Genomic DNA, 133,463 nt, shown 5'->3' on the forward strand with positions numbered 1-133,463 from the left:
TGGTGCCTTGGCTTACGAATACCCGCGTGCTTTTCCCTCCTCTGCGCAGCGTCAAGAGGAGGGCGTCAGCAGAAGCCTCTCGCATGGCTTTTTTTTGCACGCGCCTCCTGCCGATCCATATTCCCCTGCTCATCAGATATCTGCTGTATTTTTACCTCCAAGAGCACACTCCTCTGCCTAAGCTGCCCCAGCCATCATTGCGGGGATGTTTGCTGGCACCCTTGGACGTCTGCGCCTCTTCTCACTGCTAGAGAATCGCAATGCGCGGTTTGTTGCTGGCATTTGCGGACTCTCCCTTGGAATTTGGAGTTGTTCGCAGCACGTGCCTGAAGGCCACGTGGCGCTTCTCAAGAAGCGTGGAGATGGTAATGCATGATACCGCTTTCCTACAAAGGATCCCCTTTCCTCCGCTTACCTCGGCATGTGCGTCGTGCGCACTTCCTAAGGGAGCCGGTGCACTATCACAAGCTGCATGCCAGCCTTCTCCTTGATTGCTAGAGAAGTGCCTGCTGGAGTCTTTCGAAGAGGCCTCGTGTATGTGTATGGGTGTCTGTGCATGCGTGTCTGTGAATGTCTGCACCCTTGCACGCCTCAGGATCTGTCCAGCCGTATCTCTTTGGCAGCAGAGAACTCTTCCTTTTTAATCCCGTGACAACGCAAGTCGTTCTTTTCAGAGTGCAGCCCGTGAAGAAGAAGCTCCTCTGTACCGCCACCACGAAGGACAGCCGGCAGATCGAAGCACGTAGACACGCACACAGACACACATACATCCATACATTCAGCGATATACATAGCGCTACGCGCACATCCATATATATATATACACACACTATGCTATACACATATATATATGTATATACACCCCCACACATCCAGGTCCTCCGGTCTAAATGAAAAAAGCGCTTTTTTCCTGCATGTTTACGTGTAGCCTTTTAATGGATGTCTCTCTATGAACCGCGTTGATCCTCTCTCCTTGAACACCGACAGACGCCTTCATGGCCTCTTGCCGAAAGCAACGCTCCGAAAAGAGCGTTTTATTCGGACCACTCGATGCTGTGGAAATATAAAATACTTCTAGACTGATCGATACACGTATACATGCTTTTTGTGCATAATACACGCGTGTTTGCACACGGTAGACCGCCGTCCATGTATCGCGCTTCGTTTTTGAAATGCCTTTTCTACTAAAACTCTTTCCAGGAGTCTTCGCTCGCCATCGTTTAAATCCCATTCTACACTTTGCAATCGGCTGCCAGCTGTTGTTAGAGCCTAGTTTTTTTTTCAGGCGTAAGGACACCTTTCTTCATCCATCTGGCGTCATTGTGTCGGCTCTTTCTTTGAAACTGCTTATTTGCAGGCGTTCCTTCAAGTGCGCATACAGCCAAAGTTGGCATTCGTGCCCGAGATATTTCTTCATTTTGGCAAACAATACGCAAGGGAGTAAGAAGCGTCGCCACAATCCCTCTCGCCACCCTCCACTGCATGCATCTTTTCGTCGTACAACTGCACCGCGAGGGCATTTCGTGCTATTTCTTCTTGTGTGGACTCCATGGGAAAAAACATGTTGCGGGCTTACTTTTCTCTCTAGATGCCTCTTCTCTGCATAAGATGTCTCGCGCCGGATGCGCGAAGCGGCAGCATTAGGTGACACAGCTTTTTTGTTTTGTCCTTGTCAGATTCCTTGATCACGAGGCGCGGAGCGATATCTTGGCAGTCTGCAAAGAGGCAACGTTCGACACGTTGCTTGGCGTTGGCGAGGATGCGGATGCAGCGAAAGATCAAATTCTGAATCGACTCAGAGACGCTGCAACGTTTTACAAACTCGTCATCACTGAGGCCGTGAGTTGATGCCGCTGATGGTGGCTGCATCAGGGGTGGGATGGGGGTGAGCGGTTTAAACGTGTGATCACCGTAGTTCGATAAAAAGGCCAGAGGGGAGGCTGATCTTATCCTGCGGCTGCCGAGCGTGCTTGGATCGCTGTTTTGTGTGGATGTGTTGTGTGAATATGATGTATGTATATATATCTATATGTCAATGTACTGTGTGTATGGGTATGTATATGTATGCATTCGGTGTATGTATGTATGTATTTTGTGTGTATGTGTCTGTGCCTATGTGTGTATGTGTACGTACACTGTGTGGCTCTAAACTGTGTGTTTATCATCAGAAAATCATTTTGCGAGACCCCAACGCAGAGGAGGACTAGAGACGTAACTGCGTTTCGCGGGAGGGTAGAAAGTGCAAGAGCAGCCTGCAGGATTCGGCACATACAAGGCGCGGACGTAGGAAGGTGTCAGCGTGCAGAGTTCTATCAGTGCCGTTGCGAATGGATGCTTGCGAACTTAGTTCGACGGGCACGCATGTGCACAGCGTGGATGAAGATGCTGAATGCAGGAGGTCCTCTTGGCGCTGCCCGAGCGGCAGCGTTGTACTTGCTATCGCGCTCAGTGCTCTTTCGTAGGCTGCTTATGCCGCGTGCGCCTTTGGTTTTTCTGCAGCTGGTGCTTTTATTGCAGTGCTGCGTTGCTGAGAGTTCTCTGCTCGATGTAGCAAAGTGTGGGAGCCTGTCGCTCCCTGTGCAACAAACAGTGCTAACAAGCCCCCAGGGGAGGGGGAGGTGTATTTAAGTTTGAAGAATAGTTTAAAAGGCATCCCGTGAAGGTTCTAGCAGGCGACACTACGCGGGCCTCCTGCTACTTGCTGCCGCTACAAACCTCTCTGCGTGGTGGGTGGGGTTGCTGGCTTGAGGTTTATCCGTGTGTGGGGGTGGGCTGCTATCTAGATTTTCTTGACTATTTGAAGGACGTCTTCGTCCTCCAATTCGTGCCCTACGCGCACCTCGCACGCATTCGAACGCTCGCAGCTCGGGCTGCAGCTCGGGCAGTAAAAGTATTCTTACAAGCAGCAACGCAGCTCAAGAGGCAGCCTAGACATTTAAAGAATGACACGTACCGAGTCCAACATGCTGAGGCTGGTGCTTGGCGCTGGCTCCCCACACAAATGCATACTTGAAGTCCTTCAGTAAATCCTAAAATGCAAAAGCGCAGAGCTACATTTTACGAACGTGCACCTCACTAGCAGCAGCGGAAGCAGCCCTTCCCGCAGCGCGAGCAACCGAAGTGCGCTGCAGGAGCACCCGCAAGCCTCAACAGCAATCCAGCAACAAGAGCAAAAAAACTGACTTTGTGGATCAGCGACACTGCATTGCCAACAGTGCAGGGCCCTGCATAGCCACACATCGACATATAAACAAATCTCTATACATGTGCATATATATAATTAATAGGAATACATATAATATGCATACGCATATATAATATATAGCTACACGCACATACACATACAAACACCCCAACTCGCAAGTCACATACCCAGACAGGCATGCAAAAGCATGCACATATGTATATATATATATTAGCACGCATGCGAAGCCTGCTTTAAGGAGAAGCTCTAAACAGCAATCTGCCCGTAAGGTGTACGCTCGCACGCATGCATTGACGCTTTGAGCAGCCAGCTACGCACTAAACAAGACCCAAGCAGGCAATGCAATGCGTCTCCCGTCCTTCATGAGAGTGGCCCTCCCCACTTCCCCCAATGCTGGAACACTACTCTTAAATGCGTGACTCGATGTCTCAATCAATGTCTGCTTCTCGCTAGGGAAGGAAGCACGTTCCACGTGTGTGCCCTGAAGACACTTAACGGTGCGGTGATGGGTGAGGGTGTCGCTGCCGGTTAGGGAAGTAAGTCTCCTGTTTACCACGCTGGCCTGTGAGGATTATAGGGTCGTCAAAGTCTGGTAAATGTCCTTTTTTCTTTGTGTATACTCTGCAAACCTCCAAAGAGTCGAAGACCTGCCGCTTTAGCCGTTCCAAATTCCAGCCAGCCTGGCTGCTGACAACAACGCTGTTCGGTCTGCACACACGTAGCAACACCCCCCCAAAACACAAAAAATCACACACAGACAACCTCCCATCACTCACACACAAAAATGCAACAACTCACATACATGCAGAGTGAGGGAGACAGCCAGCTATGTATATATATATATATATATATGTATATATATACGCACACATACATACATACATACACGCACACACACAAATACACTCCTGGTCCCGCAGATTTAATGGAAGGAGAAGCTCTGATGAATTATCATACCCTACTAATATATGCGCTCGCATGCATGCACTGACGCTTTGAGCAACCAGCTACGCACAAACAAGACCCAAGCCGGCAATGCCCCTGCCGTCCTTCACCAAGGCAGATTCTGCCCTTCTCCTCTTCCCCCCGTCCTGAAAAGCTGAAACGCTACTCCAAAATGTGTGATGAGATGTCTCAAGCAATCTTTAATTGCCTGTAGGGAGGGAAGCACGTTTTGTGTGTGTCCAGTGGGGTCCTCCGGTGTGAATATACAGCGTACCACACACGCATGCCCCCTATACTTCAAACATTTTCGACGCCCACATACAGCACCTTCCGCAAGCAGCACTGTTGACTGCGTATTCAGCCGTAAACAGGACACCCAGCGCCACAATGGGGAAACCTCACCGCCTGGCGATCTCATCAATTTCTTTGATCGAAAGCATGTCAACCTTATTGTAGACATAGATGCACTTGAGGAACTTCCTATTCCCCTCAATGACGTCAATGAAATCGTCGGTCTAAAGAAACGCGCGCAGCAAAGGGTTTCTTCAAGACCCTCCTTAAAAGAAGAGAAACGCAGCTTCGAATGCCGGATAGATATATATGTCTATGTGTACATAGAGTATACATAGACATATATATATAAATGCGTTTTGGGTAAGTGCTAACGCCTTGCGTTGTGGTCTTTCCTTACACTGCAGTCCTCACGCACAACGATGTCTGCATTGAATATTTTGTATTGGTGCAGAATATGCTGCACTGCCTTTTGCGTCAGCTGCATCCGGCGAGTTCATAGCACAACACAGCCTAAGCATCTCTAAACCCCAAACCATCGGCAAAAGGTCACGACAGACACCCGAAAGAAGCGGACGTCTTGAGGGCACCTAAAACGAAGCCGCTTCCACGACAGCAAGAAAACTCCCAAAGGCCTACGCTTTTGCAGCGGCATTTTTTCGAGCAGCAGCCTTTTTCGAGCAGCAACTCTGAAAGCCTCCTGACATACCTCAGATTGCGGTACAATGAAGTTGACGGTAAGGCCTCCTGCCTTCTTTGGCTTGAAGCTGACCTGCAGCCCACAACAGCACGACGCTGTATTCGCCAAGAGAAATCTCGCAAGTGCCGCTCCTGAACCACTTGGACAGCATTTACGCAAGCCTCTCAAAACCGCTACAGCGCGCAATTCTATCCTAAAAGACGCACATTCGCGGGCTTCTTGTTCAGCCGAATACCAACAGCTTCAAGTTCCCTGCAAGTCAAGGCAGCAACAGCAACAGCATCACCGCGTTCTGAAGTGCTGTCCATGTTGCCGTTCGAGCCATGGAGCTGCTCTCCTACGTGACTACGCGATGCCTGCAGCCGTAAGCAGCAGTCCTAAGCAGCAGCCCCAAGCAGCCTCCTGCAGCCATGCATGCGTGCAGTTTCAGCAGCAGAAGCTGCAGCAGCACCAACAGCAGAAGCTGCAGCAGCACCAACAGCAGAAGCTGCAGCAGCACCAACAGCAGAAGCTGCATTACTTGGTGAGGAGCCGTTGCTGAGTGTCGTCTTTCGTGCTGTCCAAAACCATCAAGACCAAATCGCAAGAGTGTGCAACGGCAATCACCTGACACCCCATAAACACAAAAACATCTCCCTAAGGGTTGCGGCTATTTTTGGAGAGCGCGTAAGACGAAATTAAAGTCCTTCAGCAGCCGCTCTGCGTCTGCCTGCCTCTGGAGAAGCTTGAAGGTTGGACAGCAGCAGCCGCTCATCGGATTACAGCTGCGGCGAGCATCGCAGCAAAAAAGACTGTCTTTTAAAGAGTCTTCCCATGACGCGTCTGTGCCCTTTCCTACCTGTCTACCTCTGCCCCTGCCCTCCGCCGCCCCTTCAATAATTCCAGGAAGGTCCAACAGCTGAATCTTTGTGTTCTCCACGAAGAAGACGGACGGCTGGCAGGTAAGCGTGGTGAACTCGTAGGCTCCTGCGTGTGCCCACATCGAGCGAGAGAGAGAGAACGAGAGGGCGAAAGAAAGAAGGGGAATACAAGTCGATTGAGCGCCGCAGTCTGAGCGCTGGAAAAGCCCACTACCTCTTTCCATCTTGCTGAAGAATTCTACGCTCTCCCCGCACAAAAGGATTTAAAGTGCTCAGCTATTTTTGCATGGTGTATGCTCCACCCCCCCAACCAAACCCCCGCAAAAGACGGACAGAGAAGGCTGCATGCAGAAAAGGCCTCTCCCCCAAGAATTTCGTGCAACGTCGCTGGCTGTCAGGGGAATTTTCAGTGGAGCTGCTGCTTCCTGTACGCCATCCCTTACCTACGGCACTCCGTTCTTTTGCAAGGCCTTCTTCTGCGGCTTCTTCTGCCGTCAGAGAGTTCATCAAAGTGCTTTTGCCAACAGACGGAAATCCAATAAGACACACGCGTGCATCACCCTGCCGTGCAACATCAAAACCTTCTCCCTTGGCGCCTCCCGTGCTTTTTGATCCCTCTATCAACTCGGACCTGAGAATACGAACGACATACCGCCAGACGCCCCCATATGTTTCCGCGCATCCCCATGTCTGCATCTATACGCCTCCCTTTCGCGTGTAGATCTCGTCAAATTAGCGCGTCTTCAAGCGGCGAGGTCAAAGCCGCAGCAGCTCGCAAAGGCTCGCATCTATCGAACCATAAGTGTGTGTATGTGTATGGATGTACTTAAGTGCGTACGCATATACGCATAGGTATATGTATGTATATGGGTATATATGTTTATGGGTATGTATGTGTATGGGTGTGTATGCTCACCGAAGCCTAGCGAGTTTGGCCTTCAGGCCGCCTAGGTGGTGCTGCACATGAAATATGCCACCATATATGTATATATAAATATATATATATGCATATATATATATATAGACATATGTACGTATATATGTATACACATGTATACATACATATATAGATACATACAGATGCATGCATACATCTATTTTTGTACATATAGGCGTACAGACCCTTGGACCTCGTAATCCCTACACAAAAAACGACTCTTTTTTCTTCCCCGAACGTGACGTGCTGCAACGCAGGAGCTGCGCTACACTGTTGTTTATCTCTTTCCTTTCCCTTCTCCCCCCACGTCACGTACTTCCGTTGCTTTATTTTTCTGTGTTCGTGAAATCTCGAACTCAATCTCTTTGATGCGCTGAGCACACAAAAGACAGCATCAACCCGCATGAGGAGAAGACGCTGGCCCCATCGATTGCTGACGCTACATACGCATGCCATGAAACCGCTAGAAAGACTGCAGAAAGCTACAGACATACACACGCACATGCGCACAAATCCTACGAACGCCTGTTCCGTTGACAGAGCCGCAGCCGTATATACACAAGGCAACCTGTGGCGACGCGTCGAGGCAACGGAGAAATCCGAAACGGCAAAGTATGCAGAGCGACATATGCAGCAGAGAGAACCACAGATGCAGAGAGAAGAGAGATCAAAAGGAGAAAAAGAGAGAGAGAGACAAGACAGCAAGAGACACCAAGCAACAACAGCGTGTATGCACGTTTGCTGAAGGCTTTGAAAGCGACAAATGAAGAAGCAGAGAGAAAGAGGGCAAGAGAAACAGAGAGAGAATAGGGCAAGAGACAACAAACAACAACAAAAACGTGTATGCTGCGTGTGTGTCGAAGCCATTTTCTTCGGAAAGCCTTTCCAGGGTACATGCGCCACACGGCATCCTCTGCAAAGCGTGTGTATACAAAGCAGGAAGAGGAAGGCAGCCGCATGGGCAGGGAGATGGGTGACAGAATGCATCAGCCTGGGCTTGCGGACCTCCAAGATCCCCATCTTCGGATGCTTCTGGTGTATCAGGAGAACAGCCGACGCATGCGAAAGCCTTAAGAATCCCTACTGGAGGCAGCGAGAGACGGAGACAAAGAGCGCGAGGGAGAAAAGGTCGCTCCGAAGAGAGAGGAAGCCTGATGGATCCTTAGGAGAGACAGACTGGGAAAGCGAAGGAGCAGCGCAAACGTCGAGGGTCCACCTGCCGCTGCAGGTGAGGTTGCTACCAAGCAGTGTAGGTTTCCTTGTGGTGTTTCCACTACGTTCGAGAGTGCACTGCGTGAGCCCTCATACGGCCAGCCTGGTCTTCATTTCGTTGATGGCACTGCTACAGACCTCCCTCGCTCTGCGAGATGCTCAAAAAACGGGGTAAAAGGAAAGGCAAGAAATACGCTGCCTGGCAACGCAACAACAGCAGGAGCAGCGATCGCCTTGCGTGGCTTCCACTGGTTGCACCACCCTTTACCCACCGCCTTTTCCCGAAATGACTGCTTTTTTGCGAAAAAACGCCTTCCCAATGCATCCGCGAAACGCTCCGCCGGCTGGAAAGGCAAGGCAAGGGCCCCCCCCTTGCAGCGGGGGGCCCCCCTCCCTGAAGGCTCGCCCCTCCCCGCCATCGACCCCTGTTGACAACAGCGAGGAGAGACGACACCTTCCTCCTAAACTGCAGCTTAGCGGTCTGGAGTGACGCTGCATGAAACGTTTTGAGCTGCGTAGGAACATTTTGAGCTCCCAGTGTGCGAGAATTGTCTAACCCAACGCCACCTCGCAGCTCTGTGTTGCAGCCTGCCGACTGACTCGACAGTTGCTGCTGCGTTTCATTGCATTCCCCCTGCCCCTCCTCCTCCTGCTCCTTCTTCTTCTATTGATACTTTCGATGAAACGCTGAAGCTCGTCACTTCTGCGAGGCAGACTCGAGGCGGGATACTGGCATCCGCAGTGCCGAGCGCCCTCTCGACGTCTATGTCCTCGACTTCTCCACTAGCGTCCACTGCAGTTGCTGCTGCATCTGCTGCTGCTGTTGCTGCAGCTGCAAGGCATTCCCTTTGGCTTGCATCCAAAGCAGCAGCGCCAGCAGCAGGCTTACCCCCAAGGCTGCGAATCGATCGCCGCTTCCTGGGGTGTACTGCAGCAACACGGCACCACGTCTCAACAACAGCAGCAACAAGAGCAACAAGACCAACAGCAGCAACGAAAACAGCAACAACAGCAGCAGCAGCAGCCCAGGCCGCTTCTTCTTCTTCCTTCCCAGCAACTGCAAAGACAGCGGATGCAATTGATGGTTCTGAAGCTCCCCCCAGTGCCTATGGCCGTCCTTCTCTTGCAGTTGCGTTGGCAGCGCTTGCACGTGCCTGTCAACGGCAGAAGCAGCAACAGCTGCAGCAACAGCAGCAGCAACAGCTGCAGCAACAGCAGCTGCTCCTGCTGCAGCAAGGGCACCAGCTTTTTGCTGCCGCAGCATCAAAAGCAGCTCTCGCAGAATGGAATCTGCAGCAGCAGCAGCAGCTGCAACAGCCGCAGCAGCAGCAGCACCGGGCGTCTGTGCCGGGGCCCCTTTTCTGCTGCTTAGCGCTGCATGCATGCGCAGCATTCTTCGCGTTGCCTCAGATGCAACAGCTTCGAGCATGCTCACGCAGCGCCGACCTTGCAGCTATTGCCCACTCTATTCATGCCATCTTAGGAGGGAACCCACTCAGCAGCAACAATACACGCAGCAGCAACAATTCACTCAGCAGCAACAGTACACTCAGCAGCAACAATACACGCAGCAGCAACAATTCACTCAGCAGCAACAATTCACTCAGCAGCAACAATTCACTCAGCAGCAACACTGCATCAAGCAGCAACACTATATTATCAAGCAGCAACAACTTACGCAGAGACAACAGCAGCCAAAACATTGCACGGGAAACACCTCCAGTAGCACTCCAGGAGGCTTCTCTCTATGCTGTTTATCAACAAGCCCCAGTACATCTGCTTTGTGCGCATCTCACAGGGCAGTGCATGCGGTTGTTGCTGCCTCAGCTCGGCTGTTGCAGCAGCAAGCACGCAGCAACAGCCTTGACGGCGCTCTTGCGCTTGCTGCCGCATCTTCCTGAAACAGCGGAAGCACAAGCGGAGCGTGAGCAACAGCAGCAGCCACAACAACAACAACAGGGTAGGCAGAAGCTGCAGGAGCAAAGCCTGCAGCAGCAGCAGCATGAACTGCCTCCAGAGCGGCCGTCATTTGATGCCCCTCCCTTTCGACGCTCCTCCGTTGCTGCTGAGGTAGCGCATGCAGCCTTCTCAGAGCATGCGATTGCCTCAAGGGAAGCAGGTTTGCCGAGAGCAACAGGTGAAGCAACGTGTGTGACAGCTGCCTCGCACAGGTTCCGCAGCATGCCGTCTGTGTGGAGCAGCAGTCGGGCAGAACCCTCTGCGGCTTTTGTCTTCTGGCTTATTGCAGCTGCTCTAGAGCGTGCCTTGCTGCTGCTGAGGCGCACGCGGAAAAGTATGAGCAGCAGCGGCAGAATCAGCAGCAGCAGCGGCAGCCGACGAACGCTTACTTCAGTGGTGGGAGCTGCTGCAAGAACCGCCTCGGCAGCTGCTCTCGCCACTTCTGCAGGCAGCACTGCAGCAGAAGCAGCTGAGGCAGCACTTGCGGCTGCAATAGAGCTGCTACGTGCCCCTGATCTGAAGGCGCTGCTGCTGCTGCAGCGAGATGAACTCAAAGCACCCGACTTGATGGTGCTGCTGCATGCTGCAGCACAGGGACGTCTGCAGCATCCGGAGGTAATATAACCGCCTTCCTGTTGGGCTGCTACCGCTGCTGCCTTCTCACTTTGTTTGCGATTCGCTACAGCGGCGAAATATACTCTTGTTGCATGCGTGTGTGTGTTATACTCTCTGCACGTCCATGCCCGCCCGTACCTGGCGCAGCTTCTGCTTCTGCCGCTCCTAATTTGCGCTTTTGCTCCCTCCCTGCTCCCCTACGTCTGCACTCAGCTGATGCGTCTTCTTCCCGAACTGCTGCTTCAACACCTCGAATTCGTAAGGCCAGCGCAGCTGCTGCTTCTTCTCCACTCCTTAAGCAGGCTCCGCGTCTCTGGTGCGGCGTTCTCGGGAGAAGCAGCATTTACAGAATCAGCTCGAGTAGAAGCAAGAAAAGCAGCTGGGTTAGAAACGAGCGAAACAGCAACAGGAGAAGCAAGAGAAACAGCATCAGGGGAAGCAAGAGAAACAGCATCAGGGGAAGCAAGAGAAACAGCAACAGGAGAAGCAAGAGAAACAGCAACAGGAGAAGCACTCCGAGAGGTTCACTTTTCAGACGTTGCCGTGCAGGCCGCTCCCAAAGTCTTGCGCTTCTTGCAGAGTGACCAGTGTAGCCTTCGAGACGCAGCAGTTGCTTCGACTGTTTATTCTTCGTGCGTTTCAGGAGTTAGCTTGTAATGCCACAGCAGCTTGCAGCCGTATGGCTGCTACTCGCGCTTTTGTAGCTCCTGCTGCTGCGGCGTCTGGTTTGTTCTGCGGTTGCTGAAGATGTAGTCTCTGCTGCTGCTGCCTGTTGCTGCTGCTTCTGTTGTTCGTACAGCGTGTCGGTTCGGGGGGCGCCTGGCGCGCCATATGCCGCGGCGATTATTGCAGCCGCTGCTGCACGCCTTCCCGAGCAGCTGCAGCAGCAGCACGCGATGCAGACGCATAGCAGCCTTTTGAGCCGGAGCTGCGCGCGAAGGCGACTTTTCGACTTGCTCACGCTGCTTCGCGTGCTGGTGGAATGGAGAGTCTCAACCCCTGGCCTCTGGGCGCCTCCTCTTTTGAGAAACTTTGCAGCAGCTCTGGCAGCTCCCGCAGCAGCGGGGGAGCGCCCCCCCGCTGCTGCGCTGTCTTTGCAGCACCTGGTGACTGCAGCAGCGGCTCTCGTGCAGCTGCAGCTGCTGCAGGCGTCTTTTTGCTGCTGTGCGCTGCCAGCAGAGACAGCCTGCGTAGAGTTGGACTCCCGTGTAGCTTCGCGTGCGCCTACCTTGCGCATCCTTCCATCCCTCGGTGTTTTCGCAGCTTCCCTGGCAGCTGAGCTGCAGCAGCAGGGCCTAGCACACCCCTCAGGCAGCTGGGCATTGTTGCAGCAACAACAGCAGCAGCAGCAGCAAACGACCGTCACCAGCAGCGGCAGCGGAGGCACACGCAGCGCGAAGGCCGAATTGACACACGCTATTGCCTTCTGCTGGCAGCACTTAGCCTCTGTCGCCACTGCAAATGCAAAGGCAGAAAATGCAGCAACAACAGCGGCGGCAGAAACAGCGGCTGCTAAAACTGCACCAACAGCTACAGCAAATACAGCAGCAGCAGACGCAGCAACAACAGCGTACACTTCTCCAGAAATGCAACAAAACCAACAGCTATGGGCCGTCCTAATGCTCTGTCTTGCTGCCGGTGGCGTTTCCATGCCGTCTGCAACAGTTGCCTGCATCGTGAGCTCTCGGCTCTATCGGCAGCAGCAGCTTCTGCTGCTGCCTTCAGGGGTTCTTCTTGTAGAGGCTCTGTCAGACAGTCGCTCATGTTTGAGTGTTAGGTGCTTCCACTGTTTTTCGCAGTAACCGCTTAAAAGTGAGAAGTTGGGCGTTTCTTGTGCTTGTTGCCGCAGCGACAAGCGGCGTGGAGGGACATGTCTGCCATGTCTACAACGCTGCTAATTCAGCATCTGAGGGCTGTAGCGCTGGAAACGGAGTATTCCCTTCTGGATTTCTCGGAGGAGCAGCATCAAGAGCAGCAGCACGGGCAGGAGCACGAGCAGCAGTACGAGCAGCCGCACCAGTGGAGCAGCAAGAGCAACAGCAAGAGGAGCGACCGGAGCAACAGCTTCCAATGTAGCAGCAGCGGTAAAGTTGCAGCTGCTATATTGGAAGCGGAGTTCCAGAAGAGGTGTTTAAAGCTTCAGCAGAAGGCGGAAGTTGCTGCATTACTATGGCGTATTTCGAACACTGACGGCGCCATGCGGTGAGTCGCAGCGGCCGTCCCTCCTGCCGGCAGCTTCCTCTGTTTCGTGTGGTGTATATATATATATATGTGTGTAGTTGCAGCTGCGTTTCTGTTTGTGCTGCCCCTGCAGCGGCGCTGTGATTTTAAAGTGCTCTAGCTGCCGGTCGGCGTGCGTTGCAGCAGTACCTTGCATGGTGTCGATTTATGCGTCTATGCAAGATGTCGCTGGCAGCTACTGCTGCCACACATTCCCGCTCCCTGCTGCTCCTGATAATGGCCTAGTCTACTCCTTCTTGTATTTGTGCAGAAGCTCTGTTTTTTGAGGCTTGCTTCAGGGTTTTTCGCGGTGCCTCTGTATCCCCCACACCGCGGAAGCGTTCCACTGCAGCGCCTCCTCGCGCAAGGGCTGACGTTTTCACGCCAGCGCCCCCTTGTTCTGCCGCTGCTGTTCGCCATGCAGTGTGGGAACTGCCTTCCCCTACAGGCAAAGCGGGAGCGGCTTTGAAAGGCAAACAGGCCGCACCCAAACTCCTGGTGTTGCCGTCTGCTTCCTCTTCGCGCATTGGCGAAGAAGCAGAGGTAAGCCGAGCAGACACGGCGAGGGTTCTCCTGCGTGCCTCATTTGCCTGCTGTCTGCAGTATCACGAGCTGCCTGCTCTTTGCGTGCCGCGAAAGCCTTGCTTTTTCACGCAGGCGCTGCACTTTGCGCGCTGCCTGAACAATCCTTGCTGCCTCAGGACGCGTTGGAAGAATTGCTGCCGTGCGGCAGCAGCGTGCAAAGTGCGAGCAGCAGGCAGCAGCAGCTGCTGCTGCAGCGGCATCCGCAGCAGCCACAGCAGCCGCGCCGGCAGAAGACGCCGACGGGAACATTCGCAGCAGGAGCTGCTGCTGCAGCGGCATGCATTTCACAGGAACCCTCGTGCAGCATCCCTCCCCAGCCGAAGCTTCTGCGGCAGGAAACGCTGGCTGCGTCTGCCGTTACAGCAGCCGCAGACCGGGTTGCACGGAGAGTTGTTGTTCCCGAAGCGCTGTTGCTGCTGCTGCTACCTCCCTCCGCAGCAGCAGCAGCAGCAGAGGCTCCTACAGCACAGGACGCTCTGGAGAAGCGGGTGGCTGCTGCTACTCCGGCAGCAAGCGCAAGCATCACGGACGGCCCTCTTAATCGAAACAGCAGCGCTTGCCACAATCTTGACGGTGGGAAGAGCATCTACGAATTTAGCGGCGCCTCCAGCAACAGCTGCAGCAGCAAGGTTCTTTGTGTGCGTTCCCTGCGCTGGTGCGGCAGCCGCTGGTGGGAAGTGCAGAGGCGCTTCGAACTTCGGCGCTGGATTGCTGCTCTCAGGTGCGTTTCCTTCTTGCATGGGAGGCCTGGTGTTTTCGGTGTGTGTTTCCCTTTTCATGCTGCTGCTGCTTTATCTGGGTTGACGCGCGCTGTTGCAGTGGGGTAGCATTCGGCGGGTTATGGCTGTCTGTTCACAGGGATCGGAAAGATCTGATTGAGCAGCTCTTCGTGATGATTCAGCAGCAGCAGCCGCGGCAGCGGCTGCCAATAGGTGCTGCAGGGGAAACACACTGTAGGTAGTGGGAAGGGCGGGGTGAGAAAGCGCGAAAGGGGAAAGAAGAGGCGAAGTTGGCAGAGCAGCATCTGCTGCTATCTCTGTCCACTGGCGTCTTGAGCATGCAGAGGTCGCCCTTATTGTCGGATCCCTGCAGGCTTGCGCGTTTTCTGTGCTGTTTCCTTCATTTCCTGCGACCCTCTGGCCCATGCGCATGGGTTGCTCTCTTTTGCCGTGTGCTAATGTGCCTCAGCTGCTCGCATGCTCGCTCTCTGTGGAGCGCTTGTGAGCGCCCTGCACGATGCAGGTGCGGCTGATGCCTCTTCGCTCCAGTGCAGCAGCAAATGCGGCGCGGGAGTGCCACCTGCCCCTGGCAGCAGCAGCAGTTGCTGCTGCTGCTGTTGCTGCAGAAAGCGTTGCAGCACGAGCAGCCGTGTCTGTTTTCTGTGGGTGCTGCGCTGCAGGAAGCTCCTTGGGTATGCCTCTGGCCCTCTCCCTTGAGAGCAGTCCTAGGGAGGCCTGGTATCAGCAAGGGCAGCAGCAGCAGCAAGAGCAGCTGCTGCTACAGCGCTTGCTGCTGCGCTGCAGTCCATGGCAAGCGGCACCAGGCGACGCTCCGGCAGCAAACTCTCTCGTCTTGCGGCGGACGGTTGTTGCTGCTGACGCCAATTATGTGCTAGACTGTATGAAAATTGATGTCGCTCTCCAGCTGTTGCGGCCTACGTCCTCTGGAAGTAAGAGCAGCAGCAGTAGCAATGACAGCAGCAATAGCAGTGGCAGCAGCAGTAGCAGCAAAACGGCGTGTTGTGGAGACGGCTCCCGACCATTTCGTCGCATCGCCCTTCTCCTGCGAGATGCCAGCAGTAACTGCAACGGCAGGGTTGCTGCAGCTGTGTCAGAATTAGAGTCTTTGCTTGCCGCACTCCGTGGCTGGGAGGTATGCGAGCTATTGCTGCCTCTCGAGACTGGCCCTCTGGCCAGGGGGCTGTCTACCGAGGCGGGTACTGCCCTGCTAGCTTTTCTGCAGGGGGAGGCTGCCGGCTACACGCAACGCGATGCGCAGCCTTAAACCACAACTAATGAGGTCCCCCTATTTTCCGAAGCACTGGAGAGTGCGCCTTTTCATTTGCCATGCCTCTGCCTCTAAGGGGGCACAAACCCTGTCTAAAGGGGTTGTTCGTGGGGTTGTAGTGGACGGCCCTTAAAACGCAGGTGTCTCCTCCGAGATGCATTCACCTCTAAGAGACCCCTTGACGGCGTTTCGTGCCAGGGGCGAAGCAGCAATCTCTGGAGGCCTGAAAAGGGGGGCATGGGGGGCGCTATGGCGAAGAGTCTGAAAACTGTCTGCCGTCGATACAGCTGGCTGCTTGGCGTCTGCTGAGCGCGCCAGGCCTAAGAGACCGCCCCCGGTATATTGCGGCTTGTGGCAGCAGATAGAGCGACACAGAGAGGCAGATAGAGAGAGAGGCACAGAGAGAGGGAGCGGCTATTGGCGACTTGCTTGTAATCAGCGCATTCTCAATGTCCATTGGACTCCAGAAAGGGAGTGACGCTGACATTCTCTGTCTGCCAGGAAAGGAGGACCTGCTGGCTCTTTACCAGTGGCGCCCCTAGAGGTTCGTCCTCTCCCTTCGCTGCTCCTGCTGCTCGGGTGTCAGTAGGTATCACGCGCTGGCTGTACACCCCAGCAACTTCAGTTCCCGTGGGGAAGCGCCAGAGACCCTCGCCCTGCGGCTTGCTGTCGCAGAAGGTTCCCGAGTAGCTTGTCTTGTCTCTCCAGATCCAGTCACCCCGTACGAGCTGTCCAGCCACCCATTCGCCCTTCAGCTGCAGCACCACCACCAATACCACCAACACCACCGTTAGCAGCAGCAGCAGCGGATACAGATTCCACAGCATCTTTTTGCACCCTAGGCACCCAGGAACTGCCTCAAACGGGGAAGAGAGAAAAAATACGAGCGCCAATACCGAGATCCCTACAAAGTGCCAAATCAGGAACATCTAAAAAGGTGTTTTTTTGCACTGAAACACATGAGCGTAACGCTGGCTCTCTACCCAAACTAGCGACAAAAAGTAGAATTCAGGTGCTGAAAGCCACAAACAACGTCAGCGTGTGCTGCTCCACTGTATTTATATCTGTTTGCGCGCCTTTTGTTTGTTCTGGCCAAACGTGTACGTTCCCTGGCCGTTGTAGAGCCCCTTCTTCCATTCCCCAAAGTAAAAGTCGCCGTTCGCAAAGCGGCGGACGCCCATGCCCTCCCGCTGTCCGCAAAGAAACTCTCCTGGGATGGAAGCAACGGCAGAATACGCAGCTGTATCCGCATTACCAATGTAACAACAACAGTTAAAACAACAGCAAAAACAGCGACAGGAGCAACAGCAGCACCAGGTGCAGCAGCAACCACAACAGCAACAGGAGCTGCTGCTGCAGCAACAACAAAATATACAGACGACATTGGATGGTTCATTCTGGCTTGCCCCCATGCAGTCAGGTTTGCTTGTGTGTGGCAGCAGCTGCAACAGAACCCTCCTTCCCCCGCCTTAAGGCTGCTTCGCGGAACGGGAGCAGGCAGCTCGGCTCTCCCTGAATGGAGGCGGCACCTCGCGCTGTATCAGCAGGGGCAGCTGCCGCCGCCACTCCACGGAAGCAACTCTTAGCCTACGTCCCATTGAGATTAGCCTCGGCGCGGCTCTGTATGAGCTGTGGCCGCATGGCTCTGGCCCCCTGCATAGCGAGCTTAGCAGTATGCACCGCACCATGGAAGAAGCCTCCGTCGGAAAACGTGAGTCTGCCCTTCCCGTGCCGCTTCCCATTCTTGTAGAGGCCTTCGTATTTATCACCATTTGGAAACGCGTAGGTGCCATAGCCCTCGCGGCGGCCTTCTACGAGCTCTCCTTCAAAAGTGGAGCCGTCCGCATACACCGCGCGCCCCCTACCACTAAACTTCCGAGGGCTTTCTACAGGTGACCCCGAGTCGGTAGTGAAAGACACATAGATAGCAGACTTGTCAAGGGCCTCGTTCGCCATCGTGGCTGCCCCTTTTTTCGGCGCGTGGCGCAGAGCTGGGGTTACAGCTACCGCCCTCTTTGCCTAAGAAGATGGTGCGGCTGTTGCGGTGTCAGTACGCACTTTTTATCAAGAGGCTTCTGTGGTTTCCTAGGACTTGGAGCATTCCAGAACATCAGTTTCTTTGCCACACTTGCCTGCCTGTCTGCCTACCTACAAATGGATACAGGGGACGGACATACCGGCTGCTCTCGCCACAATGCGGAGGTCGTCACCTGCCCCCAGGTGTGCGCACACTACGGACTGCGTTTTCTCTCGCTGGCGGGAAGCGGGAGCCGTTCTTATGAAGGCCCCTTTCCGCGAATCTGTGCACTCCAGAGAGTTCTCTGGCGGTCTGCTTCAGGCCGCCGCTACGCGCTTAGATACACAGCTCCTGCAAGTGGAGGGCATGCACGAAAATCGGCATGACCGCTTTCCCCCCAATCCTTCCGTAAGTATGTACTTTTGGGTGCAGCTCTACTTTTTGGGAGGCAGTTTTCGACGGGGTGTAAAGGAATATGATGCGCTTTGGGAACTCCTAAGGAGGACTCTGGGAGCGCTACAGCCGCAGCCGACGGCTTGGAGCGGCGGAGCGGGCTGATGTCTGATGAGATTCTTGCGTTTCCTGCGTTTTCTACTGAGCGGACTCTTGCAGAAATTTCAACATTGACTTACCTGAGTACTTGATTCTAGCAGGCAAGGCAAAATAAAGCCGCTGGTTCTGCAGCAGAGCAGTACGCGCGGCAGCAGCAGCAGCAGCAGCAGCAGCCGCAGCGACGGGCGTAGCTGCTACGCATGCGCCTCGCTTACGTCCGAGTTCCCAATTTAGCGCCAGCCAGCAGCTGCGTGAAGGGGCTTCTTTAGGCATTCAGCAGACAGCAAAAATATATGCTCTGCAAGCTTGAGGCTGACGGACGCGCGCACTCCGTGTAGCTGCTCATGCGACTTTTCGCAAGGTCCTTGGTGGGAGCTTCTTGCAAGCATGTCGGAAAGCGCTGAACGCGTCTACAGCAACAGCAGCAACAGCAGCAGCGTTTTGCATGCGTTATATACACCCTTGCGAGGACACATTGAGACCAGGAGCGGCAACAGCTGCAACCGCAGCAAGAGCAACCACAACAACGGTGACACCCTCATCACACATCAGAAACGGCAGAGTCGTCTTCTTCTGCAGCAGCAGCTGCCGCTGCTGACGCTGCTGCTGCTGCTGTCCGCCCTTGCCGGCAGCTGCAGCTAAGACTAAGGCTGTCTCTCTAATGAACGCGTCCGGTGCAAGCAGTCACAGCCTTGACGAGAATAGCGTGCTCAGCAACACAAGCAGACAGAGTAAGCACACATCGCAAAGGAGCAGGAGCTGCTGCAGCGAAAATAGCATTCCCAGCCCCCTCAACTGCAAGCTACGCTGCAGCAATGAACATGCTGGTGTCAAAAATAAAGAGGGCAGCCTGCAACCCTCTGCTCAGTCCTTTGCATGCTCGCGTGTATCTGAGAAGGATGTAGGTGCAGCTTCAGCAACGACATCCTCTGCACCCGCAGCAGAAGGCTGTGCTGCGCAGACAGCACTAGAAAACACGGCAGCAGCACAAGAGACTGCTACAGCAGCAGAAGCAATTGTTGCAGCAGCTGAAGCGAATGTTGCATCAGCTGAAGCGAATGTTGCATCAGCAGAAGCTTCTTCAGTGGAAATTTCAGCAGAAGTGAATGCTGCAGCAGCAGAAGCTTCGTCAGTGGATAAATTAGCAGAAGAGACTGTTGCAGCAGCACAAGAAACTGCTGCAGCAGCACAAGAGACTGTTGCAGCAGCAGAAGCTTCTTTAGTGGAAATTCTAGCAGAGGCGAATGTTGCATCAGCAGAAGCTTCTTCAGTGGATAAATTAGCAGAAGAGACAGCTGCAGCAGCACAAGAGACTGTTGCAGCAGCAGAAGCGAATGTTGCAACAGCAGAAGCTTCTTCAGTGGATAAATTAGCAGAAGAGACAGCAACAGCAGCACAAGAGACTGTTGCAGCAGCAGAAACGAAGGCTACAGCCCCAGAAGCTTCTTCAGTGGATAAATTAGCAGAAGAAACAGCAACAGCAGCACCAGAGACTGTTGATGCAGCAACAACGTTAGCACAAGAGACTGTTGATGCAGCAACAGAAGCTCCTCCAGTGGACAGATTTGCACGAGAGAGTGTCACTATTTTCGAAACCCCTAGGGCATCAACGTCTGCGGTAGATGAGGATGATGTCGCAGACGAGACGGAGTTTTCAAGGGCAGGAGCGGCAGCCAAACCTCTTGCTGCTGCTGCTGCAGCTGTAGCTGCAGCTGCTGCTGCTGCTTCCTCGTTTAACAGCTCCGCTAGTAGCACTTCGGAGCTTTTAGCAGCTGCGCAAGGTGCAGCCGATGCAGAAATAGGTGTTCTATCGCGCACAAGCGCTGCATGTGCTACTGCAGAGCCTGAGTCAAAAGGGGGGAATGTGGGAGACACAGTCCTTTCATTCTTGATGCGGCAAAACGGCAGCCGCCACATGCACCAGCAACAACAACAGCAGCAGCAACAACAACACCAGCAGCAGCAACAGCGACAACAGCAACAACAACAGCAACAACAACAGCAACAGCAGCAGCAACAGCAACAACAGCCTCTCTTGTCGTCGGCAAGCCGCATGCTGCTCAGTGTAGGTAGGCGCATCGGCAGTGGGAGTATTGCAGCGGCGGAAAGTGCAGCAGCAGCAGCTGCCGCTGCTGCTGCAGCTGCCCTAGTTGGCGATACAGCTGGCTGTGCTCCAACTGCAGCAGCAGCAGCAGGTGGCTATGTTATACAGCTAGAACACGAACTGGCTGCCCTCAAGTATGTCTAATTCAAGACATGGGTTTTAGCCTAGCCATGCGTCTGCTGTTTCGTTGCTGTTGTTGTAGCATCGGTTACTATTTGGTTGCTGCATCTGTTGCTATGTGGTTGCTGCATCTGTTGCTATTTGTTTGTTGTATCTGTTGCTATGTGGTTGCTGCGTCTGTTCCTATTTGGTTGCTGCGTCTGTTCCTATTTGGTTGCTGCATCTTTTGCTATTTCGTTGTTGCATCTGTTGCTATTTGGTTGCTGCGTCTGTTGCTATTTGGTTGCTGCATCTGTTGCTATTTGGTTGTTGCATCTGTTGCTGTTTCGTTGTCGTATCTGTTGCTATTTGGTTGCTGCGTCTGTTGCTATTTGGTTGCTGCGTCTGTTCCTATTTGGTTGCTGCATCTGTTGCTGATGTTGCCTTTGGAGCGACTCCTGGTAATTATTCCATCGAGTTGCTCTATCTGCTTCTGCTGCTGTTGCTGCACGTTGTTTCTGCTTGAGTGCTGCTATGTTTCTGTTCGACAGGGAGCAGGTGAGCGTCTACAGGGAAGCTTTGCGGCATATGCCAAATGCAAAGAGGCCTAGGGAACCTGCCGCCTTCAACCTGGAGGATGCAGCAAAATGCTTTGTTGCAGCATTGCTCGCTAAAGGCATCATTCTTGGGGATGCAGCAGCTGCCACAGTCGGTACACCCCGTCCGCATGCATCGAGCGCCTGTGCTGCAACAGAGGGTGTAAGTCATGCGGCGGGGGGCAATTCGTCTTCCCAAGACAATGCAGCAGAAGACACAATGGCAGTGTCGCAGCAGCAAGAACCGGAAGGTAGGCTGCTAGCCGCCGTGGTGGAGGCGCTGGCTGAGTCTCTATCTACGCCCGTCGTTCCGCAGCAACAGCAATTGGAGCAACAGCAATTGCAGCAGCAAATGGAGGCAGCTAGGCAGCAGCACGAGACTGAACGTGTTTTGTTCCTTCAAAAGCTGCAGCAACAACAGCTGGAGGCGGAAAAGCAGCGCGATATAAACGAGCGACAGGCGAAGCAGATTGTACAGTGCGTATATTTTGTGCGTGGGGTTTGGTGCTTCCCTTGGCAGTTGTTCTTGCAGTGACACTTTTTAATTTCCGCTTCGTTCTATCGCAGCTTCTGGAGTAGTTGCTGCTTATGATTTGTGGATGCTGCTGCTGTTGCGACGCTGCCCAGGCTGACGGTAATGCTGACACAGATGAAGACAGAAGCAGATGAGCACAAGCAGCAGCAGCAGCAGCAGCAGCAGCGATTCCAGTCCGTTGAGCAGCAGCAAGAGGGGATGGCGAAGGAGTCTGAAGCAGCAGCAGCAGCAGCAGCAGCAGCAGCCAGGGCCCCAATGGCGGCAGCCGCAGGTTCGCCTGAGGATGAAGCAGCAGAAGCAGCAGCAGCAGCAGCAGCAGCAACAGCTCCCCTGCCATCTCGGCAGCAGTTCGAAGAGCTCTGCGATGCAGCAGCCGAGGCGTTTCGTCTTAAGTGTTCTCTCAGCGAGGTTGAGTCTCAGTTGCGTGAAATGCAGCTGCAGCACGCGGTAGGCTGGCTGGCACGCGGGTGCACTTTGCTGTTGCTGCTCCTGCTGCTGTCAGTATGTCAGTATATTGGGGAAGGCGCTTCCAGCCGCTTGTGCAGGACTGCTCCTCTTCGTGTTGGCTGTAATTCGTGCAGAGCCTTGCTGCAGAGCGAGATACGGCACGGGAGTCGCTACAGCAGGAGCAGGAGAGGCGTAGGGAGGAAGCACAAATGCAGCATCGATTGCAGCAGGAGCAGCAGCAAGAAGCGGAGACTCTGCGGCAGCAGTTGAAGGAGGTGCAGCAAGAAGCGGCTAGGGAACGGGAGGCGTTGCAAGAGCAGCTGCACAGACAGCAGGAAGAAGCCGAACGGCTGTTGCAGCTGAAGGAAGAAGCAGAAGCGCAGCTGCAGCGACAGCGAGAAGCCTCAGTTGCCCCCAGCACATCCAGCAAGCAGCGAGGTGTCTCTGCAGCATCTGAGGCGAAAGAACCTGCTGGATTTGCGGAGGGAGCTCTGACTCCCTCCTGCTGCAGCAGTACGCCACCCCTCTCGATACAAAGCGGCCTGGAGGTGTCTGGACACCCGGCGCACGAGCAGCTGCAGCAGCAACTGCAGCAGCAGCACCTTGCTGCTCTCCAGTTTGTCGTGTCATCGCAACAGGCTCTGCTGCAGCAGCAGCTGCACAGGCAGCAACAGAAACTCCGTGATCTTCGGGAGCTGTGTGCCAAAGAAAAGAAGCACCGCGAAGAGGTGCGACGCAGCCTGCTGTTTGTTGCCCCTGCTGTGGCTGCATGTAGAGAAGACATTCTTTAGAGCTGTTTCTGGCGGTTCATTTCGACTGTTGCAGGCTGAGGAACAAAGTCGCAGGCTGCTTGCTGCTGCCCTCGATCAGCAAGTGTTGCGTCTGCACGAGGATGGCTGCCTACACTCGGCGCCTTCGCCTCACTCGCCTTCCACCGGCAGCGGATATGCAGCATCCTTCCACAGACAGAATTCCAACGGCTCTCCAGCAGTTTCGAGCGGCGCTGCCCGCTGCTGCTCCCCTGAGTGTGAAGATATTGGGGGCTTTCAGCTGCAGATCCGTGGAAGACAGTGCGAGGAGCTGTCGCTAGTAGAGCAAGGGGTAGAGCTAGAGCAAGAGCTAGAGCAGGTTGATTCCGAGGAAGAGAAGCCTCAGTTGCTAGAGCGGCTGCGGCGGTTGCAGCACACCAACAGAAGTCTCTCTGCCGCACTTCGCGAATCGGTTGCTACAGAAGCCTCCCTCAGGGTTCGCATAATTATTGTCTGTTGCTGGAGGTGTACAGATGGAAGGAAGGGTGGAAGAACAGACGTCTTCCAACTGCCCGATGCTGCAGCGTTGAAGAGCGGCGTGTGATGCCGAGGGTGATGGGGAGTGCTGTTGCTGCTGCGGCAGGTTTGCGCATGCAGCCCGTCCTTACTGCCTGCGGAACCAAAAGGCAGTCGCTTTTGTGTGTGGCGCTGCGCTGCGCTGCTGTGGCTTCAGAGAGAATTGCAGCAAAAAACTCGAGCTCTCAGTGCCTTGTTGGATAGGCCACCGCATCACGCCAAGTATGAGAGGCGGGAAGTGCAGACATAAAGACGCCACGCTGACTTTATTGCGGATCAGGGGGAGGGGAGGAAGAAAGGGGTAGGAGGTGTGGGCTTTGCTCGCAGTTTAAGGATTGCAACACTGTTTGCAAGACTGTGCCTCTCTGCCTCTGCGTCTTAGGTTTTCGTGGTCGCTCGGCGGTGCAGACGTTGCGCAGCTTCGGCGGCTGCAAAACTTGCTGGAAGAAACACTCAGAGAGAACATTCGACTGCAGCAGCAGCAACAACATCAACAGCACCAGCACCAGCAGCAGTAAGGGCGGGGTTCGCCCTCCCCTAGGGTATTGCCATTGCCGCACTCTCTTTTTCTGTTCCTTTCCTTTGTTTATAGCCTTTCCTTTGCTTATAGCAGCAACACATGGCAGTGCACTCCCTCTTCTTCCCTTCCCTCTAGGCCCCATAGTTCAGGCCCGCTAGTGGGGCAGCGTTTGTAGGACCAACTACCCCGTGAGCACGCGTAGCTGCCTTCGGCTGTAGCCCACGACATGCTTTAGTTAAGGTATTTCTTAGAGGTGCAGCGGCTTAACAAAAGAGGAATTCACTTTTCCCGCAGGCAGGGAGGCCCTAGGCGCCTGGGTGGCGGTGCTAGCTGCCGGCCTAGTTCTTGCTCTCGAGTTGAGCGCCTTGGAAGAAGCGCACATTCCCCAGTGTCGAGAGGGGTGGAGGGCGAAGAAGAAATTAGGGGCGTAGCGTACAGTCTGGTGCGCGCAGGCTGTTAGGTCATTAGGTACTTGAAAGGGAAGTGAGGCGGCCCCGCCAGTCTTAAGAGTCTCATGCCGCGTATGGGCTAGAAGCGCTTTAGCCAGTCGATATATACATATATATTGGCGTAGAAGCTTTTTGGCAAGCAAGAATACACTGGAGAGCACAGAGACTTGTTGCCTTGAGCCTGCGGAAGATTCGCCTTTTCTCGCAATCTATTTAGCGAAGGCCTTCCCTAGAGGGCATTCGGGGGTTCCCTGGAGGGGAACGTGGATTAGACTCATTTTCCGCTGCTTTTCGCGTGTATGGTTCCTTTGAGAGCGTACACATTTCAGCATTTCTGGATCTGCGGAGGTCTGGTTCGTTGTTTGTACGGGGAAAAAGCGCCAAGTGCCTGGGGTGGTGATGAGAAACGCTTCTGTGGGGGTCGAGGGGGCCCGGCGTGACTTCGCGGCTGGCCTTGTCTGTGCACGCTCGCGGAGGTTGACTTGAGGGAGTCTTCTGTGCAGTTCGATTTTACATTTTGTGCAGAAAACGGCGTGGAGATTCCCAAAATGGCGGTTTCAGACGCTGCAGCCGTTGCCGCCTTCCCACCCAAGGTGCGTTAGCCAACATCGGAGGTAGAAGGGCTCCAGCCGAGAGCCCTTTACGCCCCCTCCTGTGCCTCCTCCTTTTTCTTTTTCCCTTTAATTGTGGAGCACAATGCCAATTGCCGGCGATTCGATATACCAAAATGAGGTTTGCGCCGCGCGCTGTGCGATTCACACGGCGTCCGAGCGGCAATCGCAGAGCGAAATGGAAGGCGGGATACGCATGTGCTTCTGTGTGTGTGTGTGTATGTCTGTCTGTGTGTGTGTGTCTGTCTGTCTGTCTGTGCGCGTGCAGCAGCAGCAACAGCAACAGGAGCAGCAGCAGTCGTTGTTCACCTTTGGCGCGGATCTCGCTCCGTTGTTGCAGGAGGCTGCAGAAGCCCTTCGTGGGCGCTCGGTGGTGTCTGTAAGCCTCATCAGCACTGCGGAAATCGCCGCTATTCTCCTGGCTGCTCAGAAGCTGAAGCGCCGGTTCGAGCGGGGAGACACCACCCTTCACCATGTGCTGCAGGTGAGCCAAGGCTTTCCTTTGCGCCTTTCACGGCTGCAGCGAGAAACGCAGGAAAATGCGAAAAAAGCGAAAGAACGATACTGCGGCCTGCCTAGCGCAGATCGGGAGCAGTAGGAGGGCGGTGTCAGCTATCTCAAAGCCTCAGACGCCTCATTACAATTTGTGGCGTTAGGGAAAAGTTGTTGCAACGGCCTTCTTCGAACCGAGCACCCGCACGCGCTGCTCGTTTGAGGCTGCAGCTCTCAGGCTTGGCGCTGGCGTGATCAGCAATGCCGATTTGAAGGTGAGCAACTATGTTCCCGAGTTTCTCCTCGGACTTGAAGGCCGTAAGGACGGTGAGGATGCATCGGCGTTTGCGGGAAATTCTTCATGCTACAGGCTTTTGTAGGGCTGAGGGCGGTTTGAATGAGGCTTTAATGGCTTCAAGACGCGAGTGTGTGGAGGGTGGGTGGTGTGCAGGCGGCGAGCTCCGTGAAGAAGGGGGAGTCTCTGAGCGACACACTGCGCATGTTTGCATCTTATTCAGACGCAGTAATCATGCGGCATCCGGATAAGGTCAGCAGCTGCCGTCGCAACACTGCTGTACGAACAGCAGGAGGGCTGACATCCTGCTGTTGCTAGGTCGGCCTTGTTCGAGCCGCATGCGTGGGAAAGCGCCGTGGGCTAATGCTCTGTGTATGATGTGTACTATGTATGTCCGTATATATATATATTTATTTATTTATTGGTTTATTTATATGTGTGCATACATACATGTATATATGTGTGTATGTGTACTGCTTATGTGTGTATGTGTACTGCTTATGTGTGTATGTGTACTATATATGTGTGCATACATATATAGATATGTAAATATATATATATATATATATATATATGTATACACGTAATTGTGTATGTATATATATGTGTATGTACATATTTATGTGTGTCTCTTAGGGTGAGTGTTTTTGCTCAGGGCAGCTGCGCTTCTATTTCCTCCCCCGAATTTGGATTTTGTTCTCCTGTTGGGGGCTGCAACGGAGGCGGCGCAAGCGGCAGCGAGAGGAAGTGCGTTTTGCTCTCCGGTGGAGATGGCTGTGGAGAGCATCCAACCCAGGCCTTGCTGGATTTGTTTACTGTTGCAGAGCAGCAGAGTCAATGGTTTAGCGCTGCAGTCACTGCCGTCCTCACAGGCTGCCAGGAGCACGCGTCGGTGAAAAAACCGCCTCAGCTGTCGCTTGTCTTCTGGGGAGATCTGAAATACGGCAGGTAGAACGGCACGCTCCGGATAAGAAGATCGACTACGCGTGTCTCGCAGCCCCTCTTCCTCCCCCGTAAAGTCTCCCCGAATCGCAGCGGCTGGCGCTTCTACATAGACGCCACGAAAGTGTCATGACGACTAATGCGTCGTTCTCGGCGGGAAGGCGGTGTGTATGGGGCGTGGTGCTCAGGACTGTACACTCCTTGGCTTTGCTGCTGGCGCGTCTCTCTGTGCGCCTCTTTTTTGTTCCTGCGCATGGCCTTCACCCCGACGAGGCCTTCCTGCTGGAAGTCAAGCATATTTTCAAGCAGCAGGTTCGTCCTCGAGGTTTGAAGTCACACGTTCAGAGGTTCTGGCGCGGCGTTTGCTGCACACGGAAGGCGGGAAGAGGAGGCTTAGATACGAAAGCTCCTCCATCTCTGGAAACTCTGAGGTGCTGTTTCTCAGGGTCTTGATCCAAATGCGTACTGCTGCCTTTCGGATTCTCTGTCTTCCGCTTTGCCGCTTTGCGACTTCCTGTACGTTACCCGCGTACAGCTGGAGAGGATGCCAACTCCCGAGGCACCCCCCTTGGCGGCTCAAGGGGGCACGGAACGCAGCGGAAATGCAGAACTCACCATCACAAAGGCGTTTCTAGAGACCTATGGGAAGCCGGATCTCAAGGTGCGCAACAATTCCACTTCAGCCTCGGGCGAGGGAGGCATCTGCTTTCAGTTGTTTGCGAAGCTTTTTTTTGTACTTTCGTACGGCGTGTTGTTGCTGCGTTCGCTCTGTCTGTCTGCGTCCTCCAGGTGCTGCATCCGCTGCCGCGTGTGTCTGAGCTCTCTGTGTGCGTGGATGCCTCACCGTTCTGCTGCTACTTTCAACAGGCAGCCAACGGTCTTTTTGTGCGGATGGCGCTGCTGACGCTTTGCCTCTTGGGAGGCGTCAGAGAGGGGAGGGAGGGAGGAGCTTAAAAAGCAGGAACCGAAGGAGGATCCTGTGGCGTTGTGTGCTTTTTTGGCGAACGCTGACATAGAGCAGCGATACGTTGAGGGTGCTCGGGGATAGAATAAAGACAGCGTCGAGAGTCTTTTAGTGACTGCTGCTATGGTGCCGTCTGCGGAAACGCAGCGACAGACGCCGCTCCAGGCCTTTGCATCAGGCGGGGCGGGCGGTCTGTGCCGAACACAGTCTGGGCATAAGAGGGCATGGTGAAAGCATTCGGAGTAGCGTTTAGGACTAATAGGCTTTGGAGCATGCCAGAAAAACAGGCAGGCGCTGAAACTGAACAGCGTTGGGCAAGCGGCACAAGCGTTGTCTTTTGACTTCAGCGACCTGTCAAGCAAACGGGATCGTTGCAAGCTTCCCGGCGCGCGTAAAGTAGAGAAAGAAGTGTACCTGCATGGCACGCACTCGCTGCAAAAAGGGGGAACCCCTGCGTTTCTGCTCAGGCGCACAGCCTCTGGCTTTAGGCTGCACGCGCCAGCACAGCGAACGCGCACTGGGGATTTCTAATGAATAAAAATGCAGAAGGGTGTCCCCTCTGCTCATTTGTTGATGCCTCTTTGCGCTGCTGGCATTTGCTTCGCGGGGTGCTCTTGACGGCCTTCACCTCACTATTGCTTCTGCCATCTTGCGCCGGCAGTGAATTGAACTTCTCGGCTGCAGAGCCCCTCCTCCGATTCCAGAATTCCCAGCAGTCCGGCAGCTTCCACAGAGTGTAGAGGCAGCTCAGCGAACAGGAGTCCGTGACACTGGAAGGGATGTCTCAGCTGAGGTCGGTGACGGGGAAAATAAAGGGGGTCCGCTCCACTGAAGCAGTGGTGTCTGCACTCCAGCATCATAAAGCGTAATCATCTTCCTTTTTACGAGTGCACTCGCATATGGCGCGCTGCACAAAGGGACAATTCTAGGCGCTGTGCAGTTTTGACTGCCGCGAGGTACTTTTATTTTCCCTGGACCGCTGGAAGCTCACCAAATCTACAGGCGGAATAGGCGCTTGGTGAAGGGAAGCCCGTGAGAACCCTCCGCTAGGGGTGCGAGACACAGAGCCTCTGGAGCGCCTTGCCGTTTGTTTCCCTTGAGGGACCTTCTACACTTTGTAACGCTTTGGCTGTACATCCGGAACTCCCTACTATCTCTGCAAAGGATCTGTTGTTCATCTTTTACTCAAGTTCGCCGCTTTGTGCTGTCTAAACACAACACTTTAGCACCTTCTGCCGCCCTTATATTGTTTTACGAAGCCCTCGGGGACTAAAGCTGTGCTGTATGGCAGTGCTTGTAGGTTAATGGATGCAGGGTTGCGTGAGCTATCCTCATGCCGCAAACGCGAAGGCTGTGCCTACGCTATGCTCGGGGTGGGGTCTTACGCACATCAAAGGGATCCTAGCTGTGGCATCATACGGCGAGACCCCATGGAATTTGGGGGCAAGAGGCGTGTGGCGGGTTGAGATACACTTCGAAGCATTCTACTACACGTACTATACTACCTGACTAAGAATTAGTAGACAATTGTACACTTGATTGGGCTAGGGCGTACACGTTCTTGATTACAATGTAGCATTCGATCAAAACAACGAGATGCAAAGTTGTATGCGTATGCAATTCGTGCTGTATGTAGCTAGCTGTGATTCCTCGGAGAGTCCAGCTACACGCAGCATCGCTATCCCTCCTGATTTCTGAGGGATGCCTGAAGGGCGCTGGCAAACGAAAAAGGGGAGGAAAACTCTCTTTGAAATAAATGCTTAACAACTTTCTCGAAAGCTTGTACCGTGTCTGAAGTGAGGCCTCTCCCTGCGGCTAACCGATGAATGGAGGTCTACAGGAAGCGTTTTCCAGGCACATCCAACACCGTTTGTGTGAGTAATGTTAGGTTTTATTCCAAAGGTCCCGTAAGGGAGTTCGTTGAAAGAGTGTGCGCAAACTTCAACGCTTGCAATGTGAGTGCCCGGAGGGATGCAGTGTTAGCGAGTACCCTCTGCAACGGGGAAACCAAGATACAACTTAGAAGGCAGGATGCAAAAGGTGGAGGGACGACCCCACAGTCAGCCCTTAGAAGCCTTTGTTTGTGTGTGTGTGCGTGTGTGTGTGTTTGTTTGTTTGCGTGTTCTGTAGGCAAGAAACTTTTACAAAGACTTGGTGGTGGTAGGTATTTGTGCTGTGGTTCCGCATTGCACCTGTATGACGTTCCTGCCTTTCTCTTCTCTAAGCGTCTATTTGTTCGCCAGCCTCTTTTCTTTTGGCATTTTCCTACGGTCTCTACTCGAGTATTTGCTGCGTCGCTTCTTGTTCCATTTCCCAGAAGAAAGGCTGCCCGGTAATGGATATGTGAGGGTAGTTTCACTTCTTCGTGCATGCAGTGCATCACAAGCTGCCAATGCAATGGATCTTTTCAGGTGCGTGTGCAACTTGCGTCTCCCTCCCCCGCCGTTTCTCCCCACTACTCCCCCCCTACTTCAACCCGTTCCAGCTGGAACCAACCCATGGACAGCGAGCGGCATATCCGTCTTCCTCTCTGTGGCCTTCTTGCCGTCTCCTGATCGCCTCCCTTCCTGGATGTACGCATGCATGTATGCATACAAACATGCACTTAGACATGCATGTCTGTCAGCTGTCTGTGGGCTGGCTGGATGGTTAAGAAGGCGAGCGTTTGGCCGTCAATGCTCACCTCTCGTGTGCGGATGCTGCCCAACTGTTTACCTCCTGCGTGTCTGTGCAGGCTGGTAACGCCTCCAATCCTGTTGCTGACTCTCTCTCTGACCCGAACTATTTATTCTTTTCCGTGATCTTGCCGCAACGGTTTGTTTGGAAGGCCTAGCCGGGCGGCCTCCGGCTATTTACTCTACGATCTGGTGCACAATCCAACACCCCACTGCTCAGCGGCGGAATATCTCCCTTACCTCAGAAACCTGCGAGGCGAGTTTATCACGTAAACATCACCTCAGATGGCCGTCTCGGGGGCTGGCGTCTCTCCCAAGTTCTAGAATGTTGTCTTCGGCACGGAGCTTCCGCAGGGTGACAAACAAAAGTAGTGGCAAGCCAGTTGCGATCGCAGCGGCAAGATATTGCAGCAGCGGCGAACAAAGAGGAGGACAGCACGCGGCGGGAGGTGTTCTGTCAGGAGGAGGAAGGGAATCCCGAAGGGAGAGAAGCGGGAGCTTTTGGGGGGGTGTGTATTAGGTGACAGACGTCATCATGACGGACGCCCTCGGCGGCATTTGAGCGATTTCTATGGGAGTAAATGCACAAGGAGGAAGCCATGGGGTGACGCGTGCCTCTGGAGGATGTCTACAGCAGCTTTCGTAATGGAAGGGCGGTGCAGCATGCACGTTGGAAATTCGAGTGGCCCCCTGGAATGTGCGAAAAGAATTGGAAGGGCGCGGCCTGTTGCAATTGGGGAAGAGGGGCAGCAGCACAGCGGCCAATAAAGAAGGGCTGCCGAAACGCAGGCGTGCAGGACGGAGGAAGGGGAGAAGGCGGGTGCTGAGACTTTGTATCCGCGTCTCTGTACCTTCGTCCTCCTCCTCCTGTCATAAACGGAGTGCAATGACTTGAAAAGCTCTCTACAGCCTTGCGTCGCGCGCTCCTTCTCCCCCGTCCGACGCCTTGCTTGCCCTCTCTGCTTCAGGTGATCTCAGGCAATCCGACATTTTAGAGCCGGATTGGCGTGCGCAGAGAGTTTGCAACAGAGGCTCAAGCTGGATGTGCGTGTGCGCATCTCGCCTTTTATTGCTTGCATCCACAGCTGCATGTATATGGGATTTGTGCAGGAGCGGGCGAAGTAAGTTTTCAGGGCCATGGAGGAAATAGCGCGCCTCCCGTCAGATGAGGTCTTTCCAAGAGGTACAGCGAGCGATACCCCCAGAGACGCGAGGAGGGGCAACGCCGTTGGCATCTCCGCCGGAACAAGGCACACACATTCGTCTTGCGAGCCTTGTGAAGAAGGACCCCCAAAGGCTTTGCCTCGCAGTCGAACCTCCTGCAGTCGGGAGTGCGTCCTTGTCGTCTTCTTTCTTCCGAGGGCTAGAGTGTCTGCGCTCCGCCTCTCCGTGTTTCCCCGCAGTGGCCTTGCGGCTGCCCGCACAGGGGACTTTTTTCGGCCTAGAAGTTGGGTAGTGAGCGCACCGGGGCGATGCTAAGAAGAAGAAACAGTCTGCCTCAGAAAGCGCGCTGCACGACGCGCACACACATGGGCGTAGGGTAGCTTGGCGTGCACCAGGCACGCAGCCTTGAGTCGAGTAGGATGTTGGAAGCTGCGTCTCACTGAGTGGGGTGTTGAGAGCTGAGTCTCAAGCTCCCCGCTTTGTACCAAGGAATTCACCAGTGTACAAACGCACAACCCCCATGACCCCGAACGGAAGCTTGAAAACGTCTGCAAAGCGAGCCGCTTGACTCCCCTAACAGGCTACGCTCCAGGGGGGCCTACGCTGCAACAAACAGCTGCGTTGGACTATGAGGCTATCTGCCAGCCTCCTGCGTGTGAAAAGATGAGTTGGCTTTGGGGGCTATGAGGCGAGGCCTGTCTGGCATGGTGGGCGCTGTGCCCTCCAGTGCGGCGCGGCGCTCGCTCACTCGCTCGCTCGCGCGTAGAACAAGACAAGGGTGGTATTCATCGGCCTCCATGGAGAGTCTGTTCCTCTCTGCACTCCTTAATCAGCGCCTTGCCCCTTCCGCGTGAATACAGCCAGCTGACTGTCCAGCGGCAGCGTGCCGAAAGGAAGGCCTCGTTTCGTGTAGCGCGTTCGCCAATCGCTTGCCCCCCCCGGATGCGCCTGCCCGCCGCTAAGGCGGCTATTTTACGTCAATAGGTGGCGCGTCTCTCGCATGCCCTTTGCCGCCCCTCGCAGCCAACTATCTATCCAGCTGCCTTCCCAGCTGCGCCGTTTCCCGCATCTCAGGCGGCCTGTAGATACACTTAAGGAACAGGCCTTGCTCCCCTAGTGAACCGTGTTTGCTGGGGCGCTGCGAGGGCAACTTTCCTGTGCGTGCTCCTGCCCGTTGAGCAGTTGTTTCTCTTGCCCACCACTTTAAAAACTAGGAGTGCTGTGAAGTGAGTGTAGGCAACGGGAGCATCGTCATCTACAGCCCTACTGCCGCATCGTAGAGGCCATCGCTAGCTAGCTAGAGGGCCTCCTTCGAGTAGCTGTTCATACAGAATGTTTCTTTCCCTGAGGACGCCGCCGCGCGCCTTACAATAAGCTCCTGCGCCTCGCAGCTTCTTGCAGCTGGCAGCGCGTCCCCTATCGCATGCATCCATACCTGCCCCTCCCTTCCTTCCCCCCCTTCCTGCCTCGTCTTTCCACCTTCCCGGAGGCTTTGTGTACTACTAATTCTCAACGCGTATACTACACTGCCGCAGGCATACGCCCATGAGGTGAAGGGATGTAGCATCATGGTGTCCACGCGCCAAGAAAGCCGCGAGGCAACAGAGGCGAACAAACAACAACAAAAACAGACTAACTAGCTGACGGACAGACAGGAGGCACGCCGCCACAAGCAACACAAGAAGCGCGACAGCCAGTCCTGGCAGGAAATTGTGATACACGAGACAGCCGCAAAACACTACATCTATATATAGGCAAACAGCAGCCCCGTGTTTACAAAAAAACTGTCCGAGTCTTCTGGACATAGTTACTGAGGATGCTGTCGCTGGTGCTGGTGTGTTGTCGTCGCTACAGTGCCAACATCCGCTACAGCAGCCCGTCGTGGCACACAAAGAGAACGTCCGTGCAAGAGGCCGCGTAGAAACCGCCCTCTTTGCACGTCTTCTTCGCTGCTAACCCTAGAACTAATTGATGCTCACAAGATACTGTTGCTGCCGCTCTCACCGTTGCTGCCACGCCTGCCTCGACAGGTCCACCACAGCCGTGGCGCTGAATAGCCCCCTAAAGTGCTGAAACCGCTATGCTGTATACTGTAAAGGCTCGCCCTTTCTAGTAGCGAAGTCTTCTGGTCGAGGAAGAAGCGCTGCTAGGATCGCCTTGGTAAGTTCTCACGTTGCCCCTTCCATCATCTTCCGTGTGCGTGACGGAGCGATGGGTGACTCCTGAAAAAAGAAGAGGACGCAGCAAACACCAACAGGACCCCCTATATTAGTTTTTCCGAAAAATTCCCTCCAGCCAGCGGGACCCATGAAGAAAACTCCCTGTTGATGCAGCAGCTGCTACACGAGACGGGGCACTAATTGAGAGCGGCAGCCACCATGCCGCACATACGAGACAAGACAGACACAGAGGGACAGCACGAGACACACATATATGTAGATGGAGAATTAATATTGAGAGATATAGATTGAGCACAGCGTGCAGAAAGGGGCTGCCATCACCACATGTGTGCATGTCTGTGTGTGTATGTCTGTGTGTGTATGTCTGTGTTTACGCTACCGCACCGTCAGGAGTCGTGTAGACTTCTTCTGTCACCGTAACTGTCCGTCCATTGACGACCTTTGTATGGGAAGACACAGAACGGGAAAAGCCGCCCCCCCCGCCGAAAGAAGAAGACGAGGACGACATCATCACTTGGCGGCTGCCTCTGCCACCCATGGACTGAGACTGATGCTGCATGATACTCGCTGTACACACGCACATACGTACACACACATAGATGCATACATACAATTACATACATACAATTACATACATACAATTACATACATAAACATATACACATATACATATATATACATATCTATACACAGAGAAAGAGAGCAACAACAGCCTAACGGGGATCCAGGGAGGCGCAGCACCCGCATCCGCAACAGCCTTTTGCACGGCTGCGCCCCTTGCCAATAAATTGAGACATGACACATCGCACATGAAAAAGCGTGGCAGGTCCGACCCTCACAGCGTGCTGCCTTCCGACTTAAGGAGGGCTTAGAGGATTGAAGGGTTTCACGCGAGGCGTGACAGCGTACTCCCCATGCCGCCGAAAGAACTGTCGAAGAAATCGCCGAACAGATCGCCGTGAAGACTGCCGAAAGGACTAGGGAAGCCGCTGGCTGCTGCAACGCACACTCCCCAGACTCTCAGCTGGCCGTTTTTCGCTTTTTAAACGCAGAAACGCCGAAAAAAACGGCTTGCCAGCTGCTGCCAAGGCTCCACAGCCACTCCTCCACATCAAGGCGACCCCTCCCTGGCCTGAAGCATTGGCGCTCGAAGAGAAAGCTCGTTGCAGTAGTCGGCTACTACCACCGCTCACCATGCGCATTCGTGAAGGTCCTGGATCTATGGTAAGAGCTGGCAGGTGCCCCCATGGCTTGGCGCTGACTCATTCCTACTCCTCCAAAAAAGCTATCCGCTTCCTCGAAGAGGCCTCTGAAACCACCCCCGCGCACCCAAGAACGCAAGACAATTTTACAACCCAATAGGCGCATGCATGCGCTCGCTGAAAAGGGCTGCCACAAGGCCAGGATGCCCCCGAACGCACACGTCTGCATGCCCTCTCACCGTCCAAAAGGCGAGCCGCCGAACGCCATCTCGAAAATGCGCTGAGCATCGCTGAATTGGAAGGCTTCATGGAAACGGGCGAACTCCGCAGCCGCTGCCGCCGCTGCTGCTGCTGCTGCTGCACCTGACTGAGTGCGTCGCATTCCAGGGGCACTGCTAGGAGCCGAAGAACTAACTGCGCGACACGGCAGCGACCAGCAAGTACACACACATTCACACCGCAGCTGCAGTGAAGTATGCGGAGCAGGGAAAAGGGGAACAGGAGGGAGGCGGGGGATGGAGGTATTTCTAGCCCAAAGCCACGACGTGTCGTGCCAAGAAACACCTACGCCACCGAGGGTCAGTGCTGCGAGCCGTACTGTCGTAGAGCCTGCGCTTCTCCTCGTTCGAGAGAACTTCATAGGCCTCGGAAATAGCCTTGAAGCGCTCGGTCGCCTGCTCCTGACGCTCTTTGTTCTTGTCTGCACACGATATACAAAAAAGCCCTTCGGCGGATGCTCTTGTTGACCTAGGGTGTCTCAACGCTGTTGCTGTTACCGTTGTGCTGACGGCAGCGCCTTCTCTCCATCCAGCTGCACGCGATCGCAGGCTCCTCGCCAGCCCCCTTTCGACGCCTGCCTCTGTGTAGTGTCTCGGGCCGCAAGAAACTCTCCCTGCAGTTCCTGCCCACGTGTAAACATACCTGGGTGCCATCGAATGGCAAGCTTTCTATAAGCCTTCTTAATCTCCTCGTTCGAAGCGTTGCGCGAAACGCCTAGCACTGCGTAATAATCCGCGGCTTCACCCTCCATGGCGCAAGGCGTTGCAGTCTATGGAAAACGCAGAGTTCAGGTTCAGAAAGAGATGCTCGCATGCACGGACGCGCAGCTCACTGTGGAGGTCTCACGACGGCCGAAGCTCTAATCTGCGGCCGAAAGATGTGGATAAAAGTGCGGATGTAGTTAATTCTCCTTTTGCTGCTGCTGCCGCGTTTGCTGCTGCCGTCGCTCCAGCGCGGGGGCATGTAAGAAGGATTAAACAACAGCGCAAACTGGCCAAGAAATCCGGAGCAAACTTGAAAGTTTCAAGCGAAGAATAAAGCATGAAACCGGAAAGACGGATGCTGGAGAGGGCCGAGTTTACGAGGAAGCCTTGGGTGTACAACGAATACCCTCTGGCATTAGTTGCCGCTACAACAGCCCCATTGGCACTGTGGCGGAATGCAGCCGCCCGGCATGTAACCGCCGAACATTTTCATGCAGCATTCCACGTTTCCGTTATTTTTCGTCTTTTATTGCGAATAACTGTGTCTTTAGCGGAAGACGCACGCGGTACAGCAGGCAGCTGCCGTGGGACGGTCAGCCGCCAGCACCAGGCGAATTCAGGCATCGCACGCCGAGAGCCATAAGAGGCCCCCGGCCGTCGTTAATGCAGTTTAGGGGCGCCATAAAAACCACTGCCGCAGTATGAATAGGTCCTAATCTTTCGTATGGCTTATTGCTTCAAATGCGAGTTCTGGCAAAACGCAGCAAGCGCCTATTGCAAGAGCCGCCATGCACATTTGTACACCTGGCTGCTTAATCTACAGAGAAGAATGACCCTTGGCAACCCTTAGGCAGGCGCTCTAAGTAATCGGGGATCGTTCCGTGGCTCCTCGTAGGCCAAAGAGGCCGCACAAATGCACTGGTCACGGTGAAAGCACTCCGATCAGACATTCTACAATTCTTGGTGTAACACCTTACCCAGGGTCTTTTTAGAGGTTTCATTGTTTCCTTGAACCAATGCAAAAAGGGACAAAGAGCTCTTACGTGTGCCAATCTCAGAGAAGTTTTCTCCTAGGTGTCTCCCTCCGGTCTTCTCCCTTTCAGGGTGTCAGCATGATAGGAAAGAGGGACAGCTTAGGTGAATGGGCGCTTCTGTAGCCTTTAACAACTCCGAGTTTTCATTTGCACCCAGGTACACAACAATCTAATATTCATCGACAAACGGCTTCGACGTATACATGTAGTATGTGGAGCATAGGCTACATAGTGAATTTCTGCAGCACTTGGTATTTCTATTAATGTGTAAAGACTTGAGTAACTGCTTTATCTGAAGGAACATCTGATTTCCTGCAGAGTAGACTTGGCTTGATGCAGTAGGGCGCAGAGTGTGCGTATGCATTAGACACAGTGCGCCGCCTGCTGTGACTGCTCGGAGTGTTTAGAGGGTGCAGCAACGCTGATCTCAGCTATGGCTCTCCCCTCACGTGGATCGCATGACGGCATGAGGGTTTAACGGAAAAAATTTCCCTTGGTTTATCGATCAATAACTTTATTGTGCGCTTGCATTGAGTCCACATACAGGCTTCTTTGTTCGCAGACCTTAGATGGAATGCTGCAGGTTGTAGTACCCCATGTTTTAAAACAGTTGTTTTTCGATCATTTAATGGCTTTAAATGCAGTGGTATGGCGGCTTTCCCTAAAACATTTTTTCTTTTCGACTGATTCAGTCGGTAATTCAATAACTTGTTTCTCGTTGGCAGTGGGCTTGAAAAAGGTTATCCTGGCACTGGACGCTGACTATTTCTCTCTACCCTTTGTTTTAACTCCACCTAAGCCTGTATGCTTTTGCCAAGTGACCCAGCCTCGACATCTACAAGTGTGTTCTAAAGCTCGGCTTGGCACTTCCTTTTCAGCCAAGGATGCTAAAGGTGCGCCCATTTTTCCCTTAACTTTCACGTAGCCCATGACTTTAGGACTCCCAATGGGCGGAATTTCGTTCGCTGGGTTTCTGCCCTTCCTGTTTTCACCTAACGGGAGACTTCTTGTGAACTTCATATTAACCACTATCAGAGCAGATATTTGTTCACGCTGTGGCTTTTGGGAGCCAAAGATATATATTCCTTCACATGACAAGCTATTCATTGAGCTCCTTTCATAAGTTTTTTAGTTCCCTCAGTGATTGCTGTCGGGCTGATCTCAGCATACACCCAAAAGAAAAGGCTTGTATGAAGGCTTGAACTGTAGTGATTTCCGCAAGCAGATGACCTCCTCTGTATACATTAGGCGACAATTCTTGTGGCACTCCTTCTTTTAGTAGACAGCTCGCACGGAGCACTCGCATGTCTTTGCTTCAGGGACACAAGGCGAGGTCCATCTCCAGCCGGGTAGCAAAATATTTCGTAGTCATCCATGGAAACGTAGAATCCTGGTTCGCATGGCAACATCATTCACATACCCATAAACATTTTCTCGACTAAAATTGTGATGTTTTGGTACCAATCAGAGAGCTCGTGCGTTTACATCCTCAGGCGATTCAGCCTCTGTAGCCCGGAAAGGTGCCCTGCCTCCGTCATCATCCATCGCCACAGGGATTTTTCTCTCAAAATGTTTCGAGAGAAAATAAGATTATTGGCATTCAAATAATGTTATTGAATCCAGACAACTAAATTTGTGTGGTAAACCTGACACTGGTAAGGCTCCACCTAGGGTGTCGGTAGGCAGACACATCTCTCCACATTTAAACTTCTTTGAATAGACCCCGGTTATTCTTCGCTCTGCGGTCTCCCTTAGACTTCCCCATACACTGGCCAAGGTCCAACAACGGTGAGTGTAGCTGGATCCTGTAAGCACTCCGAGCTTTCACAGCTCGTTGCCCCTTGTTCAACTAGCTACACATGCACGCATCGCTGCGGTTTATTGTATCCAGCGAATGCCACCCTGCACAGGCTGAGGGCTAAGAGCAGACAAATCAACTAGGTGATTCTTTATGAATTCATGGGAAATTCCGCCAGCTTAGTAAAAGGCGTTCGTAGGTGCCGCTTAGCCCCCAGAGGTTACCTCCCAGCGGGGAGCTTGTCCAGTTACCCGTACGCTCCTGAACTCAGTGAGTTGGAAAGTTCTTTGGTTTGTCCCAAGATGCTACAGAGGCTTTTTGAATCAGCCACAAACATCGTGGTGTGTAGCAAGGCTCGAGCTCTCTCCTCTAGGTAAGCGGAGGGTGAAGTGTATCGAACTTTCGGTTTTTTCCAATCCTGACAGCACAGAGCAGTAGTGCTGCAGCCTAGTGGTGTGGCGATAATGAATGCGCACTAAACAAGGAAAACCGGCACTGCATAAGGGAGACTCGCCGTTCAGTTTCCCGACTGGAAGAAGTGTGGCTGGGCCCCTTTTCCGCCGCCACGCCGCGGGGGCCCCCACGGGGCCCCCGCCACTGGGGCCCCCTACGGGAAGGAGCTTTGTGGCACTCCTGCTGCCCCGAAAGCGGGGAAAAAAGGAAAGGCGAATGAGGAATGTGTTTTTAGAAATATCCTGAGGTGTGTGTGGCTAGAATTTCATTCACGGGGTGTAGGTACCCCGGCGACCCCGAAGAAGATGCGGCCTTCGGGAATTGTCGGTGCCCCTTATTCGTCTCTCCTGTTGCTCTGGCAAGCCTTTAAACGTCGAAGCGCTCGATGCTGGAAGGGCGGTTGCTCTCTGCGCGCAGGGGCTTTCCCCTTTGGGGAGGCGGCTCTTTCTGGCTGACGCTGTTGGGGGAGTCGGGCATGGCTCGTGTCATCAGTGAGCCTTGCAAGAAGGCGATCCGCAGTGCCTGCGGCAGCGACGGCAGTGGTGGCCAGGGGAAGCTGCAATTCCTTGCGCCGGGAACCTCTTCAGTCGAACTGCCGAGTTGTCTGTCATGCTCCCTGCCATGTTGCTTGCCGTGTCATCAAGGCGCTGCTAAATACCGCGGTTCTGCGCCTTTCGCGTTTGGTTTCACCGTGAGGGGCAGTTTTCTCGAATCGCGTCGCCAGTTTGGCAGCAGCACTGCTGCTGAGGGCCTTCTTTCTGCGTCTGCTACGCCGTGCTCGGGGGGGCCCCCTGGGAAGCGCAACGCCCTCGTGCTGCATGCGATTCCTCCGCCTTCTCGCCGACAAGCTGGCAGTGGTGGCGCTAAGACGCGGGAGGTAGCTCTTAGACCTTGACCTTAAGCGGAGCATGACTTCTGGCGCAGCCGTTGAGAACGTGGCGTCACTATCCCCCTCTTCCAAAGGAAGGCTTGCCTCCGGTGTGTATTCGCCATGCGTGTCTGCAGGAGTACATTAGGGAGGCGGAGGAAACATGCAGTCTGGCAAGGGCTGCAGAGTTTCGGCTTCTGCATTATCACCGCCTCGGTAAGGCAGAAGACGGAAGACGGTAGGATGGAAGGATAGAAATACATGCATGAGGCCATCAGAGAAGAAGTTACGTCACTGTGCTCTCTGGCGAGTTTGGAGTCTTCTGCAGTGAGGGATGTGGGTGTTTTCGCGTGCTTGTGCAGGGCAGAAAGGTCCTATTCGCGAAATTTGTGGCGAGGCTTCTGACGCGCTGACAGACAGTTTGCTGCAACACCCTCAGCCCTCAGATTCCACGCCTTTGTCAGACCGAGGAATTGCCGAGGCGGCTCTTCTTCGTCTAAGGCGCATTGATCGGCATTTCTTCTTTACCAAGGGTCAAGTCCGCCATCTCAGACTCGAAGAGCTCGCTTGCCAAAGGGGCGGCGAACAGCGCTGCAGACTGACTCACTTGACTGACTGACTGACTCAGTTGACTGACTGACTCACTTGACAGACTGACTGACTCACTTGACAGACTGACTGACTCACTTGACTGACTGACTGACTCACTTGACTGACTGACTCACTTGACAGACTGACTGACTCACTTGACTGACTGACTCACTTGACTGACTGACTCACTTGACTGACTGACTCACTTGACTGACTGACTCACTCACTTGACTGACTGACTCACTTGACTGACTGACTCACTTGACGCCACACGAAGCGGATGCCAGGCTGCTGTGGCAATAGCGGTGCTTCTTGTGGGGTGTCTGTTCTTGATGCTGCTTTGTAGCGGGAGGAACTCTGCAGTTTTCTGCAGGCGCATCCCTGCAGCTGCGTTATCATCAGCAGCAGCAGCAGCGGAGGGGGGGTTAGCGGCAGCGGCCCCACACAACAGCAGCAGCAGCGTCTGGAGCGGCTGTTTTCCTCAGTTTTTGCTTCAGCTGCAGCAGGGGACATGCGTAACGGGGGCCCCTCTGTTGGGAGCCCCTCTGTTGGGGGCCCCATGCGTCCGCCTGAGGGGCCCCCAAGGCTGGAGGTGCTTGACAAGACGCAGCTCGTGCTCCAAATCTTCGCAAGCAGAGTCAATAACCAACTTGCAGGCTTCCAAGTCAGCTCCTTCGGCAGTAGGAGGCCTCCTCGGGAGGCAGTGTCTTAGTCCTCGCCTGGGAAAGCGCTTAAATGCGGTCCTTTATAGGCCTCGAGGGCGTAGGTGACATACGTACATACATAGAGATACATACAGAGATACATGCATACACAGATACATGCATGCACAGATACATGCATGCACTTACATACAGGGACATGCATACACATACGTAAATACATACACAGATACATGCACGCACAGATACATGCATACACTTACATACAGGTGCATGCATACACATACGTAAATACATACACAGATACATGCACGCACAGGTACATGCATACACTTACATACAGGTGCATGCATACACATACGTAAATACATACGGATACATACACTTACACGCATGCAGATACATACAGACACTTACACACAGGTACATGCATACACATACGTAGATACATACAGATACATACATAGACACATGCGTACACAGATACATGCATGCACAGATACATGCATACACTTCCACACAGACACTTACACACAGGTACATGCATACACATACAGACACATACACTTACATACATACAGATACACACATATACAGATACACACAGATACATACACTTACACACACAGATACATACAAAATACAGGTATATCCAGATACAGAAAAACAGAGCGACAAAAACAGACACAGAAAAGCGTCTTTTCCTATTGATCCTGCTGTCTATGCGTCTTTGGTATGCTCTGCAGCTGGCGGCTGCCTCGTTGGATCGTCTGTCTGCAGTCCTTTTGTCTCCTGGGACGCCCCTGTGCCTTCTTGCGCGCGCCTTGCGTTTTCTCCCCGCGGTCCGTCCATCAAACCGTAAAAGCTGTGCACACCCTTCAACTTCATTGCACTGCATCTTGAAGCAGAGCTAGACTGGTGCATGTCGGTGTTTGCACCGTCTGCTTGCGGATGGCGCTATGGTCGAGGCTGTAGAGCAGCGTAGCGCTTTAAAATCACAGTCAAAAGCTTTTCTTTGACTTGCACTGGCGTTTCGGCTGAGTTTTTGCGTGTGCGTCAGACCCCTTGGGCGGCGCACCTGGAAGCTTCCCTTAAGGGGCCCCTTGACAAAAAGGGGGCCCTCAGGGAAATACTGCGTCTCAAACGCACCTTCAAGGAAAAAATAAAAAAGGTAAGGTCTCTGTCTCTGTGTGCATGTGTGTATATGTATATGTGTGCATGTATGAATGCATATGTGTGGGATTAACGGTTTTTGTAAAAGCTGTCGAGCTCTGCGCATGAAGACAAGTCTCTTCTTAAAGAGGTCGTCTCTTTGCTTTCCTTGGCTTCTTGGAGTAGCACGAGACAGAGCATGAGAAAGAGAATGACAGCGTGTCTGTGTATCCTTGTGTGTGTGTGCGTGTCAGTGTATCCTTGTCTCTGTGTGTCTCTCTCTCTCTATGCGTGTATAGCTTTGTCTGTGTGTGTATAGCTTTGTCTGTGTGTGTATCTTTGTGAGTGTGGGTGTGTGTATCAGTATCTGTGTCTGTATCTTTGTGTGTGTATCCTTGTCTGTGAGTGTCTGTGTATGCATACTTGTATGTTTGTCCGTGTCTGGCTGTGCAACCTAGTGTGTGTATCCTTGTCTCTCTCCCTCTCTCTCTCTGTGTCTTTGTGTGTGTGTGTTTATGTGTTGTAACAGGAGGAGCAGCAGCTCGCTGCCTCGCTTCCGAACCGCAAGGGTCTTCCCGTAGTTGGTTTGGTGGGGTATAGCAGCAGCGGCAAGACGGCTCTTTTGAACCGCCTGTGTGGGACGATGGAAGCGTCAGACGAAGCGCTCTGTGTGACTTTAGGAGTAATACAAAGGCGCTGTACCTTGCGCGGCTTGGCAGTCCCCCTGGATGTCTATTCCACGTCTGCAGACGAGAGGGGTGGATTTTCTTCCTGCGAGCAGGCAGAGAGGACGCCTGCGTCCTCTGCAACACCGCAAGCGGGCGAGTTGCCTCCTCAGCAGTACGGGGGGGGGAACTCCCCCCTTCCCCCCTCGAAGGAACGAGGCGGTTCGCGAGGGCAGAAGAGGGGCCCCCAAGAGGCTGCTGCGTGTACTGCGGTGCCTCGCTGTGAGTTTTTCGTGCTGGATTCTGTCGGATTTGTGGATGGAATCGCCCCCATGGCAAGCGACATCATTCATCAAGGTCTTCAAGTGGTTGCCGCCAAAAGCACCTTGTTGCTGCTAGTGGTGGACCCCTTGCACCCGCGCTGGCGGGAGAGGAGAGACTATGCGCTGCAGTCTCTGCTGCGGCAGCCTCTCCGCCTGAAGAGGGCTTGTGACAGCGCGTGTGAAAGCGAGTCAGCAACCCCTTGCAGCAGCTCTACCCCCGCCAACACCGAGGACAAAGGCAACACCCCCTCCTCTCTGTGGGAGGCCGTGCAAAAACGATTCAAAGGTCGCTTGCTCGAAGTCTGGACGAAAGCAGACAAAATCGAGACGCAAGAGGCGCTGGAAGCCATCCAACATCAACTCCCGCCAAACGCCGTATTGGTGTCTTCCGTTGACGGCACTGGAATCTACGAGCTCGCCCACGTAAACCCCAAGGCCTGAGTTCTAAGCCCTTAAGCCCACAGGCATTGCTTGTCGCAGGCTAAACATTCCCACCTTCATAGGAGGTCTAGCACCCCCCTCGCCGTCTGGCCCTTCAAGGCGCTGTGCAGCGGCGAGTGCTGCTGCTCAGCGCCTTCGAAATCTTCTACCCGGTGTGCCCTTAGGGGTGTTTTAGATGGCTCTGCCCCCTCTTTCCCCCCGCCAGGCAGGCGGGCAAGCAGGCATCAGCGGCCATGCGTGCGCTCTGGTATCCTATCCTTACGCAGCTCCTCCGGAAAGCCTTCGAGCATCTGGAAGGGCAGGAGGAGGCGCTTGTTCTTTTCGACGCCGAAGCAGCTCCTCAGGCTCTTCAGTACCTCCATAGACATACCACGGTGAGCGCCTCCGAGAGGCATGCCACATGCAGCGGCATCATATTACATCGCCAGAATCGCTCCAAGGCAAGCAGTGTCGCTAATAATGACTGATTGAGCGTCCGTCCTTTACTGGAGTAGTGTGGCTTTGTGCTATAGGTGTACACGCAATCTCTGTGCGCTACTCCAGATGGGCGTGTCTCTCTGCGGGTGACTGCGTCTCGAGACACCCTCCTGAAGGCGGCAGCGGCTCTCTCGTCTGTGAGCATGAAGTTTTTAAGGCAAGATCAAGAACACCAACGCCTAAGAGAGGCGCGAGGCACACAGGCTGACGAGTTGCCAAAGGCCTAGTTCTTCAAGCGCGGGCTAGATGGGGGGGTTGGGTTGGAGGCGGGGTGAGGTGTTTTTTAACTGCGGATGCACATTATTTACGGGGAACCTGACAACTCCTGCATTTAGCCGGCTCAGAAAGCACGTGCCTTCTCCTTAAGAAGGATGCCTTGGCTTTCGCTTAGTCTGAAACCTTAGAGGACGCAGTAAGACCAGTAAGGGAGAGACAGCGAGCTAGAGTCCACGGAAACCAAGCCTCAGCAGGGCAGCCAGTTTCTCAACTGAGAACCTTGCAGGCCTTCCATCTACTGAATAGGAGAAGCCCTAGAGCGGCAAACTTGGTGCGCACTGGCCTCCCTGGTAGGTACACGTTTGACCCCTTACGGTGCAGCGTCTTCAGTAAGGGCCTTCACAAGAGAGAACGCCCCCTTTAGCTCTCGATGAGCGCGCAGGCTTCACAAAACGTGCGGCACATCGCTTCACAAGGTCCTTCCTTCTCTTCTGGCCTTCACAACGCCACAAAGGATTGCCGGAAAGTGATGCAGGAAGCGTAAGATGCGCGTTGTTGCACCCTCTAATCCTCTGGAATACTACTTCTTCCCACCGAGGGGCGCACAGCAACTTAAGAAACAGGCACAAGGATAACTCACACGCCGGTGGTAGAAAGCTAACTGACCCCGTACTCTGCAGCAACTAGCATATAGATATATACATGTGTATGTACAAACAGGCAAGCTACCGCTACAGAGTCACTACTGGGCTCTGCTACATACAAGCCTGGTGTATGACGGGGGCTGAGCGTGTACCGTGCCCTCCATAGATACATCTACGCCTGGGCCGCAAAGCTACAAAGCGTCACCGCGCAAGCATCCTCGCGCAGCGTGTTCCCTGCGAGCTCATACGCAGAAATTGCATCTGCTCAAGAGCTGCACAGAGCCAACAGGATGTCCAATCCCTAAGCACCTTATTTGGTGATGTAGCACTTTTTATAGGAATCCCACCCCCGGCTTCCCCTAGGAAGGAGACACCTGCCTGTAGCCTCAGACCAAATATAGGCAACTTAGTCTAAAACCATGAAGCATTCCTTGTCAAAGGGATTGTAACGGGCTAAGCCACATGTAAAACGCGCCGATACTCATGTCAGATCTAGTTAGGACAGTGAGAGATTTAGTTTTCATTGTTTTTGCGGGTTTCTAATTTATCGCGAAGCAGCGTGAGCTCGATGCAAGAAAACGAAATGCTATGTGCGGCCTTTGGAGATGGTGCTGGATGCGGCAAGCTGTGACTGCTCAAACGCCGTGCATAGAGGATGCAGCAGCTATAGTCGGGCGGCTGTCCCTCTCTCGGTTACAAGGAATTCTGCGAGCCGCAGGTAGCAGGCTAAGATGGGGGGCTGTTCTGAAATGCGTCCAACAGCCTTCTATTAAGCACAGGTTGCACCTGCGGTTGTGTCGAGCCAACAATACGCTGCAGTAACCTAGATGAACGTACGGGCAAACCAGGTAGGTGATTCTCTAATTCATAGCTAGATACACCCGGGGTACTAGACAGTAGTGTATGCGCTTTGCTTAGCCCAGTACTTTGTTTGATTTGAGTCTTACAATGTCTGAGTCCTTAGCTTACTCTGGCCCCCATAGCAGACCAACAGGGAAACAGGCCAGCCAAGCATTCAGTTCTTCTATATGCGAGCTCGCATTCAAGTACACCCAGTGTTACGCAAAGTGCCTCTAGTTTCGCTTGGGCGCGCACGCTCCCTCGGTCCAAAAAAAATCCAAAAAAAACGCAAGAGTTAGTCGAAGCCCCAGGAGGCGGTGACTGCACGGCTTTTGAAGAGGTGATGTGCAGACAGCTATTTGTGTATTTACCGCTATCTTCTAGCTCCCCCTGCTGCTGCAAGGAGGAAAATCGGCTGTCCATGCTAAGGAGAGACGAGCAACATTCGCAATTCATCTATTTTTGTAGGACGCTGCAAACCGTTCCGATGCTGGCATTCGCACACACACGCTTGAATGACAGGTAATCCTACTCCAACATGCTGGTTATACCGAGAAAGCGAGCTGTCATTTTCCTCGAGCACGTGTTTCAGGGGTCCTTTTGCACTGCTTCCCATGCCATCCAGACTCGCAGCCCCGTCAGCATCGGTGAAGCCGCAGGTGTTGCTCGAGCAACCCCTCCAATAAACACCTGTTCGCTCCGGCCTCCGGACTTGAAAGCCACTGAGGAAAATGCTTTATGCGTTTTCTTGCTGCAAATTCACGTGTTCCTGCAGCAGGAACCGCGAAAAGGAGCAGGGGCATCACCAACCCCCCTTCTACCCAACGGCAACCCCGCCACACACGTCGAAAGAGTCTCTCGTATTCACTCAGAGGCCCTCTACAGAAAGGCATGCACGCCTTTCTGCAGCTGCTGCATACCATCCCATTTCTCCAAAGCCTCCATTTTGATCCTTCGAGACATCGATCGCGAATCAGCAAACACAGCTCCCTCATATGAACCCCTCTGAGGAGGGGCCCCCAGACCACCCTTGTCGGGGCACTTTCCAGTGTATGGCGACTCCTTCGCCTCTTTCCCTCTCTGCCCTCATTGCAGGTGCTCGAGATCTGAATCTTTTGAGGGCCCCCGCGCCTCGCTGGGTGTGCGTGCCCTTCTCGAGGGGGCCCCCCAAGGGCGCAGCATGCCCTGCTGCTGCCTGCTATGAGTAACAGGGGCCCCCAGGAACTCCGGCAGCAGCAGCACCACCACCATCACCACCAACCCCACCCTCAAGATGGTGTTGGTAACCCCCGAATCGTTCACCAGGGAGGCGTACGGCCCCGCCACTCGCAGCAGCCAGAAAGAGCATCTGCCCGTGTTGCTGATCAGCGCCTGCACTGTAGATGCTCTGTGCTGCAGTCATATGCTGCAAGTGCACTTCTGGTCCCGTAGCTACTTCACCGACAAACAAAATGCAAGAGGCGTTGCCGTTGATCTCCTCTTCGTTCGCAGTAAGGCCTGCGCTGCCGCCAAACTGAAACTCTTCCTCCCTCTGCTGCAACTAACGGCGTCTTTTGTGTGTTCCCACTTTAGCACCTCTAACAGATCAAGCGCCTCTTCTCTCGTCACCCTTCTTGCCGCGTTTCATCAGGCCACATTTGCAAGGGCTGCCCCTGCAGCAGCTCTCAAAGAATGGCGCTGTTTGCAAGCAATAGCGGCTTCACCCTGGCTGCTCCTCTTTTATTTGGCTGAAGCTCCTCTAGCTGCCATGCATATCCCAACAACTGGCAAAACCCAGCTCCTCTCTCTATCTGTTCATCTGTCTATTTTCATCTCTTTGTTTGTCTTTCTCTTTGTTTATCTTTCTGTCACCCTGGCGGCTGCTCTTTTATTTGGCTAAAAGCTCCTCTAGCCACCAGGCATATCCCCAAAACGGGCAAAATCCAGCTCCTCTCTCTATCTGTTCATCTGCCTATATTCATCGCGCTGTTTTCTTTCTCTTTGTTTATCTTTCTCTTTGTTTATCTTTCTCTTTGTTTATCTTTCTCTTTGTCTATCTTTCTCTTTGTCTATCTTTCTCTTTGTTTATCTTTCTGTCTGTTTAGGTATCTATCTATCTCTCTCTATCCGTCTCTCTATTTATTTTTCTGTCTCTGTACTTATCTGTATTTATCTGTGTGTGCGCCTTATGCCGGTCTTCGCGTATCGCCTGCAGGCGCTGCGGATGTCTTGTCGTGGCTCGATAGGCAGGTGGAAGTCTCGGAAGGGGCAAGCGCCCCTCTAACACCTGTTTTTCTCGCACACGACAGTGCCAGAGGAAGTCTTGCTCGTAGCCGCCTACCGTATTACGAGCGAATATTCCTCCTTGGACTGGGAGCTTTCCCCGATGAAGCAGCCCCTCCTGGTTCTGCTGGCGGCATGTGCTCGCGACTGTATGCAGCTTTGACGGATGTTCTCTTGATGAGGTCACCTCAGGCGCGCGCTGTTGCGGAAGTTTTGGAAAGCCACGGCTTTGCCTTTCCCAGAGTCACTCCCGAGGAGGCTTTGAAGCTCATTCCTTCGGATGTGAAAGGAAAAGTCGAAGTCGAAATCGCAGACAGAGTGAAAAGCCTCCGGCGGAACATAAGGATTGTGGTGCTGGATGCGATGAGGCCGGTGCATCCCGCGCTTCTACGAGTATGCTGATGCTGTTTTTGCTGAGCCTTCCGCTGATGATGCTCTTGTTCTTGCTGATGATGCTCTTGTTCTTGCTAAGGATGATCTTCTTGCTCTTCCTGATGATGCTGTTCTTCCTCCTGTTCTTGCTGATGATGATGCTCTTGCTCCTAGTCATGCTACAAATGCTGTTCTTGCTGTTGGTCTTGCTCATGATGATGTTATTGCTCCTGTTCTTGCTAAAAATGCTGTTCTTGCTCTTGTTCCTGTTCTTGTTCTTGCTGATGATGCTGTTCTTGCTGATGCTCATGGTGTTGTTGTTACTGTTTTTTTGCTGATGCTCTTGCTTTTCTTGTTGATTGCTGATGTTGCTGCTGATGTCCTCGTTGATGCTGCTCTTATTGCTGTCGTTGCTGTTGTTCTTGTTGATGGATGCTGTTATCATGGCTGATGCTGATGCTCTTGTTGATGCTGCTCTTGCTGTTTTCGCTGATGCCGTTGTTCTTGCTGATGCTATTCCTGTTGACGCTTATGCTGGTTTTGCTGTTTTTGCTGGTGCTGCTCTTGACCCTTCATCTCCTGCTGCTGTCGCTGATGCTGTTCTTGTGCCACTATCCCTCCTGCTGCTGCAACGGTGTCTGAAAACGGTTCTGAGGACTGTCTGTGCAATTCTTTTTCGCTCTCCCTCTACCCTTTCCTGCTGGCTACAGAAAAAGAACTTTCTTCATAATGCGTGACGCGCACAGATCCCCTTAGCTCTCCAGGGAGCCGGCGGTTCGTCTTCTGCAATTCGCTAGCTGGCTAGCTGGCTAGCTCGTCGACGGGTTGGCTTTCCATTTTCCTCCCTGCGCGTATCTGCTCCTCATGTATGTATGTGCCCTCTAGGAGGAATGGTGGCTACTTTTGGTGGAAGACAATGAGATCGAGGCACTGGAAGCTGCAGTTTCTCAAATAGAAGCTGGAGCTCCTAGCAGAGGCCTCTACCTTGCGAAACCTTCCGCGCTGCTTCTTGCTGCGGTATGCGAAAGTGCATGCCTGGTTTCAACGTATCTCCTTGGAAGAATCTTCTTTCTTCTTGCTCTCTTCCTCCTTTCTCTATCCTCGCTTTCTCTGTTGAGGCCAGAGTAATACTGGTGGTAGTGTGATGTGAGCGCCGCGTAGCACTGCAGGCGCTGCTTCGTGCGTAGGCTACTGTCTTTACGTGAAATGAAACGTGTACGTGTGTGTGGTGCATATACAGTGGCTGTTGTGTATGCGTGTATGTGTATATGCGGAAATGTGTTGTGTATGTGTATATGTGTATGTGTGTTATGTAAGTGTGTATGTGTTTTATGTATGTATGTGTATGTGTTACGTATGTGTGTATGTGTTATGTATGTGTTATGAATGTGTTATGTATGTGTGTATATTTGTAGGCCTTGAATCCGTTGTATCCAATTGAAGGCAGTATCTACGCCTTTATGGGGGCAATCTCCTCTGCAGCATTCCTGCAGTTGGGGTTTACCACCAGCGACGAATATAACGACTGGATTCTCGCAGTTCGCTCTGTGGATGCCTCTTCATTGTCAGTGCGATGGCCGTGACAGCGTGCGAGTTGCGAATTCGGGGAATCTCCTCCTGTGTTGAGTTTGCGTCTGCGTTTGAAGCAGCGCTTTTCCGAGTCGTGGTTTTATGGGATCTTCTTCTCCTCCTTTCTGCCTCGTGCATTGGCGTTCGTGTGTGCATGCAGCCCCTTTATTGAAGACGATGCCAACGCCGGTCTGCTGCCTCTCCTGAGAAACGGGTAGGATAGAGGGACAGCAGGGAGGCAGGATGTGGGGGGAGGGAGGCTGCGAAAAGACGAGACAAGACGTTTTCCGTTTCTCTCTCCCCTTCTCAGAGGTTGTTGCCAGTGCATGGGGTGTTGTTTCTGCCGCGATAGTGTGCAGCGGAGGCTGCGCATGCCGGCAGAGAGGGTGTTGTTTGGCTCTTCTATTTGTGGGGTACACATGCGGCTTGCCTGTTCACCCGTAAAAACAGCAGCAGGGACGTATTTCTGCGCCTCTTTACGATTGCCGCACCCCTACGCTCGCTGCCCCCTCCCCTGTGTCTCGCTCGATGAGGATCTCATCTGTCACACACGCCTCTGCTGGCGTGCCTGAAAACTGCTGCAGCTGCTGCGCATCCATGCCTGCCTGCCTGCCTGCTGCTTGCAGCTGTCTTGAAGAATCGCTGCGTCTCTCGCCTGACGTGCTTGTCAAATCGGCAGTTCAAGAAGGCTCAGTTGGAGCTCCCTGGCGCCAGCGGCTGCAGCAGCTCACCAACAAGCTCCGCGTGAGCTGTGGTATCGAGTGTACTGGAATGCAGCACTTCTTCAGTGGACTGTCCGCTGTAAGCAGCGCTTGTCTGCTGCTGCTGTTGTGCGCTTGCATGTCTCGAAGAGCTCGTCTCTTCTTGCCTCCTGCTGCTGCAACGGCAGTAAAAAGCCTGCTGCTGCTCCTCCTCCTCCGAGTGCTCGGCTTGCGCGCACAAGTTCTATCGAAGCCTTTTTTCTGCCTTGTCTCCCCAGAAGCAGCAGCAAACAGTCTTCGGATACCTGCGGCAGCACTTGTCTCTTCCAGATCGCCTCTGCATCAACTGGATTCGCCATACGGACGACGTAAGACTCGTCGGACCCTTTAGAGCGACAACAGCAGCAGCCAGGCTAGTGAGAAGGGCAACCCCCTTTTCCTGGGAAGAGAAAATGAATCTCTCATTTTGCCTTCTTCTTTTCTAAAGGCCGTATCCGCGTGTCTTCGTACGAAGAGGCAGCGCCCGCTCAATGCGCTAAAGAGGCTTCGAAGGGGGGTCCTTGGTGCCTTCTAGATCGAGGCATGCGTCTCCTTTCCGTTCAGTGCTGTTGCTGCTGCGCCTTCTGCTGCAGACCAAGCACCGCGGAAGCTTTTCCTCCGTACCCAACACAGATGCTGCATGGCTGCTCGCTGCCCTTCTTGTAAAGGCTTGCGCTGGTCAGAATACACGCGCAACAGCAACAGCACCAGCTGGTGCTGTTGTTGTTGTTGCAGAAGGAGGCACACCCCCCAACCCCCAAGCCCTTCCATCCCCCGCCCTCTCAACACACGCAATATAGGAACAGTTTGAGTTCCTAAGAAGAAGTGCTACCACTATCCGGCTCGGTTTTGCAAGTCGTCTTCAGCATCTACGTGTGCTTTATGACAGTGCATCCTCACAAGGAGACACTCTATGACACGCCCCAGAAGCAAGGCTTCACGTCACCTGCGGTGATCAGCATCTCTCTCTATGTGCGTGCTTTCCGAAACTGCACTCAGGAGAAACGCCTCTCCTCGCTGCCAGGAAAAATGCAATTGACGCACTCCAGCTCCTCAAGAGGTACCGCATTTTGGAGCGGCAGCAGCAGCAGCGGAAGTAAGTATTGGGACGCTCGTTGCATCGGGGAAGCGCATGCACGGATGCTGTGATGCGCGTGCAGGCTGACGACAAGTTCTTTAACAGAGAAAGCGGCGGCATTACAGAGTCTTCAGGAGGCGCAGGAAGCCCTTAAGGGACAGTTATCTCGGCTCTTTCTTCAGGTAATAACGCGCTGGTCTTGAAGTCCAGAGTTGAGCTTGTTCAGGAATTTCTCTTGAAAATGTGCTTTTTGAGCGGCCTGTCAGGCAGCGCTGGTACATATATCTGTCTACATTTTATTTCTAATGGTATAGTCTTTATCGTAATCTATCTTCTGAGTACAATTAGTTTATTTAGCGAATAATTAGTTTTTATGAATAATTTCAGCATAATATGCATGTATATGCGTGTGGGTGTGTATATGTATACATACATATGTATATATGTGTATGTGACTGTGTGTGTGTGTGTGATTATTTGCTGTCCGAAGGCTGATTTGATGCGATCGAGTGTCTCCCAGGGGTTGTTGTTTTTATCCCTGAAGCAGCCGCCGGCCTTTGTGTGGTCTTCGCACTACTTGCGTCTTCTGTGTCTTCTGGGGTCGATGCGGCAGAGAGGAAGTTACGCTTCTCGCTGTCTTCCCTGTCTGTTGCTTGTGACTGAAGAAGCGACGTCAAGGGAGGCGGCCTCTCGGGTGCCTGAGGGGTCAAACGAGAGTGGTGCGAAGTGCGTTTTGTATTGCGTGACACCTGGAGCAGACAAGCACTCTCCGGATTTGTTTCCAGGCGTGCTTCAGGCCGTGGAGAGGCTCAGCAGCAGCAGAGGCCCCCCCATGGTTTTTAGAGACTTTCTCGATCCGCATTTGCTGCATATAACTGCTCCCCGCTTAGGGCTGGACGTACAGAAGCAGGCGGGCGTTCTTTATAAGGAGGCTTTGCGGCGGAGAGAGGAGATGGACAATGATGAAGAAGTTTTCGACGGGCTGCCGCAGACTGGAGCGACAGCACAAGGTGAAGCGACTGGGGCCCCTTCGGAGGAATCGCAGGGAAGTTCGACGGAAGAAGAAGACGAGGCAGGAGGCAGTGGAGAAGAAGATGCTGAAGAAGAGGAAGAGGCACCAGAACAGCTGCCGACAGACGAAGAATCCTTCAGCTCAGAAGCTGAAGAAGAGGAAATTTCAGAGGCAAGTGACGACGCTGACAGCTCGAATGGAGAGGTTCACCCTTCGCCCGAGGCACTTCGAAAGAATGGCACACCCGGAGGCCTAAGAAGGCCTAAAGGGAAACGGCCTCGTCGGGCAGCAGGAACAGATAATGAAAATGAAGAGGTGCGTCTTTGTGTTGAGCCGAAGCAAAAGCTTGGGCTTGTTTTTGCCCGTACAGCATGCAGGTGTGCATATATGTTTGTGGCTATGTGAATACGCATGCCTATCAGCGTTTCTCGGCTCGTTTTACCGCTTCCCTGTGCAGGGAATGTGCGTCCAGCACAGCTCCGCATGCAATTACCGTCGTAGAGAAACGCGTGCACTTGTGTTTGCATCCCCTCTGGGGGGTTGCTTGGAGGTTCTGGCTCCCTTTCCGCTGCCGCCGTGCGGCACGGAATCTAAGGGTTCGCCATTTGTTGGTATCATATTCTTCGTTTGCGCAGGCGAACTGCAGCGGCGGAAGCTCTCCCTCCAGTTCATAGCCAGGCAGCATCCCCATCAAGCGTGGGCTATCCCACACTTTCCCCCCAGCGCCACTCATCCCCTCTTGTCGCTTGCCTATGTAGTCATTGACGAGCCTTTGTTGTACAGCTCGTTTGTGAGCTGTATTAGAGGCCAGGCCCCCCTAAACCGTTGGCCGTCTGCTTCATCGTTTGCGCTGGTGGCCTTCAGCGATTGTGCCTTCATCGCACTGTTCCAACTCCTAACTTGTTTTCCCGAAGCGATTACTTACAAGGGTGGACACACCCGCAGGGTGAACCCTGCTTGCCTCTGTGCCGTAGCTCTTCGCAGACGTTTGCTACGCTAGAGCCGATGAAACGCTTTTGCACTAGTCGCTTTTCATGCTCTCTACTCCGCACTTCTAGAAGCTGCACATCCGAGAAGAAATCTCATCCTGTAGTGAAACTTCCAGCTACTGAAGTCTAGCTACACAGCAGTGTTGCACACCGTTTTCGAGCGGCCGAGATCCACGGGGATCACAATGATGACTGCTCACCGCGAAATATACCTTTGAGAGAGAACGCAGTCTGACAACAGGTACATTAAATGCACCAAAAGGACGGAAGTAAGCGAAGGAGCAGAGAGCGCAGCTGTTTTTTATAAACTTGGAGGTGCCGGCGAACCCTCCCTGAAGTAGACTGATAGGAGCGATGTGTCATGAGTACTTCTTAAAAAGCTATTCGTTGGGGCTGGAGATACGAAACGGCTGTAGATCCCTGTCTTCAGTCTTTTGCGCACCAAACTGCATCCAGTAAATTTTCACGATGGACACAAACGTTTGTCTTACACTAGAGTGCCCGGAGGTTATTGAACCTACTTTCTGGGTCGCATTCGTCCATGGCAATAACTCTAAGCGCCACGATCACTGCCTTGCAGGCGGAACACTCCCTTTCCTGTGGTCACCTCAGAAGAATCGGCGGAAAATAGATGAACTTCTGCAATTGCTAGAGATATTTAGCCCTCATTCAGAACTTTATGTCTGCTTCTAAGCCATATCGAAGCCCAATTCTCCCTTGATCTCATGACTGAGAGCTTGAAATACTCTGCTACAAGGTCACCACACCAACGGACTGTTGCGGCCGGATCAATCGAACATGCTGCATTATTTGCACGAAAAGCTGCCTTACTGCTCTACAATGTCAAAGGGATTGTTTTTACATTCGTTTATGCCGTAAACAGGAGGTTCAGATAGACGCCATACATCCGACCGACTTTGAGCCAAGGCGAAGGAACGTTCCCAGAGGCGCCGCCCGAAAGAGGAGCTAATCGGGTAAGCTAGCTGTTGGACAAGAAAAAACGAGCAGGGAACACATCTATCCAGCAGAATTTATCAGCGAATAGGATTTCATGTTGCTTGGGTTGAATTCTCCAGCCCGCCGATCCAACAGCGTGGTGCGGAGGGATGCGGACGTGCTCTCCCTGAAGACCAGTCGTCTCTTCTCCACGATCACCAAGTTCACCTCACAGCAGAGACTTTTAAAAAGTATTTTTAATTTAAGAGGGGTTTTTTCAGGTCAGCAATGTCATTCCGAGTTTGCAGTATGCTTATAGTGCACAGGACGCTCTTTGGTAAAGTCTTGCGTACGCCCTGAGAGCTTGGCTTTTTTCAGCCTCGTTTGCCGACGATTTCACTGCCTTTAAGGAAGTGTTAGCAGAACATTTGAGTGCTTACTTCGTTTTAATTTATTTCAACAGCAGTTTTACTTGGGTTGCCCCCTGGTATCCCGCATTTGTGCTCGGCCCAATCAAGGCCCCCCTAGTTGCGTTCCTTGTCGCCTTATGTCCGCGACTCTTATCATTTTCCACCCGCACAGCAGCTCCGAGAACGCTACGTTTGAACGCGGTTTGATCAAGCAGTGCGTGGTCTCTGCGTGAACGCACCCGTGAGACCTACCAGCACGTCTGCATACATTGAAAGAGCCAGCGCACCAGTCTGCGTAATCCTATTCAATCCTGCATTTTCCGCCCGCAAAAAGGCCGATTCCTGTTAAAGGACACTTCTCCCCTCGCAGGCTTGTCAATTCCGCAGTCGTGGGTTGCTGTACTCGCCAAGTACGGTTGCGTTTGTTCTGGTGTGGCTGGGACACGGAAAGCTTAACGATGGACCCCCAACGCGTCACCAGGTCCAAAAAGCACCCAATAGGGGTGCAGATATTTTACTGAAAAGGGATGTCCCTGCTTATTCTGGCCCTTACGGTCAAGAAGTGCGACCTGGTCGTGGCACCTATGATCCCATACTGGGGAGCTTGCTGTAGAGGTGAGGCTAGACAGGGTGGAAAAGCCATGAGAGCGAGGGAGGGGAGGGGATACGGTACGAGAAAAACAGAAAAATGAAGGGCGAAGGCTGAAGGAGAGTGAGGAAGATCTGGCGGGCTCGTTTTTTGGATGAGACTAAGTGCACGGGAGGGGCGGTGGTGGTGAGGGACACGAGGGGATCGCGAGTAGCCAGACCAAGGCGACAGAGGGAGAGGGGAAGACGGAGTGGGTGAAAACGCAACTAATTGATGGATTCAGGCACTGGCAAGGACACATTGATGGGCATTCCATAGACAGTGACGGTTGAGCCACCATAGAGCCTACAAGCAAAAAATCGGACCTGTACGATTGTTTGGTGCAGCTGGTCGCTGTGAGCGTTACCAGCTTGTGCATAGTATTTCCCATTTACGCCACACAAAAGGCCATGTACGTAGTTGGCCCCAGGACGCTTTAGCTTGAGCGCTTAAACTTGGGGGAGTCCTGCCCGACTTGTCCTATCGATTAAGCCTTCAAGACTTTGTAGAGCCGGGCGTTTCGCACACGACAAACACGAGCAGCACATCGTGATCGGGGACAAGTCTTGCAGTTGCTTATCTGTAAACGAATAAGTGTTGGTATTGATCAGGAACCACGCGAGTTTGATTGGCTTTTCTCGCGGTTTACGGGGAGGCCATGGAAATGGAGTTCCTGGAGCGAACTCCCTTCTTCTTGTCTCGCCTGTTTGCATTTGCGCACAGATGTGTAGTGGATGTGGTGATTGGAGTCTTCGTCTTGCTCGCCAGTGCCACCTGCCAGTGCCTTCAGGCTACTAAGAATTTTTATGGGCAGAAGCTCTGTTTTCTCGGCGGTAGCTCACACGCTGTACAGACTCACGTTGGCTCTTCATCAGCATCCATGTAACTGGGCCCCCTTTATTTTTTGTCCCGCATCCGGTTACTCTATTTCAATCGATAGCTTCCTCTCAAGCTATCTATTCCGTTGGATATATTCTCTCCGCCCTCTGTGCTTCCAGGAGAATGTTGTGAATTTTTCCGATTTAGCTGGTGGCAAGGGGAATTGCACTATTGTGCATGCTGCCCAAAGGCTGAATCTTGACTGGTCATTGTGCGTTCAGTGGCATCGAGGGGACAATCTCTTCTCTGTAGCATGCATGTCAGCCTTGATTCTCCATCCCCTAGAAGTAAGCCGTCACAACAGGATCGTTACCTTCGCTATTTGTCTGGTAGGAACAAAGCAGGAGAATTTGCCAGGCAGGAAGGTGCAAGGGAGGAAAGCAGGGTGCCGGGAGCAGAGGGCGATGGAGTCAGCCAGCAAGTAGTGTGCCAGGCCACGAGTCAGACCAAAAGTCCTACAGCACCAGAGAGGCGGGGGGAGAGGAACGTAGAGTTACGGAAACAAACTCCTCTCTCATAAGGGTTTCAGTTAGCCTGTGCTCGCCCATTATGAAGCATCGTTTTTCGTGCATTCGATTGGACACATATGCATGTCTGTACGCAAACCGGAACACTACTTCGACAATTAAAAAGTTAACTGTGTGCTTCCTTCGGTATCTGGCAAGGCTCCTTCTGATCGCGGCTATTCGCGGCTTATGTGTGTTCTTCTCTTCTAATTCAAAATTTTGCTGGAATGTTGTTAAGTGCTCTTTATTCAGTTGTTTCTTGAGTGTTGGTATATCATGGCGGGTGTTTATTGATGCAGTTAACGACTCCGGCGTCGCTGGTTGGACTTCAAATAACCTCCGCCAGCCTCGCGGCTGCAGCGCAGTGCGTAAACCCCTGGAGACTCTGATGCGTGCAGGGCCATAATGGGCATATAAGATGTCAAAAGAGCACGAGAGATGGCAGATCGAGAGGGGAGGAAGGATGGGCGAAACAGGCAGAGATGGAAAACCAAAGGGGCCTACGCAAGGTTCCGGGGTGAAGGTTAACGCAAAGCGTAAGGGGGACAGAAGAGCATAGGTACAGGATGCGGCACAGGGGTGAGGTGTTGGATATGTATAAATATGTATATGCCACAGGTTGGGTTCGGGTTACATGGAAGCCATAAGAAACAGTCAAGAGCGAAGGCAGCAGTGCTCGAGAGGGAATAAAGAGCAAAGAGGCAGGAACAGGGTTCAGCGAGGGTAGCGACAGCTTGCTCGACAGGTTTTTTATGAAATATTGTCTGGGAGTGCTGGCGAACAAACTATGGATATAGATGCATTACCACCCTGCTGCCCCTACGTCTTCCTTTGGTGGAACATCCTGGATTGTGTGTGTGCTCTTGCGTGCTTGCTTGCTTTGCCTGAGTCAGGGGGCTATCGGTCTCTGCTCTGTTTCTGAGCGGAACTTTAGTGATTGCTGGCCTTCCACTTCGCCTATGGCTTTAGCGTTGGCACGTGCTCCGTAGCAAGTGTTACATTGTAGGGCTGCTCGTCAGCACACCCCTGGCATTTGTATTCTTCGCCCTCGGGCTGGATGATAGCAAGGATTACCTGCGGCTTAAACACAGGAGAGGAAAGAAAGAATCCCTAGAGAATTTACCAAAGCGTTGAGGAGTACTTGTGGGCAGGCCGTTAGCTAAATAAGTTTTAGTGCAAGCTAGTAGTGAGGCGTCCGTCAGGTGACTGTGTGGAGAACGCTCGAGACGAAAGAAACACGGGGAGCAGCGTGGCGCGAGCATCGAGCCTCCTGCACGAGAATGTAGCCGAGTAGAACCCTGCAACGAGCACTAGTGAGATAACTGCCCCCATGCACTCAGATTGCGTCCTTCTAATTACAGAAGTGCCTTCATTGCAGCACGCCTGAGAAACCGACATGTGCATTTAGCGGATATGGGAATGCGGATTTCCCTAGGCGCAGCCGCTAACCCCGTAGCTGGCTCGTGAAGGCATCATGGCTCCGCGATCGACTTTAGCGTGTGCTGCTGCTCCTCAGGCCAGTGAAGTGTACTGAGCATTGTCTGGCACTTATTTCCTGCAGGGGAGGCTTTCCTTGGGGCCCCTCCTCACTGCATGAGCAGACACCTCTTTCTGCCTAAACATGCAGGAAGAAAGAGAAGAGAGAGAGACTAAGGGCGAGCTTTGGTGTTGGGAATGGAGGGTGCAGCACCCTCCCCAGAGTGCTCAAGTAATAGACGTGGCATCTGTAGAGAAGGATTACTCGCTCTTATCAAATGCAAGGGCAGAAGCGGGGGTGCAATGTGGTTGCCTGTTCGGGGTGCCATGGGTGCTGAGGTGATTTGGTGTTCTGCAGGATGTGGCATATGATTTTGTTGAGTGGCTGTTGTGTGACGCGCGCCTTCAACCCCGCTTTCGTCGTGTCTCGGCGCCGAGCCTTGATGTTGGAATCCTCACAAAACGCCTTTGCGTGTGAGAGCCTCTCGGCAAGCAAAAAGCCGACACCTCTCCCCTTGGAGGAACAGGGGGCGCCTTCTCTGCGCGAGGCCCCCATTTGTGCCGTTATCGAGACTATCTCCAAGCCTGGCAACTAGTGTGTACTATTTTTACGCCGTGTCTTGCGCCGCACCCAGCCACGCCTTGAGCTGGCCATGGGCAGCGAGCACGAACACGCATGCAAACGGTGAGGAAGGAAGGTCTGGAGCCAACGCAGTGAAGGTACCCATCCCTCCCCCCCTTTCTCCCCGGCCCCCGCGTATAAGGCGCGCGGAGAGCAGCAGCGCAGGTGGGTGCATGTATGTCTGCCCGTTTGCCTCTCGCTTTCTCTCCATCGATGGTTGCAGCCCCCCGCATGCCGAGAAAGAAACAGCACGTGCCAAACGGCCCCCATGCGGTGCTGACAGTCAGTCAATCGCAACCCCGCAGGCGAGCAGCAGCAGCAGCAGCAGCAGCAGCATTCGACGCCAAGCGCGGCGCTGAGCTCCTAGACTACACGCACCAAACCATCACTGCCAGTTTGCAGTGACACAAGAAAACGGAGAGCATCCAAACTCTACGCGTACACTGCAGCTGGGGTGAGCCGCAGCAGGTGCGCTGCTGCGGAGAATGCAACAGAGGGCATGCTGCTGAGGCCGCTGCAGCAACCACAGGAACAAATAGAGAGACTGCTCCCAGCCAATCGTACAACGCCAAAATAGAGAGCAGGCGGGAAGCTAAGGCAACTACTCCCTGGGGGTTTCGGCCCAAGGCAGCACAGGTTGCAACGGCTGCAGTACCTGCTGCTGCTGCTGCTGCTGCTAAGAGCCGCTCTCACTGTCACACCTGCTTGAACAAATGGACAAACTCCAAACAGCAAGCAACCGCCACTTTCCTAAGCGGCCTCCTCTGCTCTCGGCGTCACACATGGACCGTCTGAGCCTCTTGCTCTCCCACTAGCTGCTGCAGTTGCGGCTCCTGAGGCTTCCTGGCGTCTCTCGCCGGGGTGCTGGAGATAGGGGTCTAAACACATAGGTACAGTGCATTATACATGCATACACATATACATACACTCACACACCAACAGACAGACACATTCATACATACATCCACACATGCCTACATACACCCGTATATCGATACATGCACTCGTGCATCCATCCATCCAGACTATCAGCCACACATGAACCCATGGATACATGCGTACCAGCATGCAGCCACGCATACATCCCAAAGCAAGGGAGTACAAACCAAGGTAGAGCGTAAATAGACCGGAGAAGCGCAATCTGTGGCCGCCAACCGCCCCCACCCTGGCACCTCTTAAAGCCGCCTTTTCCCGTTCGCTCACCTCCTTTCCGAGCGAAGCACATGCATCTAAAGCTCCAGACTGCAGGCAAGTACGCAGAAAGAGTGGCAGCACACATCCAGAGCAGCGTCGCGCACAGGAAGGATACCACCACGCACTATCCGGCTACAATCAGGAAGGGCATTGGACGAGCACCGGGCTGCCGTGGCTAGCCGGTATGCTCAGGTGCGAAGTGAGGGCTAGGAGCGCTCAAAAAAACTCAAAATGCAAAAAAAACTGACAGTGCTAGACGTACCGGAATCGGGTCGACCACGGGCGCGCAATTACTGACATCGCGCAAGTCTTCAGCGGCTGCTGCTGAAGCCTTTCGCCGCGCTCGGCGCAGACGCCTGCAGCACCCAAGAAAAAATAGTTTTGATTGGGAAGATCCATTGTGAAAGGCGCTGGTGGACATAGTTGGTGTGTGTGTGTGTGTGTGTGTGTGTGTGTGTGTGTGTGTGTGTGCGTGTGTGTGTGTGTGTTTGTTTGCTTGTTTGTTTGTTTTGTTTCCAGGCGTAAGAGTCTACGGCATGAAACTCTGAAATGCCACACGCGAACATCGGCAGAGAGCGAAAGGCATAGGAAGGCACTGGGAGAGGATGCCAGAGTTGGTACTCAAGGCAGGCAACGAAGCCGCATGAAGTGAACTGCAAAGCAGAGATGGAGGAGGCGAGAAAGTGCGAAAAAGCTTCGGACAGAGGCAGGGCTGCTGGCAAGCAAGGCGAGACGAGAGGCCCCAAGGAAAAGACATCTATTCGTATCGTGTCAAGTGTACAGAGAGACGCAGGTGTGAAGGCAATCCGAGAAGTTGCAAGCGTGCATGCGTACTTCTTGTCTATGACGATCCACTCTGTGCAGGCTCGATAGCGGAAACGGGGGCTTTTCTCTTCGACCTGAACACGCATTAGGAGGCCACCTCTGGAGTGTATGGACAGTAAGGATCGGGACGACCCTGCCGCTGTGACAGGAGGCGGCACGCACGGGGGCGCTTCTGGGGGCGTCTGTGGCTGGCGCTTGCGAGAAGCAGCAGCAAGCCGCGTTTTAGCCAGCATGGGGAGGCTAAAGTGTTGTGAAGAGGCGCGATCCTGTGTTTGCTGACCTCTTCCTCCACGCGCATCGTGATGTAATCGAAGGTTGTCATGTTGTGATAGAGGAGGTACAAGTGCAACAGCAGGAGCTGCAGCACCAATCCCAGGATCGGAAAATTTAGGGCGATTGGAATCGCTGAAAGCACGTAGAAAAGAATGGCGTTATAACCGCCGTACGCCTGAGAAGCAAAAACGTAACACTGACAGAAGCGAAAACGAGGATGTGCCGAAGGACAGTCGAAGGTACTGTGCAGAGCGAAAACTGTGTGCAAGACGCGGCAGGTGACATGCCAAGCAAGAAACAACCCCAGGGAGGGTAGGAGCATGCGGCTTGAAGCTCGAGGCAGACTTACATCTGTCCAGTGAGGCGCGCTGCTGCCTGAAACTGCCTGACAGATAATTTGATAGAGGCAAAGCGCCATTAACAGCGTGACCATAACCGCCGCAGCAACCAGCATGGCAACAAAGGCCCTGAAACCACACCACAAGCAGTGCATGCACATGGCGCTGCAGAGACAGCGCATGCCGAGGACGGACGGCGGTATAGATCCATCGAAGACAACGAAATCGGCATGAAGAAAAGCATCCCTGGCTGTCACGCCACGACCCCTGGCAGCTCCCGTACCGCTGGCATACCCGCATCATCCCGAGTATTGTGCATGCAGCAACAGGGACTGCAGGGAGCACCAGCGACCCCATATCCAACAGGCAGGTACATGCACACACCGCTTCGCGTCATGAGCAGCACAGCAACATAAACTCCGCTAAGACTGCTGCGAGCGTCGGCATCAGCGGAAGCTGCCGGCTCAATTCAAGAGCAGCATCACCGACACCCCCAGCAGGAGCAAACGGAGCACCAGAAGCTGCATGAGTTAAGCGCGTCATCTTCGTGAGCACGCAATACACAGTAATACCCTACTGAAGAAGCAGGAAAGCAGCAGCTTCAAGATTGGTTTGCCTCATCATCAATTAGCAGTGTCACGAGCATCGCGATCTTCATCAGCATGCAAGAAAGTCGAACCTGTAGTTAGCTTTTCCAACGCAGTTGTTGATCCAGATACAATGATGATCAAAGACATCGATGCATTTGTTGCACGACCTGCAATGTTTGCTCCGTTCTTGAACGCCCCCGCAAATGTTGCACGTTCTTGTCGCTGCTGCTGGCTCCGTTTCTACTCGTATTTGCCTCTCTTCCGGCGTCTCCCCTTCAACGTGAGGCACCCACGGCCCCGACATGAAGGCGAGCGGATCGATAGGATCTGCTCTAGTGCAGAAGTAAGCGAGGCAGAAGAGCGCGAGCGCAGAGACACCAAAGAGGACGCCGAAGACGGCCTTCAGCGCGACGGATACCGCGGGAACCACCACCAGATAGAAGGCCAAAATATCAAGGCCAAAGACAGCCCACGATGCAACTTGGTAAGCCTGCAAGGGGCGGCTGAAACCATGCCGTCGAATAAACTCCCCCGGAGGACGCGAATCCGTTCTATCGAGGGCAGTGCAACTCCGGTGCGGCTGACGCTCGACCTGGAGGTAGACAGCCTCTGCCTTGCCACGCACGAAAGGAACGGCGTCTTCAGGGAACACCTGAGGACGCCTCTGACTGGCAGCGGAAGACGCCAAAACTCCCGCCTGTCCGTCAGGAGGAGGCACTGGGGCCTCTGCAGGGGGCGCAGCGGCCGATCCCACAAGCGGCGGCTGTGCGCTTCCAGAGACGGCACCGGAGGATACTGCGGGGGGGCTTGCACGGGGAGCTCCTCCCTGGGGGTAACGACTCTGCAAGTGCACAGCCATCTGGGGCATTAGGGGGCCCCCATGATCCCTTAGGGGCGTGGAGGAGGGCGCCTGGGGGGCTGCCGGCTCTGAAGTGGGTGCGGATGCCATATGGGGGGCCTTCCACGGTGGTCAGCCTGGTGCGGTCGGGCGGTGGCCCCTTAACTGCTCATGTGGTGCTCGGTTCAAGACTGTTAGGGGCCTCCCCATGAGGCGTGCGCGCGTCTGCGACTCGGGAGGCTCGACGCAGCAGCCCCAAAGCGGCGCCGACAAATGTGCACACGGGGAAGGGCGGTGGAGGGAGGACGGCGTTCCCGCACGGCGTGTGTCTGTACAGCAGGAGGGGCGCGCGCTGCTTGAGCAACGACGCCAGGGTGTCCGGAGCCTGAATTGGCACGGGAGGTGCTTCGAGGCCCCGCGAGAAGCCTCTCCCACCTTTAAGGCTCAAAGTTTCATAGGCAGACACGGGGGCTGTCGTCCTGTGTGCCGCAGACCGCGCGCGTTCCGGTCGGAGCACTGGCAGCAGCAGCGGCAGCAGACGGCACCCCTTCGTATTGAGCGACAGGAAGCCCTAACGAAGTGCAAAAACACGCTGTTCGAGAAAAATGAGCACCAGGTAGGCACAAAAGAAGCTAGCAGCAGCAAATATGCCGCAGGGCGACACAAATGGATGGTCAAACGAGACTTGCGCCACAGGTCCTCAGATCGCTACCAACGGGTTCCTACCAACGAAGAGAGGGCCCCCTTTGCCCACTGGTGCATTCTCGTTGGTTCGATACCACGAATTTCAATGGTTCGAAGTCTCTCACACTGATTCCCTTCATTAGTGACTGGCTTTCGGCTCTCCCCAGGGGTTCTCGCTCTGGGTGGCACCCCTGCGCGTCTGATAACCTCTAGGGCACCCCCTTTGTTTCCGGTGGACGTTTCTGTTTCGCCCTCTCTCTGGCTAGCAGGTTACCCCAACTTTTCCTCTAAACAACACGACATTATCTCTGCTCTACGCGCCAACGGACGCCTTGCCATCCTTCTCCCCCTCGTGCGCCGCGGCACCATTACCCCTTCCCCTCACTGCCCCCATGGAGTGTGTGTTTGGCCAGTAGTGGGCTGCAGTGCACATATGGGGAAGGGGGAAGAAATAACGCCATGTGGAACGCCTACAACAGAGCGCTCTTCGGCTTAGTGTAGATACGGGCACCTAAAACCATCCACCCTGCTCCCTCCAAAAGTCTTTCCTAAATCCCGAGGCCCCTCACTAACTGCCAGAGCACACAACCCTAAAACTAAGCACGTGGCTGTTCTTACCCTAGAGGCGGAGCGCTAAAGTTAGTGGGCGCTGGGTGGCCTCTGCAGGCGGGCTCGCAGGGCGTGCTCACCTTTGGCCACTTCACACAGAAACTGCTCGTTAGAACTTCTTCTGCTAGAGAGCGTGTATAGAGCCCAGAGCTCAAGATTTAAAAGGCTGTGAAACTTAGCGTTTCGGCTTTCGGTAAAAAAAAGTCTCAAACAGAGCCGCATCGTGCGAAAACCCGTCCGTCACCTCGATCGAAGTGGCACCCCGCTGTGACCCCTTGAGCTATTTGCCCGGCACCGAAACTGATTAGGGGGCCCTTGACAGCGCGTTTGTGCTCCGCCTCCGCCCTCCATCATCTCTCACCTCTATGCCAAAAACGACACCAACATGTACACCTACGCCACCGAATAAACAGGCTTATCAAGCACGAAAGCAGGCCCGTGAGGTCGTCAGCTACCTCAAAGCGGCGTGGCAGTGTGTGCAAGCCAAGGTCCCTCATAGATAGCAACTGCCCCAAGGGTTTTGTCTGGGCTTACTGCGGTTCGTTGCGGACCTACCTAACACACCCTTTAGAAATATTAGCAATTGCGAGACAGGAGGTGGAGGCTAGAACGTGTAGCATGCGTTCAGTTGCTTGGATCAATCACGAGGTTATAGTCTCTCGCATACGCGGACAGAGCTCTGTCTAGTCTCAGAGTGGTGGCCCTCTGCAACATATGCAACCCAAACAAATGCCTTTCGCCCGACTGTGTTCTGCTACTCCCCGCTCCCCAAATGCCCTCTCCTTTAAGCAACCCCACTGCGCCACCACCACACCCACCGTCACACCCTGGAAGGCTTCGCATCTCCTTTCCAAATCCGGACCCCGCCGACAAGATCTCCTCTCCGGCCACAGATCTGCTTCGCCCTTGTACATGCGGCAAAGGACTCCTCCTCGAAATACACGCCGGAGGAGAAGCCTCAAGAGACTGCTCCGAACGGCTGTAACACTGCCCACGTCTCGACCGTGCCGTACGCGACCTTGACAGCCTTGCGCGAGCCCTCTTGGCTCTTGCCCTGCGCGACCTTAGCCGCTTGAGGTTCATGCCAGCGGTGGGTGTTGGAAACCAAGAGAGGACGGAGGCACAGGTGCCTAATGTACCCAGTCTTGCTGTTGACGCCCTCTTTTTCATACCGCGGTCTATCGTGCCCACACGTCTCTCCCCCCCGTTAATTGGGGTGGCGGACGACGCGCAAGAGTTCCCCCACATAGTTTCCGCAGACGAGGGCATACGGCCAGACTCCACACCTTCTGCCTTCCCGGGATCTCCACGCGCATTCCCTCGGGATGAGCCCCGTTCCCTCGTGCACCACCACAGACCCGCGTACAGTGCAACAATACCGAGGACACTTAAAGCTACTGCGACCAAGAGCGCCTTTACGTCGAGTGTCGCAGGATAGAGCGGTGGTTCCATCGAAATGTCGTTCTCAATAGCAGGAAAAGGGTTTCCTGGGGGCAGAGAGCGCCGCAAACGCGCCTGCTCGTTCACGTGCTGGCGCACATGGCGATCCAAGCACGTGCGCCTGCCGGGGGGAAGCGGGGCGGTTGGCGGCAAAATCTTGAAGAAAAAAGTTAGGCGACAGTGTCCAGCAGACAATAAAAGGGAAAGAATGCCCTAAAGCAACTACAAGTGAAGTCAGACGGTCGACAGGATGCACAGAAGCATGGGTTGCAGGTCATAGAAAAGGGGGCAACGGAAGAAACCTCCTGGATACGCTTCAGCATTGCCAATAGGAAAGGATGAAAATAGGAATTCAAAACAGAATCCGTATTAAAGACGCAAATTAATAGCCCCAAGCATGGGAATTCAAAGAGAAAAACACGTGCAGGGCACTGCTCTGGTCCATTTGAACAGGGGGAAGCAGCTCCTCCCCGAGACAGTATTCTGCTCTGAAGAGAGCGATATCCCTAGGAGAATAGAAGCAAGGGGCATAAAAAACCAAAAGTGCTTATGAGTAAGCCCCATCCGCCCTGTGCCGTAGCTGCGCTTCCTGTTTAGCTGATTCTTCAAATGCTAGAGCGGTCGCAGTGTCACCTGCGTTGCTACAGTGATTGAATTTGGAGCGCGGAGTCAAAATAAAGTTGAAATGCGCAGTAAAGAGCGTTCCTGCTCATGGGCGGGAGCTAAAATACCGCACGGCACTGCCGCTTACAGCAAGCACGATGCAAATGCGAACCCAGACATCAGAAGCAGCGGGTGCTCAGCAATGTGGGGAGAGCAATTATGGAAAGGAAGAAAAGGCACTGTTTACAAATAAGCTTGTTTGGCTGGGAAGGCAAAGAACGGCGGGTGAACAAGGCACAGGCAGGCACCTAGGTAGTGGTGCTGTTGCTCGGGCCGCAGCGGACGCAGAGTGGATGAGGAAAAGGGAAAAAGCAGACAAGGGGAGACAAATCTCAGTAGCCGAGTGCAAAAGAATAAGTTTTGCTGCAGGCAATAAAAGGTCTTTGTTCGGTAGAGCTGTCCTTTTTGCTCAGAAGACAAAAGAAACTGATCCCTGGGAAAATCGACGCATGGAGGTTCTGTTCCTGGTCGCTCAATGCATCATCGATTGACTATTCTGATGAATAAATGAGCAACCAACGAAACCTGTTCTGTTACTTCTTTGAGTTTAATCAAATTATGCTTCCATTAAACCCGTAATTGATCCTTTTGTCGTGAGACATATAAGCAGGCTTTGTTTTGCAGTGCGTGCCTTTCGTTGATGTGCCCCAGGGCGGGGAAACTATGAAAAAATTAAATGCAGCACTGCACGTGCTTCTTTAGCCTGTGGTGTTTGTAATTTTTTGAGGTGACCGTTCTTGGTGCTGCGTTGATGAGTGCTTGCACTTTCCTCTGCTCGGCCCTAACCCAGAAGGATCCTCTTTGGCGCTGCCTCCAAAAGTGGCCGAGATCCTCAAAACTTCGGGAAGCATCAATTAATACATCGCTTCATAACATTTTCCTGTCATTTTTCTATCGACTTCTGCGTTATTTTCTACCTTGCCTCCTCTATTGTCACTAACTACCAGCCTCACATTCGCAAATGGCCAGGAAATCAGGGTAACTAGCCTACCTTTTAAGACGTACAGCGTAGAAGATAGAATCAATTGCACAACAACAGAATAATTAGACTGAGCAGCAGGCAGATACCTTACCAGGTATTCATGTCAAAATATGCACTAGAATAACCTCATCACTGCGCCCTCATTACGCAGCTTCTTTTACCTGCATGCCTGCTGGACCACATACGTAGTTCCCTAGCGGCAAAAGGGATGCAAACAAACAAGACAAGTCTGTCTTTGTTGCCTTTCACCCTTTTGTGTATTTACCCCTGTTACCGGCTGTTCGCAATACACACAGTCACCGGGAAAGGGAGGACCGGTGATCTGATGGCAGCAGACGTGAAGAGTCCGTAGCCGTTTGCCGCCAAAGCTGCGATGTAAGCCTAAGACCAAATTGATAGTTCCAGTTACTTGGTTCAAAACTTTGAAGCATAGAGTCAAACTCCACAGTGTACCAAATGCTACTGCTCTGAACGCTGTGGAGCCCTAGAAGCAGCCGCCTTGCTGTGAAATTCAAGTCCGGGATCCTTAAGAAGGTCTCGTCAAGTAAAACTTAGCAAGTAGCATGAAACAGGTAAATGAGCGTCAAGTTAGTCTCATGGAAAAATTTCGCCAGAGGTTCAGTATCGAGGGGCTTTTGCTCGCTGTGTGGCTGCGTGGAAACGCAGTACAGTAGCACAGAAACAGAAGCAGCGCGCAGCGCAAAAAGCGAGACAGATTTAGAGAGATCCCTAAAGGAAACGGATTCAAAGGGAGGGTCGGGAATGGAAGGCAATTAGAACCTGGGGCCGAAAGCAAAAAGTCGTTCACGACACATCGACACCATGCACTAAAGCCCCGAACGTGAATACACGCACACGGCTCCGCAGTAAACCCCCCTTTTCCGGAGCCACAAAAGGACGGAGAAGGCTCTGCGACCGCCTTTGCTGTCTGTTTCAAGTGTGGTATTTGAGAAGCACAGGGAAGAAGGAATGGAAAACCTCTTGAATCTCCGCAGCCGTCTTGCAGCCGGTGATCACAACTTTGCCGCTGACGAAGATAAGCAGGACAGCCTTGAGAGATGGAGTCGGGTTGTAGCGGTAGACAAGGCCTGCGGACGACACGGCAGCAGCCCTCAAGTGTAGAGACACCTACGCACCCCAGCTTGCTGCCTGGGTCTGGAATTACATGCAAGAAGGGCAGAAATGGAGTGAAGTTTGGGTACACAGACAAAATGACGGGGCAGCACCTAAAATCAGCTATGGCAGCAGCCCAGCAATTCGCGGAAAGGGAATTCCTTCTTGCGGCGGGATTTCGCTGGAAGAAGCCAACCAAGAGAATAAAAGACCACGGAGACAGAGCGTTACCGCGAAGCAAAGCGCGAGTAGCAGGGAAAGATGCACCAAGGTAAGAGTTGCGCATGAGCGCCCAGGCAAAAACTTCAGTTGACGGCGAGCGAAGGGGAGAAGCGCCCTAAAGCGACACAAAAGGGGGGCGTGGAGGCCATCGAATCGAGCAACAACGCACGAATCCCAGCAGCCACCTACCAGCAAACAGTTCAGGTTCGTAGCTGCAGAATTCCTTGTGATCAAAAGCCAAGCCTTCTAGCCGCACCGGCAAGCCACAATCCGCCGTCGCCACGATATTTTCAATGGCGAATTCGGTAAGCTGAATTTTGGAGGCAGTGCGACCGGTACGGCCGTTGGCTTGAAGGCCTCCGGCTCCGTCACTGCTCTCAGGGAGGCACTGGGAGTCTGTTTCTTGTTTTCGTGCAGCAATCGCGGAGTTTGTGAGACTGCATGTTTCCGACTGCTCAGCACCCACAGCACTCCAAGTGCTTCCTCCTCCCCCCGCAGCCACTGCTGCTTTCACAGAGGCCGTCTCTCCCGCGCCCTCCCCATCCGGAGAAGAGCTGCCGGTGTCTACTGAGAGTGCGCGCAGCCCGCTGTCTGCTGCTGCATCTCCCAGCGCTGTTTCTCTCCGCCTCTCCGCCTCTCCGCCTCTCCCCTCCTCTCTTGCTGCCAGTGCTGAGGACCGCGTGGGAGCGCCTAAAACGGCTTGCAGCATTTTCACGAGGAGTCGTGCAGCTCGGAGAGCAGCGTCTTCGCTCTGTGCACCCGTCACCATTACCCGCCCTGCAGGCCATACATATATGCAAATATACATATATACATACACATACACATAGACACACATATACACACATACACACACATACACATATACACACATACACACACATACACATGCACACATATACACACATATACACACATACACATGCACACATATACACACATACACATGCATACACATGCACACACATACACACATACACATGCATACACATGCCCACATATACACACACATACACATACATACACACAAATACACACACATACACATACGTACACATGCATACACACACATATACACACATATACACATGCATACACACACACATACACATGCACCCATGTACACACACGTGGCATACACAGCTGTTCCTGAAGATCGCGCCTGGCGCGCCAGCAGCGCTCCGGCTTACGCGGTGCGCCTTCAGCCTTTCAGTACTTACCCGACCTGAAGATGAGACCGGTGCACTTTGGCTTCCTGAGTCGAATGATGCAGGCATTGACTTTACGGGGGTTGTATTCTGCAAGGCGGCAGCTGACGGCAATGCGTCTCAAGTCCAGACAGGCGCTCCTCCGCCCCTCAACAGACACTCGGCCGCTTGCGATCACATTCTGCACCCTGACAGGGGGTGCCTCTGCGGCGACGGCTGCAGCACTGTTCTCTGCCGAAGCTGCTGCTGCCAAAACATCGGCTGCTCCCAGCGGCAACAGCTTTCCCGCGGCAGGCAGAGGGGGCGAGGAGGCGCGAGACGCAGAAGTGCCTTCGCCTTCGCAGGCAGGCGCCTCTGTGTGCCCTTTGGACCCCGAAAGTCGCTGATCAGAGACTTCCTCAGCTCCGGAGGGGGGTGCAACACTGCATGCATTGGGCAGCAGCAAGGCCATGAGGCTGTCTTCGAGAGCATCGATCTCGCCTCCAGCGTGGCGGCGTTCCTGCACGACAGCCTTAAGGCCAAGCGGTTCTTGCTCAAGAGCCATTCTTGTCGAGAAAGAGGCCCCTAAGGACTGCTGCCGCGCGCCGTTCGAGAAGGCGTCTTCCCCTTCGGAGGCATCTGTGCGCGCAGACTCCCTCCTTCTTCTCCCAGCAAGGGGCTGCTGATCGTCGGGGTACGCGCGTGGCCTCTTCGCTGTTTCAGGCGCTGGCAGGGACGAAGAATCCACCAGCTCCGCCATCGTCAGCAGCGCCAACAGCAGTGGCAAGCAGCGGGAAAGGGGGAGTTAAAATCGAGATCTACGAGCACCGCGCAACAGCGTTGCAAGGAAGCGACGCCGGCATTCTTCCACGCTCTAGAACGATCCGGCGATGCAGCGTGCAGGAGAGCCAGGGAAGGGAGTTGGCTTCTTTTCAGCGAAGCGCAGGCCGTGAGTGCAACCCAGCGGATTTTGTGGAGCTCCCGCGACAAACTGGAGCATCAACATCCCTGGACGTGAAGCAAGGAGTCGTCCGCCGCTATAAGCCTTCTTCTCAATGCCTTCAAACCCCCAGAGAAGAAAAAGTTGATCCAGCGTGCGAAAGGCTTTCCCAGAAAATCGATGCCCAACACTGCCTAATCCCTACGGTATGCCCACTAAGAACACAAAAGACGAGGAGAAAACACCACCCGATGGTTTCAAATCCTCAGGGGCGCCGTTCATTCGTTTCGGTGCCTCTAACTTATCAGGCTCGATTTCCAGGTTCTCCCGCGCATGCGCATGCAGCCAACGCACAAGGCAGTTGGGACATGCACAGAGGACTTGGCAGACAATGATTCTTTACGTCAATACATCATTACATAAAAGGCATCTCTTGGACTGGGCTGAGTCGCAGCCAAAGCGAGGAGTGCAGACACTGCAGGACGTACAACACAGCCCCATCGTCGAAATTTCTTGAATATCTTTGGCTTACGTGGACGTCTCATGTATCTCTTTTCCTTCTGACGCCTTCACTTCCCAAAGGACTGGCAGGCAGAAACCAGCTGAGGTGTATATTCTCCATTGTTTTGGTCAACCTAAAGTGCAATCGCAGGCGTCAGTTTCTTGAGCTCCAGCCTGTTTCCAGCGCTCGAGAGTATCCCAAAATCGTTCGATTTGCATCTCTTTTGGCCCTAGCTAACGAATCGCAACTGCTTGGAGAACTGCCGGGCGCCAGCTCTCCATCTGGAGATGGAACGCGGCAAGTGATGCAGTTTGGCGTGGCAAACTCAGCAACCCTGACAACTGCAGCGACTGAGAACGGATCCGGCGCAACAGAAACAGCAGCCTCAGCGCCTGTGGCCGTGTAGAGTGCAGCACTCGCCATCTCCCCATAGTTGCCAGCATTAACAACGTGGATCAGATGCTCTCTGTGGCGCACTGGCGGCTGCTGCCGCGAGCAGTCCTGCGCATGCACGGTCGCTCCGCAGTCTCACTGAACGCTCGCGTGCCTCGCAGATGGATTCTCTCGTGTGTTAACGGAGGAGGAACAGCAGCAGCACGACCTTGGCAGCCTTTTCCAGCCTCGGGAGCTTGTCTCTCACTCAACTGGGCAGCCTCAGCACCACCACGCGCACATCCAGCCGCGGCTGGAGCCGCAGGAGGTATGATCCGCCGTTTCGGATCTTTGAATCCTTATGCCAAGGGCAAAACGGGAACGGATATGTATGTACACCCCGCAGACGAAGTTGAGGCTCAAAGACCTCTGGCGCCAGATCCTTATGACGGGACTTATCAAAGACCACAGGGCGCTCCCGACCCTCGCAGCATCAGCAGAGAGCAGTTTCATCAGTTTATGTACGGAAAGCCACAAAGATTCTCAAAGGAACTCAAGGTACGAACAGCGACACAGATGCGTGAAGCCGCACTTGCAGGGAGGCGGAAACATGTACATATGTATATGTAAATCTAGGTCTAGAGTCATGTTCGTCTGTGCCGACCTTGCAAACCTTTTCGATCTGACTCTAGGAGCAGCCAGCATGAGCCTATGCGTAGCATGTGTATAGGTTTGTGCCTCTCGTCGCACACACGTCGACTTATTTGTACTCTAGGTACAGCCAACTCTGCTTGTCTGTGCTGAACTGTTGAGAAAAATGCATAGGGGAGCTTGCAGATCCATGTCGCCGTTGTTGCAGGTTGCGGTTATGGGTTGTACGCTTGCTGGCTTTGGCATTGGGATTACGTGGCTTACTGTCTACATCATGCGACCGGATGACTTTGAGTGGGTAGAGGAGGAAAGAAAAAGAATACAAGAAGCAAAGCAACGGATCCAAGCGAGAATAGATAAAGCAGACTCTGTAGGAACAAGCGCAGCATAACATGAGCTGCTAGAGGCAGCACGGGGGAGGGGGAGGCAGAATCGAAGGGGTCCAATCAGTCGTTCGAAGGTCAAGCAGCAAACTTCAGCAGAGCAAAAGGGGAGTGAGCAGAAAGGGGGCGTAGAGGGAAGGAGGAATTTCAGGATGGCGAAGAATGAGAACAAGGACTCACCGCAAGCTGACAAAACGTCTTGAAAATAAGGACTTTGATCAGGCAGAGCAAATAATATAAGTTTAGAAGAGGGCGTACAAAGTACACTGGCCGAAGCAATTCGGGCAGTGCCTGAGGATTGCACCGCACCGAAAAAATGAAGCAGCGAGAGAAAGATTTACACTACTCAAAGAAAGAGTGTGCATTCTTTCGTGCTGGCACCCTTTGATCATGTCATTCAACGCTAAAAGGAACCTGCTTCGGTGTTTCTGTGAATGCTGAAGCTCCCTGCACAAATAGGCCGCCTACTAAATGGCCGCGAGCACCTTAACTCACGTAGTTAGCTTCCACATCAGCAAACACAGGGAGATCTCTACATTCCAGTTGAACTATCAACTACAAGTTTCAAACGAAAACTCGCTATTCAGTGTTTTCTAGTCACAGACGGCATCCCTGTATGCTGTGCAGCTATGATTTTATTTCACTGCTTTATAAGCCAAAGAAAGAGCAGATAGCTATAATGTTTAATGATTCCCCTCCTTTTCGGATCAAACTGCAAGGCGGACGTATTCCTAGACGCGTGCCGAGACAATGTACAGTAAGACACATAGGCGTAGGCTAGTAGATCTGCAAACCTGCTGGCTATCGCCGATTTAACAACACATTCTGCGCTTTGCGATTTACTGCTTTCCACTTCCATTGTACCTCACCCCTTCGGGAGAGTCGGATGGCGTTATCCTCATGAATGCTTGCACTTTCCGAAACTTTGAATTCCTTGCAGTTTGCCTTCGCGTTTCCGGTGAAAGCGAATCGATGGCTTCACCTACCCCTTGTGCAGGTGATTTGAACCAAATGGTTTCATAGGAGTGAGAAGCTCCAGGAGCTTGTTCCTCGAATCTCATTTGTAAGTGGCCTTCACCGCGTCTGGAATACGGGCATGTCCATTATGCTGTCCACTTTCGTCCCGTGTTTAGCCCAATGTGTTTTGTCTTCTATTTTAAATTAATGCACGCTGAAATATTAGGTTGGCGCTTCTACATTCTAGATTTCTTGACTGCACTGCTGGGGCCATTGCCGCTCGTGAATTCAGCCTGCAATTCTGCTTCTTATATACTTCCGATCTTGTTCAACCATCTTGCTCTCATGTGTGGACCGAATCATTATGTGCTTTCTAGCTGCTTTTTTCCAATTCGTATACCCTTAGTAAATCACCTTCCTATTTTGTCGTCTATGCATGCATCCTCAACATTTTTTTGCTTTTCCAGTTTATTTTTTGTTCAATGCGCCTTCCATGGCTTTTGCAGTAAAAGATGCCATCCCTGTATTACATAGCTGTGGTGCGAAATGACGCCCTTCAAGTGAACATCTAAAAATCCTCGAATGTACGCAGCGAGACATGAACCAAACTGTGCTGCATATCGTTTCACTCCTGCTTAGATGTCTTAAATTACCGCAACAATATTCCCCCTCTTCAGTTTTGGTTTCATCTGAGGAGAAGAGGCGTGTTCTATTGAAAGAGCACCTTTCAAACTTTGTGTATGCAGCAATGGTTTCCGGCCTGTGGAAAATCAGCATCATACACTTTTCAAAACGGTGGATGTGGGTTTTCCCTGTGTCGTAAAGTACTCAACGGTAAGGATATAATGGCATCCTAGTCCGGGTGCCCGAATGTGTAAACTAGAAATTGCTCGTGGTGTGTGTACATCTGAAAGGGCATTCGTAATGCACTCCATGAATTTCTGAACGTTCAACAGCCACCACAGCTACCGAACTACACTTTGCGAGTTTTGTAATTGGACGGCCCTTTTGTGCTTTCTAATTGAATATCCGAATGAGCTCATCTACCACGCCAGGCTTAACGCAGCCACCGACAGCCGAGCTGCCTCCTGTAAGCGGAGGAAGCAAGAGAACCATGACACAGAAGCAACCACGGAAGAAAAAGACAAAAGTAGACAGCGCGAATGCCTGCACAAAAGAAGATGCGCCTTCCCCCAGCCATCTTCTTCTTTCTTACATGCGGCAGCAGAACAGGCCTTACAACGTGCAACTCGTACGCCGCCCGCTATAAGAGAACACGTTAGATGAGCATTCCACTGCAATGAAATTCTCTCAGATATTTGACAATCTGAAACGTGCTATTAAAAAACCCGAGTTAGAGCGGTTACTGGACAAGCTAGTAGCCGAAGATTATCTGATCTCCAAGGATCTTGGAAAGACAAGAGTAAGCTCCAAGGATTGCATACCTACAATGCTTGTTCATTTACGTGGTTGAGTCAAATATATGTGATATGGGATTGTTAAGGTGAAGTCCTACTTATGTTATTCTCTGAACGTAATCATGGTGGCAACAAAAAGTGCAGGTCTTTATGTATTCTCAAAGACAATTCGTGTTGTCGGAAGCGAATCGGGAGGCTATAAGCACTGGGATTCAAGGTACTCGGCTCACACCGCCTAAAACTATGTGGCACTGCTGCATTATATTGCCCCCGCTATGCATATTCGGTTCGGTTTCTAGAGACACGCGAGAAAGTAAAGGAACTGGAGCGTAAATACACCGCTGTTTCTAATTTCATCAGATGGTACTGCACCGCACATTGCCCTGTACAGAGTTCATAAAACAAAAGACAGCAGAGCGACAGCGCCGAGAAGAAGCGCGTGTTCGTAGCGGCATGTTAGAGGGCCTCCAAGCCAAAGTCGTCTCAGGTGTGTCGATCTGCACCTGCAGTCTGCGAACACCCTGCCTCGTAGCACACTACTGACACGTTGTTATGTCTCTTTCTGGCTGTTCTAATTCTTTGATTCGTGTGTCAGCGGAGATGCAGCGCAAGGTGCGGCTGCAGCAGCAGCGCAGCGGCGAGCCGGTGAGCGCAGCTGCAGCGGCGGCAGCGGAAACTCTCCATGCGAAGCTCCACGCCGCCTGGGCCCTGCAGAAGCGCCGGTGTCTGCAGCTGATTCAGCTTCTGGCTGAACGAACGCAGACAGACGAGAAGCAGCTGCAAAGCGAACTCGGTTTGGAAAGAGATGAAGACTACATCCCTGCGGACGCGTATAAGTACTACAAGTAGAGAACGAGGAAATCAGGGGAGAATATCCTTGAAGCAGAGCAGCTCAGAGCAGGCTCTTGCATGGCGGCAGGGGGTTGGGTGGGGTGAAGGGGGGGCGAAGGCTTTGCCCTGTCCAAGGCACCGCGTGGGGTAGCCGCAGCACGCTACGCAACAAATGCAATCTCGCAGCCGCTGCTAGCCAGCAAGAGAAGACATGATGAACAGGATTTATTGCGCAGATGAGCCCCTCCCTCCCCTCCCCTCCGCCTGCGAACCTGTCGCTGTTGCTTCTGCAACAGAAAAAGCTAGTGTATACATAGCTCTGACGCGAAAGCTGCCTCTATGTGCTTGTTGTGCACTCTCTCTAGCTCCTTTAAAATGATCCCTTTTTGCCCACGTGAGGGCACCAGCGTAGCAAGCCTGACGGTGCCCCCCCGTACGGCGCTGGCGCTCGCAGGGGCTGGCCAGGCCTTAGAGCCTGTAGTGTCCTTATTAGCGCGAGCCGTTGTTTCCTGCTGGCTGTCTGAAGCTTTACTCGGTAGCAGCGAGGCTCGCGCAAGAAGCGTAGTCGCTTTCGTGGAGCCCCTTCTTATGAGATGGTTTCATAGCCACTGAGTGCGGGTGTCTGTCCAGTAGCTTGCGTTGCCTCTGCGGCGTCGTGCACGCCTGGGCTAAGGTCTTGGCAGTCGATCGAATCGGTCCAGTCCCACTGGACGCCGTCGTGGGTGAAGTGGCTGCTTGAGAACTCCCCCGCTGCCCCTCTCCGTCCAGAGTATCCGTGAAACACACTTCTGCAGAAGTTCTGAACACCCATAGAAATAGCATGCGCGCGGCACGCCGCCGCGTCTAGTGTGTGCGGCAGCCAAACGCTGACGAACCGCCTCCCCGGGGAGGAGTAGAGGCCCCTAAGGACTTTTCTTGGGGGCCCTGAGGCCACAGCTCCCCCTGATACATCTCCGGAGAAAGGCGCTGGCAGACCTGTGTATTTAGTGGCGAGTTCCAAGGCCCTGCCGCTGCCTTCCGCCGCGTCCCCCCCCACGCGGGTGACCTCGGCTAAGGCTTTAACGCAGCTGTCATAGGAGTTTAGCGTGCCAGAAGCGCCGGCCATGTCCGATTGCCCTTCTTCTGGGAGGCAGGAATACTCCATTTTTGTCTGCGTCCAGTCCCTTATCGCGTAGATGATCCATGCGAAGATCAACGCACACAGCGCTATGCGAATGCACAGCACCAAGACGAACGACAGGGAGAGTGGCCACCGGGCCTCTTGGCCCTTAGCGGAGTCCCCGTTGCTGTTGTGCGTCTGCTGGTACAATGCGGGGGAAGTTCCGCCACCAGAAGACGACGAAAACGCCCCAGCTCCTGCTGCTGCTCCCACATGTGGGTTTTCCTTGCTGGAAGAAGCTGAGCTCGAATGCTCGCTGGTGCTCTGTGTCTGAGGCTCCGAAGGCGGCCTGTTCTGCTTCTCGCTGCTGGCGTTGGTTTGCTTGTCTTTTGATTCGGAGTGCTTTGGGGCCGTCGCTGCCGCCACAGCTGGCGCTGCTGCTTGGGCAGCAGGGGGCGGTGCAGCAGCGCTGTGTACTAAGAGTTTTCCCGTGTAATCTACGACGGCAGGGCAGGCTGCTTCTGTTGTGAGCTCCATTTTGAAGTGGCAGGGGTCTACGTGCTCGCAGTTCGTGAACTTGGTGCTGTCCAACGCTGGAGGGCGGGGGCACTTGAGCACAACGTGCGTGTGCAAGAAAGAATCGGGGCAGAAGATGTGAATATGGCGGAAGTTTGCTTGAAGCCCCTGGTAAGGATCTTCGGGATCTAGGGGTTCCCAGGGTGTCGGATCATCCGAAATATCGGGATCTGACCACAGGCCCCCCAGGCTATTGCTGTTGGGGTGCTGCTGCAGCGATGCCCCGTGGTGGGCGTACAGCAGCGTGGTGTTGGTGGGTAACACATTCTGTAAACACTCCGTTGAATCGAGCACCTCTTTCGCAGGTGGCCCTTCTGGGGTTCCACCGGGAGCCTCCGAGGGCTTATCGGGGAGCTTAAGAAAGAGGGAGAGCAAGTGATTGATCTCCTCTTCAGGGTCGTAGGGCTTTTCCAGTTTTGCTGCGAACTTGAACAGCCGCCCACGAGACCCTAAGCACGTGTGAGGCAGCAGTCTGCAGGGGTTGAAGGCAAAGAAGACATGCTTTTCCTTGTGCTTGTGCAGTGGACGGGGCGTCTTTTGTTCCTCCGGCGTGCTGTCGTCATCGCCAAGAAGGATCGAAAAAAGGTTCTTAAATAACGGAGGATACTCGTCTATGCCGAAAAGGGGTTCGGAGGCCTTGCAAACCCAGCCGTTAAAGGGCGCGTCGTCCACGGGAAGCATGAGGTCATAAGTCGCACGGGCCTTAAGCTGAGGATATTGCAAAGTAATGGACTTGTAGGATCCACAGGTAGCTTCCCAAGGGTGTGCAGGGTGGTTGCCAGCTTCCGTTGGCGCCTCAGAAGAAGCTGCCTTCTCATCGTTCGTTGGGACGCTCTTCGAGACGGGCTCGTGGAGCACTTGCAGCGCATGCGTGGAGGCCTCCGACTCCTTCACCTCGCACAGAACTAAAGCGGTCTGTAAAACGAAGAGCAGCAGGGCAGGGAAGCTAATTCCTGCCAGCGCTACTAGGCAGAAGCGCCGGCAGCCTCTTGGGGTCATCCTGAGCGGCCTAGCTAGTTCGCTGTTGTGCCTTTGCCTGCAGTGTGGGTGTCAACTAGGATGACGCTGCCTTGGCACACACTAGTCTGGCATGAGAAGGCCGAAGCTGAGGCAGCCACCAAAGCGAGCAAATCCTCAGAGCGCCCGTGTTAAGTTCAGTCCGAGGTTCTTTCCCTTGCTCGGGGCATGCAAATCATTTTCCCCAGAAAACCCACGCAGAAGAAACAATACCCCTAAGCTTGAAGGAGCTATGAAAGCTTCCTTGAAAAAGTGTGGCGCCCGTTCTTGTGTGCAGTTACACGAAAGCCGAGCAAGACCACCAGCACCAATGGACGGCGGCGGGAGACAGAGGTTCGATTTCTGCTACTTATGCTTTTGCTTGCAAACGCATATGCTTTCAAGAAAATTGAGTAGAATAAATCACCAGTTATGCCCATTTAAGAAGTCGCAGAGGGAAGCAGACAGCGAGAGAAGAATGCGAGGAGGCTCTAGCGGATCCGTGGCGGGCCTTCCTCCCACTCGCATAAAACTATGCAGTGCCTCGTGATCTGTTTTCCTAGTTTTATATGCTGACAGACGGCTCCACAGCGTATTTATTAGCACTTGTTCAGGACACTTGAGAGGCACTAAGGGCCCTATAGCATACGATGGCAACAGGCTCTACATGCAGTTGTGTGTCACCCTGCACTGGTGCCCACTCCTGCAGCAGGCAACAATGGGAAAAGGCAAAAAGACAGCGAACAGCACACAGCACAGTCTTACGAGTAGGAAGAACGAATAATCAAACGACTGCGATTCGTGCATTATGCTTGCACAGCCTTGTTGCGCACAGCATTCTTGGTACCACTCAAGAAGTACAGCAAAAACTGTTTTCTGATTTGAAATTCGAATCTAGTGTGTGCACACATAGAACATATAGCCTGCCTTGCAAAAAATTATTGTTCACACTAGCTCGTTCTCCTCTCAATCTCTATACCTTTGCCCAATTTTTTTGTTTCCCACATACCGGTGCTACCTAAGCTTGGCTAACTCAAAAAGGGAACGCTTCCCTCTATGGCCTCAGTAAGAAAAGCTTTTCGCTAGCTCCATAGGAAGGTTTAAGGGGGAAAGCATAATGATCCCAGTCCGGAAAGGTAACCCCCGCACCCCGCTATCCTTGCGCCCAGTGTACAGGGTGCCGCCATAGGAGCCGAGAGGAAGGCAAGAATGTACACTGCCGCACCATTTGAGCACTTTGAGCACTCAAAGCCATGTTCAGTTGGGTACTGGCTCTTAGGCGCACAGTTTTCAGTCTACCTCCTTGAAGGAAATCCTGCTGTGCAACAAAGAGAACATACACCCCTGCAAAACAAAGAGTCAATACTGATGCAATCCTTTGTAAAACTCAACTGGTGAAGCGACAAAAGTCAAATTGGATCTGTTGGCCAGCCACACAAAGGCTGGTATGTGAATCAATTAAAAGTCACTTGAATGCTTCGATCCCCCTTTATGAAACAATGTCTGTACCCAGGTCCCCTACACTTGAACTGAACACTTTCTACTACACTTGTGTTATTCAGCTTAGTATCAGTGAAGAATTGACCAGCTGGCTTCTCTGTTCATTTATTTACTTTTCTTGTCGAGTATAGCGTGAGCTCTTTTAAGGAAACGCAATGCGTTGTGTCCATAGGCGCTAGATGCAATGTGCAGCTAGCTGTAAATGCTCCAAAGGCTTACAGGATGCAGCTTACCTCACCCTAGCGGCCTCGTTCCCCTTATTAGGAATATTTAAGGGTCGCGGCGAGGGAACGCAAAAGTCATTTGAAGGAAAACTCCATCAACTCCAGACTCAGAACGAACTTCAAACGAAGTTGTTGCTTTCCTGAATAGACTTACAGAGCGCGCTACAGTTGGTATCACCTCATGATTCCGTGCAGCTATTTCTGCCCATCGACTGGCTATGCATACAGTGGAATGTCAGCTTTCCTTACAACATTCTTCTGAATCTAGTCAAACCAAATAGTCGTTCAGTAAGGTGACGTTCATTGTGGGGAAAAAACCTCTGGCGACGGAAGTTCACATTGCCAGAGGTTGGGGGCCAAAGGCCGGTTTGCAAGCTGGTGTGATTGCGATAGCTTCATACCTGGTAGAAAGCCTTGACCTCTCAGCCAACAAAATGAAATTGGCTTCGTCAAGGAGGTGATGCCGTTTGGAAAAGTAGACGAAGTTTTCGAAGATTTCCTCAGCCGGTTGGTGATGTACCAAGGTGTTTTACCCTGCGTTGAGGAGAAGCGAATGGCATGCACGGCATGGTTAGTGTAGGGAAAAGCGTGTAAAGGACAGTTTCATGTATGTAGAATGAGTCGTATTCCTGCAGATACCATTGCAGTTCAGTCCTCCATACAGGCCCTGACCCATCAGTTCATGCGAGATCTGCTCAACAGCAAGCTTTGGGAGAATTGAGAACGCTAAAGGACAAAAATTCACCAGTAGATATACAGAGTTCAAAGCGTAGACAAACGACTTCATCGTTAGTGACGTGTCAGTTCTTGACGAAGTGTTACATCAGGGAATCGCAGCGACTCAGCGATCAAACAGCCAACCTTTGCAGCTTCTGCAAATGATATATAGCTAAAGTTTTAGGCACACACCACCTCAGCTCCTGGGCCTTTGGCTAGCAAGGTGCTTTAACGCTCAGATGGAGCTGAAAAGAAAGTCGGAGGAAACTGGTGTTCTTCAGCAGCCCCCGATAGCCCCCCACCAACCGACCTGTGTCTGTTGTAAGATATTGGGTTGTAAATTCCGGAGGTTCAAGCGCAGGGAAAAAGCCACAAACTCCTGAACAACGGTACTGGGCCTTGCGGAAGCAGGCTGGCTGGCCAGCAAAGGAGCCAAACCAAGGAAACGACAAACCCCTCGACACATCTTGCGCGCCAGTGAAAGGACCACAGCGCATCGAGCTGCAGTTGGAGACGCACCACGGGCCGATACTGCGCAGATGCAAACTAGCTTTAATGGTCAATAATCTCTAGAGTTACTTGACACTCCTATTGGGTGGATCTGTTATGCGAGGAGACTGCGCAGAAGCGCTATCTGGTTTTCCCTCTTAGGTACAGTCCGTAATTCCCACGTTTGCTGATGGGCAACAGAACGCAGGGATTAGCAAGGCTACGGATGTTAAATGCTACCTTCAATCAAAAGTTGGATCTATCAACACGTTTCGTGACTTCTCTATAGGATTCCTGCCCCATGACGTAATCATTCAAGGGTTTTGTCATAAAAGGTGTAAGGGTCTTGCCATAAAAGGTGCGCACGGGCCACAGCTGCGCGCTGGAAAAGTTAGTGTGTTGGGAAGCGCTAGAGAGAAGCAAGTCCTGATTTTCTAAAAACACAGTTATATATCTATGGTGAGCAGGTAGATTCGGTACCTCAACAACGCAATGCAGGGTCCTCGTGAGGGCTGCTGTACAGCGCAGTACGAGAAGACGGTTCTGAGCACGCATCCCGTGTTATCGGCTATGCAGCTGGCCTTTGTTGGGATGTTGACTCAACACATATCCAAAAAACAGCAAGAATACACAAAATTTATGAAAGAGTTTGCAATTATGATAAAAAGCGACGAGCTGCCAGCAGGCAGGCTATCTGCTGGTTATCAACCACATCGTATTGAGCTAATCCCCGGGTGAACCTCAAGCAATGTGTGGCGGTATCGGGACCCCACAGCATAAAGTAAAGATTATGCAACAGACACAACATTTTTTGAAAGGAGATAAAGCGAAAAAAATAATCGGCACCTTTAAGAATACTGCGGTGTTTGTGGCAACAAAGGACGTCAGATTTTAGAGAGTGTCAAGGAGCAGTGCATGGCTGTCTATATAAGTAACGCCTTATCCTACTGCCTAAAACTTGAAGAGTACCTATAGCACCTGCGACACGGCTCTTAGCTGTTGTCAGGAAAGCGGTGGTGTCTGAAGGCACGCAAGTGTTGAGTTTCTATGAAGATTGTAGCATGTTGGGATTCCGGTTTTTGGCAACAAGAATTGGGCCAGAACCGCCAGCTTGGGCTCTGCCATTGTGCACTTCCAAGGAGATAAGGAAGTTGTCTAAGCTTGCATGATGCCACTGAGATTTTGCTCTTGAGTTTGATCGGATGGCTTGGCTGCTTTAGTTGTCTCCTTCAGAAAGCGCCGTCTTTGAAGTGGACAGCGGATTTTGTTATCGTGGTAAAGATGCTCATAGGCAACCTTCAAACTCCTCCAATACTCCCACTGGTTGACTAGGAGCACCATTTTCCTCACAACCAACGCTAGTGGCGTATTGATCGGTGATCTTCTCTCTCAAGAGGCTACGGGCTATTCCACGTGCCCCAAACGATGGCTTGTTATTCTCATTGCCTAATCAACACCAAGCAGCGGTATCTACTGCGGGAAAGACAATTCTTTAAGGTCTAGTGGAAAGTGCAAAAGTGCCGACACTAGTTACTGAGCTGTCATTTTACTGTCCGGACCGATCACCAGCTTTTACTGCCCCTTGCGAAGAGTTCTTAGAAGTTTAATCATACTAGAGTTGTTCGTAGGCTTTGGTGTCCCTTCCACTTGAAGTAACGTATGTACAGCGCATTACGAAGTAGTGTCCGACGTGCTCACGCAAGGTCCCGTCGCTTCACTATTGCGCAGCGCAACCGCTCTTATCTGTGATGATCCATAGTTCAAATCGAAGCTGCTTGGGCCGTTTGCTTTGACACCCATGGATTCGTCACGCTTGCCAAGGCTAAGAACTGCACAGGGGTGAAGCACTACCCGTGGCATTGCTATGGAGTGCTATTTTGCAACAAGCACCTCGTCATCCTCTATCGGGCCGTGGGTGGGTGCGATTCTCATTGTAACTGGAAGGCTTTCACAGTCACTGTATAAGGCTAGAATGCATCTTGCGGGAGAGGAATACGCAATGCCATACTCAAAGTGTAAGCGGCTGAGACCGTGAAATGTTTTGGACCTACTTGAATGTGAATTTCGTTGCTGGAGTCCTTAAGTCAAAGATTAGGATAACATATGCATCCATGTAGGGCTAGTCAGCAAATGTGTACACCTTATCCCTTGCTCAAGCATTCTCAAGGCCTAAGAAGTTGCTCAATTATTCGCCTTCGATTAAGAATAGCAATCTAAAGCTTGCTACTGCCTTCTGCTGGGCCTTCTTGATTCGCCTACTGAATGACCTTAATGTGACCACTACAAACCACCGTGGGGCAGACGGAGAGACCGAGCGCACCAACCACTTTTGTTTGCATTACTTGTCAGTGCATGTTGGCAACGATCCAATTCCCTGGTCTTGGTTTCTTCATTGAAATGAATGGGTTCATGATGGAGCACCACTTTCATCTGCCCGCTGTCCACCCACATCCCTGGTGTATACGGGGGAGCTTCCCTCCAATCAATTCCTCAAGCTGATGGTCCTGAGTCAGCGGTCACCCTTAACAGCAGGTGATTTTAGAGAACGACTAACGTATGTACGAAAATATAGGCGTAAAACTAAGTAGAAATATGCAAAAATTATGAGTGGCGGCCGCCTGTGAGTTCCGAGCGAGGAATTTTAGTATTGGTGGATCAGCAGGCTTTATGAGGTGCACTGGACGGTGCACCAGACGGTGACCACGAAAAGAAGTTTGCGGCTAGATGGCTAGGATCAAATGCTATGCTCTGACAGCTAGATGCGCTGCAGTAGTTCATCCTTGGTACCTAGTTCGCTGCTGGTTAATGCGTGTACCTTTCACCTTCTCTACTTCTCTGTATAGATGCCCACATCGCCTTTTTCAAGCGCACTGCTTTTGTTTTTCTGCTTGCTTGGGAAATGACAGTAGAGCAGGAGCTTCTCCGGTGTCCTGCATGCATTTGATGCAGACCCACAGGGATGGAACATGAGGGCGTGGTATTTCAAAAGGGGGAAGGTAAAGAGATAGCTGGGCAGGGCACTCCTCCGCATTTTTCGCTCCACATACCAAAACCCAAGAATCAGTAAAGACCAATGCATTTAGCTTGATTTTCCGCAGATCTTATTTATTGCCGAGCAGCTTCAGCTCAACAGAATAGGAAGCAATGGTATGTGCGTGAGATGCTATGTACAACTAGCTGTGTATGCTCGGACTGCACAGAGGGTGCAGTTACGCGTACCCTAGCTGTCTCTCTTTCCTGGTATCGGGAACTCTGAGGAGGGCAGGCAGAGAAGGCCATAGGTGTCTTTTTGGAAGCAATGAGTAGATCACAGTAAGTTTGTAGTAAGCCTGGAGTTGAGTGGCTTCCTACGGCGACCTTTATAAAAACGACACGTTCCCTCCCCCCTCATGTCGGGAACTGTGTGGGACGCGGGCAAGGGAAAGAAGGCATTTTTCTGAGAGCACTCAAGAGCGTTCTATGAAGTTTGTATTAAGTGCGCAGCTAAGTGTCTACCTTCTTAGACCTGATACGGGAAGTTACGGGTTCACTTGTATGGAATAACGATGAGCTCGGGCACTGATGGCACATTTCGGCCCTTTGATTTCCTACTTGTTGCATGGGATAGTTGGTTCCATACTATAGCAGCTTCTGTTGCGTGTTGCCCCTGCTGTTGATCCGACTGTGTGCGATTGCTTAGTGTGCACACAGCGTCGAGTTGCACGCACCCCCGTGTGCCTAAAGCCCTTAGGCCAGAACCCGATGGGCTCCAGGCACTGGGAAAGAAAGGAACTTTGGGAAAGCGCATAGTCATCCCGTTTAAGATCGTTTAAGGCTTGGGGTGTCAGGGCTTGCTCTCTTGGCGGCCCTTCGGGCAGATCTTCGGGGTGTGCGGTAGGGGTCCTGGAACGTGTAGACTGCATGAGGCCAATTTTTCGGCAATTTGTCGCCTGCATTTCCCCCCACAAATCCCGAGTTTAGTGCTTGTTTTCAGCCCAGAAGTAGGTGCAGAGGCCGCAAAAGGCTTCCACCCGGCGCTCCTGTGGCTTTAAGGTGGGCACCAGTGACATACGCCCCAGCACATGAGGAAGCACCAGTGACACACGACTATGTGCAATGCATAATCAAACTTGTCAAGCGCATTTTGGGAAGCGGTGGAAGCCACTGGGGTCCTGAAAACCCCGGAAGAGCATCGCATGATGTGCCGGCTTCAAAGGGCTTTAGTCTTTTTCTCGCCACCAAGCCGTGAGGGAGCAGTCATACGGCAGCCTTCCGTGTGTGTTTTAAGCCGCTATGCGAGCTTTCGCGGTCTTTGGCTTCAAGGGTGGGTCTTTGATGCGTTGGGCGATACTGGCATTTTGCAGGGGGAAGGCTTGCCTGAATTCCTCACAAGATGGTTTCGACCATGAATTTGCGTTCATATGCGCACCAAGTTACATTCGACGGAAAGTTTGTTGGTTTTTGTACACCGCAAACGGCGCAGAAGCTGAGACTCGCACGCTACATCGTAATAGGGGGCGTCGGCGGCGCCTGTGGGGAACTGCACGATTCGAATGGCCTTCATCCCCGGCCCCCCCTCCCCCCTGAACCTCCACAAAAACTGCTTCTCTCGACTCCTTCAAGAAATTCACTGCGTGCATAAGGGAGCAAGGTGCTCGTGATACAGCGGCGAGCGCTCGGGCATGCTGTGCCTCGACTGTCCACGTCCCTCCGCTCCGAGCTGGCTACGCCTGTCTCATGACTTTGCAGCGCCAACCCCGATTGCGGTCTGCCTCACTCTTCCATTCTTTGCATAACGGCCTTCTGAGGCTTGCAGTATACGTCTGGCAATGCAGAAAACGAAAAAGGCCAACAGCGCAGCTACGGGGGTGTAGGAGGGGCTGCTTCCGAGCGAACGTACAACTTGACGGAAGCTCTGCCCTGTGCTTTCCGCTGGCGCTCCTGATACAGAACACTTGCCACCACCACTGATAGCGACTAGGACTTAAGGACTCTACTAGCGGCATTTCGAAGCCGGCTAGGGAGCCCGTTCGTCCCTTTTTAGCCTGTTTGACCTCAGTGTTGACGCAGTGTAGTCGCACGTTGTTGGCGGCGTTCGTGGAAGGCCGTCCCCGAAACTATGCGGAAGGCGCGATGACTCGCGTGTGGGGAGTTCTAAGTCTCGCAAGCTGTCTGCTGGGAGCTTCTGCGTCTCGAATCCAACCAGGAGTGAGCCGGATCTGCCTCTCCAAGGCCATGTCTGTGTACAGCCTAGCTGCCCTAGGCTTTTCTCGGCAGCAGCCGGCAGAGAAGCAGTCACTCACAGACCCTGTAAACCTCAGTTTCCTGCTATTTTCCGTGCTGCATAACTATGTACTGTGTCTCTCAGGACCCCCCAGTTCCACCGCCTCTGACGCCGCTACCCCAACGTCTGGTACGTTCTCTCGTTAAAGGCCCTGCCTGCACCCAATCTTCTCCGTTCTGCGAGAGTGGGTATGTGTAAATGTGTGTAAGTGAATGTGAGTGTGTGTATGTATGTATGTGTGAATGTGTGTGTGTGAGTGTGTGTGAGTGTGATTGTGTGTGTGTGTGATTGTGTGTGTGTATGTATGTGTGAATGTGTGTGTGTGAATGTGTGTGTGTGTAAGTGAATGTGTGTGTGTGTGATTGTGTGTGTGTGTGTAAGTGAATGTGAGTGTGTGTGTATGTATGTATGTGTGTGTATGTATGTGTGTGCGTGTGTAAGTGAATGTGAGTGCGTGTGTAAGTGAATGTGTGTGTGTGAGTGTGCGCGTGTGTAAGTGAATGTGAGTGCGTGTGAGTGTAAGTGAATGTGTGTGGGTAAATGTGTGTGAGTGAATGTGTGTATGCAAGTGTATATGCACGTGTATATGTATACGTATGTGTGTATGTATGTGGAAGCACCTGCACATCTCCACATCTCGTGAGCGTGAGAACGTTTGCTGCCTCCTGCAGCCCCTGCAAAGTCTGAGCGGTCGCACACGCGCAGAAGCAGCGGGAACTGTTTCAAGACTCTTGCAGACGCCATGGAGCGTCACGGATCTTCCAAGATCACCCAAAGCGCGGGAGTCTTCTCCGCCTCTTGTGGTGGTGTTAACGAGACCTTTTGAGCGCATGACTGCGCGACGGCTTTTGAGATGTTTCTGCGAGGGGGCCTCTTCGAGTGACTCCAGGCAGGCACGGGAGCTCGACTTGGAAGAGACAGATTCAGAGTTTCTCAGCAAAAGAGGCGAGACACCGCTGGCCCTTAGCGGCTCGCAGAAAGCGTCCTCTGCCTTAGGTAGGTTCCGTTGTTAGTGGGAGTCTTGAGGTTTTTTTGGAGCAGAGGAGGGGAAAGGCGGGGGGGATTAGCGCGCGCTAATTTCCCTCTCTTCCCCTTCCTCCCCTCCCCTCTCCCTGCAAGCTGCCTGCCTCAACGGCAGAACGCCAGGGCAGGGAGTTCGTGGTTACAGCGAACCCCGCTGCACAAAGTACAGTTGCATTTCCCTCTGAAGGACGATGCTGACGTCGGCAGCCAATGTTGTTTGCGTGCCAACTGGCGGATATTTGTTAAGAAATGTGGGGTGCGTTCTTTTGACTTTAGCCGTAGGATTGGAGAGGCTTCGCTCCGGCGCCGTCCTGCTGACTCTCGAGCTGCCGAGCATTCTCGAGGGGGCTAATATGCTTCCACAGCGTCACTCGGAGGGGAGTGACGGTGCGGCAAAAGGTTCAAAAGTGCTTTTAAGGCCTTCACGAGGCTCCCTGCATCGCGCCAGGCAACCTGTGCCTTTTTTTTCTAAAAGCTCCGGTGTGCCGTCTGCCTCTGAGGGAGCACCCGATGCGCCAACGCACTCTTCAAAAGACAACGACGGTGGTGCAAGCATCTTCTCCTTAGAAGCTTCTCTGCTGCATCGCCTTGCCGCGCCGCTGGTGGAAGCAGCCGACGTTCTGGTGATGCCCCTGCTGCACCCCCGCTGCTTTGCAGCGCAGCCTAGTCAGGACGCTTGGCGGGCAGACTCGCTCGGAGAGATGCTGTGGCTTGGCGACGGCGACGGCGAAATGAATAGTGACGCATGCTCCGAACGGCGTGCCAGCAGTGGGGAGCGATCTCCAGAGGAAGCGCAAGCGGCGGCGGCAGTTTCCCCCGGACCCTCGTCCCCTGCAGCGCTGCGATTCCACCTCTCAGAAGAGGTCGCGCTGCTCTTGCGAGCGATGAAGGAAAGGCTGCAGGCACACGCAAGTGCCAGTCCGCAGGCGGGTGCCAGGCCAAAAGGAGAGCCGAAAGCGTCGCCCATCGAGAGCGCGAAGGGGGAGGGAGAGAGCGGGGGATTCTCCCAACTGCCGCGCTTGCCACGCATTGTTGTACTGCTGGGGGTGAGCGGCTTAGAGCTTTTAAGCACGCGGCCGGTAGAGGCCATAGGCTTTGTTTCTAGTTCTCTGCGGCGTTTGTGCACACACATGCCGCGCATAGAACGCTGCAACTGCCGAACACGGCTGTCGGCTCACGCTGCGGAGGCTTGAAGGGCCTCTCACGTCGGGAGCAAGGGGGGAGGAAGAGGGGGGAAGGCGGGGGGAGAGAGAGGGGCACCGAATCTGCTGACGCTCGAATTGTGGCAAGGCGAGGCTTTCGCGCTGCTGCAGGAGAAGATCTCGCCAGCACTCCAGGAAGCGGTCAGAACCGAAGTTGCTAGCGCCCTCGGCATAGATGGAGGTGCGTAGAAGCACACAAGCAGTCTTTCGTGTCTCAGCCGAATCCGGCCTTTGAAAAGGGGCTCTGCAGCGACGCGTTGAACGGCCCCGCAGAGAAGAAACCGATGATTTTCGTGACCCCTAACGAGCCATTTGACTTCTCCAGGAGCTCGCATCTGCTGTTTCACTGCAGGGGCCGTTGAAGTTATTGCGGTACGGCTGCCGGGAGAAGAAGCGGAGGCTCAGGCAGCGCTTGACCGCGTGATCCAAGCTGTTCGGCCTCGCAACCGTTCTGCCTTGCAAATCGCAGGTGGGCTACCCAAGCGGCGCTCTGAAGCGTGCTTTGAACAGGCTTTTCCCTTCTTATTTCGGATTCTTTTGTTGGCCTGTCGACGCCCGCAGTATGCTGCTTCGCTCGCTTGTTACCACTGCACAATGTGCATCCATGCTGAGGGTGCCTGATATGCCGCAAGGCGTAGATTTTTTGACATGTGGGATCGCGTTACGCGCGCAGACGCGCTGGCGGACTTTCTGATTGGAACGCCCCCTACGGGGCCTCCAAGCTCAATTGAATTCACGACGCATGCACTGGCCACTAATGCTTGCGCAGCGGCCTTCAGAAAATGCCTGATGGATGCAAAGGTCGGCATTGTTTCGCACGGCGCCAGTCACGCAGCCCCCGCCATCCGACATGGGAGCCAGAAAAAGCTCCCGCGTAGGAGACGCTTTGACAGATGCTGATTTAGCAGAGATACGAGCCTGCAGCCTTTTCCGTGTCGGTTTTCAGAAGCGGCTTTCTGGGTTTCAGGAGCTGCATGGGAAAGAGGGTGTTTCGCACTCTTTTGGCGCGATGATGCAAAAGGTCTTGGCCGAGGCGTTAGCGACCTACGACCACCAGACTCGGCCGTATCAGGTGTGGAGGGGCCTTCAGGGGCCCCTTCTTCCCCCTCCCCTTGTCCGTTGCCGCAGTGGCATAGTTGCAGCACCAGCTCTGCGCAAAGCCTGCTTAGAGGGAAAGGTGGTTCTATGCCAGGGCGCTGTGATCCGTGCAGCTCTCGTCGGAACGCAGTGTGTTGCGGGACGAGCTGCGGCGATCTGTGGAAAGGGCACTTCGCCTTGCTTATTTGAAGTAGGTGGTGCTTATGAGCAGTCCACCGGAGGCCGAGGGTCAGAAACAGCGATGATAGCGGGGAGGGAGGGAAGGGGGTGTCTTGCGGCAGTGCCGAGATTAACGGACAGTGTACGCTAGACGCTCTCCGAAGGACGTCACACGTGTGTGCTGCGCTACCTCTCTGTATGATCCAGGGAAGCCGTATCCATAGAGAACGATGCCAGATCGAGGCTTCGAGCCCAGCTGGTGGCTGCGCTGCAAAAGGATGCAGAACGCTTTGAATCCTTGGCCCCCGGCATATTGCGGAAGGTTCGTCCGTAGCAGTGCCTTTAAGGCGGGACTGAAGCTCGCAGTATTTTTTGTTGAGCTCTACGAACGGTATTCTTCAAGACGCACACAACAGCCCTGGCGCGCCATGTAGACCAGGCTATTTCCCGTGCTGCTCTCGCACATGCACGTTGTGGCGGTCTGTTTCGTGTGCAGGCCCTAGAGGCGGCCGACAAGCGCCTGATGTGCTTGCTGCCTCCCGCGGCTGTTGGCATGACGCGAATTCGCAATCAGCAGGACACTCCGAGCCAAACAATGTTTACCGACACGCTGGAGCATCATTCAGACCGGGAGAAGGCGTTACAGGCAGCCGCCTCGGCTTCCCGGGATGCTTGGCTGTGCCGCAGGTTTTGCGTCTCCCTGCTCGAAATACACTTGGTGCTTCTTCAAAAGCTAGCGAAGAACTTTTCGACCATGGCCGTGGAGATGTCGCAATCGCCGCTTGCCGCCTTGCTCAGACGACAACATGTATGTGCCGTATTGGGATACGCGACGGCTACCTGCCGCACAAGGGGTGGGGGGAGGGGGAGCCGGGAGGAAGCGAAGAAGGAGGGTCTTTCTTCCTTTGACGAATTTTCCTCCTCGCTGCGGGCAGCTGGCCGCCACACTCATTAGATAGGCCTCTCCTCGCGAATCAAAGACATGTACCTTCGAACTAGGAAGCATTTGTAAAAGTGCGCTTCTTGTCAGCTTTGTTATCTGCTACGCTCGCCCACAGAGTCGTCCGTGGTTGGGTGTTTCTCTTCGGCCGGCCCTCTCCATTGCGAGCCTCCTTCGCATGCGCGGAAAAGGCAACCTACAGGGCTATTCGCGGTACAACGCAGGTCCCGTGCAATTGCTTTTCGGGTAGGCTTGGGTTGCTGTATCAACGCTTGCGCTGTCTTTCACACTTCAGATTCTTTAGCAAAAGTGTACGCGTATACGAGCCTCTGGATCGGTCCCTAATATTCATTGTCGAGTTGCTCGTATGCGTGTGCGGGCTTCAGCTTCACAAACGATGGCGAAGGGCTGGCAAGCGGCCGCCCCTTTGCTTTCCGCCTGCAACCCAAAATTCATTTTGACGTGGAGGTAGACTGAATGAGGCCGACATATCCCGGTAGAGTGTGACTGGGGCAGCTGCGAAGAGGAGGCAATGCGTTGTGTTTGTCAGAAGATAGCACACATGCATGCAGCACAACCTACGAAATGGGGATAAACGTTTCCTCCAAAGGTATAGAGCAAACAGGGATTGGGGTGGTTATCGTGGCACTGATACACACAGTGAACTAATGAAGCCAAAGGAGCAAGCTCCTTAGCGATCCATAGTTTAGGCCTTCCGGCCAGTAGCATGCGATGGTCTCTTGTCTTTTTTGGCGGACCCAAACATGCAAACCTGCTTGTTTTCGATTGTGTACCCTGGATCTGTAATTGCCAGTAAAACCTCCTTTATATTGGGCTTCTTTCAAGCTGTATCTGGCAGCAGTTATCGTCAGATAGGCATTTCTCCCAGGAGGTAAAAGCTAAGAGAGGCCTAGCAGCAGCGCTAGACGCAGCGCTGCACCCTGCGTCTGCCATTAAATGCAGTTGGAACAGGTCACTAAAGGGCAAGTTGGTGCTCCGGTGCGAAGCGTTAAATAACAGCGAAGAAATATCTGCGCCAACTAGTTCACAGCTAAAATTGGGCGCTCTGTCGGAAAAGGCTACTCTCTTTGCATTGTTTATCAGTACAATTCACTTCATTTCGCCTCCACCCTTATAAGGCCTATGGATTGAAGGCCACCCGTCGTGGGGGTCTGAGGCTTATAGGGCTTGTAGGTGGAAAACGTTGTTTTGGGCGTATATTCGCAGGCCTCTTCTGGCAAGCCGCTTCAGCCTGGAGGCATACGTTTGTTAGCAACGCAGGAACTTGTTCCTCCAGGGGTCATGGAAGAAAAGAGAGCCTGTTATTCAAACACATTTGGTACACTCTAGTGGCGAAACACGCGAACCAATAGGCACATCACTGCCCTCCAGTAAACATCGTGTCTTGCAAAACGAAACCTTGGAGCACCGTTCGGAGAGTTAAGCTGGTACCATCTCTCCTCCACTGGGACATCTGGTCTGCCCCTCTTTCTCTGTATTCCACAACCTTTCAAAGAATCCACTTTAGGAAGACCTTGTGCAGAGGGCTGCAAATTGCACTTGAACCAACAAAACGATGAAGTGTTTTCACCTCAAGTTGTGGGGATGTGCAGTTAAGTGCGCTTGCCCTCCGCCTCCACGTTATTACTATGGGTCAAAAGTGTCACTTATAAAGTTGGCATCTAGTTTAATGTGTGCTGTTCGACTGAGTTCTACAACATCCTCTGATTTTCGCAGTATCGATGTTCCTCCTCGGAAAGTTTGGTGTGCTGCGTACCTACAGCTTAAAATAAAATAGCAAGGGTTTTCTTTTAGCTGTTTAGTCTTCGAGTAGAGAATTTTCAGTGTTGCAGAATCAATGTGGGGAAGACTACGAAGGTTGTGTCTCGATCCTGATTGCCAGTGCTGAGGTGGGTGCAAGCGAAATTCGAACGGGATAGCTGTGCGCTGAAAGGCAACACCCATGTGTAGAATTATACGTATTTCTTACTGTGCTAAAAATCAAAGTCTGTGTTGTGGCATTCAAGGCTGGGAAAAATGCCCAACGAGAGCAGCACATGACACGGTGCAATGCTGCTAGCCACGAACGCTGCCACAGCACGCGAGCCACCCTGCTGTGCTTTGCCCAGGTGTCGCTTTCTGGTGAAGCTTCCGACCATACCAACAAAACTCTAGCCAAATAAAGAGGTTGTAGCATTACATTAGAGTGTTGCTTACGTGAATAAGCTCCTTTCCCCTCTCCGACCAACCCGGTGTCCAACTGATTGCATCGTCCACTACCCTTCCACAATGGCTCGTGTCCTCTCCATTGTTGCATTGGGCCTGTTTTGCAGCCTTCCATCCACTTTGGCTGTTAGAACAAAACTTACCGGTGAGCAGAATGAAGAGGAATTTATTGCTTTCCGTTTGCTTAAGGCGAGCAATGGAGTCTCGAATTAGTTTGCAGTCGAAGGCTTGCCTATGGGATGCTGTCGGGGGAAGATATTAGGCTGCGGGGTGCACTCGTTTTCTGAATGCATCATTGGAATTTGACTTTTAATAGCCTTGGTAGGGTCATTCATGACTCTCCTGGCCAAGATTTGTTCGTGTTTCCGACTCCCCACACAACAGTGGACCACCATGGAGTTCATGAGGGCTTGGTAGCTTGTTGGCCCTCAGTGGGTCATTCTTCACGCTTTGACCATTCACATTTCAAGTGTCACTATGTCCTGCTTTTGTGCAGAGGATGACAACTCGAACTCGGAAGTGGCATTTGACGGGGACGGGTCCGTCGAAGAGAGCAGTTTGTCGAGTGAGTAGGAACTGTGGATTTCCCTCTATGGGTTGCTGCACGCAGCGCAAAGGGTAGATGCTGCTTGTGGTGTGCTTTTTAGATTTCCGCTCTAGCTATTCGAATATCAGACTTAGCCAGGAAAGTTGGAGGCTATGCCTTCAGATATGTCCTGCTACCACTGTGCTGCAGGCAAACCGGAATTTATCGAGGCCAACTGTGGAATATTGACCGTGCTTGGCGGGCTTGCGATCGATGAGTCAGTCAAGGTAACGGCCAATGGGTGGGAAAATGAGACGTTGGACTTCATTGTTTACCTCGTCAGCGATGATACTTCAAGTTCTGCCCAGTCAAGACTTGCCAAGTCCAATACTGTACAACAAGTCTCGGAGGAAAGCGAAGATGAGCATGTTGCTGAGCCTATACTCGCCGTGCGTATTCCCGGTGTCCAAGGCGATAAAGAAAAATCTAATGAGGGACCCGCTGTCTTACTATATCAGAGCGACCCCTCGAACCCTACGGAGATTCCCTTGGATACTCCAGCAGGCCCCACTACACCGTTCATGATTATACTCAAACAGTTGTCCTACACAGAAATGCAGGTTACAGTTTACACGTGGATCTCTGGGTGAGCTTTCCTCCACGCAGTCGTTAATTAGCAGTGCGGGCACTACACGCAGCCGCAATTGCGCAGCAATTATTTCACCCGTTCGAACTGACAATTAGTATTTTCCGTTGTCCGCATCAGTCGGTGTCTACCTGTGCTGTCTTCCTTCCGACTTGCCCCTGGCGGGAACCTGGAGGCTCTGGAGCGTAAGTATAGGGAATTGCAGCAGGACATGTCGCTCCGGCAGCAAGTGCAGTGCTTTTTGCGTTTGATTACTGTGCTGTGCAGGAGGGTTTCGAGGAGAAGTGCCACCGGTCGGTGGCACTCAACTGCTGTCAATGCGGGCACCGGTATGCAAGCGCGAAACTTCCGGCTTCACGTGAATAACAGCGCACCTAAGGCTCTCAGGGTTTATGGCCCCCGTTCCGGTAATTGGCTGACTGCCGAAGAGGGCACATGTGACCAAGTTGACCCTCCCTTGGTAGAAGTCGTTCCATCGACTGAAGCGGAGCCTGAAGTTGTGCTTGAAGCGGAGCCTGAAGTTGCGGCCGAGGCGGAGCTCCTGGCGAAAGCGCATGTAGCAACTTCTGCCAGCCAAGAGGAGCCATAAGCATCAATGAAGCGGACCCGTAAAAATTAAGGCTAAGGGCACTGATGAGAGTTACCGCCCTGCCCAGAAGCGAAGCCTTCGAGGGAGAGTCAGAGGCAAGCAAGAACGTCTCAGAAGGAGCAAATGAAGGGTCATTTGGTATATTCCTTGTTTGCTGACTACTAATGCCTACTGGGAGAGGCGCGGCATCTTTGGTCCATGCAACATTCCACGTGCAGCGCAGTTGTCGTGTCCATCAATCAGCCTCCGTATCTCTACTATTGGTTAAGAATAACATTGGCAATGAGTGGGACCAATATTTACACCATATGGCTACAAAGCAGCGCCGTTGGCGGGGGGCAGGCAGACTGCCTTCGTAACAATGAATGCCATATTTTTTGTAGAGTGAGAAATGGTGCATGCGGCGGTTCATTGGGCAAGCTGTTTCTTCCCATATCTTTTCTGCAGGTCTCTGTACCATACGAAGGAAGGCATTCTATAAAACAACCGAGTGGTAGTAGACACGTAGTGAAGAGCATGCTAGCACAAAGTTTGGTGCGTACTGTTGAGATTGTTGGTTGGGCGCGTACTCTGCGTACCGGGGTATAGAGATAGCGAGCAGCGGGAATTCATCGTGGCGTGCAAAAACTGGAATTGCGGTGCAGCATCGTGAAAAGAGTTCTAACGAGGCTTCCGTTCCAGAGGAAGCCGAACATTGCACATCGTGGCACATACATCCTTAAGTTTTTGCTTATGTGCTCTGGCTGTGCTGGGGGCTAGTGAGTGCAGTGCTGGAAGGTCGTCCCCACAGCATGCTGCGTGCGTAACTGGAAACTAAGCTTTTGGATGCCTTTACGCACTCTAGGCTGCAAGCTAGAATTAGACCAGGGGACTTTCGTTAGAAGACTTACGAATGCGAATCTGGGCACCTTCGGTGTTGTATCAGCTTGTTTGCAGTTTAAGGCAGTAGCGCTGCTGATCCACGGAGTAAAGCAGGTGGTATTAGATTCTGGAGGGGTGGGCTTGGCGTTTAGGGTATTTGCGAACATGTTCAGTGTTTTCAGGCTGGCGTTGTGCCTCTTTTGCAGTGGTGATGCCGAGGGGAAAGACTCATAGGGTGCCGTCATTCAGTATGGGGTGTTGCTTCCTGAAACGCAAACTGCCTCCAGGAGGCCGGTTCGCGAAATACGAAATCGCCAGTGAATGCGCAATATAACGTTCAATGAGGCACTGTTAGTGGCGGAAGGCATGATAGTGTGTGCAAACTCGCTGAAGACCAGCGCCCAGCATCCCGTGTTACCTTACTTTAATCCCACACATCGAAAGAAACAGCCCTTTCGGAGGCTTTCTCTGTGCCTAAATTGTGAGCGGCAACACGTGAGTTTGACAAAAGTGGTTTCTCGAGTGCACTGCAAGTGCCTCTTCGTGGGGAGGTGGGACACCCCTGAAACACGGGCGTTGACAATATTGACTTACTGCTTTCAAATTCCGCAAATCTTTATTCTACCATAACCTCTATGTGGTAGCATGACTATAGAGCGTCCAGCCGCCTTACGTCGTGCTCTCAGTGGAAGCCAACGCACTCCTACAGCGATGTGCAGCACAGCGGCCACTGGAGGTTCCAGGCCCGCAGGTGAGAGGAGATGCGACTGCTTTTCCAGTAGTGGATCTTCCAGTTTTTCGGCTTTGTGAACGTTATTCCTCACTAAGTGTACCTGAATCGATCCCAAGGATCTTACTGTGCCCTAGTTGGCGGTGGTTGGCTTGCGATTCGGCCAGGCCTCAAGGGGACCTTGGACCATCTGCCACCTTCACTTTGCAGTTTCCAGATTTGCCACACCCTCTCCGCAGGTCGTGCGCAGGTGAACTTCGTGTGAAGAGATTTTAACCTGCTGGATTCAATTTGTGTGATCCGGGCGCCTCGCGGATCCGCTGATATGTGTCGCGTAGCTTTGTCGATTGCCATAGGCTAGAAGCTGTTGGCGATATTTTCGCGGTGTAGGAACTTCTTTAGGACTTCTTCCTTCAGGGTACGTTTGAATGATTCGCTACTCCTTGTGCAAAGCGTATACACTTTTTTTCGCGTAAGACATGAACTTGTCGGTACTTTCGCAGTAGCACCCCGCTTTGAGTGCCAGAAGAACCAAGGGGCTATCTGGAGGTTTTTGCGCTCTTTTCATTGATTCTTCTTTTCCCCGTCAAAACGTGCTATCTCAAGCATTAGATTAAATTGAGTAATAGGGAGGAACAGCTTCTTGCGGCTCCCAATGCAAAGGGGGTCCCTGCGCGCCTAGCCTTATTGCTGGTTCAGGGGTGTGGAGGGGGGGGGAAGGAGGGCGTTCGGTACGTCTGTGACCAAGCCTTGCTTCCTCCTCCTGCTTCTATCCCAGTAGAGGCTCAATATGAAAGTGGCGTTTGCCGTATGTGTAGATGTTTTACACTGAAATCCGTAGAGGAAATAACAGCAACCGCAGCATTGTGTATCGACTCCGGCTGCCACGGTAATGCCCACATCCAAATCCTCCTATCATATGCTAAAGGACGGCTTCTGCATCTGCACCCAATGCCCCGTGCTGTCTCCTGGAAGAAGTAGCCGTCAGTCAACTGGCATCTTCCGCAGGGCTGCTGGGGACGCGTTCCGTCTGCGTCACCACTTTTAACGGGATCACTGCGCTACACGTCGACAAAATGTTCATGAATCACTTCCTTCTTACCTTAGCCCGGAGCTGGTTGTATCTACTTCCGAAAAAATTGGCAGTGTAAAGCAGCACGCTCCAAAAGCAGCAGCTTCTGCGTATCCCATGAACACCCTGGACGCCCCGTCTCACGCAATCACCACATCTTACAACAGCATAACGCTCTTTCTAAGGGGAAAGCGGGAACCGCACAGCAGTTACGTTTTAAAATACTCCACAAACAAGGTTTTCCCGTAGTGATTGGTACTCCTCTCACTAGCTCTTCATAAAAGTCTCAGCTGTTGATTCAAGGTTTCTTGAGCCAGCTGCAGGTGCGTAAACATCATAGCAAGATGCAGTCACTTCTGTACGAATCGGTATTGCAGGACACAACGACTTTTGGGGCAATGGGAGTTTGCTCATCAATTGGGCCTCGCGCCTCAGTTCTCGACGACGTAGGTTGGGATAGAACCTGCTTGGCACGTCAACATGAAAGACTAGAGATGCAGACGAAAAGGGTGTGCTCACGAGGCATGCCTCAGATGTGTTCGTAGCACTCAAGGAAGAACAGAAAGACAATCAAAGAATTCCAAGCTTTCGGAAGCAAGGTGGAGGGTGGTCAACCGAACTGCGTGCACGAGACCCCTTGTTCGGGTAGGTTCACTATGGAGGAAGGCCTTAAGCGTATACGCAACGTGTATTTAATGCAGTTAAAGCCTTCACCGGGCCGGTTGGCGACTGATACTGGCTTGGCGCTTGTTTCTGCATGTGCGCCAACTGACCTCATGGAAACGTATGCTGTCATGTTTTCAGGCGGTGTCTGCAAGTGGGTGGGAGTCTCCTGTAGATGCCCATGGAGGAATCTCCTTGTCGCAAGCGCATGACCATCCCCCACAGGCCACTGTACCGCAAGACGACATTGGACCCAGGCAAGTAGGGGAGCTGGAGAACGCTGTGGAAAGGGCCCTGCACAAGTCTGACTCTCTCTTTGAACAGCAGTAGATTGTATCATCCGCAGCCGCTAGGCACCAGGCCTCCCTCTAGAAGTACTTCCCAAGTGGTTCAATGAGGGATTCTATTAATGTCATCACTTCAGCTAAGAAGGACAGTTTTTGCCGACCCCCTGTCCGATAGTTAAATGCTATCTGGCTCCATGCAGCTCCGTCAGGTGCTCCCAGCGGGATGCTATACTTAACAGGCAGTTGTGTGGTGACACCTTAGCGAAGCAGTTGCTGCCTGCAGTGATGGAGGAGGGCGTGGCCTCACGGATAGAACGTTCCATCGAGCGCCTGTATGACGACTCTGTGGCCGACCTGAATTCCTCTTTTTTGAGGCACACAGTGTGCAAGGAAAGAGAGCGACTGCTTGATTGGCAACTCGGATAGCCTTCTGTGGAGGGGCGCAAGAGCAGACAGTGTAGTGTCCTTCCGCTCTTCCAGCCGTACGACCACCGCAGCGAGAAACCCGCAGGAGGAGTTACGGGTTGATGGAGAGGAGGGCGATGACGGCGGGGGAAAAAAAACGCGTAGCATCGACAAGTGTGCATGGACTGCTTTAGGCGGCTGCACAGGCTAGGGGTGCCTTGTAAGTGGCGGCAACCGAGAAGAAGATGTCTTTCGTATATCGAATTCTCTGTGCGTAAAGCGAGAAATATCCAGAGCTCTGAGCAGTGACTCTGAGGGCGCCCTTTCCATGCTTAGAGAAAACTGGGAAGCTTTCACGCCGTGCGGTCCCCCCTCCTACACGGTGTGGTCTCCGGCCTCAATCGTCTCCGGACGGTACAGCAAGCCGCAGGAATTTCGGCGAAGCTTTCAGCAAAGTCCAACGGGGGCGCAGGCTGCCAAGTATGCAGTACTCAGCTATTTGCCCCACGCAAAAGTTGGCAGAGGTCCTGATCATGTGGTTGCGTTCCACAGTCACGACAAGGGATCGAATGTCTTTGAGCTGCACTCTCCCTTTAGGCTCGCTGTGCTGCGCCTTTCCACTTGACTCTGCGGCTAATGTACGGGAAGAGCGTAACGCAGCAGACCAGCACGAGCCCGAAATTACGTGCAGGGGGCCATACAGGTGTCTGCAGCCTCTTCTTATTCTCCGTGGACCGCCCTTTGTCTTCCCAGAGCTAAAACCATCGTTTTCGAAAAAAGGTTCCACGACACCGGGTCAAAGTGATGCCCGTGGGGAAGCGCAGTTTTCCATTTCGTATGAAGAGAGCCGTGCATCAACCGTTCCTTATTCGAGTGTCTAACAGAAGACCGGAAGAGCGCGTTGGCAGAAGCGTTGCCTTGGGAGGCCCATAGCTCCTCTTGCATGTTTTGAGTTCCGCGTAAGTGGAGGATCGGCATTGCAGATCACGGGGGGCGGCTATCGCGCTGCCACAGCCCCAGCACTGCTTTCGAGCGCCAAACTTGCATTACAGCTTTTGCCTGTCTCAGCCAAGGAGTCAGCTTCGGCCTGCCTTGTGTCGACCGATGGGAGCTTTTTAGAGAGGGCCAGCTGCAAGACTTGCGAGCTAAAGCGGCATTTTGTGCATAAAGCACTCCTTATTCGGCCGAGAACTGCCCCGCTTGGTTCGATCTCGGGAAGCAGTCTGACTCAATTGATAGGAGCGAAAAATTAGACATGATCGTATCGTCACTTGAATAGGAAACGGGCGAACAGTTGCATTGTCATCAAGGTCGGGGACCGGATCTCGCTAGACTTGATGTGATGCGAAGCAGACTCTCCTCCCCCCTGGCTTATCCCTGTGACAATTTTGAGGGGTGGCGTGGGCTCATGGCCAGGCCTATTCATAAAAAAGACGTCTGGCCACCCCCTTATTCGCTGTAATTCTTCATCCTATGATTCGATGGCCTTCTGGTGTGTTGCTGCGGAAGCGTGTCCTGCGTCGAAAGGTCTTGGAGGCACCAGAGCCATCCACGATGCCTATAACCGCCAACAGCGGGCACCGCTTACAGAGCGTAAAGCGGTTGCGAAAGACAGACGCGGCAAAGAGGCTCATAAGGGTAGCCGTAAGGGAGGCCGGCGGCGGGCCGAGATGATTCTGGCCTTGTCGTATAAAGACCGCAAGGATGGGGTTCGAAGGACCTTGGGATTTTGGTACACAACGTGTGATCGGACTACAGGAAGGAGGTAGCGGCAGAGACGCAGATAACTTTTGGGGAACGTGCAGAGAGGAGCACGAAGTAGCCAAGATCATTCAGACTTTCTTGGCTCTACTGGCACCTGAGGTGATTCACACGACTTGCAGGGATTTCCCCAAATACCCCCGGCAGACGAAAGTCTTCACGCGGGATACCTCTGGAGCCACGATGTCTTCATTTTCCAACTGCTTGAGGTTCGGAGGGCACATAAGTGGGAGTTGTGCTCGACTCAACCCCTGATGTACGCTTAAACCTGTGTTTTAACCCGTGCGTCGGTCGATATGCAGTACACACCAGTTCTTGGGGGCTACAGTAATTTGTTCCTGGCGTTGTGCATGCACTTGGGTTTCCATGACCTCATCTTACAAGGGTGCATGCAAGAGCACGCTCCTTCTAATGAATGCTGTGACCAGAGAGAGGAGGGTAACTGTTACCTACAGAAGCAGCTGCTTCCCTGCACTTGTTCGTTTGTCATACAGGGATTGGCGAGCTACACCGCTCCAGTGGAGGCACTGCTGACTCCTTCAAGGGCCGTCGCAAGGACCGATGGATTCGAAGATGCAGCGTGCGCTGCGCATTTAATGCGCCAGCTATGAAACGGAGACCTTTCGGGATACGGGGTTGAGGGTGGGATGATAAGGTAGGAGGTTCTGTAGCATCGCATGCAGACGCGGCATTCAAAAGTCTCATTTGTAGGAAATGATGACTTACCAAGCTATGCTTTCCCAGTGGCGTTGTTGCTGCATCATGAGCGTTTGAAAGTGAAGGGATTGATTTCGGAGGCTTTTGGATTTATCTTGCAAAGGGGAGGTGCAAATATATTGCTTTGAAGCCTAAAAGTCGCCGGTGCCCTGTGAGGACACCGGCCGGCATGGATCTTCTGTTGCCTAACACTGGTCCGTGCTGAATTTGATGGAGACTGGGCATGCACTGTACAATGTTTGTTCTTTACAGCCAACGGCCCATGCAGCGTTCGAGAAGTACTCGCGAACTCTTTTGCTCTGTCTCGGATATAAATTTGCGGTGCGCCGCGCAGTAGTGCCCCCTTCTCCCCGTCTTGCTGTGGAGAGAAGGGATTATCAGGAGACGTTACTTTGCCATGCGGCCGCTGACATTTGTTTTGGCAACTCTCCGGGCGCGTGGTTCAGTATTGTAGTTAGCTTGGTGGGCTCCGTAGAGTGCAACTAGAGTGATCTGACGGTTGACTGCTCACCATCTGCTGTGACATTCGTGCGCCGGAGGCGTTTCCCAGCTGCATTGTCCAGCCACGCGCCTATCCCCTTTTCCCGTCAGATGCACTGCCTTTTGTTCATGTCGAACATTTCATACTGCATGGCTGTGAGTGAAGGGCACATACACATCCGCTACTCTCCGGAGCGCCCGCAGGCCCCCCTGCGACTGCCATACGTACGTAGCCTCTTCTCTGTACGGGCACGCGAATGGCAGGACATGAGTGTTTTCTTGTTGGGGAGTCTCTTGTAGGCCGAATCCTCACGGATATCTGGAGAACGTTTCTCTAGTAGCTTCCTTGGTCTTTGTTGCTGTGGAACCTTCATATCGTACTTTTCTAAACGCTGCTCCCAGAGAAGCACATGGAAGTGTTGCACTGAGAGAGGCAGCGGGTAGCATGTAAAGCGTAAGATAGGCATCTCGGAAAAGTCCATCACTTGCCTACCATAGACACCGCGGCCGAAAGCCTCAGGGAGAGTGAGCATAGCGCTAGCTGCGCCCAGCAGTAATGTCTGCCGCAATGTGCTATTGCGCATTGGCAGGGACATCCCTTCACCGCAGTCTACGGGCACCCCAGAAGGGGGCATTATTACTTATGCTAGAAGTTCCTCTTTGCCGCCTCTCTCTCTAGAGAAGCGAAAAAGTCATCTTCTGCCGACGCCTCAGATGCGTTAACTGCAGCGGCCTTGCTGCCGTTGACTCCGTTGGTAGCAAGGAGTCGCTCGGCGGCTGGGGGCCTTCCAATGCCTAACGCTAGAGTTGGCGCTGGCCCTTTCGCAGGCTTGAGGCGCATGCTAGTGTTGTTACAGTTTGAGACGCCGGATTTGGAATGGCGAGACACTGACATGTCTTTTGGACGCAATGAGGCCGCCGCATTTGCCGCATTGCCGTCCTTCGCACCAGTGCTAGGCCCACCCCACTTCCCTGTACAAGCGCCGCTACCTCTGCCAATTGCCCCTTGCGCGGCTGCCAGACTCTTACCACGGAGGACAGGGGAAAGACGCTCAAACTCTTCGGTGGCAGGCACGGGGGCCGTCTCCCAAACGTCGTCTGGGATTTCTGAATCGTCTCCTACAAAACACGCATTCACGGTACACGACTACCAGGCATGAGACCAAGACATCCACGCTTAGAGCGTCGAGAAGAAAGGCGAAAGCCCCCTTTTAGCCCGCAGAATCAGCACTCGAAATGCAGACACTCGCAACGCGCTCGCCTGGGCGCCGCCACACGGCGCACACTTTCTGCACGCAAGGTCTCAGCATGTAGGCTAGCAAGCACCAGTACTGACAAATACCTCTCTCCCTCTCCCTTCCCCCCATATGACAGTCCTGAGAATCGAAGCTCTTGCCAAGCACCAAAGCAATACGACACGCTTACAGCCGCAAGCTCCGCGTGCGTGGGTGAGGAGCAAACGGTTGCAGCAGGCAGAGGTGTGTCCGACGCGTGCAGAATTTTTCATGCACACACAGAAGGTCCACATAGGTGTGCAGACAGCAAGGAGCAACACGCGAGCACATACCCCACGAGCCAATTGGTCCCGCAGCTTCTTTAAACTCGTCTGTTGACGGGCAAACGGGAGAGAAGGAGGTGGCGGAAGCAGATGGCGGCTGTGGTGGAGCTCTTGGATGCCTTGGCGGGGAAGGAAGCCGTTTTTCTCTCGCCGATTCGTCAATGGGAGCTGCGGAACCCTTGTTCGAGTAGTAGCTGCTGCTATGGCTGCTTGTGCAATCAGAAAATCCTGCGCCTTCGGCCCCCTTCTTAGCCAACCCTATGATGTGGAAACACAAAACAAGACGCTTTAACCGACGCTAGGGGGGAGTGGTTCGCGTTCCAAGAGAAGCACTTGCACGGCCGCACAGTCTGCCCTAATCATCATGCCTTTCTAGGACGAGAGAGACAGAGAGAGCGAAAGAGAGAGAGAAGGAGAGAAAGAGAGAGAGAGAGAAAGAAAGAAAGAGAAAGGAAGAAAAGTGAGAAAGAATATCCTGTTTCAAGGCTATCTGCTCTGCCACGACTGCATGCCCCGCTAAGCCTGCATCACGGGGTGCTGTGTGGCCCTTGCAGATGCCTTTGCGCGGCATCCATCTCTACGGCAGCTACTCTTGCCTTCTTGCCGATTTTAGAACCCCTGCCTCCTAGCGAAGCGCTACTACCGGCCCCTCGTGAATCAAAGGGGTGCTGCCATCTTCTGGCTCTTGCCCGTTGCTGTATCCATCAGTCAGCATTTCTACACGAACTGAAAATGACGCCTAAAAACTGCATGCACAAAGCCCCTCCCCGCTTGCAAGTGGACATCCCCTTCAGCCTACCCAGCGCTGCCCCCAGGCTCTTGACGGTCGTCAGCCACCCCTCTGGTGGCTTGCTGCTGCTTCCGCTAAAGTTAGAGCTCTCGCCGAGATCTGCATGCAACTCCAACAGTCTACCGCAGCAAATACAGGCTTCCCAGCTTCTCCCGCTGCACGCACCAAGGCGACCACGTGCCCCTCTCTTTGGCAGTCGCAGTCCTCAAGGCAGCAGGCATCCTCAACTCTCGGTGAAATACGACCGGCGCTTTACGCTGCATGCCTTTTCCATGCTATCATCCGTATCATCCATCATAGCAATGCACTAACAGCACGGCAAGAAGGGGCAAGGGGAGGGGAAGGAGGCGGCAACACAGTCTCTCTCACACTCACGCGCATCACCGAGGTGCTGCTGTTGCTCTTGCTGCTGTTGTTGCTGCTGCTTCTCAGCTGTCTTCGCCTTCGCTGCCTCTGTCAGCGCATGCAAACAGGTTGGCGCGGCTGCAACAACTGCGGAAGATGGCGAAAGAAAACAAAATGCAGCTGCACTAAGCAGTCCTACCAAATCCGGGAGCGGCAGCAGCTCCCCACTATGGACGCTTGCCTGCACATCAACTCACGGCATCCCAACTAAAGACAACCTTTCCTTGCGGCAGAAAAACTGCCGTAGCACCGTGAGCAGTTGCAGCAACAACTACAAGGGCTACAGCACTCTCAGGCACAGAGGAACTACCATCACCACACGCGGAGGTGGAGATCACGCGTAAACAAACGACAACACACACAACAACACACAAAACTACACACAAAACCATACACACAACTACACACACAACTATACACACAAGTACACACATGACTACACACACAACTATACACACAACTACATACATGACTACACACATGACTACACACACAACTATACACATGAGAAACAGATACATACACCCAGCTGGCAAAAGAATTAACATAACCAACCGAAGGGCTACATCCGCAGTAGGACAGAGAAATTTCCAGAAAAGCGAGAACTCTCAGGGAGTTGTTGGACTAGATGTATCCCTATTGTACATCCATTCGTATACATGTATGTATGTATGTTTATGTGCTGAGGGAAAGAAGGCGAGAGGCCCACTTACCTCTAATCCTGCAAGCCTAACGGCGTCCTCCGGATCTTTCAGAGCAGCACCAAGAATCGCCACCAACTCTGGAGGGCAGTTGCATGCGCTTCTACTGCTCATGGCTCTTGCTGCCGCAGTCGCTGCTGCAGCAACAGCTTCGAGACGAACGCCCCCCGACACGTCTCGCATGCGTTGCTCCAGTATACCAAAGAGAGCAGTATTCTGCAATAACACGGAACCCACCAACCCCCTCCCTCCCTCCGGAAAAAGCGCATCAACCTCTCTTGTCGCTTTCGCTCCTTCCCCCCAAAGAGCAGACCTAATTTAAGCCCGCATGTGAGTGCTCTCGCTCGCTTCTTCTCCGCGCTGTCTCGTGAGTCTACCGCACAGTATGTGGCTGTGAACACGCCGGATCGGCTGCGATTTGTCCACTTCTAGCCGCTACCGCATGCGCAGCGCACACTATGCAGCGCTCCCACTTTAAACACCCTGCCCACCCAACTTCCGAAGCTCTCCCCTCGAGTTTCCTGCGCCAAGAGCAGCTCCCTGCAAGACTTACCGGGGGACCATCCACAGGCGTTCGAGCAGCGTAAAGCGGCAGCGCGCGAGTGGTGAGCGCCCTGATGGGGGGTGCTGAGTCTTCAACTCCCAACGTTAGTTGCGACCACGTTTGAAGGAAAAAAGAGTCGGGCAGCAAGCTTTGAACTGCCGCCAGTTGCGACAGCAACATAAAGCTAAAGGGGAACAACAGCAGCACAAGCAGCAAGAGCCGCAGACAAGTTCCATGCGATCTGTCAGGCCCCTTCTTAGGTACACCCTGTTCAGGTGTACTTACACACAAAATGGGGGCAGGGGGGAGAGAAGGGGGTGTTTGTGGAGAGCAAGACTTTATACAAGGCTTCTTAATGCGAAGATCCCGCGTACCGAATCGCTCGGTCTGAGCTGTTGAAAGCATGCGCCAACACTTCCGCAAACAGAAGGAGAGGCAATGCATTGTCTTTGTCCTTGTTGCTGCTGCTGCTGAGCGGTGCGACAATCCCGAAGACACACTTGAGAATGCTGCAGTGGTAGCTGTTGGCGCTGTTGTTCATCAGCAGCAATGCGAGCTCAGGCAGCAGCAAATGAAGAGCTAGGGCGGGAGACACCCGCTGCGGCTGCTGTTGCTGCAGCGCCGCAGGTAACTGCTGCTCGAAGAAAGACTCCTTGTCGACATGGCTCTTCATGGGGAACGAACGAATAAACAAAAGCAACTGGCAGCAAGCGTCTCCTGCCCGCAACAAGCCCAAGCAAGTCAGACGCATAACAGGAGCTTCGCGCGACGGTAATCGCCAGACAGGCAAAGACTGCCCCAACAAGAGGGTAAACAACGAAAGCTAAAGCCTAGTACACGCCATCCAGATACCACCTTCCGCCTCCCACGCGCCAGCAGGGGAGAATAACGGAGCCAAGAGACAGCACAAAGCGTGCGATCAGGCCCGCATCTCACTGCCTTGCGTACTTCAGGTATGAAACATATACATATGTACATATATGAATGCATGTGCGAATGCATGCGTATGTGAATTTATGTGCATCCGAAGTGCAGGTGCTCCGTAGTCCCCGTGTCTCTGCCTGCCCTAGAGAGCCGCACCGCACGGATGGTGGAGGCGTAGCGTTTGTATGACTCCCCTTCGCCTACCTGCAAAACATGGGTTGTTTCCCTCGGCAAGTTTGACGAGGGGGGGAGCCGCATGAGTGACGCACAGGAGCTGCTGCATTAACCGCTGCAGAGGGCCAGAAATTCTCTGCATAGCCTGCCGCAAAAAGGCCTCGTTCAAGCGAATAGACACCCCGCGAACTGCAGAAGAAGCGGCTACAGTCGAGGCGTTCCCGTGGAGATAGCGGCCGGCGCTGTACGGATCGCGTCGGCTGTCTAGCCACCATGCAAAAACCGCGCATAAACCCCATCTGCAACGACACCGCAAGCAAAAGAAATGGTCATGCAAGGAGACACATACATACAGATATACACACTGATATACAGGTATACAGGTATACACAAAGATACACAGATATACATACAGATATAGAGAGATACATGGATATATATACCTAAGTAAATACACACATCTACATATACATCTATACATATGTATACATACATTCATACATATGTATACATTCATACATACATACATATGCATACATACATTCATATGCATACATACATATGCATACATACATTCATACATACAGATATATAGAGAGAAAGGGGGGCGAGTCAGCCGCCGCGAACGCGCAGTAAGCAGTGCAGTCAGAAAGGGAGGGGCGTTGCGAGGGGGCGATTCGCGGATGGCCCCTTCCCGAAGCACCGTCGGGAGCAGCGGCATGCAAACACAGCAGCCAGATGCTCCGCGACATCCGGATAGGCCGCCGCTCCACATTAACGGGCTGGCCACGTCTCTGCAGGCAGGATGCGTCTTTTGCATGCACGAGCGCCTTGTGCGCTGACAAGACTCTGCAGCACGCCCTGTCTCACGCCGAATGGCTGAATGTCTGCCCACTGCGCTGTGTCTTTTTAGAGTTACCTGTCGACGACATCTGGCCGAGCGTCTGCATCAGGCCTCGGCGGCTCCCAGCCCTGCGCCACGCTGGCGCTGGCGAGAATTTCGGAGTAAAACAATGGCCAGTGCACTTTTTCGAAGGGACGAGACAGTCCTAGGCAGCTCAGCTTCCACTTCCCTGAATAGCGTTTGTACACAGGAGGCGTGCAGGCGGAGCGACCTCATGAGCATCCCTGTAGAAATTTGTATTGTGGGCTTCCCCGCTCACGGAGCAGCACGTGGAGTGCATACACACACGCAGATTCGCATATTTGACTGTCAAGAAGCGCTTCCCCATGCGCATGCAAGGGGCCCATGAAGGAGGGCGTGCTGCCTCTGGAACTGCATCCATGCCGTGCCGTCTCTACGACTGCAGGAGCTACCACTGGACATGCGGATTCTGCACTCTTTTAAAAAGTCGCTCACCGCTCCGCCTACCCGCGGGTTCATGAAGCAAAGCACTTTTTGAAGCAAATTCATGAATATGCATGCAGAGCTTTCTGAATCGCACTTAGGTGACAGCCCCCCTCCAGCCCTCCCTGCGCCTACGGCGTATGACCAGCGCGTTCCGAACTTTGAACGTTCACGCCCTTCGCCGGTGCGTGATTGCAAAAGAAAAGACCGCAACAGGCGCTTTCCCTACCGTGGGGTGTGACGAAGACAGAGAAGGGCGAGACCTCTCCATGCGCTAATTTGCACTGATCGTGCAAAAAGGAGAGTCCTTGCAGCAGCTCAAGGAGGTTCCAGCAGGAAGCGCTCGCTGCAGCCGCAGCTGCAGCCGCGGAAGTGCGCAGACTTTCCACCGCTTCGGCAGCCGTTGCTGATGAAGAAGATGCTGGAGGAGGATCAGCGGAGCACTGCTGCTGAGGCAGTGAAGCCGGTCGCTTCGCCTCCAGCTCCTGCTCCTTCTGCCGCTGCTGGCTGAGGTACAGGACGTAGGGAAGGGCGAAACAGCACTCAGTCACAACGTACAGTGCGTTCTTTGTTTCGTAAGTCCCAAGAACCTTGAGCAGGTTGGGATGCAGAAGCGTCTTGCACTTGGCGAGGTGATTCCTCGCCTGGTCGAAAGAGGCCTGCGACACTGTGCCACGGGAGGGAGAGAGGGCAGTCTGCTGCTGCTGCTGCTTGTCTCTCTTGAGCGCGAAGACGGAGACTTGTTGGGCATTGCTAGGGTTCAACAAGGCCGCTAGAGTTGGAGAGTGGCGCGCTTGGCCATCTGCTGACGATGAGGGAACGGCGGCGGAAGCTTTGGCAGTGGTGTTGGTGGCGTTGAACTGCACGAACCCGCCGGGGAGCTCAAAGCTGTATGGCACTGGGGAACCCAATGTGTAGGGGAAGCTGGCAGGAAGGTCTCCCCAGGAGGAGAGGCTTTTCCACAGAGACTGCAGCATGGCGGCGCGTCATGAGCAGCATTACGTAAAGGAAGGCGCGGCGGAGGAAGGGCCCCCTGGTGAGAAGGCGAATCAGCGGCGGCAGAGGCGGTCCGGGGATATGCGAAGGAAGTTGCAAAAAAAGGGCGAGGGGAGCGACTGTGGCAGAAAGCTGCCGAGAAAACAGAAGGACAGGAAAAAAACGGTATAGGAAAAACAAGAAAAGTTTAGAACGACGGAGCTATGGGAGAACGATGGCGATATATGGGAGGAAGCTCGTGGAGGGCATCAGAACAAGTGAAGGCCCATGTCGCAGGAATGCACAACAACACAGCGTTTCTACACATGTCCGTCTTGATATTACAAAGACACCGGGAAAGAAACCGGCAATTGCCGTTTCCACAAATTCCCTGGCTCACCATGAGAAAGGGGGGCCCGGGGCCCCCTGTGCAGATCGGAGCTTCAGACACACCCAACTCCACTATAGACTCTTTTGAACGCCGCACTTATTATTTTCATAGCGTTTGAGGAACTAGCTGGTACCGCTTGTTCTGCTGGGCACGTGTCCGCTGGCTGCGTTCAGCTGTCGTTTCCTTATTGGTCTGGCGGTCTACCGCTATCACTGTCTCGTCCTGTGCTTTTCACTTTTCCCTCCCTTCTTCTCGAGTAAGGCAGGCATCAAGAACATGTATATTTGCCTAAGCTATTGAGGTGGGAGCGTTGGGGAGCCCGCGAACCCGGTATTTCCATTTTTCGCGGTTCTTGTGAATTTGTCAAGACAGCTAGTGCGTGCGCCTCTGGTATTCGCTGAATCTCTCATGCAAATTAGTGGCATAGAAACTTCTTGATTTTGGTGCCGGCCCCTGTGGAATATAAGGGTTTCTTCTAAACAGCTTTTCGTGCTCTGCCTCCCCTTCAAAGCGCTATTCCAGTAGGCCAAGCTACGCTTCGCCTTTTTCTCTGTCAAGGGTTCCCCTTAAACAAGAGCGCTCACAGTATTGACTACTTCTTTTGAACGGTTGCATATGGGATATTTACAGAGGACAGTTGTGTACATGCGACAAGATTGAAGTCCGTGTGCCTGTGCACTATGCTACGATAAGTTCAGCGGGCCAGCTACACGCACGCAGTTTCCAGTGCACTAGCTTTATTTGATGAGCATTGGTAAAGTATTGAATAGTTGGCTTCTCTGTCCGTATATCCTGTTTCGTGTACAGTAAGGTTAGCTCGATATATGCAGACGCAATGTTGCGTGCATGTACGCCAGACGCTTCGTGTGACTAGCTCTGACTGGTAAGAGTGCTTTGAGGGTGTAACTACGCTCCCCTTATGTTTTTCTCTCCCTCATATCAGCAACTCTGAGGATGCAGACCAAGGGGACCTAAAAATAACAAGGGAGGTCTTAGAATGCAGCGTCAAACTGCAGCTGAGTGGGAAATTCCGGAATGCCCGTAGGGTGCGGCCATGCGAGCCCCGGCTGTCCTCTGCCGTCGTGTGCGACTATTCCAGATTAAAGAAAATAGGGAGCGCGAGAATTTTTTGGAACGTGCGCAAAGCTACCTCTTAACGTGAATTTAAGTGTGAGACTGTCAGTGCGGCGACCATAGTAGAAGCGCTTCACCAGCTACCAATAGTGTTTCATGTCTTCGCGGCACTAGCTTCAAAACATATATGCAAAGCATTCTGTGCAAAAGGAAGCAAAACGATTATCATGTCCACGACGTGTAGCTGCACTGAGTAGTAAGACTGTTCTGCAAGGCGTATGTTATACACCACTTTGCCTGCCTCCCCGAAACGCATACTGTACAGCCATTATCTTATCGCCAAACTACTCTAGCCATATCATGGGACCCCAAAAACGCAAGAAGAATGAGCAGGAGTCCATAGTTAAAGTACAGAATGTATATTACACGGAGGAGCTGCTATTTACAAGGTATACCAGAACTTCCTCTGAAAGAGGAACTTGACGGGGCGTTCACTCCATCCTTCCATTTCATTCACGCTTCTGCCAAACGCTATAAACACTAAATGGGTGAACATCTCAACCTAAAACTTGAAGGTGGATTTTTTTTTGTAGACCGTAATTTTCTGGATTTCAATTTTCCAAAAAAGAAACTAACTCCCGTAAATAGACTCTACAGTCTTAGCACCAGATTCCATATGCTAAACTCTAATTTCCATGGTCTGATGAAAAATAATTTCGGTTTTACACTGTAGACTCGCACTGAAGGGAGAGTCGTGAGTGATGCATTGTTGAAAGGAATTGAATTCCTAGAAAGCCACATAACTCTACTATAAATAATTATTCTAAAGATATTACTTCAGTTTAGTAAACCTATGAGAAAATTGTCGTACGGTAAACCCTATCATCGAATCCCTAAACAGGAAGCACTAAAGGAAATAGCACTTACTAACACATGTTACAAACTGCATCCAAGTTGTTGCCCTGTTAAATTATTGAGACGCCTGCCTATCGCTCGCACTAACAGCTCTTCAAGAACGCAAAGACGCTTCCTTTTTTGAATTTTGTGTATAATGTCATGCCCATAGGAATCACATCCTCTCATTCATTTTGTTGGTGAACCGTCATACCCTGGAGCTACTGTCATTTACCTTGTGCCTGAAAAGCTCAGACTCACCCGTTTGCTAAAAATGGTTTCTCCAAATTTTTGTTTCTTCCACGCATAGTTACCACAATGTGTTGTTTCGGACTCACTGAGATTTTTGTAACACGCGGTAAACTGTTCTGTTCTATGGCTTGTCAAAAAGCATCAACACGTTTATTCGGGCATACGCTCTTCAATAGATCCATTTAGCAGTATTCCATCTGTTTCTATTGCCCGTAGAATTGTTACCTGTCCATGCTTACGAGCACGTTCAGGGGTAAGAGCAAAATAAAGTCGCTTTCAGAGTACATTGATGCACTGTTCAGCAATACTAATCAAAGGCCTTTCCTGTTATTGTCAATTAAAGAGATTGCAGAGCTAACTACAGTGTCCACTACTTTATGACTGGCTCGCCTGTGGTGGGCGTAGTCTGCAAGAGTAGATCTGCCAGTTAAGCCCCTCTCCGTGTTTTCCTGTGCGTGGAAATTTCTTTTCTGTTCGCAATGTGCGTTTGTTCGAATGCCCTTTGCATATTTCTTGATTGTAGTAGCGACAAAAAAAAACGGTGACAAGACATGCTGCAACTGCCCAATGCAGCGCCTCACGAGGATCTTCATTTTAAACACAAAGCACATATGTGTGTGGTTCAGGAGCTCCAGTCTATTTTTAGAGTCCTTTTTTCAGCAATCTGGCTACAGATACTTAGGAGCCCGTGTTTCGCCGCCATGACTAATTGTGAGGTGCCTCTAAGGCTGCATTGGGCCTGCTTAGACACACCAGAAAATTTACTTGCCAAAACGGCGTAGAATTTAAAGACGAGAAAACGACACGCACAAAGGCTTTAATGCCATACCAAATATTCCGAGTGGTTAGACAAACGATCTTGCAAGCTCATTCTTGCACACGAATGGGACGCCGGTCATTTCGTATGCTCGGGTTTCTTGTGGTGCGGTGCCAGCTTCTGTGCCCTTGCAGTCTACGCAGTTTTTCCATTCGTGCTCCCTGTTTCTTCATTTGTAACCCGTTTTCCGTGTGTTTTCCTCTAAAAGGAGCTTACTGGGAGGGGGATTCTCAACCCCGGCACGCGGATGTAGGGGCCCCCGGCAGGGGCCCCCTCGGTATGTGCACATTCTGGGAGTGCGTTTTCCTACACACTGGCAGCCTAGCAAATGCGTGCTAGAGAAAGCAGCCCTCTCAGCTTGAACAGGGACCTAGCGGGGACTTTGTGAGGAATGTCGAGTCTCTACAGGGGCCCTGCTTCTCAGGGGTTCCTCTTGCGTGAGCATCACCAGTCGTGGCGACTGCTTTTCCTGCTCTTCGTCTTGAGTCTTCCTGTTTCGTCCTCTTCGATCCCTGTATTAGGGCGGCCTTCTTCCCTCCCGGAGCCTCTAGGCACTCTCTCTGGAGCAGCCACACGCTCAGCGATAAGGCCCTCCTCCCTCTCACTTCGAAAGCCGACACCAGCCTTCCTAGCTGCTGCCGTCAACTCAAAGCGCAGCAGTGGCGGCTCAGCCTTGAACCGGGTACTGCACTGCGGACTCCCGAGCGCCAGGAAGCGTCTCCTGCACGGCAGTTCAGTGCCTCATTTTGAATTTTTCCAGGGAGGCGTGACGCCCCTGCGGGCCGTTCTGGAATGCCAGCACCCCTTGGAATTCCCCTATAGCAGACGCGCACATGTTAACTCGGGGACCTCGAGCGTCTCTTCTAGAATCCACCCTACACTCCATTTTTTAGAGGGGGCCTTCCTTGAACGACAGGGGGTTCTCATTGGTACAAGAGACTCGTGTGTCGCGGGAGGGCTCCCACAAGGATGTGGAAATACACCCAATGGCTCCCTGCATCTGAGGATGAGGGCACACGTGCATCGGGAGAGCAGGCTGGGGAGACCCCAATCACACAGGAAGGCCCTCCTAAGGAATCTTGCTACTCAGGCAAGTTTTGTAGAATCACATTCTTCGCCGATAATCATGGCCTCCTTAAAAATGTAGTGTATGCACACCCTTTTTGTGGGCTGCTCTTGTTCCTGGAAGCCATTCGTTTGTTGTGCTTGCGAGGCTGTAAGTCTTTGAGATTGTTGGTTTTAAAACATGAAACTAAGGGTTTAAAAATGCTTCTCCGTGGATCCTCTTGGCTGTGCGTTTATTGCGCTCGTCTTATTTCGCTTGTGCATGAAAGTCAAAGCTTCCCATGAACATGGGGATCATCAAAAGACACAACTGACCGGTTCCACCCTGCGCAACATGCTGTGACCCTGCAGCCTTTCCTGTGCTCAACAGTGAAACGGGCATATCTATCTCACACTATGTACTGGGGCAAAAGAACGTATAGAAACAACACGAAACGCATTGAAAAAAGGTCAATAGGCCTACTAGATGGCTCCCTATCACCGCTATGAACAACTTTTCGGGGACAGGGGACGCATTGCCTTTTTGTAGCCGTCACGCTCTAACGCATATAAAGACTCCACCGCTTACGTGCATCTGAGAAGGGAAATACAGTCAAGAGCCATAAGGATTGATATCTGTCGATCTACGCTTGGCCTGAGTGCCACGTATGTGGCTTTTTTATTCTGTGTGAATGCAGCTCATAAGACACGGCAGCATCGTAACAACGGCCGCTCGAGGAAAGGCGCTGTGCAGCTTAATGGACTCCAAGCTTCTCTTGGCAAAAAGAGGGGGTCTCCATAACTACAGGAGGGCCCTGGGATTCTTCTATGATAAAAAGCTTACTAGGGAGCTGTTTAAACAGGTGAAACATCACCACAAACGCAGCAATGGGCAGATTAATTCATGGCCTTCAAGTTAAGGGGGTTGGAAACGACGTCCTGCAGTATTTGTGGACATCAGAAAGTTATGAATACTGAATGCAAAGTCTATGGGTGTGGAACACAGCAAGCGTCCCTTGTGACCGCCACACTAGACTCTAAAAGCGCTTTATTCCCACCTAAATGGTCATTAGGTAAGCCGGAAACAACCTATTGCTACAGGTGCCCCACTTGGACTTCACAATGCTGCCTCTGTCCTTCTTGCACAGGCCCCCCATCGGTTCGCGCGGAGGGAAAACGGCTTCTGTAGGAGGAGGCGTCTGCCCTTTCCCCGTCTGGGAGATGCTGCGAAAATATGCAAAGTAGAACTAATCGATTGAAACCCTAAGCCAATTATTTTCTGCTTTTTGTGTGCGGCGTTCAAAGTTGTTTGGCTTGAGGTATCGTAGCGCTTTTATGTGTGGTTTTCAAAGGGAGACAATGAGCCTCAAGTGTAGGTTAGAAGTCTGGTAGATGACCATCAATTGATTGTTCTGAAAAGCCCTCTCTCGGCTGCCGGTGCCTTTACGCGCCTCACAACGTATAGACATGAGGGGAAAGAGGGGAGCTGCGGTGCATGTTGCAGCATGCTTTGAGCACCCTACGGCCATTCAGTGTACCCAGTTCCGCAAAGCATGCTGTAGCACGCAGACAGTTAGCGTTCTAGCCTACAGCACCAAACTAATCACCTCTGATCTTTGATATTGGCCTTTCCGGAGGGCCATACCAACCAGTTGACTCATGACTATTTGATAGAGTATACGGGTGCAATAAGATCTGAAGTGTACCCGTTGGCCCGCTGTAGGCACGGGGTCTCATGAATCCGTTGGGGCTCTAATGAGTAGAAGGAAAGCTGAAATTTTGGAATGTTGGGGCATCGTGGAATACCACATCTGATAAAGAGGGGGCCCCCCCACCACAGAGATGGAAAGCAAAAGCTCATATGCGGCATCCAGGTTTTGCGCGTAGCTCCCTTAAAAGGCTGGAGCGACGAACTCGTACTTCGTAAAGGGCTCCACCTTGGGGACTAGCTGCAGCCGTCCAAGGCACGCGTAAACTCGTACAACTACAGTCGCTATGCTAAACTGTGGACTAGTAAATATGGACTGGACAGCGTGTCCGTTGAAAGATCTTATTCTGTTGTGTGAGGTTTATTTTGATAAAATAAGACTCAGTGCTGTGTGTGTCTGTACCCTAGAAGCTGTGTAAAACTAGCTGTGAATGGCCGGAGTGATTTATGTGCTGCCACACGTCCCCTCAAAGCTGCACGCCACCCCGACCCTGAGGAGCGCGGAACAAGGGGAAGGCGGGAGTTCTATTGAAACTTCCAATAAATTTGTAAGAAGTCTGCATCGAGTCTGGGGGTGAGTGGCTCCTGAACGTAGGCTTGGATGGAATGTTACACCTACAGAGTGCTGGAATACCCATGCGTTGAAACTGGCGTCGTATTCTCATGTAAAGTCCTCGCGGCAGAGGGCTCGACAGGCTCAGGGATGAAAGTGAAGGAAAGCGAATGCCCGAAATAGGAAGCCTTCGCAATTCTGGCCCAGGTTTTGCCTCTTGTATGTGGCTTAAAGTGTCTCCCTACACAGACAGTTTCGCGTTACGCAAACAAGAAAGAAGCTACATTAGACTAGCACCAGGGGCGGCATTTAAAGTGTGGGTGTAGAAGGTCCCTATGTGCAACAGACTGATATAGTTTCATCATTTCTCTTAGTTTAGTAGCTGCTGGAGACGGAAGACAACATTTCTGTAGAGTCCTGTGATGGTTGCTCCAGTACTTGCGAGACAGCGAACCGCGCGTTGTATTGCTCATCGGCATTCTGAAGAAGGCATAAGTTGAAGAGCAGTGAGTTAGACACAAACAGCAAAAGTGGGGAAAGGCTGAATGAGGGACTGGCTGGTCTCTGTTGGGGCTGCCTGAGGGCGGCCCGCGGTCGTTTCAATGTCTCGCCACACTACAGAGCCTTCAATTGTTTTAATCAAACTTCTTGGTTTTCTTTGTTTTTTGATGATGCTGTTTCATCCACAAAATTTTGCTTCGTGTACATTTCTCTATTGTTGAGCTGCCGCACCGTCACAAAGCACGGCAGTAATGTTACACAATAGCAAAACTGCCAGCTCTTGATGTTTCCGGTGCGATGTCCTAATTCATTTCCAAGTAGCAGCAAATTTCAATGAACCCTTGTACGTAAGAGCATTTCAAAGGGGATAATCGCATAGATCGGATTCCTTTGACTGCAACTACGCAGCACAGCCGACTGGTTCTCCCTGGCGATCTTCTGCCACCAGTGCTGAGAGATGTAATAAGCTCCACGTCTTGCATGTTTCAGGTCATATCGCATTCCCTTGAGTGTATTGTAGCGGCTCCACGACTCTGTATGCTCCGATTACCGCACCCTAGTGAACGCACTGTCTGACAAACCGCTATCCTTTTTCGTCGTAGCCTCGACGTCGAACTGCCACCAGCGTAAGGCGTCAGGATTTGTCCAAGTGTGGATGGGATCCAGCTCAGCCAACCGTAGTATGAGACGGCCTAAAGGCGCCCACGAAAATCAGCTGCGAAGGGATTACAAGGTTTAGACATACAGGAAAAGGGTTAAATGCAACAAAGTAAAGCTACGCGAGAAATAAGACCCTGCACTACGCTTATAAGACACAGTCGGAATCGTGGGGAGAAATCAGGACTGGAGAGGCGCGATAACGTTTATGGGGAATGTCTTCTGTTCCTGAACTCAAGTCAGATCGGCTGCGCATGCAGCTGAGTACAGTTGGAGAGAGATTTGCGGGCTTCAAATCAAGTATTGCTGATGACTCGCGGAAAAGGAGACAAGTGGATGAGCAGCGATACCAGGCAGGCGCTTTACTGTTTATGCCTTACCGCAGCGATCTAGTTGCCCATCTCCTGCCAGTGTTTCCTTTTTCACTGTCCATCATTCGCTTTTCCATATCCTAGCCCTGCATCTATCACATTCCTGTATAGCCTGGGCATATGCAGTGCCATTTAAATGGCTATATCTATATATATGTATACTTATCTTACAACGCTCACAGGCACAAATACGATGAGGCAACTGTCGTGTTTTCTCTTCCCCCATCTGCACAGGAGATAAGGGACTCGATCGTTGCTGTAGAAAAGACCTTAAACCAAGAGATAAAGCGGCGGGTTGATGCCAACAAGGCTCTTCAGCAGATTTCTGAGCAAACGGCGAACGAAATGCTGGAGAGGCTCCAACTGAGAATCGTCAAGTACATCGAAAGCCTTACGGTACATCCCGTATAGACCTCGCATGAACCATGAACTTTTGTTCGCTCTTTTTGTCACTTGAGCGGCTCTTAAGGTAGTCTTTTTGTGCTCGTTTATATGACTTCTTCTATAGCCGCCCGTTGGGGGCGCAGAATGTGCCATTGGGCTGTGCTGCATGGACGCAGCATTGCATCATTCCGGGTGTCTGTGCATGAGCCTCCATGTGGGCACACTAATTAATACAAACCATGCTGATGTGGCCGCTGTGGTGCACCCCAAAAGAACTCCAGCATGCTATGTACCGCGTGGCATGGGGCGTTGGATGCATGTGCATACACTGCAGTTGTCGTTGAGCGCTCGAACTGATGGCAAATGCACAGCCATCGACATCTGCGTGCTCTTAGGCATCTATGGACATGCTGATAACGCGATGCGAAAGCTTGGAACAGGGCCTAGCGCAAATGAAGGGAGAGATTCCCAGTAAACTGGCGGTAAGCTGAGGGAGGGTGGCATCCGTTCGGCTTGGTCCCTCCCTTTATGGTGGCGCGGACCTTGCTTTTGCCGTGCATGGAAAGAAATAAGATATACGTTAGAAACAAGTCATTAAGGGGCATGTGTAAGCGGTAGAAGCGGTTCGCAGCTGATACAAAAAACAAAAGCTACTTTACTTGGCAGTGCAATTAGCTGCGCCTCCTTGTTATGGGGTGCTGGCCATATGTGCCCGGTCTTAAGGTCTCGCTCGCTATTGGCTTGTGGCATTTTGCTTCCTTTTTAGCACGACTTCGCCACGCTGCAGAAAGACGCCGTGGCTCTTCGCCAGACATTTAAGACCGAACTCAAAAGCAGGAACGACAGGGACACCCTTGCATGCAAAAAGTTGGGCGAGCTTCAGCTTCTTATTGACTCCAAGTTTGAGGCTGAAATTGCAGTGCGGCAGGAACAACTGAACCTCATCAAGAGGGAAGTCGAGAGGCTTGTCAAGTAAGCTAGCACTTGTCCTTACGCGCCGCCACATCCACTGTGTCACTGACTTCAAGGCGCCAGTCTACGTTCAACCGCTTTTCTCTGGACTTTGAATTTTCAGTTTCGTCTGATGTAGGGATGCTTTCTTTACCCTGAAATGCTGGGCTTCCCTGAGGGCTGCCGCTAGGGCTGTTGGTGCCATCCCCATTAAGATACATTTAGATGGCTCCTGTTTGCCCTTTCCGCTCTTCCATTTTGCCCAGGGGCGACGAAACTCAAGAGCAGTTTCACGCCTTCATCATGGAAGAGTTAATGTCCCTAAAGAATGGCCTTGCACTCGCAACGCAGGCAAGGGAGCAATCAGACGACGAAATCATACAGGTACATATAAATCTATCCACCCAGCGATCCTTTAATCAACATCGAAAAGTTGACTTTGCGAATAAGCGCATAGCCAGCTACGCAGACGGATGGGTCGTTTGGTTACTGCCTGAGTCCCCCGTATGTATATTGCACTCTGCTGGTTTTTACGGGCACACGTGGGTAGCATCCTGGTTTTCGGTGAAGATGTATGTGCTCCTTTTATCATGGAGACCATGTTAAAATACGCTTTTGCGGATGAGTATACTTTAGTTTCTCTGTGTGAGTCGCTCATGAGTGGCCCCTATAAGCACAACAGCAAACAGTGTGCATCTGCTACTAAGGAACTATGCTTTTGATTCTTTAGAAAGGTACGAAAAGCGTGCTATCGATTTGTGATTCAGGCAATTAATCAATACACCACAGCTCTTCAGAAAGGTCTACGAACGATAAATGCGCTATAAGCCTCTTCTCGAGGTCTCGGTCTCCCTTCCCGATTTACAGTGCAAATGTGTGCATGTATCTTGTTCTAGCATAGCACTTTGTTTACTTGGTGCGGTAAGAAATGCCCTTTAGCAATTTTTTGTCCTTTACCGGCAAGAACTCTAATCGCCATAGCACTCTTGATGAGGGCAGGACACAATGCTTTTTTTCGATGGAATGGTCTACTGAGCCAGCGCTGCACTCTTTTACCTCTGGATAAAGGCGAATTAAGTATAATACACATAAAAGCTTCATCTACAAAGAAGCACAGTAAACGCAGCTGCGTGGAAACACTGGATGCAGCAAGCAACATGACAAAATAGCAACACGACTAACCTACACTCCATTTAGAGAAAATGAACTGTACTCCACACAGGCAAATTGAATAACTCCTCTTTTATAATATAGTACAGATTATCAGATGCAAGGCCTTGCTGCTTTTGGCGTAACAGTTCCTAGGTTCTCCAAAAGGCCACCCTCGGCAAAAAGTTTGTTCAAAGCATGACCTCATTGCTTGTGAGACGTGCGCTTTGAAGAGTTTCGTCCTGTGTGTATCTTCACCCCGCATTCTTAAAACATGAAGAAAGCATCTTATACAGCTCATACCTAACAGGATCTTAACTATATACCTTTTGTAATTGCAACTACCTGTGCATATCTAGGGCTGACACAATAGGGTGTGCCGAAGGATGTTAGAGGAAAAACGCAGCGCAGTCTGCAATACACATGGAAAGTTTCTTGTTGACATGCTCGAGTTCCCCTCACACGAGGCTCCGAATAATACATATCTGTTAATTTCTTTCCGTCGTCCCTACCCTTAAAGGTATTGATATATATACATATATGCTGCCCACACAGTAGAGTCGATGTGTTAAATCTTGCGCGTACTATGCCGTGCTGCACTGAATTAGAGCAGAAGCCCTGTAGGATCTAGGATAGGCTCACTATCGTCTTAGCCCTGCCGCTGAAAGAACAGGAGAATTGATCGAAACGGAAACATAAGGCGAAACTAGGGCACATCCATCTGCAGAAATAACTGTATTCTTTGTCCCATTCCGGTAGCAAAACTATACACAACGCTTTGTTTCTGTTCTCCAAAGAGAACAATTTACTTTGAATATCTATTAACCTCTGAGCCTAACCTCCTTTTTTTGCCGTTTTAAATGCATGGACTGCTGCACGTCGGCAGCACCTTGACAAAACACGTTTGAGGAACGAAAAAAGAGTGATACTTTCTACATTTTGGCTTATTTTGTTTTAAAAATCATAAAGCCTGTGCTAATCTGCTTTAATAGGTGTACTTCAAGAAATTTCTCTCACTGAGAGGGCTTCCCTAACGGCCAACAAGCCATGGCCGACAGGACAAATCGAGTGACTGTAGACGTACTTCGTGAACGCGCTCCAAACAAAGGCTCCAGAACAACCAAACTGCCCCCTTTTGTTCCTTAGATGATAATTCATTCTTTAATCTGGATACTCTGAGCACGGCGCATGCGCATTAGTAGGTTTGCTTGCCCACGCCCCATTTTGGCTGTGCGACTCACTGGCGCCGCTTGGTGGCGGATGTCCTTCTGCTGCCTCTCACCTTTTGTATTTGTGGCTTTGGAGAAGGTTTTGTTGAAAAGAAAGTGTACAAGTGTAATACAGTTAACCTTTCGCTCTGAACTTCTTCCTCCCCTAGTTCTACTTTATTAAGGAACCTCAAGGACGCAAGAGCGATACTCGACAAGGAACAGGCAGCCATGGAGCAGTCTGCTTATCCATCGCCTTACCCGGCTTACACGGAGACTTACCTCACTCCTGACGGGTATAATCATGGTAAATGATACAAAAAACACGCAAAACAGTTCATCGCAGCACCAAGAGCCGCAATATCCGCGACAACCTCTGTCGCAACAGCCTAACCTGTCCGTTCCCTCTTTCCTTCCTTCATTGCGGTCCATGCCATCGTCCATTTCAGTTTCATGCAAGTACATCCAAAATGATGAAGGGCGGAAGAGAATTCCTTGCCCATGCCGCATTCATCTAGGTGCCTTACTGGCCGAACCCGGAGTCTCCTCGACCAATGTTGTGCTCTTCAGTGATCGAGGCACTGAACCCCGCGCTCTTTGACCAAGCTGTGTTCTGCATATCTAATAAAGTTTCCTCTGTAGACGTCAAAATGTGAACAGCCTATTTCCTTCATGGTTTCCTTCCTCTCTTCGTTCGAAGCGGCTGCACTTTCCCCCGTTTTCTATTCCAAGTTCACCGTTTCTGTGTGTATTTCTCTCTGTCTTTCTGTCTGTCTGTCTATCACCTCTACCGCTTATTGTGCGCTGCCTTCTGCATTTCCTGTCTGAGCTTTTACTGTGGACAGCGGACTTTCTGTCGTCGCCGCTTTGCACACCTCCCCCCCATGGCTCGCATGTTATAACTACATGCTTTGCACGATTCCTTCCTGAACCATCCATCCAGCCTTTCCCCATTTTCCGGGTGTCCAAACAAGACACGATTGGCCTAAATATGACTCTGGTTGCCTTTTGTGCCCTTGTGTTTGCAGGCGGCAACATGAACAACGGTCTGCAAATGAACGCCATGGCGTATTACGCCGGGGGCCCAGACCCCTCGCTATCTTGTGCTCCCTCCGTGGGCTCCATGATCAGACAAGGCAATGAAGTAGAAGTCCACAGATTCGATCCCACGCCTGTATACAATTATCAGCCGTCCTGCGCTCCCCCGCTCTACCAACCGGCCCCAGCGACCTACGGTTCCATGTACACGGACCCCAGCATGCAGACTTTCTCGCAGGCTTTCGAAGGAAACTTTCCTTTCTATGATACTCTCGCAAACAGCGGGATGCCTCAGGGCTATCATATAGCGATGCAGGGCTTTCCCGAGGCCGTAGAGGCGAGAAAGGCCATCAAGAAGCAAATTTCGACGCCCGCTGAAATGATCCAGAAAGCTGAACAGAAGAAACCACAGCAGAGAAGAAGACCAATTGCCTGCTGTTAGTTGCTCAGCAAACTGAGCAGCGACAGCCACACAGAGCTACAAACAAATTCATATATGTGTAAATATGTGAAATTGTGTCTAATCTATGCATTTCTGCACGCTCTGCGCCTGAGACCACTCCTTTCAGGCCGCGCGAGAGGAGCGATTCCTCAGAGGCACATGCATACAGCCAACTGATTTGCCTCTCATAGGTGAGGTCTCTCAGGACACCCTCCTACTCGATTCGACGCAGCAGAGGCCTCACCCCTTACAGGCCTCCAGAGGGCTCCTATACAGACGCGTCTACTTTGCACAGAATATCATGCTTTTTCCACGCTGTATGCGCAAATTGCTAGCAGCTTGAGCCCGATGCACTTCATCCACGGCGTAGCCGTCAGTGCGCTAGGAAACACTACAGCTCAGAAGGGGCTGCAGCCCTTAAAGATATCTCTTGCTGCCTCACTGGACCCCCTCAGCAGGCAGCAACAGACCATCAAGGCCTTGCAGCAGCTGCTTTGTTGGCGTTCCGGCTCCCGTTCACGCACCAGAAGAATCGTTTCTAGTATAAAGAAGCAACTTGCACATCCGAAATAGTGTATGATGGCGTACTTGCCTCCGCTCAGGTGTAAGATTGGTCTTCAGTGCTCTACCAAGCCTAATTCCGAATCCTTGTGGATAACTCTGCCATCTAAAGCTCCGCGCTTCCATTTGCCAAACTATGCAAAGGGAGTCCTGAGGGGAACTGTGATGAATACAACACGGGCTGAAATATAGCCGACGCAACGCCCCTCTCATGGTCTTTACACGCAGAGCATTCGCCCCGCCCCCACACAAAAGTAACAATACGCTCAAGGAATTTCATAGGCGCGTTGCGAAAATGACTTCCCGCCCTCCGTGCTTGGCCCGATAGCCTTAGCATAGGGCCCTCTTGCTAAAGAAGAGGAACATGGCGGCCGGGGCACGAGCAGCTGCAGCTTCTGAACACTCCGGGGATGCACTTGCACAAAACAGGTGCACACTAGACCACCTCCACCACACATTATTAGGTGCAGAGTGGTCACATATCTAGGGCATGCAGCTGGACCCGCCATGAGATGCGTTGCGCGTACGAAATTTCATTTGGATAGCCGGTCAAAGTTGAATGCAACATCGAATAAATATAATCCCTCACATACATATTGCCCCTCTACAGTGTATCCCTGGCCTCCACTATTCGGGCGCTTCGGGTGTCTTCTCGGGAGAGGCATCCATCAGGGCATGCATGGGCCGCCCCGACAGAGACAGGGAACACATTCCTAACAAGAGGAAAAGTGATCGATTTTAAGGCTCGGAGGCACCGAATTCGCATGCGCTGTGCTCCCAAGAAGCCGTGCACATAGCAGCCTCTGGGGGCCACGTGCAAATCTTCGGTTCAAATGAAGAGTCCAAAAAAGGCTCACTACATGCACGCGCGTTACTGTGCGCCTTTAGCAGCGTTAGGGGAGCTCTAGAAACTCTCAAACTTTTTAACTTCCTCCTCGGTTCCGCAACAGAAGGGCGTGCGATGATCCATTGCTTGCAGGGGCTGCGCACCAAACCACACACTTTGATCGCCCCGAGTACCACCCACCCCGAACACTCATGCACGTTGTAACGACTGAAGGATGCCTACGGAATGATTTTACCCATGATGAAACACACGAGAATCCTGATCGTGCGCTTCCGAAAACGCTAAAGAGGCGGCACACTGGAGGCGTCCAGTTCAGATTGCAACGCAGTGCCCCTGGAAATGCGATTTTTCGACCCTTCACCCAAATGCATGAAATTCTCTCCACGCGAGCGACCCCCTCAGCGTCAAACCATGAGACGTCTCGCACACGCTACTGCAACCTTCCACCGCTCCCACCAGGCCCCAAAGGCCGCCTTCAGACGGCGTGAACTCCCCCACTTCCCCCTTTCCCCCCCCAAAACGTGCTCCATTCGCTACCCCGCCTCTGATGCGCTTGCAGTTACGTACAACGTCAAGAGCCGATCCACTGCCAGTGCTCGTAGCGCCTCCAGCCGCTTCGACAAGGAAGGCGATGGGAGCAACCTCATAAGCCAATCGCAGCTTCGCGGGAGCCGCAGGACTCGCAGGATTGCAAAAGACGCCTTGGCTCTTAATGAACAGCTGATACACATCCGGCCCAATGCCTCCTGCGGACAGGTGAAGGTACACACGCGCGGAGTGGCGAGACAGACAGAGAAGGAGAGACAAATGAACGGCGTGGCAGAGAGAGAGAGAGACAAATGAACGGCGTGGCAGAGAGAGAGAGAGACAAATGAACGGCGTGGCAGAGAGAGAGAGAGAGATGGGCAGCACACGCTACTCTTTCCCCCATAACGAAAAAAAGCACACGATAAGATCGAGGCCTTTTCCACGCAGCGGAACTGGCCAGACAGAAAAGAAACTGCGCCGCTTTGCGGATTCTTTGAATTGTGCATTGAGAAGGTCACCGTCTCACCCGTGTAGCGAAGTGTGAGACGGTCCTTCATCCACTGCTGCAGCAAGGCGTTGTAAGCGGGCAGATCCTGCGCTGCTCTGAGATTGGCGGGCGAGAATATCTTTGCACCCGTCTTCGAAATCGTGCAGGGGCTCTTAACGACCACGGGAGACTCCCCGCTGCTGTCAGCCAACTGCAAGTCAAATGTATGGCCGCAAACAGAAAGCAGCGCTGTTGTACGCGGTCCGTAAATAACCAACAGGGAACAAACCTGCTGTCTGCCTGAGAAGATCAGCCGTCACACGGTCTACTTTGCACACATGTGAACATACATATATACACATGTCAATATATGTATATACATACATATATACACGGGTCAGTATATAATATGTACATGGACATGTATACATCTATAGAAACATGTGAATATAAATGAGATACACATGCGAATACATTTAATACATACATGTCCATATATATATATATATTGTATATATACATGCATGCACATTAGGAGACAGATCGACAGGCAAAGGGTCGAACGCAGCTGGTGTTTTTGTATAGGCCGTAGGGGGTGTTTTTGCACGACCTGTTGCGCCGATGAGGGTGTTTTCGCCGTTCCAATTTAAACCCTTTTGTCCAACTTGCCAGATGCCGAAGATGGAGGCGACTGCCCAGTTGCAATCAACAATGCTGCTTCCATCCAAAGGATCCCAGCACACCACTAAGGAACCTTCTGCGTTCATCTCCTGAGAGAGCAAGCCGCCCGCATCCCCAAGGAGCACACACGCACGCGCATATGTGCTCATTCGCATGCACGCAGGCTGCATCTCCAGAGGGCAAGCACTGAAACTTGTGTGTGTGTGTGTGTGTGTGTGTGTGTGTGTGTGTGTGTGTGTGTGTGTGTGTGTGTGTGTATGCGCACAGCGGTTAGGGGAGGGGGGAGGAAACGAGCGTGAGAAAGGCATATTTTTATATGCGAGAAAAAGCTTGCGCGGGTAGAAACGCGAAAGTGGTTTTTTCAAGGCCAAAGAGGGCTATGGAGGGACACATTTTTCTTTCGAGAGATATTAGTCGAGGAGACACTGGAGATAGCCAGGGAGAAAGCGGTCAGGATGAATAGAAACCTTCTAAGCAGCAGCAACAGCAACAAGCGCGAGGGCACCCCCGATGCAAGACACCGCACGCAGACAGAAGGAGAAAGGCAAGCAGAAGAGGATGATGTGGATTTGCATCGTCCTCGGGCACCTTTTCTGCACACAAGCGCTGGAAGTGGGCAGCCTGCCTCACCTTCAGTTGGGTTGCTTCTTCGCTGCTGACGGCTCTTACAACAGGGCACCCTTTTGCCCACTGCATCAAGAGTTCCTGTGCCTCCAAGTCGACAGACAGCTGCTGCTCTCCAAAGGTGTTGGTGGAGTTGGCAGCTGTCACGCGTGTGCTTCGAAGGGCACGCGAAATGTCTCCTGAACGGCAGCAGAAATACAACAGATGCCACTGAAGAGAAGCCTTCGCTATATGCACGGTGTGCTGAGCCACCATAAGGGCATGTCGTGCTGGTGGTGCAGTTATTATCGGATCCGACAACAGCAACAACCCTTCGATGATGCGCAGAGCAGCAGCACTTAAGGCCACCGCGCGATGCGCCTCTTCCACCAGGCAACACGCGAACGGAGGGGGGGAAAAGGGGAAAAACAGCCTTAAGAGGGGCTTCTTGAAGAACATGGAATGCAACGCTCAAGAGTGCCTCCCCATCTGACGGCAGCGGCGCCTTCCCATTGCAGTATGGAGGCTACGGCTCTCTACGCAGCTAAGCAGGGAAGATCTTGGCGCGGTACGTAGGACGCCTCCAAGTCTAGTCTAGGAGGGCAGACTTGTGTGGCAGACGTGGTGGTTAGAAAGGGGTAGGGGGGGAGTGCACACCCAGAAACTGCTGCACTATGCCCACCGCATTGCTCGAGAAGCGTAGGGATTGCGGTTTGAACATCCGGGTGTGCCGAGAGTTCGCACAGCAGTTCGGGGACACTGAGTCCAACATACGAGGCCAGTTTCGACATTTTGGACGTTGCAGAGCTGCGGAGAAACGCGAAAAAAACAGATGCACTCGCGAAATCCAGCGAGTTGCATGCACGCTCCCCTGTAGCGCGCAAGCTTTCAGCACGGCCAGCTGAAAGCACGGGGACGCAAGGGGCACACGGGCATTTCTTCTGTCTGGAGGCAGTAAGAAACACTAAAGCCCCTTTACAACCGCGAAATTTCAAGCTTCTATGCGCAGATTTGGGCTCACAGGCGGCTCAGGTGGAAAACCTGTGGGGGGGGTGGCTGTACACCGCACGACGTTCGAACTGATTTTCGTTGAAAGTTCTAGGAATTAGATGACTTCGCACAAGGTCGAAATTCGGGAAAAGAAGAGCGTTTGGCAACACAGGAGTAGGGGTGCACACCGGCCACGTGCGTCCCCGGGGTGACTGGGGGATGCTTGATCGCCCGAACACACTGCACACGGGAGGGTCGGGGCTGTTTCGTGGTCTCAATAAGGCGCCAAACGGCCTCGGCAGATCCTTTTTCCTCGAGTATTTTTGTCTTGTTAGAGGGTTTCCTTTTGCCGGCGTCGGCGATTTGATGGCATGGAAAACGCAGTGCGGGGTCCCCCTGAAGAAGGGGCAAGTCGGCTCGCCGTGAGCTGCCTAAGGGAAGAGATGCGCAGCGTGCTGCGTGATAATCAGCCAGAGCACAAGCCGTGGTTGCGCTGGCCGGGTACCTTCGAAGCGATTCTCGACAGTGATATGCAGAAGACGCTACGGGAATTTTTGACTAGCCCTTTGATCCACAGGGAAAGAATCAGGGAGGTAGGCAGGCTGCAGGAGGCTTCCTGAACAGGATACGATGCGCCAGACTGGCAGGGCGTTTTGGGAGAAGGCTGTGTCTAGGGAGGTGGCTGCTGCCCCTCCTGAGCTCCGATCATGGTTCTTCGTCTTATATCGAGAAACACCGAAGGATTCATGAGAATATACGTCATAGATGTACGAATTTACGTCTGTGTGCACGAACGTGTATCTGCTCAATGTGCTCTTGAATGTCTGTTGTGTGGGTGACTGGCTGGGGGTGTCGCTTCGGCGAGTGACCCCGATGAGGAGGGCCATGACATGGCCTGGAGTTTGGTTTCATTGGACTATGTACATGGTTTTAGAGCCGCTGCGCCTTTTCAGATACCTTTTTTTCCTTTTATCTTGCCAGCTGCCTCGCCTTCCTCTGAATTATCCTTGCTTGAGCCTTCCTCGCTCGAACGCGGTGACAACGACCGCAGATCTTCTCGCACCCCTGTCTCGATGCTGCGCGACGGCTCCTCCTTTTCAGGTTCAAACTAAATTTGCAAGCATCGCGGAGGCATCCGGAGTGGCATCAGAAGGGCACGCAGTTTTCCTACAAGGAGGAACTTCGGATGAATGGAGCCTCTATTCGTGTACGCCTCTTCTCGTTTCAGAGCGCGCGTTTCACAGCGTATCGTCGAGATGCATCTCATCATCTCATGAATGGTCTCCTGAATTTCCAATAGGGGATTTCCCTGTACCCACATATGTCTCGATATATAACATATCTATGATACAATAAATACTATGCATCCACATATTCATATTTTTATTCATCTGTTTACGCGAAAGGCGTGTTGGGAACGTGTTTTCGATGAGCCTTTACGCAGTGTTTCGAGGTGTACGTGTGAGATGCAATAGCACGTCTAGCAGCGTGTGCTCTGCCTCCTGCGATCTGCTGTCCCCCTCCTCCGCTATTTTCGCTTGTTTCGCTGTCGTGACTCTCCTGCGCGCGTTCTCCTTAGCCGACTGCACCAAGTGCCCCTTCCGCCAAGAGGCCTTCTTCCAGTACCTGTTGGGAGTCAATGAGCCGGATCTGTTGGGGGTTTTGATTCTGTCTCGCAAAGAAGTTCTTCTTTTCGTTCCTCGGATTTCCAAGGACTCCCTGAGGTACAAAGTTTGCGGACTGTCTTCCCTGCCTGCCGGTGTACACGCAGCTAGCACCTTCGCACATGTTTGTGCAACGCCTCTGTTTCTGGCAGGCTTCTTCCGTTTTGCGTGGCTACATAGCCAGGCGAGGATTGCATGCAAAGGAAGCTGCGATCCTCCCCTAGGAACGCGAAAAGCCCCCCAAAACGCATGCACTTGTTCTTTTCTGCGCTTCAGGTTCGTAGGCCCCCCCAAGAGCGTCGCCTTCTACCAGGAGCGCTATGGAGTTTCTGACGTCATTCCGTATGAGCGTCTCGACGAGGTCGAAGTGGAACTAAAGGTATGTGTGTATGTATAGCCCCTCCCCCCTCCCCCCCCAAACATATTACTACGAAAAGCACACAGATAAAGCCGTTTTCTGTAGACCCTCAACTCCCCTTTTAGGATACCAGTCTCGAGCGAGCGTTTCGTCTCCTCTAATGCTTTTCTTCGCGTCTAGTCCCCTCGTATCAAACCTCTCGTATTCTTTTTCTTCTCCTCCTCCTGATACTCCCCCTCCTACACCCTCCTACCCCTCTACCCTAAACCTTGCCCGTCCCTTTCCTTCCCTCCTTCCCTCTTTCCCTCCCCCCTTCTGCCGTACTCGAGCCACCCCTAACCTCCTCCCTGCTTCTCATATTTCCCCGTCTCTCTGTCTGTCTTTGCAGAGCCGTGGCGTCCACACTCTGCATGTTCTCCACGGCATCAACTCGGATAGCGGTTCTCCTGCGGGACCCCCCAACGCCCTCAAGAACTTCTCTGCCTTTCGCATTGACACCGCGAAGCTGCACGGCATCCTTGTCGAAAGCCGACTCTACAAGGTGTGTTAGGCAGGGCGCTTTGGGAAACTTTCTCTCGGCCTCCAAGCGGCGTACGACTTCCCTCAAAACTCCCAGCCAGTCGTGGCAGGTGCAGCCCCTTCGAAACTGCGCATGCGGAACTACTCCTGTCTGGCAGACACCCCTGGAAGCTGAGTTCTTGACCGCGGCTGCCTTATGTGCCTCGCAAGCCCACTGCTTTGTGGGGCGTCGCATTGCCAACTACGCGAGAGGGAGTCACCCACAACTTCCCCACAATGCCGTGCAGAGTGAAACCGAGGAAAAACGCACAAACAGCGGCTGCGAGACACGGCTAGTCGAGCTGCACGGCGAGGCCTTGTTCAAGGCTTTCGTTGGCGTTGCAGGAGGTGCCAGACACGTCGCTTACGACTGCATCTGCTGGTAAGAGCAGATGCTGCCCTTCCGCGGGTGTCTTCAAAGCCTGCTCTCTCAAACCGCCATCCAGTTAAGCCCCTACAACACACCAAAACTCTTTGCCAGCCACCCCCCAGACACACACACACACACACACACACACACACACACACACACACACACACCTACAAAGCCGGCTCTACGAAAGAGAGCACCTCGGACAAATTTCTGCACCAACATATATATGTGTATGAATACATATACATATATATTTACATATACTTTTATGTGGGTGTACGTGTATTTATGTGCATAGATGTGTGTAATGGCCTTAGTGTAAAAATCCGCGACCCCTGTCTAGACAGCTGGTTCCGTGATTTCCTATGTTCTTAGCTTCTTAATTCCACATCCTCTAAAGTGTCGGTGCAGTGCCTTCGCCATGATTGGCTGCATCGTATCGTGTCATGTCGCATCGCGTTCAAAACGTCTGCCTCCTATCAAGAACTGCTATCCTTGTCCTCTGTATTGCTTCAGTGCCGGCACACACGCATCAATTCTACACTACGGTCATGCAGGCAGGCCCAACGATGGCCTTATTAAGGACGGAGATTTGCTACTCTTCGATATGGTGCCTGTCTCGCATGCATGCCCTTCTTGCGTCCTCTTCTTCCTGCATGCATGCATCCTTGCGTGCTCACCTGTGCTTCCTCTGTGTCTCGCTTTTAGCCCTCTGCTTCGCGTTGCGCGATCTCCCTTCCGCACAAGGCTCCTCTGTCTTCAAGTGTATATCCACGTATATACTTTCGTTTCTGAATGCAAATGCGAGCCGCCGGGTGTCCTTAAGGCCACCCGTGTGTTTGAATGAAGGTGCATTGCACATGTGTATATTTATGTACATGTATGTGTTTTATGTGTGTATTTATATATATTTCACCTATATTTATTGCATATATGACTCTGCATACATGTATACATCCGTACGTATACATTCGTATCTGTGCGTGTGTGTATGTGTGTTGGCGTCTGTCATGAGGTTTTGAGTTTCCTGCTTCGTAGTTTCTGTTGTGCGCTGCTGTGTTAAAAGGGGGGCGATTTTTCTGGGTATGCCACGGACATTACTTTCACCTTCCCAGCAAATGGCGTCTTCACGGAGATGCAGAAAGCGATTTACTCAGCAGTTCTGGATGCGCAGCAAGCGGTTCTAAGGAGGATGAAGCCCGGTGAGAGATGGACAGCGCTACACCGACTAGCGGAACGCGTCATCTTGAAGCACCTCAAGGTAACAACATCGCTTCATTCCAACCTCCAGCCGCTGCTGCATCAACGCGTGAGAGACAGGAGCACGCAGCGTGACAGGCGGATGCTTGCGAGGTGGAGGATTGCACTTTTTCCGTCCACTAGGCACTGCAGACCGGCTCTCTTACGTAATAAAATGCGCATATGTGGCGTGCTGCTTCCGTTGCCACACGCACTCTCTTTTATGTTTCCCAAAGGCAGCCTGCGCGGTGATCCGGGAAGGCTTCCATGTGCTGCTTCGAAAATGGCTTGCTTCCGTATGACATACAGATTGAGTTGTTCTCCTCTGCTTACTGCCCATTTCGTGCTGCAGCCCGCACTCTTTCTCTCCTTCTCTGTTTCTGAGGCCTTCCAGCTCTGCAGTAGCATGTCTTCCTTTCTTGCAGACGGGAGGTGGGGGCAAGCGCCACCATCCGGATGCAGAGAGCACCGCTGCATACAGAAAGAATGCGCGACGCTGTACATATATATATATCTATACATACATATACATACGTACATATACATACATATACATACATATCTATTCGTACATATCTGTACATACATATACATATGTATATACACATGCATATGTATACATACGTATATATATATATATGTATACATACATGCATATATAGACGTACATTTATATACATGCATATCTATACGTACATATATAGACGTACATATACATACATACACACATATACATATAGATACATGTATATTCATACACATCTATACATACATATGTATACGTACATATGTATATATATACATTTATATACATACATACATATACATACGTACATATACGTACATACACATATACACACATATGTATGCATACGAAACCCTATCTGTGAGAAAAAGATGACTGAGAAAACCCTGCCTACTGCGCATCGTTGGAGGGCAGCCCTTTGACGCGCCTTTGTCTTTTTAGAGTTTGCTGCCTGCTGTAGTGTTGGTGTTTTTCAGGATCTAGATTTACTCGTTGGCTCGCTGGAGGCGTGTGAAGCAGCAGCGTTGGGGAGTGTCTTCATGCCACACGGTTTAGGGCATTTTCTAGGACTAGACACACACGACGTGGGAGGTTTTACGGCTT

General features: G+C 52.5%; 19 protein-coding genes and 1 pseudogene across 19 annotated transcripts in view; 12 read left to right on the top strand and 8 right to left on the bottom strand.

Annotated features, from left to right (window-relative positions):
* The first annotated feature begins 260 nt into the window (after positions 1–260).
* On the top strand, positions 261–2,207 carry LOC34621602. The gene is made up of 3 exons (XM_026335247.1): positions 261–365; positions 1,645–1,839; positions 2,169–2,207. Exons 1-3 carry the CDS (start codon positions 261–263, stop codon positions 2,205–2,207), a joined length of 339 nt encoding a protein of 112 aa, XP_026191032.1.
* A 572-nt stretch (positions 2,208–2,779) lies between these two features.
* LOC34621601 (developmentally-regulated G-protein 2) lies at positions 2,780–7,958 on the bottom strand. The gene is made up of 14 exons (XM_026335264.1): positions 7,944–7,958; positions 7,255–7,311; positions 6,918–6,958; positions 6,445–6,632; positions 5,980–6,107; positions 5,662–5,747; positions 5,348–5,393; positions 5,151–5,213; positions 4,842–4,922; positions 4,553–4,665; positions 3,759–3,913; positions 3,184–3,224; positions 2,954–3,029; positions 2,780–2,829 (listed from the first exon to the last, which is right to left on the bottom strand). The coding sequence occupies exons 1-14, from the start codon at positions 7,956–7,958 to the stop codon at positions 2,780–2,782; spliced, it is 1,140 nt and encodes a 379-aa protein (XP_026191049.1).
* Positions 7,959–8,915: 957 nt separating this feature from the next.
* On the top strand, positions 8,916–15,533 carry LOC113146810. Its single transcript, XM_026335248.1, has 12 exons — positions 8,916–9,029; positions 9,216–9,648; positions 9,874–10,074; positions 10,225–10,724; positions 10,872–11,210; positions 11,247–11,356; positions 11,524–11,881; positions 12,574–12,707; positions 12,801–12,926; positions 13,244–13,473; positions 13,602–14,102; positions 14,929–15,533. Exons 1-12 carry the CDS (start codon positions 8,916–8,918, stop codon positions 15,531–15,533), a joined length of 3,651 nt encoding a protein of 1,216 aa, XP_026191033.1.
* A 132-nt stretch (positions 15,534–15,665) lies between these two features.
* On the bottom strand, positions 15,666–17,492 carry LOC113146811 (radial spoke head 1 homolog). Its single transcript, XM_026335249.1, has 4 exons — positions 17,222–17,492; positions 16,613–16,746; positions 16,022–16,291; positions 15,666–15,884 (listed from the first exon to the last, which is right to left on the bottom strand). The coding sequence occupies exons 1-4, from the start codon at positions 17,490–17,492 to the stop codon at positions 15,666–15,668; spliced, it is 894 nt and encodes a 297-aa protein (XP_026191034.1).
* Positions 17,493–17,730: 238 nt separating this feature from the next.
* On the top strand, positions 17,731–27,474 carry LOC34621598. Its single transcript, XM_026335250.1, is given in 25 exon segments — positions 17,731–17,961; positions 18,467–18,662; positions 18,790–18,906; positions 19,011–19,102; positions 19,598–19,765; positions 19,868–19,953; positions 20,084–20,106; positions 20,109–20,343; positions 20,860–21,381; positions 21,532–21,640; positions 21,722–21,886; positions 22,021–22,245; positions 22,462–22,614; positions 22,712–23,131; positions 23,369–23,433; positions 24,321–24,384; positions 24,510–24,600; positions 24,706–24,773; positions 25,063–25,275; positions 25,448–25,558; positions 25,735–25,830; positions 26,234–26,526; positions 26,709–26,832; positions 26,966–27,181; positions 27,310–27,474. Coding segments are annotated over 25 exon segments (4,248 nt in total).
* Positions 27,475–29,310: 1,836 nt separating this feature from the next.
* Positions 29,311–30,432, top strand: LOC113146812 (annotated as a pseudogene).
* A 3,000-nt stretch (positions 30,433–33,432) lies between these two features.
* Positions 33,433–35,735, bottom strand: LOC34619692 (dnaJ homolog subfamily B member 3). Its single transcript, XM_026335241.1, has 4 exons — positions 35,627–35,735; positions 35,304–35,405; positions 34,945–35,119; positions 33,433–33,586 (listed from the first exon to the last, which is right to left on the bottom strand). Exons 1-4 carry the CDS (start codon positions 35,733–35,735, stop codon positions 33,433–33,435), a joined length of 540 nt encoding a protein of 179 aa, XP_026191026.1.
* An 11,390-nt stretch (positions 35,736–47,125) lies between these two features.
* Positions 47,126–53,290, top strand: LOC34619694. The gene is made up of 12 exons (XM_026335251.1): positions 47,126–47,342; positions 48,047–48,507; positions 49,372–49,503; positions 49,902–50,050; positions 50,216–50,269; positions 50,682–50,856; positions 51,035–51,124; positions 51,389–51,473; positions 51,795–51,855; positions 51,956–52,055; positions 52,364–52,922; positions 52,977–53,290. Exons 1-12 carry the CDS (start codon positions 47,126–47,128, stop codon positions 53,288–53,290), a joined length of 2,397 nt encoding a protein of 798 aa, XP_026191036.1.
* Positions 53,291–60,081: 6,791 nt separating this feature from the next.
* LOC34619696 (probable palmitoyltransferase ZDHHC1) lies at positions 60,082–63,500 on the bottom strand. The gene is made up of 7 exons (XM_026335252.1): positions 62,641–63,500; positions 61,973–62,090; positions 61,631–61,798; positions 61,360–61,424; positions 60,788–60,881; positions 60,504–60,573; positions 60,082–60,209 (listed from the first exon to the last, which is right to left on the bottom strand). The coding sequence occupies exons 1-7, from the start codon at positions 63,498–63,500 to the stop codon at positions 60,082–60,084; spliced, it is 1,503 nt and encodes a 500-aa protein (XP_026191037.1).
* Positions 63,501–68,700: 5,200 nt separating this feature from the next.
* Positions 68,701–70,761, bottom strand: LOC34619699 (TATA-box-binding protein). The gene is made up of 4 exons (XM_026335253.1): positions 70,323–70,761; positions 69,787–69,879; positions 69,292–69,423; positions 68,701–68,855 (listed from the first exon to the last, which is right to left on the bottom strand). The coding sequence occupies exons 1-4, from the start codon at positions 70,759–70,761 to the stop codon at positions 68,701–68,703; spliced, it is 819 nt and encodes a 272-aa protein (XP_026191038.1).
* Positions 70,762–72,238: 1,477 nt separating this feature from the next.
* LOC34619700 lies at positions 72,239–73,145 on the top strand. Its single transcript, XM_022732979.1, has 2 exons — positions 72,239–72,661; positions 72,963–73,145. Exons 1-2 carry the CDS (start codon positions 72,239–72,241, stop codon positions 73,143–73,145), a joined length of 606 nt encoding a protein of 201 aa, XP_022592258.1.
* Positions 73,146–75,127: 1,982 nt separating this feature from the next.
* On the top strand, positions 75,128–76,361 carry LOC113146813 (homologous-pairing protein 2 homolog). The gene is made up of 5 exons (XM_026335254.1): positions 75,128–75,346; positions 75,410–75,517; positions 75,657–75,729; positions 75,904–75,999; positions 76,108–76,361. The coding sequence occupies exons 1-5, from the start codon at positions 75,128–75,130 to the stop codon at positions 76,359–76,361; spliced, it is 750 nt and encodes a 249-aa protein (XP_026191039.1).
* A 568-nt stretch (positions 76,362–76,929) lies between these two features.
* On the bottom strand, positions 76,930–79,017 carry LOC34619701. Its single transcript, XM_026335255.1, has 2 exons — positions 77,920–79,017; positions 76,930–77,778 (listed from the first exon to the last, which is right to left on the bottom strand). The coding sequence occupies exons 1-2, from the start codon at positions 79,015–79,017 to the stop codon at positions 76,930–76,932; spliced, it is 1,947 nt and encodes a 648-aa protein (XP_026191040.1).
* A 9,404-nt stretch (positions 79,018–88,421) lies between these two features.
* On the top strand, positions 88,422–92,106 carry LOC34619702. Its single transcript, XM_026335256.1, has 10 exons — positions 88,422–88,987; positions 89,068–89,315; positions 90,106–90,233; positions 90,379–90,504; positions 90,644–90,720; positions 90,770–90,829; positions 90,897–91,011; positions 91,093–91,534; positions 91,689–91,842; positions 92,016–92,106. The coding sequence occupies exons 1-10, from the start codon at positions 88,422–88,424 to the stop codon at positions 92,104–92,106; spliced, it is 2,007 nt and encodes a 668-aa protein (XP_026191041.1).
* Positions 92,107–93,918: 1,812 nt separating this feature from the next.
* On the top strand, positions 93,919–95,616 carry LOC113146814. The gene is made up of 5 exons (XM_026335257.1): positions 93,919–94,067; positions 94,172–94,263; positions 94,352–94,420; positions 94,592–95,027; positions 95,295–95,616. The coding sequence occupies exons 1-5, from the start codon at positions 93,919–93,921 to the stop codon at positions 95,614–95,616; spliced, it is 1,068 nt and encodes a 355-aa protein (XP_026191042.1).
* Positions 95,617–105,367: 9,751 nt separating this feature from the next.
* Positions 105,368–110,013, bottom strand: LOC34619705 (the record flags this gene model as incomplete). Its single annotated transcript, XM_026335267.1, has 7 exons — positions 109,266–110,013; positions 108,608–108,761; positions 107,719–107,987; positions 106,965–107,307; positions 106,600–106,774; positions 106,059–106,262; positions 105,368–105,526 (listed from the first exon to the last, which is right to left on the bottom strand). Coding segments are annotated over exons 1-7 (2,052 nt in total), but the record flags the coding sequence as incomplete, so codon positions are not given.
* An 8,104-nt stretch (positions 110,014–118,117) lies between these two features.
* LOC34619707 (SF-assemblin) lies at positions 118,118–120,435 on the top strand. Its single transcript, XM_026335265.1, has 6 exons — positions 118,118–118,255; positions 118,508–118,669; positions 119,053–119,139; positions 119,424–119,629; positions 119,875–119,992; positions 120,376–120,435. The coding sequence occupies exons 1-6, from the start codon at positions 118,118–118,120 to the stop codon at positions 120,433–120,435; spliced, it is 771 nt and encodes a 256-aa protein (XP_026191050.1).
* Positions 120,436–122,196: 1,761 nt separating this feature from the next.
* Positions 122,197–123,445, top strand: LOC34619708. Its single transcript, XM_022732987.1, has 2 exons — positions 122,197–122,272; positions 122,994–123,445. The coding sequence occupies exons 1-2, from the start codon at positions 122,197–122,199 to the stop codon at positions 123,443–123,445; spliced, it is 528 nt and encodes a 175-aa protein (XP_022592266.1).
* A 1,465-nt stretch (positions 123,446–124,910) lies between these two features.
* Positions 124,911–127,943, bottom strand: LOC34619709 (sedoheptulose-1,7-bisphosphatase, chloroplastic). The gene is made up of 6 exons (XM_026335258.1): positions 127,835–127,943; positions 127,180–127,352; positions 126,479–126,638; positions 125,908–126,168; positions 125,421–125,599; positions 124,911–124,988 (listed from the first exon to the last, which is right to left on the bottom strand). Exons 1-6 carry the CDS (start codon positions 127,941–127,943, stop codon positions 124,911–124,913), a joined length of 960 nt encoding a protein of 319 aa, XP_026191043.1.
* Positions 127,944–128,585: 642 nt separating this feature from the next.
* LOC34619710 (xaa-Pro dipeptidase) overlaps positions 128,586–133,463 on the top strand; it is a 6,262-nt gene continuing 1,384 nt past the window's right edge. Inside the window, exons 1-10 of the mRNA XM_026335259.1 lie at positions 128,586–128,735; positions 129,244–129,349; positions 129,722–129,866; positions 130,083–130,185; positions 130,553–130,705; positions 130,842–130,919; positions 131,010–131,104; positions 131,612–131,705; positions 132,162–132,356; positions 133,337–133,463. The exon at positions 133,337–133,463 is cut by the window's right edge and continues 87 nt beyond it. Of these exons, the coding sequence (XP_026191044.1) occupies positions 128,586–128,735; positions 129,244–129,349; positions 129,722–129,866; positions 130,083–130,185; positions 130,553–130,705; positions 130,842–130,919; positions 131,010–131,104; positions 131,612–131,705; positions 132,162–132,356; positions 133,337–133,463 (1,246 nt within the window). The remainder of the gene's footprint in view (positions 128,736–129,243; positions 129,350–129,721; positions 129,867–130,082; positions 130,186–130,552; positions 130,706–130,841; positions 130,920–131,009; positions 131,105–131,611; positions 131,706–132,161; positions 132,357–133,336) is intronic.

The sequence above is a fragment of the Cyclospora cayetanensis genome, unplaced genomic scaffold (assembly GCF_002999335.1).
Source record: "Cyclospora cayetanensis isolate NF1_C8 unplaced genomic scaffold, CcayRef3 CcayRef3_contig_63, whole genome shotgun sequence".
NCBI lineage: Eukaryota > Apicomplexa > Conoidasida > Eucoccidiorida > Eimeriidae > Cyclospora > Cyclospora cayetanensis.

Coding starts and splice junctions, on each gene's coding strand:
- LOC34621602 (XM_026335247.1), top strand. CDS start 261: ATGCGCGGTTTGTTGCTGGCATTTGCGGACTCTCCCTTGGAATTTGGA. Junction 366..1,644: donor TCTCAAGAAGCGTGGAGATG/GTAATGCATGAT, acceptor CGGCAGCATTAG/GTGACACAGCTTTTTTGTTT. Junction 1,840..2,168: donor AACTCGTCATCACTGAGGCC/GTGAGTTGATGC, acceptor GTTTATCATCAG/AAAATCATTTTGCGAGACCC.
- LOC113146811 (XM_026335249.1), bottom strand. CDS start 17,492: ATGGCGAACGAGGCCCTTGACAAGTCTGCTATCTATGTGTCTTTCACT. Junction 16,747..17,221: donor CGACGGAGGCTTCTTCCATG/GTGCGGTGCATA, acceptor CTTCCATCCCAG/GAGAGTTTCTTTGCGGACAG. Junction 16,292..16,612: donor TTGGCCAGAACAAACAAAAG/GCGCGCAAACAG, acceptor GTGGTGCTGCAG/CTGAAGGGCGAATGGGTGGC.
- LOC34619708 (XM_022732987.1), top strand. CDS start 122,197: ATGGAGCAGTCTGCTTATCCATCGCCTTACCCGGCTTACACGGAGACT. Junction 122,273..122,993: donor TCCTGACGGGTATAATCATG/GTAAATGATACA, acceptor TTGTGTTTGCAG/GCGGCAACATGAACAACGGT.
- LOC113146814 (XM_026335257.1), top strand. CDS start 93,919: ATGGCTCGTGTCCTCTCCATTGTTGCATTGGGCCTGTTTTGCAGCCTT. Junction 94,421..94,591: donor CGAAGAGAGCAGTTTGTCGA/GTGAGTAGGAAC, acceptor ACTGTGCTGCAG/GCAAACCGGAATTTATCGAG. Junction 95,028..95,294: donor GTTTACACGTGGATCTCTGG/GTGAGCTTTCCT, acceptor TGTGCTGTGCAG/GAGGGTTTCGAGGAGAAGTG.
- LOC113146810 (XM_026335248.1), top strand. CDS start 8,916: ATGTCCTCGACTTCTCCACTAGCGTCCACTGCAGTTGCTGCTGCATCT. Junction 10,075..10,224: donor AGCGGAAGCACAAGCGGAGC/GTGAGCAACAGC, acceptor CTGCTGAGGTAG/CGCATGCAGCCTTCTCAGAG. Junction 14,103..14,928: donor CGCTTGCCACAATCTTGACG/GTGGGAAGAGCA, acceptor GCTGCGCTGCAG/GAAGCTCCTTGGGTATGCCT.
- LOC34619709 (XM_026335258.1), bottom strand. CDS start 127,943: ATGTCGAAACTGGCCTCGTATGTTGGACTCAGTGTCCCCGAACTGCTG. Junction 126,639..127,179: donor AAGAAGCAACCCAACTGAAG/GTGAGGCAGGCT, acceptor TTGCTCTCTCAG/GAGATGAACGCAGAAGGTTC. Junction 124,989..125,420: donor GTGGATCGGCTCTTGACGTT/GTACGTAACTGC, acceptor TTTGGTGCGCAG/CCCCTGCAAGCAATGGATCA.
- LOC34619694 (XM_026335251.1), top strand. CDS start 47,126: ATGGTGTTGGTAACCCCCGAATCGTTCACCAGGGAGGCGTACGGCCCC. Junction 50,270..50,681: donor CTGCCTCTCCTGAGAAACGG/GTAGGATAGAGG, acceptor TGCTGCTTGCAG/CTGTCTTGAAGAATCGCTGC. Junction 52,923..52,976: donor TTCGGAGGAATCGCAGGGAA/GTTCGACGGAAG, acceptor AAGATGCTGAAG/AAGAGGAAGAGGCACCAGAA.
- LOC34619702 (XM_026335256.1), top strand. CDS start 88,422: ATGCTGACGTCGGCAGCCAATGTTGTTTGCGTGCCAACTGGCGGATAT. Junction 90,721..90,769: donor CTTCGCCTTGCTTATTTGAA/GTAGGTGGTGCT, acceptor GGTCAGAAACAG/CGATGATAGCGGGGAGGGAG. Junction 91,843..92,015: donor AACCTACAGGGCTATTCGCG/GTACAACGCAGG, acceptor TGCGGGCTTCAG/CTTCACAAACGATGGCGAAG.
- LOC34621601 (XM_026335264.1), bottom strand. Junction 4,923..5,150: donor TCATTGTACCGCAATCTGAG/GTATGTCAGGAG, acceptor CGCCGGATGCAG/CTGACGCAAAAGGCAGTGCA. Junction 4,666..4,841: donor TTGTGCGTGAGGACTGCAGT/GTAAGGAAAGAC, acceptor GCGTTTCTTTAG/ACCGACGATTTCATTGACGT.
- LOC34619701 (XM_026335255.1), bottom strand. CDS start 79,017: ATGACCCCAAGAGGCTGCCGGCGCTTCTGCCTAGTAGCGCTGGCAGGA. Junction 77,779..77,919: donor ATTACACGGGAAAACTCTTA/GTACACAGCGCT, acceptor CCGCCTTCGGAG/CCTCAGACACAGAGCACCAG.
- LOC34619700 (XM_022732979.1), top strand. CDS start 72,239: ATGCACGGTCGCTCCGCAGTCTCACTGAACGCTCGCGTGCCTCGCAGA. Junction 72,662..72,962: donor GATTCTCAAAGGAACTCAAG/GTACGAACAGCG, acceptor CCGTTGTTGCAG/GTTGCGGTTATGGGTTGTAC.
- LOC34619696 (XM_026335252.1), bottom strand. CDS start 63,500: ATGGCATCCGCACCCACTTCAGAGCCGGCAGCCCCCCAGGCGCCCTCC. Junction 61,799..61,972: donor GCGCGCCTCACTGGACAGAT/GTAAGTCTGCCT, acceptor TTTGCTTCTCAG/GCGTACGGCGGTTATAACGC. Junction 61,425..61,630: donor CGATGCGCGTGGAGGAAGAG/GTCAGCAAACAC, acceptor ATGCGTGTTCAG/GTCGAAGAGAAAAGCCCCCG.
- LOC34619699 (XM_026335253.1), bottom strand. CDS start 70,761: ATGGCCTTGCTGCTGCCCAATGCATGCAGTGTTGCACCCCCCTCCGGA. Junction 69,880..70,322: donor CGGTCTCATCTTCAGGTCGG/GTAAGTACTGAA, acceptor TATGGCCTGCAG/GGCGGGTAATGGTGACGGGT. Junction 68,856..69,291: donor CGAACCTGAACTGTTTGCTG/GTAGGTGGCTGC, acceptor TGTCGTCCGCAG/GCCTTGTCTACCGCTACAAC.
- LOC113146813 (XM_026335254.1), top strand. CDS start 75,128: ATGAGCTCATCTACCACGCCAGGCTTAACGCAGCCACCGACAGCCGAG. Junction 75,518..75,656: donor AGGATCTTGGAAAGACAAGA/GTAAGCTCCAAG, acceptor CAAAAAGTGCAG/GTCTTTATGTATTCTCAAAG. Junction 75,730..75,903: donor TATAAGCACTGGGATTCAAG/GTACTCGGCTCA, acceptor TGCCCTGTACAG/AGTTCATAAAACAAAAGACA.
- LOC34619707 (XM_026335265.1), top strand. CDS start 118,118: ATGTCTTCTGTTCCTGAACTCAAGTCAGATCGGCTGCGCATGCAGCTG. Junction 119,140..119,423: donor AGATTCCCAGTAAACTGGCG/GTAAGCTGAGGG, acceptor CTTCCTTTTTAG/CACGACTTCGCCACGCTGCA. Junction 119,630..119,874: donor GAAGTCGAGAGGCTTGTCAA/GTAAGCTAGCAC, acceptor CATTTTGCCCAG/GGGCGACGAAACTCAAGAGC.
- LOC34619692 (XM_026335241.1), bottom strand. CDS start 35,735: ATGGAGGGTGAAGCCGCGGATTATTACGCAGTGCTAGGCGTTTCGCGC. Junction 35,120..35,303: donor GAAGCGCAGGCTCTACGACA/GTACGGCTCGCA, acceptor CGTGTCGCGCAG/TTAGTTCTTCGGCTCCTAGC. Junction 33,587..34,944: donor GGCGGCTCGCCTTTTGGACG/GTGAGAGGGCAT, acceptor AAACTAATATAG/GGGGTCCTGTTGGTGTTTGC.